At 40.9% G+C, this 141,048-nt stretch overlaps 10 protein-coding genes across 15 annotated transcripts in view; 6 read left to right on the forward strand and 4 right to left on the reverse strand.

The window, feature by feature from the left end:
• Window positions 1-6,701: 6,701 nt before the first annotated feature.
• Window positions 6,702-17,758, forward strand: ptk7a (protein tyrosine kinase 7a). The gene is made up of 20 exons (XM_030772096.1): window positions 6,702-6,804; window positions 7,539-7,835; window positions 8,387-8,489; window positions 8,793-8,977; window positions 9,189-9,336; window positions 9,454-9,584; window positions 9,888-10,154; window positions 10,367-10,503; window positions 10,763-10,898; window positions 11,109-11,225; window positions 13,135-13,284; window positions 13,472-13,616; window positions 13,862-13,989; window positions 14,590-14,790; window positions 15,208-15,363; window positions 15,829-16,058; window positions 16,410-16,490; window positions 16,649-16,800; window positions 17,180-17,358; window positions 17,598-17,758. The coding sequence occupies exons 1-20, from the start codon at window positions 6,702-6,704 to the stop codon at window positions 17,756-17,758; spliced, it is 3,207 nt and encodes a 1,068-aa protein (XP_030627956.1).
• Window positions 17,759-19,941: 2,183 nt separating this feature from the next.
• On the forward strand, window positions 19,942-44,079 carry mark1 (MAP/microtubule affinity-regulating kinase 1). Of its 3 annotated transcripts, XM_030770605.1 has the most exons (17): window positions 19,942-19,992; window positions 26,594-26,797; window positions 28,700-28,753; window positions 33,571-33,619; window positions 35,440-35,505; window positions 35,594-35,664; window positions 36,244-36,300; window positions 36,561-36,797; window positions 37,150-37,269; window positions 37,763-37,862; window positions 38,159-38,271; window positions 38,367-38,529; window positions 38,812-38,993; window positions 40,516-40,613; window positions 40,877-41,038; window positions 41,351-41,614; window positions 43,746-44,079. In XM_030770605.1, the coding sequence occupies exons 1-17, from the start codon at window positions 19,942-19,944 to the stop codon at window positions 44,077-44,079; spliced, it is 2,325 nt and encodes a 774-aa protein (XP_030626465.1). The 3 variants fall into 3 exon arrangements, with proteins under 3 accessions (XP_030626465.1, XP_030626466.1, XP_030626468.1); XM_030770606.1 differs by lacking the exon at window positions 40,877-41,038; XM_030770608.1 differs by lacking the exon at window positions 40,877-41,038 and having other exon boundaries at window positions 38,409-38,529.
• A 2,208-nt stretch (window positions 44,080-46,287) lies between these two features.
• On the reverse strand, window positions 46,288-50,296 carry LOC115810908 (creatine kinase M-type). The gene is made up of 9 exons (XM_030772945.1): window positions 50,260-50,296; window positions 49,985-50,031; window positions 49,466-49,664; window positions 48,491-48,651; window positions 48,107-48,239; window positions 47,716-47,872; window positions 47,167-47,290; window positions 46,859-47,048; window positions 46,288-46,448 (listed from the first exon to the last, which is right to left on the reverse strand). Exons 1-9 carry the CDS (start codon window positions 50,294-50,296, stop codon window positions 46,288-46,290), a joined length of 1,209 nt encoding a protein of 402 aa, XP_030628805.1.
• An 864-nt stretch (window positions 50,297-51,160) lies between these two features.
• On the reverse strand, window positions 51,161-54,964 carry traf5 (Tnf receptor-associated factor 5). The gene is made up of 10 exons (XM_030772813.1): window positions 54,735-54,964; window positions 54,519-54,576; window positions 54,334-54,435; window positions 54,076-54,240; window positions 53,752-53,829; window positions 53,504-53,578; window positions 52,904-52,996; window positions 52,329-52,448; window positions 52,019-52,190; window positions 51,161-51,726 (listed from the first exon to the last, which is right to left on the reverse strand). The coding sequence occupies exons 1-10, from the start codon at window positions 54,959-54,961 to the stop codon at window positions 51,161-51,163; spliced, it is 1,656 nt and encodes a 551-aa protein (XP_030628673.1). The 5' UTR covers window positions 54,962-54,964.
• A 4,343-nt stretch (window positions 54,965-59,307) lies between these two features.
• Window positions 59,308-64,032, reverse strand: rcor3 (REST corepressor 3). Of its 2 annotated transcripts, none has more exons than XM_030772053.1 (12): window positions 63,909-64,032; window positions 63,752-63,808; window positions 63,007-63,084; window positions 62,857-62,909; window positions 62,432-62,593; window positions 62,114-62,238; window positions 61,944-62,022; window positions 61,512-61,730; window positions 61,196-61,273; window positions 61,010-61,067; window positions 60,675-60,919; window positions 59,308-59,658 (listed from the first exon to the last, which is right to left on the reverse strand). In XM_030772053.1, the coding sequence occupies exons 1-12, from the start codon at window positions 64,030-64,032 to the stop codon at window positions 59,308-59,310; spliced, it is 1,629 nt and encodes a 542-aa protein (XP_030627913.1). The 2 variants fall into 2 exon arrangements, with proteins under 2 accessions (XP_030627913.1, XP_030627912.1); XM_030772052.1 differs by having other exon boundaries at window positions 59,308-59,664.
• A 2,824-nt stretch (window positions 64,033-66,856) lies between these two features.
• On the forward strand, window positions 66,857-89,749 carry kcnh1b (potassium voltage-gated channel, subfamily H (eag-related), member 1b). Its single transcript, XM_030771434.1, has 11 exons — window positions 66,857-66,929; window positions 68,741-68,864; window positions 69,356-69,462; window positions 69,558-69,686; window positions 70,260-70,378; window positions 71,034-71,426; window positions 73,883-74,312; window positions 79,933-80,132; window positions 80,538-80,790; window positions 82,979-83,175; window positions 88,889-89,749. Exons 1-11 carry the CDS (start codon window positions 66,857-66,859, stop codon window positions 89,747-89,749), a joined length of 2,886 nt encoding a protein of 961 aa, XP_030627294.1.
• Window positions 89,750-102,314: 12,565 nt separating this feature from the next.
• Window positions 102,315-110,120, reverse strand: pex6 (peroxisomal biogenesis factor 6). The gene is made up of 17 exons (XM_030771562.1): window positions 108,897-110,120; window positions 108,630-108,799; window positions 108,390-108,473; window positions 108,148-108,253; window positions 107,673-107,812; window positions 107,351-107,462; window positions 106,735-106,937; window positions 106,203-106,389; window positions 105,456-105,532; window positions 105,151-105,283; window positions 104,569-104,774; window positions 104,374-104,435; window positions 104,102-104,210; window positions 103,805-103,921; window positions 103,596-103,673; window positions 103,363-103,502; window positions 102,315-102,615 (listed from the first exon to the last, which is right to left on the reverse strand). The coding sequence occupies exons 1-17, from the start codon at window positions 110,118-110,120 to the stop codon at window positions 102,479-102,481; spliced, it is 3,285 nt and encodes a 1,094-aa protein (XP_030627422.1). The 3' UTR covers window positions 102,315-102,478.
• An 814-nt stretch (window positions 110,121-110,934) lies between these two features.
• Window positions 110,935-113,351, forward strand: sirt7 (sirtuin 7). Its single transcript, XM_030772097.1, has 10 exons — window positions 110,935-111,039; window positions 111,191-111,328; window positions 111,485-111,589; window positions 111,702-111,772; window positions 111,925-111,997; window positions 112,165-112,263; window positions 112,408-112,644; window positions 112,744-112,824; window positions 112,943-113,049; window positions 113,147-113,351. The coding sequence occupies exons 1-10, from the start codon at window positions 110,935-110,937 to the stop codon at window positions 113,349-113,351; spliced, it is 1,221 nt and encodes a 406-aa protein (XP_030627957.1).
• A 1,923-nt stretch (window positions 113,352-115,274) lies between these two features.
• Window positions 115,275-125,727, forward strand: pcyt2 (phosphate cytidylyltransferase 2, ethanolamine). Of its 3 annotated transcripts, XM_030770535.1 has the most exons (13): window positions 115,275-115,509; window positions 118,022-118,110; window positions 118,351-118,512; window positions 118,939-119,005; window positions 119,087-119,171; window positions 119,304-119,345; window positions 120,032-120,170; window positions 120,461-120,543; window positions 122,287-122,364; window positions 122,891-122,956; window positions 123,483-123,548; window positions 123,684-123,772; window positions 124,220-125,727. In XM_030770535.1, exons 1-13 carry the CDS (start codon window positions 115,394-115,396, stop codon window positions 124,338-124,340), a joined length of 1,203 nt encoding a protein of 400 aa, XP_030626395.1. In that variant the 5' UTR covers window positions 115,275-115,393; the 3' UTR covers window positions 124,341-125,727. The 3 variants fall into 3 exon arrangements, with proteins under 3 accessions (XP_030626395.1, XP_030626396.1, XP_030626397.1); XM_030770536.1 differs by lacking the exon at window positions 123,483-123,548; XM_030770537.1 differs by lacking the exon at window positions 118,351-118,512.
• A 1,184-nt stretch (window positions 125,728-126,911) lies between these two features.
• Window positions 126,912-141,048, forward strand: part of gnav1 (guanine nucleotide binding protein (G protein) alpha v1) — a 24,591-nt gene continuing 10,454 nt past the window's right edge. Inside the window, exons 1-5 of the mRNA XM_030771871.1 lie at window positions 126,912-127,041; window positions 127,247-127,338; window positions 134,685-134,777; window positions 136,325-136,485; window positions 140,738-140,866. Coding sequence (XP_030627731.1) covers window positions 126,912-127,041; window positions 127,247-127,338; window positions 134,685-134,777; window positions 136,325-136,485; window positions 140,738-140,866 — 605 coding nt within the window. The remainder of the gene's footprint in view (window positions 127,042-127,246; window positions 127,339-134,684; window positions 134,778-136,324; window positions 136,486-140,737; window positions 140,867-141,048) is intronic.

Genomic DNA, 141,048 nt, shown 5'->3' on the forward strand with positions numbered 1-141,048 from the left:
GAAGGCAGAGCGAAACGGCTCGTAAACCACTCTCTGAAATAACAAGGGGAAATACTTGTTTGGCTGAATGAGTCTTTTACAAAATACCACTCAAAGACAGACTTTTTTCCCACCACATCATATTGATCAAGTCCAGAACAAGATCAGAGCAGTAATCTATGAGATCAGTAACATAAGGCAGCACAATTTCATTTTCAATTTAGTTTTATTTTTAGAGTTGTATAATTATTTACTTTGCATAAATATCCAAAGCTTGATTTAATTAGGTCATACTGAATCTAAAACAGATGGAGAATAAAAGAACGATAGCGGTGTTTTGAACTAAGGGAGACTTAGTGAGGTTGGTGGTGAAATTCAGAGCCGTCTACCTCAGAGAACAAGTGGTTCTTGTTAGTTATGACTTGAGAATGAGTGTAATTAAATTGAAGTCCATATGCTTTTCATTATGTTCATGTCTTTTTTTTTCCCAAGTGCTGAATTTAGCAGTGTTGCAACATTCCTCACTTAACAGAAAAAGGCCTTTAGATTTTAATTTAACGTAAAAGAATGGGTGTGGAAATTTCCGTCGGAGCAGACACCCATTCCAGCCCATTCATTTATACAAATGAATCGTATGCAAAGCGCCGCTACGTTTTACATAATAAAGGCGCCGACCCTGTGGAGTGAATACCCTTCCTGAATCTCCAAAATTATTTCTTTGACTCTGAGTAACCCCATGTCGTTTGGACATTTGTTGAATTACTGTTTGTTGAATTTTGTCCCTCTCAGGGTTTCGTAAGAGTCTGTTTGTGCGTTGGGGGCTCCATGCTGTCTGCAGTACACATTAGATGCTCATGCTTTTCATAGTTTAGGGTCAGTGCTGATGGTGCCCTGACTGAGTGGTGTGTGTGCTTGTGTGTGTCTGTATGTGTGTGAGAGAGACACATTGAGAGTTGTTGGGTAGTACATCTGTGTTTGTCTGTCTGTCCGTCTAGTTTCTTACTGAAGTCCTAGCCTGTGCATCGGGCAGAAAGAAATTCGCACACCACATTCTGAATCCCTTTCATAGGCTTTGAAAGAATGGAGGATTGGACCTCCCAGCTTTGGTGCCAATCATAGTATATTGCATCTACATTACATACACAACTCATGTCTCTGCTGACAAAGATGATTGCCTCATGATTAGAAAAATGATAAGATAATGTTAGTTGCCAGTAAGTTGTAAATATGGATTAGGCTGATTGCATGAGTTCCTGAGGCACCACAGTGAACAGATTGGACCGGCATTCGCTGACATGATTCTCCTCTGTTAGTGTGATGAAATTGATCACTCACACTCAACCAGAAAAACAGACTTGTCCTAATTCTGCCTGCAGCAGGGCCTTAGTCCTCCTCACAGGTTCTCAGGCTCTCGCAGGTTTCGACCTTTTTGACAGTCACCCCCATCACTCATGTAAACACAGGGAGAGGCCCTTGCTTTTCTCTTCACTGCCAAGCCAGTCGTTTCTTTAATGTTGTGAGGTGTTGGATTTCTGCTGGTGTCACACAGTTGACCTTTTAAGCTTGCCTGTGAATGAATGTCCTAGTTGGAGAATAGATGGATTGTGCCATGTGGAGATTTGTGCTTGGTCTGCCGCTACTTGTTCTGTTGCATGAGGACCTGGATATGAACTTTGGAGGATTTGGCTGCAACTCTTCAAGTCAGTGTGTGCGTTTTATTTATTGGCATTTGTTGGCATTCTCTCAAGGCGGGGCTGATTCTGAGCGCTAATTGAGCTCTCCACCTTTGGAGGACTGGTGCAGTTAGTGCGAGCATCTGTGGTTTCAGAGCAAATATGTGATCCAGGTGCCATTTCTATACCTTCTTTTGTCTGCCCTCGTTGTACAATATTCTAGTCTGTTATATCTACATGTTCATTCCTTTTCTTAAGCGTGGTTGGTTTGAACTTTTGACAGGTTCTTGCATTGACTTGATGCACTTGAATGCTCCCAACATGAAACCATTGATCTGTGGCCATACGCTGTGACTAAATGAATGTAATCCAACCATAACTGTCAGGTCAGTGAAATAATGTCCGTCTTAGACACTCTGTGGTTCGCCCTCAGTGATGTATCCTCATCATAGCCTCTAATGATCTACCCCGCAATTCCTCACTGGCGCCCAGCACCTCTGCTGCCCGGCCTAACCCTAATCAGAGTGGATTTACAGTTTCTGCCTGTAGGCTTATCCATTACCTACCTCTACTGTCTGATAGCTCCATCTGTGTGTCAAACGGATAAACAGAAAGCGTCCCTCGGACTAGCTCACAGTCGTGATTGCTGTCCTCCCTCCTTTGTCCGACTTGCGTGTCCAGAGCGTGTAGGGGGGCACCTGTTTAGCTCTGTCCACCCTGACATGTAATGCCTGACTGAGGGAGCAGCTGCAAAAACAGCCACAGTTTCCTGTTCATGCGAATCCTCTCTCCTCTGTAAATGACCAGAAGCGTAGTGATGCATGGTCAGGTCTCGGTCTGGGTTGGACCATTAGGTCTCTGTGCACAGATCAGATTACCTCTGGAAAATGAACAGCTGAAAGTGATAAGTGTCTTAATCTGATGCCTGATCCATGTGGTATGACAGCTTCTACGAGTTAATTACCCACCACGATCCGTATATTAATGATTACGCTATAATTGGTACAGGGTAGAATTCCAGTGTACAAACATTGAGATTGTTCTAGTTCTTCTCTTATGCCATGATTCTGTTGGGTATAGCTAATCATGGTCTGACCTCATTTTGCTGGAGACTTTTGCTGGCACCCCCCCCCCCCCCAAAAAAAATCAAAGTTCATCCGCATATAGCTGTAACTGAGACCAAATGTGAAAAACGCTGATGACACATGAAAAAAAGGTGATGAAAATGAAACCGCATTTTTGAAATTTTTTGATGTGATGGAGTCTGCCAGAGTATGTAGCGTTGAACAACTATAATCGAAATAAATACTATTTTAGCAGCCCAGTGCTTACTGTTACTGTGGGTGGGCATTGCTAACGTAATTGGAGAAAGTTACCATGTCTGGGTAGTGTGCTGTACAGCTTATTGTTTCATTGCCCCGTGGCACCATTGCAAGACCGAGTCAAAGCCCATCCACACCGGTCACATTACGCCGCCTGACTTTCTTCATCATTTCAGATTGGACCAATTAAACGGCTTGTTTCCTGAGGGAACAGGTGGTGGGCATCAGCAGTGCACTGCTGTTAAATCGGACTCTGCTCATGCTTGTGTGCATCTATGCAGCCATCCCAGAATTCCCCTGCCTTAACCTCTCCATGACCACTGAATGAATGGACTCTGTATGAAATTACAGTCGAGGAAACTCATAATATAAACTGACTATTCCAGAGGTTATTCTATAGGCCAAACCACGCTGCCAGTCTTTTTTGCCCCACAGAATTAGGTGTCTGATTCATGAGACCATCTCCACATATAAATCAGCCCATGCATGCTCATGTTACTGTAACTGTGTGTCCATCTTTTCTGACCATGTGTTGAGTGGTCTGGGCATCATGGATAGATGCTCAAAAAATAAACACTCATTGGTTTTGAAATGCACTGCATTTTTATGGGAAAAATGAAATATATATATATATACACACACACTCACACACACACTGTATGCCTATACTGTACTATACTACACTAATATGTATATAGTATGTATACTATAGTGTACTGTGTATACCTCTAATTTTATTGTATAGTATATGCTAATATATGTATACAGTCTATAGACTACACCGTACTATATAGGCCTGCGCTATACTATATATCATTGCATGGTGGTAATATCAACATTTTTTTATACCTCAATAGCCTGTTATCCCTGAAGGAGGATGATTTTAGGGTTGTTGTTCTTTTTTGGTTTTCATGCCATAAGAGTGTGTAGGTTGTGCAGAGAGGGATCGGAACTAAATGCTTTAGCATTTTGCAACCAGAGAATGATTCATACCCTGACACCAAAGCAGTCCATTGTGAGTAAGCACGATTTAGAGCAAGGCTCCAATAGGGTGATGGGTATACCCTGGGACTCTGCTCCATTTTGTTACAAGATTACAATTTGACTCAAAGCCCTGGGGGCCACGTTCAGAGGTGGAAAAGTACAGAACAATAGTCAAGAATAAAGAGACTGACGTTGACAGACTTCATCATGAATATATAATCATGTGGGTTTGTGCGACGTGGCTGATTCATAGTGTCATTTCCTTTGGTCTTCAGCTCTCCCTCTCAGATGCTGACCGACAATAGCAACTGTTAACCTAATACTGTACCATGAAATCAAAAATACAATCTTGTTTAGATCCTAGAAACGTTTCACAGAGGTTTCTGTTAGCTGAGTAATTTACGCAATTGTTTAATGGCAGACAGCTGTCACACATGATCAGCATTTGCCTGGAGAAGCAAGTCATTACATCTATCGGACAATCCAGGTAGTTTCTCAGAGTCGCGGTTCGCGTTTGGACCTATTTGAGTCTGCTTATATGACTTTACTCACCCATTTGTCAACTGTCTAAACCAAGTTATGTCTGGGCTCAAATTTCAACCGGTCCAGTTCCTTGCCTTGGTCTTGGAGTGGCTTGTTAGTTGTAAAAAAGAGTTGAATGCCACCTTTGTCCCATGTGCTCCAGATTCCCCTCCACAGGAATCCAGGAAGGGGCTTGGGTACCTGCCTCTGCCGTTTTATTTGCAGAAATTTGAGTCTTGTTGCCGCTGCCTCACAGACTCTTTTCTGGCTTTAAATGAACAGTTATATGATGCACACTGAGTATCGCGTTGCATCCATCATGGATGTTCTATGTCAAAACAGATACTTTTCATTTAATTGACCTTACTTTCCTCTCTTCCTCTTTGATTCCATGTAAGCTTTCCCACGGTTCAGCCATACATAGAAGCCCCAGCAAAATCATTCAGTGTATCCGTATCTGATGCTCATTTATCTTTTTTCACATGCCTTGAATCCTTGCATATATGGAAGTATGTTTTTTCTGGGTTTTTTTTCCCAGTTTGACTTCACTTAAACAGTGCAAGTGAGTATGGCCAAGTTATTTTATCTTTCACAGCGAGTGGGTCTTGCTCCACAGTTCATTGAGGGCAAACAGACAGGGACCTTACTGGTGGGGGCCACCCGATAGACGTCTTTGTTTGTTTTCCTGTGGAAGACAGGGAAGGAAAAATGCAGGCATGCTTGCCCCTACACTGACCACTGTGTGCACAAGCAAATAAATGGACTTGGTTTATTTGTGGAGGCATATTTGCGGTTGACTTTCCTGCATCCTTTTTCAGAGCTCCTTGCTGGGTTTCTCGTAAAAGCTACCGGTAAAGGTTGGAATAACTGTGTTACTCCCTGAGTGCATTGTCTCGACTCCTCTAAACCGAAGCCCTTATTTTGACGAAGACACTGCATTGTCAATTCAAAACCAGTTTCCTTCTTTGCTTGGAAAATATGCTCCAGTATTTATTTGAATGTAGCCAACAATTTATGTCTCTTTAGTGGTTTCCCAAATAATAGATTCTCCACAGTAACATGCATTTCAAGTGCATTCTGCTGGCCCCTTTCTTCCTTTTTGAGTGCTTTCTCATCTATTTAATGAAGGTCCGTTCAACTGTCTCACTCCACGAATGGATAAGTATACTTATGCTGTACACACTCATGAGGAGATTCTTCTGTTAGATAGCTGTTCAGTTTTGAGGGTCCTCACAGACCTTGAGTTCCCATTTGCAGGGGTTGGTTTCACAGAAACCACAGAATCCAGACAAAGGGTCTGGGTTCCATGGTAACATTGCTGCAAATATATTGACAGATTTTTGGATGGACTTAGATTTTGGTGTGAAGGCCAGACATTGACCGTGGAAGAGAGAGACATACCCAAACGAATGGCATTCAAACATACAGTTAAAACTCCACTTTTCTCATTAAGGTTGTAGTTCATGTCTTTGTTTATTTTGGGCAATGGTCAATAATACTGCATTTTTTCTCTCAAATGATGGACCAACAACTGTGACCACAACAGTTAGTCTGGCTTTCTTGCCTCTTAATAAGTCCACAATGAATAGTCTCAGTAAGGTATTAATAAGAGTTTTTTTGGTTTGTTTTGTTTTTTCTCTACACAAATACAAATGGAAAGCAAGTGGCTGACATAAATAGAGTCCAAGGTCGATATGATCACATGACCATGTATGAAGGACAGTATGTGAAGCTCTAATGAGACACACAGACAGGCACAGACACACACATCCTTGTGCAGTGTATGAAAGCAAAGCGTAGGTTAGTGAAGAGGCGGCCCGATGGATCCGTGGAAACTCTCTCTGAACATTCCTTCCTGTGAAACTGGAATGCAGTTTGGTCCAGTGCTGTGTTGATACTTTGTCAGAGTGAATTAAAAGCAGCCAATCACAGCACGGCCAGGTGCGGCCCTACGGAGAGAGTCGTCACCGATTCCTCCTGCTCTCTTTAACTCCTCTGTGCCCCCACCCAGAAAATACGGCCCGCAATGGCAGCCAGACTCCAGCCATTCATTCCCCCGCTTATTGAATGTGTTTTGTTTTTTTTTCCCTGCTCTGCGGGAACCCGAGGCTTCATTTCCCATTCCCAGTGCAGACTGGTTCTCTCCCAGCATGGGCCGTGCTTGCTGGAGCGGGACTGACTGGTGTCTGTCTGTGTGAATGAGCTCTGGTTTTTTTGGTGAATGGATGCTCTGCGGGGGAAGAGCCATGCGGAGACCGGGTCGCCAGTGATTAGCGTGACGGACGTGCACGTCGTTTACGAGAGCGGCAGCGTTTACTGCGGCTGCTTGAAATGGTCACCTCCGTTTATAGGAATGGAAATGAAATCACATTGGAATGCTAATTGACCTCCAAACTTTCAAATTAATTGGTCGTAAGACGAGACCTGTGTGTTTATGAACAGGCTTTATCGGGAGAGGGGAGTTTATCGTGTACAAAAAAAAACGACACGGCACTACAGTTGCATCTGTTAAGAGATTTTATGCTGTCTTTGATAGATTTCAGACGCATGCACGGAGCTGCCACGGTGTTTACCCAATATGTCTTATCACTATGATCACTGCTTTGTGCCAGAAGTTGGTATAAACTGTTTTGCAGTTGCTTTATGTACACTGCATAGCATAGACGAGCAAATGAGCTTGTGAAGCAATGCACTTTGGAGCATCACTCAGCAACTAGAAGCTGAAAGGTCAGTGGTGTCATTTTTGAAGGGGACATGGGCCTCTTTCCATCTATGGCACACCTGTTTGTCTTGATCTTAAGGCATAGCCGGCTTGAAACAAAGACCTTTCTCAGCACCTTGAAGAAGTATGGAGAAGGCTTTGGTTCTTTTTAGAAGCTTAAGGTATTTTCCTACAGTGGTTTCACCGTCTGACTTAACATCATAACAGGGCCTCTGTGCAGGGCTTTGGTGTGTATGTATGAATAAATAGTAGAGGTGTATCAACAGTATCAACTTTTTTTTTCTCTCTCTCCCTCTCTCTTATTACTCATTCCGTATCAATCTTTCTTGTTCCCAGTCACGTGCGTGCAGTCGGTGTCCTTGCAGTTTACGAAGGAGCCCAAGTCCCAAGATGCATTGCACGGGCGTAGTGCCATACTGCGGTGTGAGGTAAACAATCCTGAAGATGTGATGTACAGCTGGGTGCACAACGGCGTAACCGTGACGGACACGGAACGACGATTCCAGGAGGGAAGCAACCTGAAATTTGTTGCCATTGACCGAACACTGGATTCCGGAAATTTCCAATGTATAGCGTTCAACAATGTCACGAAAGAGGAGGAACGTACAAGCAATGCCTCTTTCAACATCAAATGTAAGCGTTCACCCACATACCCTTAAAATATTCTTTCCCTCGAAACTGAACAAATAATTCAAAGGAAACTCCACCACCACATAAAACCCACACAGACCCTTGCTTATAAAGATACACATGAGAGCCATGGGCGTTTTTCCACATTCACCATTTTTGCAACTACAGAAAACTAAACAACATTCACATGAGAGAAAGTTATTTTAGGCCAGTAAGAGAGGGACAGACAAAGCTCCCCTTTATGTCTGCTGCCAAGATTAATTGGTTGAAACGTAGGCCTGACTGCTTGTGTCAGATAACAAGGAAGGTCAGATGAAAAAGAGGGGCCTGTGTTTTTTGAAGGGTGCAAAGCATGACCAGATGGTGTGAAAGGGCGCAGTTGTTTTTGATAATGAGGGAACTAGGCTCATAACAGTATCAGCCTCAATAAACCAACCAAAGACTTTGTCTCGTATTCTCTTTTTTCTTCTCTCTCTCTCTTTTTTCCTCTCTCTCTCTCTTTCTCCCCCTCTCTTTCTCACTCTCTCTCTCTCTTTCTCTTTCTCTTTCTGAAGGGCTGGAGAGTGGTTCGGTGATGCTACTCGAGCCAAGCACAGAGGCTTGGATTGAGAGTTCTTCCCCTGTGAAATTACAGTGTGATATCGATGGACATCCACGGTGAGGAGAGAGACACTGGCAGTTCACAGAGCTATATCTAATATAAAATATTCTGTCAAGGATTCTCCTTTGATTCTACTTTGTCATTTGTCCGAAGGCCGAGGCTTCCGGTATCATTCCGCTTAGCTTAGCTCTGGGAGGTGTTTTTCTCTTACAGTGATCTCTTGTTTTAGGTTTTATTTAGGTTTTATTTAGGTTTCTCTGTCTTATTGTAGTTGGTTTCATATTCATATTTTTCATTATGATTTTTGTTGTTATAGGAACTATACATTGCATTAACTGTGACTGGTGAAATGTTTTCAGACCAACCAATCGCTGGTACAGAGATGGAGTACAGCTGACAGACAGAAGTTACCGAATCAACAACAGGGAACGAACGCTCACTTTATCCAGCGTCAGCCCCGATGACAACGGCCTGTATTACTGCTGTGCCAAGAACGCAGTGGGGCAAGTGTGCAGTAATGACAACTTCACTCTCAATATCATAGGTGAAAATGCTTTTTATTATGCATGGTTTACGGAACGACAAGTCAGCTTTTTCCACCAGTCAAAATATGCTTTTCCAAAATATTATTCTCCAAAGTTTGACCTAGTTTCATGAGTTGCGTCGTTTTCATCTTACATCAGAACTCCTGATCAGCAAACTCTCTTTTTGACTGAACGAGTATGGTCTCTCTCTCTCTTTTTTTTTCGGCGTAGACAAGAGCTACCCCCAGCCTGTGGTGAAACCAGAGGACCTGGTGGTGTTGAAGAATGAGGCAGCTCTCTTCCACTGCCAGTTCACCGCTGAACCAGAGCCCACAGTTGAGTGGTATCATGAGAATGACCTGGTTGCCAATAAGAGCCGGTATAAAGCCTCTTTTTTTTTTAGTAGTTTTACCTCATGCATATGTGAGAGTGGATTAATGTGTGTCAGTGTGGGATGATGGTTGGTGAGACTCATGCTGTGATTATCTCTCTCCAGAGTGTTCCTGTTGAACAACGGTTCCCTCCTCATTACCCAGGTGAAACCACGTAACACTGGACTCTATAAATGTGTGGCCAAAGGGCCACGGGGCCCCCCGGTTGCAGTAGAGGCCTCTCTACACCTGGCAGGTAAGACCACGAATACAATTACAATCACAAAACACAATTATAACTGCAGACACTTAAGGCATGCAACCCAGATCAGCTTTCAGTGAGACTGACATCATGCCTTTGTGAAATGAAGTTACGTAACGGGACATTGTTACCTTGTTGTAAGAGGACTAATGTGTCATTATAGGCTGATCCTCCCTCTCTCGCTCTCTCTTTCTTTCCTCTCTTTCTGTTACTTTCATCCCTCCATTTTCTGGTGTTGCGGTTTGTGCTCTCCTCTCATGCGTCTGCCTGCTCCTCTCTCTCCACCCCACTCTGCAGAGATTCAGGACATGCCAGCGCAGCAGTCTCGAGTATTCACGGCCGACTCTCTGGAGCGTGTGTCCTGTCAGCCGCCCCGCGGACATCCGGAGCCTGAGGTCTGGTGGGAGCGGGGCGGGCAGAGGATTCCTGCTGAAGGGAGGGTGTATCAGGATGCTCTGGATCTGATTTTCAGTCCAACCAAAGGAGAAGACTCAGGCACATACACCTGCATTGCAGAGAACAAGGCTGGACAGAGGAAGCAAGAGCTGACAGTTACTGTGGCCAGTGAGTACTACGTCCAGTCACCCAGCAGTCCTCTGTCAGAGGGCCTCTCTCTGTGAATAGATAAATTCTGAAACAGTCATCTCAAAGATAAATGATGCTCTTTTTAGGCATTGCTTTAGAAGACAGTAGTGTGTCATTTCGGCTGTTGTTTGCATAATGAAGTAGTATATTGATGAGGTTTTCTTTAACACTGATGATAAAACTGTCCATAGCTCCACCTGAATGGGTGAAGAGACCAGAGGACAGTCAGTTGGAAGAGGGCCAAGCAGGCTACTTGCACTGTGTCACACAAGCCACGCCCAAACCAGAAGTCAAATGGTTTCGCAACTATGTCCCGATATATCCTGAGGTGGGTTTTAGCACAGCCAGGGAGATTACAAGCAAAAAAGATTAAGTGCTGTGATAAAGACAATCCACGAAATACTGTGCATCAGTGTAAAACCACAAGTCTTTCTTTATGTTTTCATTTTATCCTTCCCTCTCAAACACACCATAGTGCCACTTACCAGTACGACCTATACTACATGTTTCTCATTCTCAATGCTGTGAGGACAGCCAAACCATAGCTATGCCCTTGTGTGTTTTCTCTCTCTCTCTCTCTCTTTTAGGATCTGAGGTTTAAGGTGTTCCCCAATGGTACTCTGCGAATTAATAGTGTGGAAGTGTATGATGCACATGTATATCAATGTCAGAGCCAGACACAGGCAGGAGTGTTGACGGCACAAGCCCGGGTCTCTGTTCTGGGTAAGGACTGTGTGTGTGTATTTTGTTTAGCCTACTTGTATGGCTGTACTTTTTTGTTTGTTTGCTTTTGACTAACTGAAAAGTTATGTATTTGCGAATGAATGAGTATATTTGCACTGGCTACCAATGGTATGTCTAAATGTATGACATTTCTTTGTGTCTGTTATGTGTCCTTACATGCTGTTATTGTTCCTTTGATCCCTCCTGCAGAGAAGCTAAAGTTCACACCAACTCCTCAGTCCTTCCAGTGTCTGGAGCTTGATAAGGAGGACAGTCTGCAATGCTCTGCTAAAGGGCGTGAGACACCCATCATCCAGTGGACCAAAGGTATGGGACTAAGTTACTGAAGGAGCTAAATCCTTTGATAGACACCTCACCTGTCCTTCAGGTATTGAATAGATTCCTGTCAGTCTGCTTGGCCCAATGGACCAGCGTCACTGTGCAGCAGTGCTTAATTACTCAGGCCTCGATCGGTTAGCTCACTGGCAATTTACCAGTGGACTGACAGGGTTTCACTGGAACAGAGCCCAAATCAACAGCTCAGAGAAGATTAAACAGGACAGATTTGTGTGTGCGTGCGTGCGTGTGTGCAGTGGCGTTTCTGGCCATTCTGGCGCCCTAGGCAAGATCCTCCCACCCCACCCCCAAAAAAGTGCCATCTTCAGGGGAAATAACACTTTTTCATTTTACTGTTATAAACACAAGATAAATAAAAGTGCAACAGCAGGAGGTATTCCAAGTACATGGTTTAGTGACTAACCCAGATAAGTTAACTCAAAGTAAGTAGTAAACCAAATAGAAGAGCCCTATGGCTTTGTTTTGCTTGGAGAATGAAGCCATAGGGCTCTTCTATTAGGAGGTTTACTACTTACTCTTAACTTATCTTAACTTATCTGGTGAGTTAACTTATCTGGGATAGTCACTAAACCACATACTTGGAATACCCGCCAGGTGTGCAAAAAAGGTAAACAAAAAAGGAGACTCAACATATTGTGTGCAGTTATAAAATAAAATAAATAAATAAATACACAAAATATTTACTAAAGTGCAATCAGATATTTAACAACAGGTGCATAAAGCGGTTAAAAAAAAAAAAAAAAAAGAATTGCATTCTGTCTCCCTTTGCCTACTTCCTGAGCACATGCTCTCCTGTCTCACGTCATGCTGACTGTGTCAATCATGTGCTCAAGCACCACCAGGCATAATTGTGTGGAGAATTCAGGTAGATTTAATGGATACCTGATTTACGTAATTTTCACATTTTAAGTTTTAGTCGCCTCTTAATGAATGAAAAAAGAGTAGATTTACTTAACGTCTTCATTTTCAAAGATTAAATGTCCTCGACCTCCAGTCTTCCTCATGGTTCTTTGAGAACACGTTCCTCATCATTTGCGTTGACGAAACGAAATTCACACTGCTCCCCATAATGTATAGATGTGATATAGCATCTCAAATAAGCCTACTTTCCAAAAATTATTCTGGATGAGTGACAACATTGATGCTGCATCTAGATTTATAATACAGCATTAATGATAGAGCTACTTCACAGCTAGGTAGCTTAGCTGCCATGAACAGCTATACTCTATATAGTTCTAGCTTAGCTAGTTAGCTAGCTCAGCACACTACATTTCAAATAGCTAAAACCAGAGACAGATGCTTTTAAAATTGTCTATTAAAAACATACGTCTATACTGTTGTCTCCTTTCTTCCTCATCTTTCCTCTTCTTTCTAAACTGTGCCCCCGACGGCTTTGATCTTTTCATTAGTACAGGCAGACCGGCAGAAAATTTCAGCAGATGCAGTGAACTGTCAACTGGTGCACTCACCCACCGTCTCTCTCATCATCTCACTCATAACAAATAAATGAGTCTTAATGCATGTGTTATTCGTTGAAGTTTTATAATCATTAAAAATACATATAGATCGAATTACCCCCGAAATATATATGTTTTTAAGAGGCGGGTTGAGGGGTGGGGGGATGCACAGTTTAGACAACCGCCTAGGTTGCCTATGCCTAGAAACGCCCCTGTGTGTGTATGTGTGTGTGTGTAAGTGTATGTTTGTGTGAGTATGTGTTGCCCCTGGTGTTGCCCAGTGTGTATTTGACTAAATCCCCCTAAATTTTGCTGGTGTATGACATTGAAGCAAGGTGAGTGTGAATCAGTGTGTACACGTTAAGTTCTGATATAATGTAAACTGTAGAGCGTAATGTGTGTGTCTCTGACGCCCCCTGCAGATGGCAGCGATGTCCCAGAATCGGTGAAACAGAATGGAGGAGTACTTCTCTTCTCCACAGTGACACGGGCAGATGCGGGGAACTACACCTGCGTGGCGTCCAACAGTCTGCAGGGAGAGATCCGAGCTATGGTGCAGGTCACTGTAGCAGGTGAGAGGAAAAAATGAATTGGAATATTGTGGGATTTGGATGACTAAGCTATTTGTGTTGCCTTAATTTGTTGCATATATGTAGTACAAATTTTCAATCTTAATCTCTCTCTCTCTCTCTCTCTCTCTCTCTCTCTCTCGCTCTCCTCACACACTCACAACACACACTTACTCTCGCTCTGGTTCAGTTTATGTGGGCTTTAAGCTGAAGCCAGAGAACACAACTGTGTACCAGGGTCACACAGCAGTGCTGCACTGCCAGGCTACTGGTGATCCTCCACCTTTCATTCAATGGAAGAAAAAGGACAAGTTCCTGGAGGCCAACAAGAGCAGGTAACTGCTTCAGCGTCTCTTAACGCGTGAACTGTCTTTACCTCTGTTACTCGTGCCCTTTACTCCTAAATCTCTCTCCCTCTCTCTTTTTTTTCTAACTTTGTCCTCTCTTTACCCCCTTTGCCTCATTGTTATTCACAGTAAATGGAGATTCTCATTTTAACTTCGCTGTTGATTTTTTTGTGCAGTTGTTAGTGAATATTCAGAATATTCACTTTAAATCAAGGTTTATCTTTTTATTGCAGGTTCCAGAAAATGTCCAACGGTTCCCTTGTGATCTATGATGTAGGCATGGAGGACATTGGAACTTACACCTGCATCGCTGGGAACAGCTGCAACATCGGTCACACATCTGCTGAACTGATTGTCGTGGGTAAGACTTTTTCCTCCGTCTCCAACCACAAACGCATGGCCCCGTCTCAGGAATTACATGAACATGTTCAGAAGATTCCAAACACAGACCTCACTGTTTTATCTATTTTTTTAATTTGTGTATCGCACAGTTTTGCTATGTTGCTTTGCATAGGAAAAAGGACAGAGAGAGTTGTTGAGGTTTTTTTTGTAAATCATACACAAATCTAGCAAACACAGGCTTCGTGTTGAATCAGTTCAAATGAACTCCGTCTGAAAAAGCAGTTTCTGAATGAAGGGGATTTAAATGCAGTTAACCGTGTTTTGATGTGCCCTCATTTGCTGCGGTGCACTGACGGCCACCTGGTGTGACATGTGGGTTGTTAAACCCTAATTTAATACAAAGACTTAATACAGCCATTCATGAGTCACTTGACTGCTTTAATAAGACTAACTAGACAGGAATTAAAAGGGCTCATCTCAACAGGCCTGACTCTGAGGAGTTTGGAGGATCCTTAGGGTTTTGATATAATGCAAAATATGTCTTTTTGCAAATCGATGTCTAGGACCTTAACACCCTGTGTGTGTGTGTGTGTGTGTGTGTGTGCGTGTGTATACACAGAGAGACCAGTGCAGTACTCGACAAGCGATGAGGAGAAGACGCCCTATAAAATGATCCAGACCATTGGCCTGTCAGTGGGTGCGGCTGTGGCTTACATCATCATCGTGCTAGGCCTGATGTTTTACTGCAAGCAGAGACGTAATGCCAAGAAACTACAGAAAGGTCAAGAAGGGGAGGAGCCGGAGATGGTACATCTCAATGGTATGTGTATTGTCTGTTGCTGCTGTCTATGACAAGTCATATGAGTCAAACTTGTGTCTTTCCTTCCAAATTAGTCAGTATAAAGAATCACATGCCCCACGATTAAAGAATATCACTTACCATTTGAATGAGAGCATTTGTGACAGTGTGTATATGATATTTAGTTGAAAATGTAATCGTGATGATATTCTTTCATGGTATATTGGAAAAGATTATAGAGTTAATGAACCTTCCCTGGTCACTGTGTGTGTGTACATTAAAATATACTGAACAGAATTTGATAAAACACGTGTACTTCCGTTTGTTTTGTGTTCAGACTTCACCGATGTTGTGAATGTCTTGACTCCTAAATCTTGCTAGGCTGTTAGGCTGTTTATTTGTGCTTTTTAAACATTATTGTGTGTATTTACCGTTAAGGTGGCACTGAGAAGCAGAACGGGCATGTCACTGCGGAGATTCAGGAGGAGGTGACTCTCGCCAGTATCCCTCCCGCAACCAATGGCAACAAGCGCCACAGCAGTCACGACAAGCTCCATTTCTCCCGCGCCAACCTGCACAACATGACAGTGCTCGGTATAACACTACTGCATATTCAACAGCCTACACTGCACAAACTCTTACACCCTGTCCATGAGATAACAAGAAAGTTTAAGAAAAAATAAGCCGGTTATTGATTCAGCAGTTTCACAAATTTATTTGCCTTTGCAAAATAAAAATCTGAGTAGATTACACAGTGTTTGTAAAAAATAGAACATTAATTCATTAACTAATCAGTCCCTCCAGGTGTCATCAAATGATCTGCTATATTATTACTGTATCATCTACAGACAGTTATTGTACTATCTGCAGATAGTTTAGGTTGAGTCTTAAAATGATGAAGTATGTGTATTGTACAACAATGGTAGCAGTACTCTCACATTGAGTGTAGAGAGAAATACAACACAAAAGAGATGAGACCAAACTGTGTCAGGACCAGAGTTTTGACCATAAAAACAATTCTCCCACAGAGAACTGGATTATAAGTGTTTTCATCCACAGGTAAGGGCGAGTTTGGGGAGGTTTTACTGGCCAAGCTGAAGACAGGTAAGGAGGAAGAGGAGACTGTGGTTATGGTGAAGAGCCTTCAGACAAAAGACGAGCAGCTGCAGCTGGACTTCCGCCGAGAGAGCGAAATGTTCGCCAAGCTCAACCATACCAACGTCATTCGCCTGATAGGCGTGTGCAAGCAGGCGGAGCCACACTACATGATTCTGGAATATTCCGACATGGTAACATATGCCTGTCCCTCTTTTGTCCCACCCCCTTTTAGATATGGACCTCATTAATTAGTGACAACAGCGTCAATCAGATTAGGCCTTCTCAATCACCTCCATTTCACTTTCTGTGTAATTTAATCGAAACCAGTTTCCCTCTAACGAAATTCTCATTTAGCCTATGTCACGAAGACAGCCGTGGCTCTTTGTGGTTTCTTGGTCAACGTTTATAAAATGCTGCAGCTGTTTTGAAACTGAATCGTATTTTCTGTTGATGATGTGTCACTGTGAGTTTACATATATGCTGTCCGTTAACATCCACTATCCACTGCTTGGTTTGACACAACATACTCTCTCCGTTCTCAGGGTGATCTTAAACAGTTCCTTAAAATCTCCAAGAATAAAGATGAGAAAACAAAAGTCCAACCACTCAGCACTAAACAGAAAGTAAGTATTTACAGTATTCACATGAAAACAAAACACACACACACACACACACTCAGTGCATAATCACTTGACATATGCTTATCCTTTCTGTCAATCACTCAGAGCATGTGTAGATTACAGACTCACATTGACCATCATGTTCGCTATCTCTCTCCCAGGTGTCGCTGTGTCTGCAGGTTGCCAGGGGAATGGAACATTTGTCCAATCAGCGCTTTGTTCACAGAGACCTGGCTGCACGTAACTGCCTCATCAGTGCCAAACGCCATGCCAAAGTGTCCGCACTGGGCCTCAGCAAAGACGTCTACAAGAGGTCCGACTCTGGCTAGAGAGCAGAGCGCTTAATCTCTCGTTCATTGCCGTCAAGAAAGGAAAGCTAATGCACTGTTTAACATGTGACTTTAGTTAGAGATACCTAGTTGAATTTAAATCCAATGTGGAAAAGGAAAATTGCTTTGAATTTGTATGTCCTGAATAGATAACACAGAGATTGTTACCAGATTGTTTGGATAAGTACCGAAACAAACCTTATATTTTTGTATTGCACACTACTGCCAATCTGAGGCCAGACAGGTGCACTACAGGTAGAACACAACAACCCAGGGCTAAGCCTTTGTTACCAACCGAAATGCACACATGAATTAATAAATAGAGGTGACCATCACTAACCCTCTGTGTCTCTGTTTGTTTAGTGAGTATTACCACTACCGGCAGGCCTGGATCCCTCTGCGCTGGCTGCCTGCAGAATCAGTCTTTGAGGATGATTTCTCAACCAAGACAGATGTGTGGTCATTCGGAGTGTTCATGTGGGAGGTGTTCACTTTTGGGGAACTGCCCCACGCTGAGCTGGCTGACGACAACGTGTTGGAAGGTAAAAGAGATGCGCTAGCTTCCCTGTCCCTCAGAGTGGATCTTTGAGCTTGGTCAGATTCTTTGTTTTACAGTCAAAATAAAATCACACAATAAGTGTCTCCCTCCCTCTCTCTTCCTCCCTCCCTCTCTCTTCCTCCCTCCCTCCCTACATCTCTCTCCCTCCCTCCCTCCCTCTCCCATGCTCCCTCTCTCTCTATTGCATCATTCTCATCGGTGTCTGGTGTTCCTCTTGTCCAGGTTTGCGTGAGGGGGAGCTGAAGCTGCCCCCGCCCCAGGGCTGTCCTTCCAGAGTGTACAAGTTAATGGTGCGCTGCTGGGCCCCCAGCCCAAAGGAAAGAGTCTCCTTCACTGACATAGTCACTGCCCTCAATGAACTCCCCTCTGAGAAAAAGATGTAAGAGTGTTCCTGTCAGAATGAGGCGGAGCATTAGGGTCTTTTAACCTGAAAAACTCTTACAAACTCCTGGATCTACAACAGAGACTGTTGAAGGAGAAAAGACCGCTCCCTAGTGGGACTGGCTTATGTGTTCTTAGTTCATTGCCACACAATGAATCAGTCACCCTCTAAGCAGAATGTTTCAAATCTTGGTTTGAAAAAAGAAGCATGAGAGAACAAAGATGCTAACTAAGAGAGACTGGTTTAAGATGATGTCAGTTCAAACGAGCTGCTTAATCACACATATATATATATATTTTTTTTCCTGTTTGCCCACTCAGAGTGAGTAAAGCTTCACGTTTTAACCTTTCCACAAAGTGCGATTGTTATACATACAATGTTTAAAAAAAAAAATAAATAAAAAGTGCACTGATGACAGTTTTCCATTTTTGTATGTAGGAAAGAGATTTCAGGAACCTCTTAATTAATTTTAAAGGTTCTGTTTTTTTTATGGCTTTCACTTTGCAAAAAGGTACGTTTTGTATGCCACATTTATATTGTATGTATGTGTTTGGGATTTTTATAATTCTTTAACAGAACTTCAAGAACAGGACAGGGGAAATAAGGTGACGTTAAGGTCATTAATATCCTAAAATGTTAAGTGCCTAAAAAATGAAGGATTTCCTCAGTTTTTACTGTATGTCATGAATTGCAGATGCTTTTTACTTTTAATATTTTTATGTGAACATTTTTATACTTTATAGTTTGTTTTCCTATTATTTTGCCTGCAAACTTAACTTTTCTAAATATGTTTGTTTAATGAAGGCAGCTAGGGCATATTCTGCTGTCACAATAAATGTTCATCTTTAAGAAACAGTGTAATGTCTTTGTTTTCAGACAAAGCTACACCTTACTAGTGTAGTGGAAAGCATGTCTTCACTTCTTGGAAGGTCAAATTATAGCTTTTTCTGTAATAAGATGAATCAGAGTTGTGAAGTCCATGGCTTTCTTTAAACTATGACATATTAGCTGTGTTTTTCATTGATCTCAAACCATGCATCCAAAATTTTATTACTGGGCTTTGATTGGTTGGCAAACATGTGAAGGGGTTTTTGTTTGTTTGTTTGTTTGTTTTAACGTCAGGATAGACAGCCTTAGCAAAACATGCTTTTATCCAGAGGATTTCAGTAGGCACGATGTTGTTTTCACACATCCAGTTTTTAGAATAGTGCTCAAAACGGAAGCAGGTAAGACTTCAAGACGCTAAAACTGATCTTTCAGATAGGCATCATGAACTGAAAGGTGCAGCTCTGGTCCTGACAGAGTTCGAAATGACCGTCAAATTAATGTCATGAGTCCACATTCGTTACAACTGTTGTCTGCATTAGTAAACAAATCTCGACCACAATAAAAGAGAAAAGAAAATGGAAACGCAATTCTATCTTCGCACCATGAGATGGCGATGTCGGTCTTACAACTTTTAGTTCGCGTTCTTTCAGTAACCAGTGTTTTTAAGAATTAGAATTCCATCACTGTGTAATATAAAAAAGAAAGAAAGAAAGTCTGTATACCCTTCTTTGTAAATGGAACACTACCCAGAATTAAGTATGGCGCGATCATCAGAGCCACTGACAGCGTGAACTGAATATTAGCCTAAAAAGTCTGGGATGCTGTAGGACTTGACGTTTTTTGACGAGTTATCTGGCGCTGTCCCATCCTCGTTAGGAAATTTCAGAAATGTAACAAACTAAAAAGTGATTATCCAATACTTGCTGTAAAAACACGACAACGACTAATACGATGTATAATTTCGTGCGTATTGTCATTTTGCGTGACACAGGAATGCATCGAGTTCTGTGGAACGTAGAATCCTTCTGCCTCCTCCTCTGCATTTTCACAGCCGTGTCCATCAGGGTGGATCAATGCTGGAGCGTCAACCCCATGCGTACTCCCGTCTCTCGTCCTGTCGGTAACGTTCGCTTGCCTTTTATCTGGGGACGCATCTATCATTATAGTAAGGGGCCACTGCCTCCAGCTGTCGCGGAATAGGCTAAGAATATGCTGTAGTTAAGAGTATTGAGGGTTTTATCAGTTGGGCTGGAAATGCCGGTGGTGTGAAGGGCTAGACAATTAATATCTTCCCTCGTAGCGCCCTTCTTTGCGCTGCCAAGCTCGGTGCTTTGCTAAGCGGCCTAAAAACACAAAATGTCGACCAGAACGCCATTGCCCACTGTGAATGAGCGCGACACCGAGAACGTAAGTGCAATTGTTTTAATTGTTCTGTGCAGAAATGTTTACACGACGAGACAACAGTTTCGAGCTGGCTGCGTTGGTGGTGATGTTTCACTATATAGCATCATGCTAGAGCTGGCTCACTCACCTATCAAGATATGGTTGCTAGCTAGCGTACCAGCACAAGGAGGGGTTTTAGCCTACCAGCCAGTATCAATAGTGAACAAATGGACTATCGTATTGTTTTGCATGTTTATAGAAATCTTTACTTTGATCGGACACCCTGGAGTAATAGTTCTGGAAGTGATGTCTGTGAATGCCAACCTGGTGGCAGGGTGATCGCAGTTCAGGTGCATTACTATTCGCCTTATTCTTAGCTATAGCCATCTATACCTATAGGCTATTTATTTGGCTGGCTATATCGGAACAATACCAACCTGACAACATTACCGTTGAAAGCTATCACGGATTGTCCTACTTCTTAATTGAGCAAAACGGTTTCTAGGAAACCGCTTTGTGTTCTTTAAAGTAGCGTTACAATGCAAGTGATTATAAATGTGTCCAAGCCACCATAGCAAACCCGTTTCTAACGGTGTTTTTTCCTCATCTAGCCGCTCGCATCACGAAAAGCGTTCGGTCGTGGTCTTGTGCGGAAAAAAGAACTGCACATCATCATGTGTTATGCTGATTGTATTTTTATATTAAAATAGTTTTCTATGGAGTTAAATAGTTTATAAAGTATTAATAACATCTAGCTCTTGTTGAAACGCATATCTTAAGGCAGTCTACGGTTGCTCCACAAGATACTGTCTGCATAAAATTTAGATGTATCTTGTATTCTGCGTTTTATGTTGCTCAGATTTCATAGATTGGAAATGTATAAAGTAGAACACTTCTCTTTATATACGTTTCAGTGAATCGCAATAAAAGCTCAGTCAGCAATGGTGACCCCATAAACATTTTTCATTGTGAGGGTATCAGCTGTCAGAGAAGACATTTCATTGGGTGATTTAATTATTCTGTGTCATACGATTAACAATTTGCATGGATTGCTTGGAGCTTTTTTTTTTTTTTTTGGTTAGACAAGAGGCAGTGGGGAATAACGAAACACACTCATTCTGCTGTCCTGTACTGCTGCTCAGCATGACCAAAGATTTTGTGTATTGAATTGAGTGTGGCTCTCATGCATGAGGTGACCTGCTGCTAAACATCTTTGTAGGTCACTTTGGGCTGAAAAGTCAATAGGCCTGTGTCAGCGTTCGAGCTATTTATTTAGATTGCAAGTATTTCTGCATCATTTTTTCTTCAAATGCTTAAAGTACCTGAATGACAGAGAGAAAATGTAATGTATAAGTTGGAAAATGTATAGAGTCACTTCAACTAATCCTGCTCTATTAACAAACATATCAAAACATTACGGTAATAATTATTTAGAGGGCAGTGTATTTAGTGATACACATATTGCCTTTGTTTGAAACATAAGATTGCTTTGCAGACATGCTCAACACTCAAAACAATTTCCTTCACCTTTAAACACAAACACACACACCCGGTTTATGAAGTATATGTTCAGACACACACATTCCTATGAAGGCTCCTTGGAACTGAAAATATAGAGGTTGACATAAATAGGTTCCTTTTGCCTCAATACTAAAACAGGCCTGTTTTCATTACATTCCCATGTTAACCGTTTCATTGCCTCTCATATTATAAGACTGAAAAATAAATAGTAAATGATTAATTTGCTCATTAATATATGACAGTTGCAATAATAATAATAAAATATGCTGTCAGATGTTTCAGTAACTGTCTTATTAAAGAAGGATGCAATACAGTTGTTTGTATGATATGCTAACAAGGACAAAAGAGAAAATAGTAACTAAATATATTACATAGAAATGCAAGTTGCTCTGAATCTGCAATAAGTCACCATGATCTGTTCTCATACCAAGAAAATTTTCCTGTTTTTTGACCAATTATCTGACCACCACTGCTGCTGCTTGATCAGGACGGTTCAAAAGAGCTTGATGCAATTCAGTTTGTAGACTACTTGCTTATTAGTGTAATCAATACAGTGGATAAACTTTCATCCAAATTGCTTGCCAGCTTTTTTCTGTCTTTTTTTTTCTTCTTTTTTTTGGAAGAGGAAGAAATCAAAGAGAAGCATGGGGTTGTAAAATTGCTCGGAAGTATGGATGCAGCAATATTGGAAGGATATATGTTCCCGAAGAACGTCTTTTAAAAATGCAAGGACTCATACTCAAGTGCTTTGCCCCCTTTAGTAATGGAAACGTGATGTTGCATTTTTTTCCAGCTTTAATGCATTGGCTCTGCCTTAGAGAAATCAATCAAAACTTACAACAAAGAGGTAGAGGGTTCAGTTTAGCGCAAGGAAAATCTATTGAAGACCTGACCGTTGAATTTAAGATGCTTACCACCACCTATCCCAACATCAGCTACACAAGCCGCAGGGTCGCAGTGACCCATCAACTATCAGCACTGTGGTGAGAGAGCACGTGTGAGAAACGCAGAGGTGTGTGTGTGTATGTGTGCGTGTGTGTGCGTGTGTGTGTTAGACATTTAGGAAAAAGAGAATGATAGAAGACTAGTGACTCTTAAGATCGATGCAGAGAGAGAAAGTTCAGAGGAGGGCTCAGTGAAGCTTAGCTTATCAGTGCTTGTGCTTTCACTGGTAAAACAATTGCATAACAGAAGGCACGCTCAGAGGCGAGGAAGGCTTTTAAACAGAAGCAGTGTGGAGGAGGGTGTAGGGAATAGGGGCTGGGGGTGGATAATGTACCTTTCTGGAATGTCGTGTCCAGGCAGTGCACTCATTGTCATGCTAACACAGGAATGCTTGTGTTGTGTCATCAACCTTCATAAACCTCAGAAAACCACCTCTGGTAAGCTTCCAGGAAAGGAAACTGAATCTCTCCCTCTCTCTCTCTCTCAACCCCCCCCCCCCCCCCCCCCCCCCCCGATTCTCCATCCTTCTAAGTGCTTAGATCGACATTTAGGACCCATTTGCAGGTTTTAATGTGAGCATGATATTTGAAGTAAGCCTAATAGATATGAAGAGTGAAATTAAAGGTTGTGATTCATGTTGTTATGTAGACCATTGACACTGCTCACAAATTCAACTCATACAGAGGAACCCAGGCCATTTTGATAGATTTTCCTATTTCATTTAAAGCGGTACAAAGGTGCCTTTTTTTTTGCAGTTGAGAGGGAACTCACAAGATGCCAACACGTGACTCCCTTCCTACAGCTGTGTTTTCCCCTTCCATATTGTATTACACTTATTTCTTGTGCCTTACACTAGGCTTGCCCCGCTGAATGAATTAATTATCAAAGTTAGATGTTTCTTGGAATACAGCTAATGAAACATTTCATCTGTCGTTGGCGCTGAACATTAGATAAGCCTTTTGCTCGAAGGATGTAATTTAAGGCGTAAAGTGGAAAGAGAACAGTTGTCGTGCAAACTACAGTAGCCTAAATGCAGATCAGGTCCCAAACATCAGTTGATATCGATGCATTTTGATAATTTGATACCTCGCTGAGTCACACTCTAAGTTGAGCCATGTCCTGGGCCTGTTGCCACCATTACAAAATGCTGGATAATGTGCATCCTGGTTGTACCTCATTCTGTATGATCGAACAAAATCCAACAGAATAGACCACTAAGCGTGGGCACCAAAGTGGCCCAGTTACATTTGAAGTGACCATTTCGTGTTGAGGTTGGTGTAAATAAAGATTGGAATGAGCTTATTTGACCTTAGCTGTCCCCCAGAATGAAAGGATAGGACTACACTTTCATTAGTATTTTAATTTTAGCAACAGGGATTTAAGGAAGAACCATGTATATGTCCACTAATATAAGACTGCAAGTTTTCCCAGTACTGTGTACTCATTCACCAGAATCTCCCTCGCTGTGTAGCCCATAACAGATTGTAGGCAGTTCTGCTCTCTGAAACTTGGCTACACACAGACAAGCTAAAAACAGTTCTCTATACTGTGAATGATTAGTTGAATTTGAAATTTTCATCTCCGTGGAAGAACTTGACGCTAATCCGATTGTTAAAAAAAAAAAAAAAGAAAAGAAAAGAAATGAAACCGTGAAAAAAGAAGGTAGAAAAGAAGGCAAGTAAGAAAAAAAAGTTCTTTTTAATGACGCCCTGACGTTGGTCTTGCTGTTTTGTGGTGCCCCCCAAATAACCTTCAGCATGCTGCGGAAAAGTCTGCTTATCGATTGGGATGGATAGATTAGATTTTTATTGGGTTATCTTTCTGTGCGTGCTGTGTCATGTGGAGCGGACAGAGCTGCGCAGTAGGAGAGAAACCTCTCTCTCCTAACCTGTGGCAGACACTGTTCCCATCTCTGGGTTTTTTGGCAGTGCTGTTAGAGGGGTCATTCTCAATTTTGGATGAAGCTTTGGTTTGACACTAGATAGTATTGTGTGACAATGCCTGTGAAGTTATTTACATTCTGCTGTCTTTTCTGTTTAAATTTGACCATGGTGTTTGATTAATTAATAAGCGTTTTTCACATTCTTTTAACCTTTCCAGTGATTTCCTACCACAAAGGAGTTATTTGTGGCTTAACAATAGAGAGCGCCTACAGAACGAGCTCCTAAGTGACATTTTATCAGAGCTGGTTTCCATGGCACACAATAGCTGACCAATATTCCCATTACATGTGAAGTGACTCAACAGAAACTCTGATTTTGAAACATCTAAACCCTGTTTTTTTTTTCCTTGGTGTCACTAAAATAGCCACTACATACCACATGCCAAAAGAGCATCGTCTTTAAAATGTACTTGCTTTCATTATAGGCCGTAATTGCGAGTAATCAGCATTGCCAACAGTTGTAACAAATGTTCCCTTTTCTTTTTTTTTTTTTGTCGTTTGAGGTGAAAATGGATGTTAAGTCAAAGCTCTGGGAGGGCCGTGTAGATTGAGTCACAACGCGAGTGACGCACGCGTAAGAACTCGTGTCGACAGAGTCCTCCGTTGCTAAGGCTTAAGAGGCCACGCAAGCGCGAGCGGGCAAGCAACTTGAGCAGAAATAACCGGTGAAAAGGCTAAAAGTAGTGGCAAACAGAAAATGGTTAAAGTGATGGTAAAAGCAGGCTATGTGTCCTCTGTGTTAACTGATTTATTTCAGACAGGTGTACAAATGAAAAAATTTTAAATATTTTACAGAGTTATTGTGATTACATGATATGTTAGAAACATTCAAGTGTGCAGCAAGCTTGTGTGAGGGTGATGGCATGTTTTTGAATGTGTCTGTGTTTTAGGGATAGAGAGAGAGGGTGCATTTCTGGTGCTGTCTTTGTCTTTTGTATATATTCATATGATATACACTGTCAGTAATTTACTGAAAGGAAGCTCTTCTGTAGAACAGAGGTTGTTGTTTAAGATTATTTTTGCAATAAGAAATAATCAGTTGTTGAATTCGGACCTACAATTTTTAATACTTTGGTACTATCTCATCAAAGGCCCACTGAAGTTTGATCACCATAGAGACAATGTCAGTTATAACCTGTTTGATGAAGCCGACTAGTGACTAGTTCTTGCTCATCCTCAGCCCAAACTAAATTTGCAGTAGAGTTGATGTAAGTGGCCTTTGGTTTGGCAGCTCCCCGTAGTTTTCCTTTCAGGCCATGTATGGCTTTCTTTTACACTCTCCTCACAATATACAACCTACAATACTGGTGCACACTGTCAGGTTGTTCCGATGGTTGCCTTATTTAAGTGATTGGTTAGCCTTGCATCTCAAAACAGACTTCTTTTTTTTGGTAATGCAGTTAAACAATATGTTTGTTTGTTTTTTTTCTTCTCTTTTTTTTTTTTTTTGTAATGATTATCGTAATTGACCCAGTTTTGCAGTAATTCAAAAATAAACCAAAGTCCTTGTTAAACTGATATGCCATGTCTGTGTACAGCTACAACACAGCAATAGAGGAACTGTGTTGTCCTCCTACCTGCCATATTGTGGAAGTTATTAAGGCCATTGTTGTATTAAAGAGGGAAGTTTGCTTAGGAAATAGGGCTCTCTTCTTGGTTTTCACTCCAGGTAAATGAACTCTACACTAAACCCATATGTGTGCCATGAGATATGAATGGCTTTTCTTTCTTTCACGAAAACATCCTCTCATTGCACATCAATACTACACGTGGCTCTCCGGTGTTTGTACAGCCAGGTCACTCTCCCATTTGTTTATTTAATTGTTCTGGTGATTGACTTGCATGTGTCTGTAAGCATGACCAGACCAGAGCCTCCTACAAGTTGTTTATCTTTGTGTTCTCTCTTTGACAACTGTTCTTGTCTGGGCTGAACGGGGAATAGACAGGCACTGGAGTGAGTTGTCTAAAATCTTGGAAGACCACTTACATGATTACATTAGGATACCTAGTGAGAGTTTTTTGGGGGGGAATGTGGCTGAGAAAGCCATGACCGATTTACCCAGGTAGATAATAATGCCTGGAGGACTGATGCCACTTGTTATGCAGAGGCAAAAAATACTGGAGTTTCAGAAACCGATCATCTACACAGAATGATAAAGCGGTCCCTGATTTTGTCTAATTGTGTTTGTGATCTGGTCTTTTTTTCTTTTCGTTCAGCATACGTCTGTGGATGGCTACCCTGACCCGCCGACCCCGCCCACCAAGTCTGGCAGTCGGCAGAGCCTCCCGCGATGTCGTAACTCGGTGGCGTCCACTTCTGATGAGCAGCCTCACATTGGCAACTACAGACTGCTCAAGACCATCGGCAAAGGCAACTTTGCCAAAGTGAAGCTTGCGCGTCATGTTCTGACTGGACGAGAGGTTAGATCTACACGGTTCCTGAATATCTACAACCGTCCATGGTTGTTTCTTTCTCAATACAGTTCAGCTGGAACTAGACGATAACATATCTCCTAATCTCAACACAGTAAAATCCTGATTTTGAGAGGTGTTTATTCTGGAGTGAAATCAGAGCTATTGTGTAAACCACACCACGCAGATTATGGGAAGCCTACATGGATTTCTTCACATGCTGCTGCATCATATAGAACAATATAAACCATAACATTTAGCAAATAGAACATTCCATGTGGCTGTCTGCTTATGTCAATGCATGACCCTGCATGTCCTTTGTAGAGGATAAATTTGTTGAAAACTTACTGAACTTCCTTTTTTTTTAATGACAAATATTGACATAAAAACAGTTTTGCCAGAACACAATGGTTTGGCCATGTCATTCTGGTTTCCCCCCATGTCATTCTTTTATACCGCTCTGCTTTTCGAACATCCCCTTTGGCCAGATTGTTTCTGAAGGAATTGGCCGGAAAGGTCAGCAATAGACTGTTGAGTGCTATGGAGCCTTAACCAGTTGCAGTAACGTAGTCAGTTCTTTTTCAAATCAGAGTTGGCAGTGTTTGGAGAAATTCGCAGTGTTTCGTATCAGAAAACAGCCCATTTCGAAACACTAAAAAAAGCGTTTTTGGTCGCTTTTTTTTTTCTTCAGATTCGGCGCTATTAATCTTATACCAATTTTTATATCAATACCGCAGCTGGAAAAGTTCAGGGGAATACTAAAACAAAAAGTTAAAACAGGCACTTAACCCAGCACTGGAAACACGCTAAATTATTGATGCCTCTTACGTCAGTGTCATCGTTCACCCAACTGAAATTATTCTTGCGTTATATAAGCCTTGAAGAGTGTATGTCCACACACGCCTGGATAGCGGATGACATCCAAGCACTGAGGCACTTAGATCTTAACATGCACATCTCTTCCCTTTTGCGTTCAGTTTCTCATGCAAGGAGAGAGGGGAATCATCATTTTTACACCCCTCTTCTCTATCTGAGTCGTACTGTGACAAAATGTCCTGGCCACTTGATTATAAGTTACATCCCCAACCACTGCCTAAGTGAATATATGCCCTGTTCTTTTTCATTTGAAAGGATTCTTAGACAAACATTAAGTCACAGAGCTGGTTATATTACTCTGTGCTGTGTTCATGAGGTCTTCATGAGTTAACTGCCTCAAACCCTCTGAGGCAGTACGTAACACCCTGAGGTGATATACGGTACCTACCGTGTAACGAAGTGAAAAGAGTAATTAGAGAATTAGACACCAATGAAGGAGACAACAATTTGATAGTCCATGGCCATACCAAGCGTCAAACGTTTCTAAACATATATACCAAAAATGTACATAACTGCATTTTGCAAGCAACGTATTTGTACATAAATGTTAATGAAACATTTTTGGCTTCAGCCATACTAAGATGTTTATATGTGACCGTATTCATTATTTTGATATTAATTAGGCTAATGTCAGTATGAACTGAATTCAAAGATGGCATTAACCCTGCTAGTGGTGATGTGTGGTGGGACACAGAGTACCTTTTCTCTTGTGCTATGTAGATTAGTCTGAGGGAGACGGAGAGCAGATTTCCCTATAGGAGTTACTTATTCACAAACAGATAAGATGGCTGCACCTCCCTGTAGGGGACATATAGGAAAGCTTCTCAAGGTTTATTTTAGCTCCTGTCAAGGGCTGTGGGCCAAGATCAATTTCCATTTAGCAATATGAAGGGAATCAGCAGAAGCTCTGGACTCTATCTGTCATCACGTCACCTGCTCTGACAGACGTGTTTGAGGGACTGAGTACACTGGTTGATGGTTAGAACCGGGTTGAAGTAATGTGACTTTAACATTCGATGTATCTCTGCCTTCCAGGTTGCTGTAAAGATTATAGACAAGACACAGTTAAACCCCACCAGTCTACAAAAGGTAAGCTCTGGCCACCTCAGACCCCTTTACATCAGTTTTTGTTATTAATAAGCTTGATTAAACTTATTTTGTTTTGTTTTTTTCCATTTTCTGCCAATTTAAAATAACCGGTTACCCATGCTCGTAAGTCCATTACACACTGTGCTTGACACCACAATAATGTTCCATTTTAGGAATTGTATTGTTATTTTTCCGTCGTTCATTGTGATGTTCCTTGTAGATTCCACCATACATGTCCAAGGACCAAAACTGAAAAAAATGCAAGAGTCAACCCAAGGGAGACAAGCAAAGCAGCTGTAGAAGCCTGGGTTTTGAGAGTCAGATGAGTTTGAAACTAATTCAGTTTCCACAGTAAAATGAGCAAGATTTCAAGCAGCATATAGCTGGCTTTCTACAACATGTTCAAAATACATAAATGAGCTCATGGTATTCACTTTGTAGAGATGTTCCTCAGGACTTAATGACGTATGTGTGCATAAGCATGCTGTTTTTTGCCAACGTACAAACGGTGAATACGTCCAATAGGGAAATTAGAGAAACATTGTGGAGTTTGATTTTTAGATAAATGAAATTGTGATACAAGAAGAAAATGTGCCGGGGTGGGGGGGGGTCCAAAAACAAAACGTTCACACACTAAAATGATCAGCCAGCAGTAATGCAGCCCCGAAGGGCTGGAGCGGATCGTGTTTGCCCTGCGATCTCGGGTTCCACCTGCAGGTTAAGATTCATAACGTTGACAGCGTAATGACTGTCACCTCAGGTGGCCCAGAGTCAAGTGTCTTGTCCCAACAGTGAATTAGTGTTCGGTTTTAAGACCCCCTCGGTCAAAAACACGTTAAAACCGAACAGATCGGTTTTCATCGTCTGGCTGTACATGTTCGTTCGTGAGTGCCTGGCTCGGAGCAGGAGCTTTGACGTTCAGGGTTCAGACCGTTGGCCGAGGCTGAGGTGGTTGAGTCACTGCCTTTTGCACGTCGTTTTTCGAAAGCTTGGGACACATCAGCGCCTTGTTCACTTTAAACAGCGAGTCACTGGCTTTCACAATGAGTTTCCAGATCACCTGATGAAGTCTCCTTCCATCAGCAGTCTGTTTTTGGGAGTAGAACTAATGCAGAGGGCCTCCTTGTCCTCATGCAGAGTGTCCTCTCTGGCAGAGTGCCATGAAATATCACTGTGCTGTTGGATTAAGTCATATACTCCCTTTTGGATGTATGTATTCAGTGGTACTGTCATTACTGGATGTTTGCATGCGCACGTCATTTCGGCTTTTGTATTTTAGTCAGTGAGTTGCAGCTTGAGTGAACAGCATGGATTTTATTGAACTTTATTGAGCTGTTGAACTCCAACCTTGGATCTGATCGTTTCCGTGTACACCTTCCCCATAACTGATGAGTTACATATTTTCTGTTTGATCTCCCATAATGTTTTTTTTTTTTCAAATAGAAAGGGAATTTGAGAGTACTCTTTGAAACCATGAGGGGCATATCTTTTATTAAATAGTAGGAGGCAATGTTCTGAGTTTCCTCAGGGTTTTTTCTCAATATCTTTCTTCCAACTCATATTTCTGTGGTTGTAGAAGCTCAGAATGTCTCAGAATGGTGATAACATGACTGTATAGAGTAGACCGCATAGGGTTTAGTGGTCCTTCAAAGACACTTCACATGCCTCCATTCCTTAACAGATCACTATAGTCTAGTGCGTGTGACTAGACTTAATGGTTATTGGGAGCTTTTCAAAGATATTTTGATAGATTTATGATTGATGTGCACATCACTCTCTCTCTCTCTCTCTCTGTCTCTCTCTCACTCACTGTGTGTATGTCATTGCATACACTTAGGGAACCATGTAATGCTCATCACCCAGTCCCCATTTTTGGCAGGAAGATTAATGGCTTTATGGACCAAGATGTAGCCTCTACGTGAACACACACACAAATACACACGTACATAAATACACAAACAAAGCTGAGTTGCATGCAAAACATGCTGTAGACCAAACTGTGCTGTAGAATAAACAGTGTGAATTCCAACCCTCTGCACCCTGACACCACCAACAGCACACTCTCATCCTCTGTCCAATCAACTTCCCTCATAGATTTAATTCATGAACTGATGTCTTTCTCCTCAGTCAACCAGAACAGATTTTTTTCTCATGAAGATACATTTACTTTATGTATTGATGGAATTTTTTTTACAGATATATTGAAAGAGTTCACTGCTTAGCGTCGCAGAAGGAAGAAACTGAGTCCAACACATGTTCATGCCGACTTCTCAGTTGTGGTATCTTCTGGAAGCAATTAATTGGTTCAGCCTCCCTGTGTCACTGAGCATTCTTCTAAGTGCACATCATTATCTACTTTTAAGTCTTTGCCTTATCTGATGGGATAATGAATGTCTATGGTTTTATTGCTTTGTTTTGATCACGCTGCCATTCCTATTAAGTTTTTCCATGTAATCATTTGTGCTTCCATTCACTTACTTTTTTGGTGAAGGTACATTTTTTTCCTCTATGCGTGTATGTGGGTATTGGGGACTCATTGAGAAACAGGGTGAAAGGGTTGATATTAAGTCTAAACCGGACACACACACGCACAAAACACACGTAGAACACCGTGGAAGAATCCATGACAGGAAGTTAAACTCTCGTCGGTGTCAGCTTGGAATGCTGTTGTGTCGTTGTGGTTGATTTTAGAAATGTCTTTCTAAAAATAGAGACCTGAATTTCTCCTTGTCTGATGAGGAAGTGCAGACCACCGAGTGAAAAAAAAAAAAAAAAAGTTTTGATTTCTTTTTCTCCCCTTTGTCTGGCTCAGTTCACCTCCCCTCATTCCTTCCTTTTCTTTTCTTTTTTCCTTTGCTTGGTTTCACGTGTCATCCTTGGATGTCTATTCTGCATGAATGTGCATCTCTCACACAACAGAACGGGTACATTCCAAACGGTCTATGGAGTTCAGAGGTCAAATCGGAAATGGCAAGAAGGATGTCACGTCATTGATCTGTACCTTAAAGGCAAAAGTATCATGTCAAGTGATAAAACGACCGTTGATAAAAATATGTAGGTTTTGATGAAGAGGTGGGGGAATTAGAGTACATGAACAGTGAACAGTGCCTTAAGCAGGGGCATAGTGAAACACAAATAACTCTCTTCCTCAGAGCGGAGTAACGTGCAGTTGCATCTTTGAAAAAGTGCCTCTGTTGACCGTATAAAATTTTAACGCTGAGGTACTATTGTCCAGAGTGTCATAAATGTTATTTTTGTTGTCGTTGTTGTTGTCATTTTACTATTTATGACTGCTGCCTTCAGCTGCTTATGTCCCGGGTTATGAACTTGTCGCGTGTCTTCTCTCTCCGGGGTTCACGCTGAGCCAGGCGGGAGCCTGAGTGGCTATACACTGCCATGCACTGTTCAAGCCAGTTCCCACGTAGACTTTTTCTCTGAACTGCGAGCTCCCAAAAATGCCGGGCATCCGAAGAGGTGCGCCCTGGAACAAAGGGTTTCTGCAAGGCCTTTGTCATGTGATAAATTGATCTGTCACCCTGTTTTGTTGGATTTTTTTTTCTTGCCCGTGCTTGATGGAGTTGAAGGAACACTCCCCCTTTTTTTTGATTTCTTTTCATTTCACTCGCTCTGCGCTGGGCTCTGGAGGTTTGGGAACTTGCCTACTTGCCATCTCTTTATTTTGCCGTCTTCTTGGTTTTGAATATTTTGTTGTTTATGATTCGGGAAACACAAGTGGAATGCACATGGATATTCGATATATAAGAAATTCATTCAGTGACCCTCATTCCATCATGGCGCCATAAAATTCTGGGGGAGGAGTGGGCTGTTCCCATGCATAGAAAGTCAGAGAACACTCTCTGAGATGTAGTCAGCTTTTACATTTATGGCATAAGCTGTTTAAATGTTTTGGGGGTTTTTTTGTCTCATTATAGGGAAGTTTCTGTCCTCTAATTGATATCTTCACATTTCCATAAGCCCACAAATCACTGATGTTTTTGTTTGTTTGTTTGTTTTTGGTTTTTTGCAACACTGTGTGTTGCATGTTTATCCTGTATCCATTACTTTTATCAGAGTGTTTGAAATCTCATGAAGCCCTTTTTTGTTGAGCAACAGCATCTGTTTGTATATGGTGCATTAGAAATATCAGAGGACATCTTAAATTGCAGTTGTCTCTAGCACTGACAGACATGTCTCTCTCCCGGCCCGTTTGTGCTTCCCACTGCAGATCAGAACTCTTATCTCTTAAGTGTATGGTTTGGTTCGTCTCAGCATACTCTGAGTAAAATTGAACCTTATAGATTCTACGGGAGCTGGGAATCATAAACAAGAGACTGTCTGACATCTTGTCACTTGTAGACATCACATTCATCATATTTTCCTTTGTCAGTCTCGAGTGACGTGGGGTAATAACTTTTGTAACATCACATTAGAGGTTAACTCATCCCCTAGTCCACTCCTGGGAGTCTGTCAGAGATTCTGCTACAGGCAGTCACTTACTCACACTCACACACACTCACACTCACACACACACATTCACAACTGCCTCAGTCTCTTCTCACATGAGCGAGCATGCTAAACTGCAGAGATTTTCTGTTTCACCACAGTCCAGTAGACGTGTCAATCATAACCGCTAACTGAAACACTGAATGCAGAACATAGCCCTGGACATTCTAAATGCATTCATAAAGACCAGTCACGGGCGAATTCTCAGCGTATTCACGGCGGACGCGTGTTGCACTGATTAATGTACTTGTATTGCATCAGAGCATGGTTTGTTATTCATCCAAAGCTCACGTCCTTTTGTCTCGTTCCTACAGCTCTTCCGTGAAGTGAGGATTATGAAGATCTTGAATCACCCTAATATAGGTAAGACCTCCAAAAACACAGCTTTTCATTGCACTGTGGTTATTGTGACCCTGTGGAGCAGAGCCTTAAGTCACCGCTAACCACTGTTACGGCCTCACCCGACCCCTCTGTGTAGAGGCTCAAATGTAAGGCCCAGATGAAGTGGTCTCAGGGATGGAACAGAGAGATGGTTGCTAATGGTCAATGGTAGTTATTTGTTTTCCTGGTTTGTGTGGTATTTGTCTGCTTGACTTTGAGTTTTCCCCCTTTCTCCATCTCAGCAAGAGGGCCACTGAATTACCCTCATAAAGCATGATTTGGCCCTGCCACTAGGAGATGGTGCCATAAAGACCCAGAGCCTGGAAATGATTTCCCTCCCTCCTCTCTCTCTCTATATCGCTCTCTTAGTGCTCTCTCTCCTCTCTCTCTCTCTCTCTCTCTCTCTCTCTCTCTCAGTTTTCCCTCCCTCTCTCTCTCTCTCTCTCTCACTCCACAAGGTCTTGATTTATTTGTGTGTCCTTTGAGGAATGGAGCCTAGCTCTTTCCTCCCTCTCCTCTCTCTCTCTCTTTCTATAAGAACAAGTACACAACCCAAAGCGCTGACACCTCCATTGCATTCATGACGCAGCATTTTTATCCCCTCAGTTTTCTGCCTCCTCCTTCTCCCCATATTTGTTTACATTTTAATTGGATTGTTTATGTTGCCGTTGAGTATTTATATCTTGTAAATATGACTGTTGCTAAACATCTCCCATTTGATTTGAATGAAAGTTCAGTTTCTTCCCTTGTGTGTTTGTTGATGCCATTGCGGTGACCATGTTCCTTTGATTCTAACTTGTGGTTTCGGGGTTTCTGGGCCTTTACATTGGTTGTTTGAAATGGACTGCTTGTTAAGCAGAGCTCCGGAGCTCCGCCGTGGATTAATCAGCCTAAAAGCTGTGATTATGGGCACTGTCATGTTTCCGAGACAGGAGAAAGGCCAGTCTCTGCTCATACATTCTGCCCATTTCAAATGGCTCCCCGCTACAAACGCAAAAGCCCATAATCCAATTCAGACTACGCACCAGTGGAAACAGAAGGGGGCCGAATGGATATTACAGTCCCTTTTTGGTTCACGACGCCATTCCTTAAACGAAGTCTTTACGTTTTACTGCACTCTTTTTTATCTTTCTGGGGTTTTTTCTCCCTCTCTCTCTTGTCCCCCCTCAAGTCTCCTCAGCGCTCTTCCTCTTCTCTCCCCTCATTTACTGTAACAAAACGAGTGTGACAGGGACGCCGTTAATTCCTTTGCCTTCAGAGACAAGTGGCTTTGAAAAGCACATGACTGACTAAGGTCTGCACTGTTCAAACGGCTAAATGTTCTCTTTGTGTGGACGCACTTTAGGACCCCCCTCGAGAGATTTCTTAAAAGTCTAGAGAAAAGAGAGATATATCTATAGATCACCGTTATTTGTGGGACCGGATACAACGGGATGTCTGCTGAATGTAATGTAAATGTTAATAGACTATCAGGACAGCACTGCAGCTTTTGCCAAAGTGACTGTTGGCTCTCGTCAGACAGAGAGGACTGTTTGCCCATGTTTTTCTGTTGGCCCTCGAGACACCATTTGGCTGCCGGCACGTGCGCGCACATAAACACACATCTTAATATCAGTTATGAAAAATGTTTACGTAGCCAAAACATCTAAGCAGACACAGGTCACACACACACACATGCACACACACGCGCGCGCGCACACACACACACACACACACACACACACACACATCCTTCCAGTAATAATCTCCTTTCTTAAACACTGTTTTTTTCTTTTTTCCCTCCTCTTTTGTCTCCACTCCAGTTAAATTATTTGAGGTCATTGAGACTGAGAAGACGCTTTATTTAATAATGGAGTACGCCAGTGGAGGTGAGCACCACAGAAAACATTACATTCTGTTTAGTGCAATAGCTCTTCTTCAAGGGCCAGAGCTGATAGTGTCCATGTGTCTCCCTAGGTGAGGTATTCGACTACTTGGTTGCACATGGGAGAATGAAGGAGAAGGAGGCAAGAGCAAAGTTTCGTCAGGTGAGAGACACAGACTCACTCACACCTAGGTTCCCAGCTCTTTGTACCAACAACAGAGTCATATCTGATAAACGGTTCCTCTCAGCACGCCCTGACCCCTAGTGGTCGCAACTAGACACTGCATCCTCCCCCCAAAAAAAGAAAAGCGGGCCTCTCTAATTACATTTGCAGTGCATTTCACATGTCTGTGATGGAGCAGAGATTTGTGTTATTATGTCATTAGGGGCTAATAGAATCAATCTCCCCACTGCTGTTCAGTAATTAATTTGCGATCGGTCGTTGCTGGGAGCGTGACTCAGCATTAATGCTACAGAGAACAGTGACTGGTGAAGTTATGGTATGTTAGTTTAGCCTAGAGCGAAAGGAGGTGATTAAAGATAATCAGAGCTATCTGCCTGCCGCTGGACAGAAAATGTGTGAGGCAGGAACAGACAGAGTCCTTCTCTCTTCTGTCCCACTTTACAGTGTGTTTCAGTAATTTAGTCTGTATTAACAGAATGATGAAATGTGAGTTTTTAAGACATTGGACAACTAAGTGTCTGATATGAGGTGGTATGTGTGTGTGTGTGTGTTTATCAGATTGTCTCTGCAGTGCAGTACTGTCATCAGAAGAGCATAGTGCACAGGGACCTTAAGGTGAGTCATGTGTGTGTGTAGACCTGCAGTTGCTTTCAGTCATTTACAACTTCATAGAATTTATCGGTGGTTACAAAATATTGCTTTTACTATACAGTCACAAAGGTCCAGACCCTCAAAACACATATATTTTTAAATATTGACGTCAATGTACCAACCAGTGTCTTCCTTCATGATGTAACAAGTTTCTCTGTCACTCTTTTTTTTTTTTTTTTTCCTTTTTGTCCTTTTCGTGCTTTTTCTTTCATTCTTCCCCCCAGGCTGAGAACTTGCTCTTGGATGCAGATATGAACATAAAGATCGCTGACTTTGGCTTCAGTAATGAGTTCACCATAGGCAGTAAGCTGGACACGTTCTGTGGCAGTCCTCCGTACGCTGCTCCAGAGCTCTTCCAGGGGAAGAAGTACGACGGCCCAGAGGTGGACGTCTGGAGCTTGGGGGTCATCCTCTACACCCTCGTCAGTGGCTCGCTGCCTTTCGATGGACAGAACTTAAAGGTCCCCCTCATCATTTCCCTTGCTCTGCTATCAAAGCTTATGTACTGCTTATGCGCTCAAAGCTCCGTGAAAGACCTCACGTTACATGAATGCGATGAGCGTGCTTAAATTCTAATAAAATCATGTTTTGCTGTGCCGTCATCAGCAGTGTAAAAGTTTTTGTTGCTCTGCTGTCAATTGACAGCGTAAATGTTTCATTTTTATGGTTTCTCTGAGACTCTAACTTTGGAATCAAATATTTTGTGACCACAATAATGTGTCTTTGTAAAAGTTTGGCGAATGAATCAGCCGTACTGGGCTGTTTCTGCAGCTGTGCTGTTTTGTAAGTGAGCTTTGTTTTTCTTGTTTACAGGAACTCAGAGAGAGAGTGCTGAGAGGAAAGTACCGTATTCCATTCTACATGTCCACAGACTGTGAAAACCTACTGAAAAAACTGCTCGTGCTGAACCCAGGCAAACGAGGCAGCCTAGAGGTCAGTAACTCAGTATTACAGACACACCACCTTTCTGTGTACATCCCGTTCTACATGTCCACAGACTGTGAAAACCTACTGAAAAAACTGCTCGTGCTGAACCCAGGCAAACGAGGCAGCCTAGAGGTCAATAACTCAGTATCACAGACACGCCACCTTTCCGTGTACATCCCTCAAAGAGATAAAACCACGCAACCACTGCTTCACGTTCTGCCCTCTTCTTGATTTGAGCCTAAGCACAGTGATAAAACTGATCCAAGATCAGGCGTTATTAAATATCAGCAAGCCTTAAGGAGTGCTGTGTTGTTGGATTTTTTTTTTTTTAACTTGAGAAACTGTGCTATTTTTTGTTGCATTCAGAATGTTTTTGAGGTTTGCGGACGACTGGAATTATAGTGGCCACGTTTATTTAAAAGGTTTTGTAGGACTGGGCTTGACCAAATTGAATAGGTAATAGAAGTGTGTTTGAGGTCTGAATGCTTTGTGTCTTCAGCAAATAATGAAAGATCGCTGGATGAATGTGGGTCACGAAGAGGAGGAACTGAAGCCCTACACAGAACCTGAGCCCGACTTCAGTGACACCAAACGGATAGGTCAGTGATTTAATCTCCCACTCTCCTTTTTCCTCTTCTCTTTCACTCTTCTGCACCCCCTCCCCTTCTCTGACCTTATTTCACCCTTTCCTGTCCCTTCCTTTACATCTCTCCCTTCCTTACGCTTTCCTTCTTTTTTTTATTCCACTTTTCTTTGTTCTTTCTTCTCTCTTTCCCCATGCATCTTGCCTGATTTCCTTTGATTTTTTTTTTTTTTCCCCCCACAAAAACACACAGCGTTCATTTAAGTGAGGTGTAAGCTGACCCTGTCTGTTTTGTAATCTTTGATCTTGCAGAGTTAATGATCACAATGGGCTTTCCTAAGGATGAGATTACAGACTCATTAGTGGGTCAGAAGTACGATGAGGTTATGGCCACTTACCTTCTTCTGGGCAGGAAACCTCCTGAGGTCAGTATCACAGGCTCCGCACGGTGCACCACGATAACGTATCATTCAATAAATGATATTTATGCGCTTGTCATCTGATATCCTGTGTCTGGCAGTTTGAAGGTAGCGAGTCCCTCTCCAGCACAAACCTCTGTCAGAGATCACGACCCAGCAGTGACCTCAACAACAGTTCCACACACACCACTCAGTCACCAGCTCACTCTAAGGTCCAGCGAAGCATATCAGCTACACAGAAACAGCGTCGCTTTAGTGACCACGGTAACAGAGAAACACCTTACAGTTCTTTGGTTTTGATCTTAACATGACAAATTATGTCCCAGCCAAAAGATCTGCTTTCTTTACATTGCATTTGCTTGGACAATATATCATGGCTTTGTAATACTTTAATTGGACAACACAGTGTGCTTTTTCCTGTTTAATTGGTTCCCATCGGTTCTACTCAGCTTCACAACTCAGTAAAACGTTAAAAGCATTTGGAGAAAACATTTGGAGAAAATGTAGTGTTTTCTTTATCCTGAGGTGTCTGTTTCTGCTCTACAGTTGCCCCTTCCATACCTTCTGCAGTCTCCTACACCAAAAGGGCACAGGCTAACAGCGTGGAGAGCGATAAAAAAGAGGAGTGGGACGCGTCGCGCAAACTGCCCTCCTCCAGCTCTAAAGGAGACATGCCAGCGTCCCCACTGGTCGCCCAGGAACGCAGGAAGTCCTCCACAGCCTCAGGGGTGAGCAGTCACCGCCGCCGTCACGTGTGACACTATCCCTCACAGTTATTTAGAGTCTTATGCTTTAATGCCTCCTCTTTTTATACAAGTGGAGATACTGTTACAACGTGTTCTACATCATCAGCGCTTGTTTTTGATGAGAGGGAATGATGTAATACATCATTTGTAATACTTTTTTTTGCAATAGTCATCGTGGCAAAGCAATTTTTACTTGTAGAATCGTAACTTCCCGAAACGAAGGACACGCCGACATAGAGTGTAAGGTGTCGGGCCAGAACGAGTCAGTAGAGTTTCAGAAACTGTAGCACAGACTCTGCCAGTTTTAGGAACTCGACTGGAGGGACGTGACACCATTGTGTCAAAGCGAATTATTTCGTACGGTGCATCGTTAACGGCAGCGGAACACACCGCGTCAGGTGCTGCTCCCGCGGCAGAATCGCCTACAGGCGTAGAGTTCAGTGGAGATGCGGTGAGTGAGACAGTCGTAGCATACATCTGTTGTCCTCATGCTCCTGATACCACTCTGTGACCATTCCAGTCCTGTATAAGGGGACCCTAGCCATACTGGACACATACTCTCCCATCGGGATAGAAACACTGCTCCAGTAAGACCAATCACTCTCGACTGGCTTTGTAATCTTTGGCTTTCCGTCCGAGGGTCTGCCCGGACCTAAAACCGCGGCCGGGAAAGCGCACCTCACGCCGTAACAGACATGCCAGAACCTCTCACTGTGGGAAACAAGCAGCGCGGCTTGTAGGTAGTTTTTCCAGCATGTGCCACACATGCACTCATCCGCTTGTTGAGACCAGGATGAAGGATGACTCATCCGACCATCTGATGTTTTTTTCCACCGCTCAGTAGACCACTGTCTGTGCCCTTGGCACCACTTTAATTGCAGACGTGCATTTTTAGTTGTAATAAAGGGTTTACGCTCTGCAGCCTGACCTTAGCGTGTCTCACACCCCACTTCCATATTTTACAGTGAGCAGATGCAGTTCCTTAGCTGTGTGGTCCCGCGTCCTTAAACTGGTGCACAGATGTCACGGTCGGATTATGTAATTGCAGCCCGTCAGCGTTAATTGGTGATGTCAACATTATGTTCACCACTTTTTATCTCGCAACTTCAGAAAAACGAGTAGTCTTTGTCACCGACGGTTTGGCCAGACATACCCCAATAATCACCTCTCTTTCAACGCCACTGATATCTCTTCCTCTAGCCGTGACTACCAAAATAATGGGCAACAGGGCCCAATGAAATCGGTTTATTTCTTAATTATTTTCAGTGTCTCAATTTCTTCATTAAATTCTCAATTAATTCTCAATCTCCTAATTACATCAGGAACCACACTTGTGTGGAAGCCACTATTTTCAATATGCATCATACCAGTCATTTGCTTGAGGGTTTCCTTTACTTTGGCATTGAGCTGTGTGTTGTTAGTGAGGAGTGAGGGAGTACATGGGGACTTGGTGAAGGATAATTGTAATTCTTGGTGTACTGTGTGTTTGTTCATGCCCTTGCAGAACAGCGCTGCAGGCGGGATGATGCGGAGGAACACGTATGTGTGTGAACGCTCCAGCACTGATCGTTACTCAGCCATTCCCAATGGCAAGGACAGCAGGTGAGTCCAGCAGAGAGAGCGTGACAGCGTCCAGAGCTGCACACACTCTTACTGATGAGTGCCTCACATACAGCCCTGCTCTGCATGCAGAGCACATCCACACTGGCAATACACCACACCTGCCTCACACCGTTAGACTGCACAAAGTCAGGACAGTTTTGACCAGAGTCTGAAGTGGTGTGTGTTCCCAAATAACCTTTCTACTCTTTTTCTGTGTTCTCTCTCTCTCTCGCTCTCTCTCTCTGATTTTCTCTTTCGCACAGCCTGACTGAGATGTCTGCGTCGGCCAGTGGATCGTCCACGTCTCCGGGTGCTTCCTCCGCCCTGGCCTCCACACGGCCTCGTCACGTCAAGTCCATGTCAGCCTCAGGCCACCCCATTAAATCCCCCCTCCCTCCCATCGACGACAACACCGAGTATAAGGGGTGAGGGATCCCACTTACCACCCATAAACATCAGTGATCCACACATCAGTCTTCCTCAGTGCTGTGCCAAAATAGAGCCGCCCTGTAACTTTGGATGTTTTTCTCTTTTCTTCTCTCCCACTGCGTTTTTCACTCATCGCTTTTTCGTTTCATATCCACGCTCCGTTTCTGTTTCCCCTTTATCTCACAATATTTCTGCTGTCTTCTCTTCCTCATTCTTTTTTTTGCCTTCCTGCCTTCCCTTTTTCTTTTATTGTTCTCTCTCTCTCTCTCTCTCTGTGTCTCTCTCTTTGTCTGTGTCTCTTCTCTTAGCTCCAGCTCTAGTTCCCGTGCCCCGGCGGCCTCTCCGTCTGCCCACAGTATCAGCAGCGTGACCCCCGACCGAACTCGCTTCCCGCGTGGCAGCTCCAGCCGCAGCACCTTCCACGGTGCCCAGCTGCGCGACCGTCGCAGCGCCACCTACAACGGCCCTCCGGCCTCGCCCACGCTCTCCCACGACACGGGCGCCCTCGCTCAGGCTCGACGGGGCACCTCCACGGGCATCATCAGCAAGATCACGTCCAAGTTTGTCCGCAGGTCAGAGGCATGAAACTAAGCTCAGCCTGCAGCTCCTGTCCTCTAACTGTGGGGGGAGGGGGGATCTGTCTATATACCAGTGCAGTCCAGTCAAGTTTAGGGTCTTTTAAGAGAGCTTTAGTTTTCGTATATGCTGGTTTGGTAACCTCAGTCACCGACACAGGAGTTACATAAACTCAAAACTGCCTTGGGTGACAATGTCGTATATCATTCTTTCCTTTTTCTCATTAGCTGGGTAAGCCAGCGTTCCAGGATGTTTCCTGTCAGGCGTATGAATGTGTCCTGCACTGCCAATGTGACAGACAATGCTGGGATGTGTGTGAGCGTACCGGGCAGCTTGAGACAGATGCCTACACACACACGTAGAGTGCTGTGTGTGCAGTATGTCTGACTATGCTGCAGTCTGTCAAGGGCACGGTGTAAAACGAGCCTGATTTGTATCCCCGGCCTTCTCAGTCACTGCGGCCAGACGGCGTGGCTTACCACTCCTCTCTTTTACCGTTTCTCCTCCGCTCATCTGTATTTACAATGTCTGCCCTCCTATGTTTGTCTGTTCAGTGTAACATAAGTCTGATATGTTTCTCACCGCACTTGTAATTACTATCTCTTAATGCAATGTTTCAGTCACGCTCTAAGTGTGTGTGACAATCCGTAACAGTCATGTTTGGGTGACATGGCTAATTAGAGGGCACCGCTGGCGTGATAGTGGATGAGAATGTAGAGTTACAGATTCCTCGCTGATGCAGCCTTTTGCCGTCTGATCTAACGTAGCGTTTCTCTTGAAAATGCCTTCTCTTTCTTCTGTTCTAGAACTATGTCTTTCAGGGCTTCATGGAGGTAGGATCGTAGATCAGAGACCTGTTTTTTTTTTCCTTTCCTCTTTTACACTTTAGATATTGACTCCTCTGGTCTTGTCAGACTGCTAATCTGTCCCAGTCCTAGCACTACTGTTTTAACTGGGTTTCTTCCTCCTGTGTGAACGTTTGCACGCTGCATCGACTGGATCCCCCACTGACTTGCTTGTGGTTGTGTGAATTCCCAGATGCCTTTACTGTGTCCTGTGTCTGTGAATAGTCTGTTGAATGCTCGCAGTCTGTAATGCCTTTTTTGAGATACTCAGGTAAAAATAGTCCACACTCCAAATTCCCCATGTATCCAAAATCCTGTGAAACAGACTGAAAGGGAAGTGCATACGAGGATATGTTATATGTCTGTATCTATAAAAGAACCAATGCACTTAGCATCCCCTCAGTCCCCTTTTAGTTCAAGATCTTGCTGGAGTTCTTGGGCTGCTGTGGTTCCTAGTCTGTGTGTTCAGGTTCCCATCTCGTTTTCTGTTTGTCATACTGAACTGTTGGTTATCTCTAAGGGTCCCGGGTGAAGGAGAGGCCAGGGCAAGAACGTACAGTCAGAGGTGAGATCCCGTAGATGACAGAAATCAGCTGAAGAATTCCTACTGTCAATCTCCCGTCAGACTGTTGAAGTCAATGCGCACTACCCTGACTGATAGAATAGAGTTAGATGTGCATATATGCCGCTGTTTGGTTTGCGTCACCTTCTGTTTAACTAGTTAAAATGTTTAATTAAATTATGGCCATATTATCGATTCTCTAGTCTGTGATGTCATTGCTGACAATAACAAAATGAAAACCAGCATGTTGCATATGTAGATGTGGAGGGAGTGGAACAGTCCCCCTGTCCTAAAATGTTCCCGTGAATGAGTATTGATCTCAGTGGAACAGCTGGTGGTAGTGTGTCCCAGAACTTTCTGGAGTGCCTAAGGCACCAGTGAAACACGGCTCTCAGGGAGCCGACACCACGGTTTATTAAAAGGCCTGAAATAGTTTGATTCTCAAGGATTGTTCTCTGTGACCTTTATTTAAGAACTTTATTTCAACTGCATGTTAATTAACTTCTTAATCTAAAGCACCGTACCACTGAAATGAAGTGAGTTTAACAGTTTTAGACTGTCTTATTAACTTCTATACTACATTTTACAACACCTCATAGATTCCACCCTGAAGTGTGTGAGAAATGCCCCATGTAATCCTAATACAGCAAACCCTGATAACTTTGGTGAAATCTGGTTATGAAAACAGACCGATTGAATGACCGTTGTTTGTTCTGTCAGAAGTGGTTCGGGGGAACCGAAAGACGACTCCAAGCCTCGCTCGCTGCGCTTTACCTGGAGCATGAAGACCACCTCCTCCATGGATCCCGGTGACATGATGCGAGAGATCCGCAAGGTGCTAGACGCCAACAACTGCGACTACGAACAACGCGAACGCTTCCTGCTCTTCTGCGTCCACGGCGACGCGCGTCAGGACAGCCTGGTCCAATGGGAAATGGAGGTGTGCAAATTGCCCCGCCTCTCACTCAACGGGGTGCGCTTTAAACGGATCTCCGGTACTTCCATCGCCTTTAAGAACATCGCATCCAAAATTGCCAACGAGCTCAAACTATGAGCGCAGACATTGTTGAGCGATGGGAGGAAAAGAATTGGGGGAAAATCACGAAAAGCCCTGTGTGCTTAAATTATATGTAGATTCACCAGTGACTTAAAAGAGTTTGAGAGCCATTTTGAGTTTACTGCTTTTTTTGAGGCTACTGCTGTATTGTTTGACCAGTGGAAAGAAAAGAGAGGTTTATAGACATCACCCCTGCCTAAACTCCTTACATACTTACCCTCCAAACTTCCTCATACACACAAGGTTAAATTAACCATCTTTGCAATAATATGAAAACTCTGCCACAGTCTGCGTATTTGAGTTGCGTTGGCTGAACTACCTGTATGGAGTCGAAACAGAGACTTCAACAATAGTTTTTTTTTTTTTTCACATGTACAGGTGGGAAAAAAATATATGGAATGTTTGTGGACTTTAAATGTTCATAGAGTTGTATAATACAAGACTCTTTCAGCCTACTGTCTGGAGCTGTTGTATAATAGTCTTGAGTTCTGTACAGAAAATGTATGTTAAATGTGGCATACTGTATTTTTTTTTGTTTTTTGTTTTTTTTAGAAATTCTTTCCTTTGTTATTGATATCCGTTAGGTTGCCTCCACTATGTGCTGTTTAATGGTTCCTTTTTACTCTCACAAAATTAAAAAAAAAAAAGCTTCTTTTTTACTTTATTAATTAGATCAAAGCCTGCTGGTTAAACACAGGTTTTTGAATAAGCATATTAGTGCACATCCCCAGGTTTTTTTTTAGTTTTAATCCCCCGCTCATCTCTTAATTATTCACACGGAGAAGAGAACTCAATGAAAATGGTATTCTAGAGCCTGTAACAAAAATTCTGTTGATATTCGCTTCATGTATATCAATAAGGGATATTATTATTTTAACTTATTCAAGTCTATGCTATAAATGTAGCCCCGGTACACATACTTTTGGAATAGTACAGAGTTGACTGAAGGACCATGGATAGTGCTACCCCTACTTATTTCACACATTTCTTTCCCCTCAAGCAATTCAGTTTATTTATTGCGCCATTTTATGCCTTTATTTTGCTGCTTGAACTTTTTTTGTGGACAGTTCACCCCCTGGCGTGAAGAAAGTAGGATAATACTTTTTCTTTGGGAAATTGTAATTAAATTTTTTTCTGTTGTCCTCTTGCAGTTAGTGATGATGATGATCATGTTGAAGAAGAAGAAGATGATGATGATGATGATGATGATAACCACTTGTGTTGGTACATTTCTACTTGTTCTTTTGTACTGAAGTAATGAGGGTTAACTGTGCAATGGTATTCCATGTTGTATTACTGTAATAATGGGAGAAAAAAAACGGTCTGAAAATACACTTTCAAGGAGGGGTGAGGAAAATCCTTTTGTCCCCCCCCCGTTAAGAAAACGAAGTGGTTTTAAAAGCCCGATCCGTTTTAAGCTGTGATAAAAATGGAGGCAGTGGTGCATAGCTGGAGTGTGTATTTTCTGTTCTGACGCTGCGTTTTTCAGATAGGACACTTGATTATGTTGCCTTAGTGACAGCGTTGCTTAGAAACAAATGAAGAAAAGGTTTCACATAAAGTAAATGCAACAGACTCCCGACCCCACCCCCCACACCCCTCCACCCCCATCACAGCCTCCAGTCATTTCACTCCACGACGCAATTCTCTCTTTAACGTAGTCTATTTCAGGTGAAGTCTGATGGGTCGTCGACATTCAGTTTCACTGGTGCACATTAAAGCTTTACTTGAAAGAGGTTTCAAGCCATATGTCTTGCTTCTTCCTCTGTTTATTGTAATCCAAAAAATAACAGCAATCTCAAAAACACAATTCTGTATTCTCAAGTGTTCTCAGGATTTACATGGTTCCAAACTAACATTAGGATTTGATACATGCTACAGTTTCCATTTGGTAATAAAATATATTTGCTGTCAGTCACTTCATTTGAGATTGAAGAATGGTTTCATTAAGCTGTTGGCTTGGAAGCACAAGGTCATCTTCACACTCGTATGCATAGAGCAACCTGAGACTAAAACTCCCAAAATCCACAGACTTGGGTTTAAATAGGATCTATGGCTCAGTCTATCTTTTACTCCTTTCAAGTCAGACACCACATTTATACTTCTGTTTGTGAACATAAATGTTAGTTCGTGAAGAACAGCTGTGATCAGTTTGGGATCCTCTCACAGTGTCCAAGTACTAATCGTCGCCCTTCCGGTGAACCTCTACTTCTGTGTAGGCACCAGGTCATCAATTCCTCCATTGTTTTCCAGCCTTTTCTCCATGGCAATGAGCAGTTTGACTCCATCTACCACAAGCTGGGTTATCTGCACCTCTGTCATTCCAATAGTCTGAATGTTGCTTATTTTGTATACTCCAGCACAGTCTGCAGGGAGAAAGCAGGTAACAGCACTTTGGTCCCTTTAGTTTTCTTGTAATGCAGATCATTCTGTTGTTCTTAATGTCATTACAATGTAAAAATGACAAATGTATTTATTTCTCAAAACTACAAGGAATAGTCTGAAGGATTTGGGGATTTAAAAAAAAAAAAGTTGCAGAAAACATTATAGATTCTGTTACTTCTTACAAATGTTTGTGGTAGTCGAGACCTGGTGTAGGGAACAGATTTTTTTTGTACTTAAACAAGCAAATCTATCATGTCGGCTCCCTTGTAAAGGCAGGAAAAGATGTATTTCAAACCCCGGGCTGGCTACACCAACCTCATTATTCCAGGTCTACTGGAAACGGGTTTATTTATACTCTATTCTCAGCATGGCACACTGTGTTTTAGCGTACCCGTGGTCTCCATGTGAAGGCGCAGTCTCTCCAGGACGTTTGGCAGGCGCTTGTGCTGGGGGAGATGCCGCAGCTTCACTTTGATGCTTGCTTTTAGACCTGTCCCCACCTCTGCCGGAGAACTCACCACCCAGCCCAGGTGTGCCTTCCAGATAAAAGGTTTCCTCAGCTTCTTATACAGATGCTCCAACTGCACCAGAAAAAAAAAGTATCACGACCATCAGTTCGTAGCTCGTGATTCAGACTATTTTGAAACCCAGTGTAACGGTTTATCAGCGGTGTAATACCAGGTAAGGTTTTTCACTAACCTTCAAGAGGTTGACGCAGATGCACTCAAAGGCATTTTGAATGTTGGCATCATCTCTGGTTGCCACTAATCTGAGATGATCCTCAAAGTTAAGCCAAACTGAGAGGGAGGCATCCTTACTCACCCTGTGGGATATAAACGTCTCTCACACGTGCCATCACAGAAATAACAGGGTTGAGTAAAACCAAAATAGAACTGACAACTAAACCTATACTCTACCATTTAAATCCCTGTCAAGACCTCACCAGTACAGCTTTCAAGGGAGGAAACCATCAGTTCTGTGTATTTTAACATGCCTTTGATTATCTCTGTGAGATAGAAGGCACTTTACTTTAAATCTCTGTAACCTACTGTTATCTGCATCTTTATTCTACATCCTCTTTGGCCTTCAGTGTAGAGAAACCACACAGCACTCCTTTGTTTTTGGTGTGTCCCTTCGCTGGGGACTCCAACAATACCAGTCACTAATGTAGTGGTAAAACTTCAATTCTACCGAGAAAAATGAAACCTCCATTACCAGGTTAAAATGGATTTTTATAGTGTTACCCACCAAACAGCTCGGGCATCAGGCCAATCACGGGCCACGCCAATTTGAATTAAGGAAGGGGGAAGGGTCTTCATAATAATTCCTTTCTCCTCATTACTCTCACTGAGCTCTTCCATAGAGTAAAGTTTACCAGGGAATTCCTCTCCGAATTGCTCCAGAGCTGGAAAATTATTAGACACGTTTGTAATATTTTTTACAAATATACGTAAACACGGATATCTCCATGTGACATGCAATTTCTTTGATGCAGTTTCTAACCTGTAATCCATCAAGGGTTAACTGGTCTTCATAACATTTTTAGATTTAACAGTTTAACTTCATAGCGTCTTTATATTTAATGGTTTAACAGACTGATGTGCTAATCCCAAACATGGAAGTGAGCTAAACGTAATACCTTTCTTAGCCAGCGAGAGGAGACACCTCCGCTCTCCTCTGCTGCAGTGAGTGGGGAAGCAGTAGTCTTCCACAGAGCGACTAACGCTCACCTCACAGCTCACTGCGTAAGCCCGGTCAAAGTTGTCACCTCCCTGTGCACACACATTCAGAAACTGCTGACTCTCAAGCTACGCATTGTTCATGAAACCTTGTCAAGACCTTGGGGAGTGCAGAGATTGTTAATCAATAAATACTCAAGACAGCAACAGTCTGAACGAGTAATTTCCTCATAACAGTACTATATACATAAAAAATTAATGCAATTACAAGAAAGCATTTCTCCTCCTAATATTACACCCCCAAAGCACATACACACACACACACACACACACACACACCCTACCTTTAAGTTGTCGTAATTGAAATCACTCTCTTGTATAACATTTGTGCTGACTTTGTAGTCATGGTAAGCTTCAATGATTCGGTCAAAGAAGTCACAGAAGAGAATGTAGGACTGGGCATCCCCTGCCACACACCCTACTGTCATTTGTCCATTCAGCTGCCCTGTGTCAAACACACGTGTGTGTATAGGGTCACTCTGGGTCAAAATATTTTTCAGATATTCTGAAGACCTCTTTATGATTCACCATGATGAAGCTTCCTTAAGATGAATCATGACCATCGAAAAAAAAAAAACAACAACATTTCTATCTCAAACAGGTTTGAAAAAAAAATGCTTTTAAAAGGGCCATATCTCTAATTTTGTTTTTCTTTATCCACAACTAACTTATTAGGGTGGCAAACACCCTGTAAGAGGCCATTCTTTTCCTAAGGGAGAAAAATCAATTACTTAATGACCAAGTTCATTACATGAAACTGACTTCTGCACCACATGGCCCAAGGATAAATTGTCTCAGTGGACATGATTTGCAATGTATTGATGATAGCATATATTGTTCAGTGCTCAGTGGTGTATGTTCTGTATAACACCCTCTAACACTGTGCATGCAAAGCTTTTCAAAATTTATGAAACTCAAGATAGTCTAAAAGGACAAACACATAAGGGGTATCACACTCAAACTGCAATTGTATCACAAGTGTGATGAGTCATTCTCTGACTTCTCTGTCTTCACTTCTCTCCATGTGCTGCAGAACTGTCATTTTTCCACTGCAACCATAACTTGAAAGTATTCAACAGTCTATGTGAAACAGTCCACTTTTGTGCAAAAAATTCAGGTCAGCACATTTTCCAGCTCCAGTTTGTAAGCATTTTAAAAACTTTTCACATTTTGTAATACTATGTTTTCCTTTCATAAACAGTATGTATACGTTATAGTTAACTATAGTTTTACATGCACACGTGTCTTGCGTCTCTTACCAGGCTCTTCAATGCCAGGACGAATGATGTCGTCAAAGATGACTCCGCTCTCAGTGGCGCGGTTGAACTGACGCGTGTACATGTGCAGTGTGAGGATACGGCCCATACAGGTGTAGTTCCTATCCAGGTCAGGGAACTCCTCTTTAGGAGAGCCCCTCTTTAGATTGAACCTTGACATTGGATCTCTGGGAACCAAACTCTAAGATGTATTGGGGATTACAGTCAGTAGAGGCAGTGAAATAATGGCTGTATGAGTCATTTTAACTGGGACCAATTCCGTGAGATGAATTTTTGGAGTGCAACAGTAACAGCATGGGTAATGCATAGAATGTCAAGGTTGGCATAGAGAGAAAGGCGGTAATAATCCAGTCAATATGGCTGTGACTAATACCGCTCCACTGCCAGGTACTGTAGTGGCTTTTTTTTTTTTTTTTCTTATTACACAGCAAAGGTTAAGGGACTGTCCTTCTGTTTGTCAATTTGTGTAAACAGGTTTCATGTTGTGCTTTGGGGGAATACCTCTAACACAGGTCTGTACTTTGTCTCCAGAGGGTACTCAACAGGGGCTGAAAAAGAGGACCCATACAACCACACCCCCACTCATATGCGTTATGGCATAAACAACTAACACTTGTGCTTGAGAATGAAAATATTATATATGCATATTATTATAAAACACTCATCTATGTGGACACAAGTTCTCTCAAGTTAAGCATTAACCATCTAGATTGATACCTTGCTTACAACATTAAAGTGTTGTCTCATATTTTAAAAAGGGGACAAAATAGACTCACGCTTAATCAGCCTCATCTTCTCTCTCCTCCTCCACATCTTTAAACTATGGAACTGTGGAGCTGATTTTCTGAGTGTTTGAGCCAAGAGCGCACTGCTTCTCATACAAAAACGTGGTGTGGTGCAGCAGCTAGTAACAACTGGGGCTGAGCATGGAACAAAAGAGCTAAGAATAGCCCTGGGGTCTCATCATCTGAGCAGTTACGTTTCTGTCCCTGCACCCTCCCGACTACCTCATCCACACAATGCACAATGATATTTATCGGTGTTATGTTACTTAGCTTGAATATAGTGGCTATTTTTACAGCCGTGTCAAATATTAGACCTGAGGTGAATGAACTTAACGTGCATTACCTCTACTCCGCTCTGGTATAATCAGTTTTGGCCCTGTCATTGCTGAGAGATTAAGTGAGCAGTGACAAAAGTGAAGAGACATTCCTTCACAGTTTGAACCTGAGTGTTTTACAAAAAGTGATGTTTATCAGAAAAGACTAAGGAAAAAGTTGAGTCATTTCGATGTATTTACATCCTGTCTGTATTCACAGGTCTCCTTTAGTGTGGTTTGTCATGAGTACAGATTTAGCTTTTAACCCATTCAGGTCATGATCGGTTTCAGTCACACACAAGCCAACCTGTGCTTTTATTTGGAAAAAAAAAACTGTCAAAAGAAAAAAATCAGTAACAATTTTCACATTGCATTCACCTTGAGGACAACTCAAACAGTAATCAAATTTTTTTGAGTTACTGTAAACAGTTAAAAGTTTATCTCAACATGATTTTAATTAGCCAAAGCATTGATAAGGAGAACTAAACACAAAGCAGCTGTACTGTCTCACACAAAATACAAAATTATGAAAAACAACAAATACATTTGCTAAGGATAAAACCTAAATCTTATGAAAGTTAAAGGTCCTCTAGCCCTGTTGTGTCTACCCTGATTCGAATGAACAGTGTATCATCTCTGATATAGACTGCGTTCCTTGCTGTCTCCAGGTCATCGTGGGAGACAAAGCGGGGAAAGCCTGTAGCTACGTTGGTGTCAGAGTCAGGGCGACGGAAACTGTCGCTGGCCGGGTCGGGGGTGAAGCTGGAGCTGAGGTGACTACGAGCGCCACTCTGGTCCAGGAGGGTCATGGTGACGCTCTGGCGAAAAGGCCAGGGCAGCAGGGAGTCAAAGTCACCCCTCATTAACAGTATATACAGGGACAAGTGGGTGCCTCTGCCTTTGCTGTCCCCGCCAAGGTACACGCGGGCACAGAGTTTGTATCCGCTGCGGCTAGTGTAGAAAGGGGGCGAGGTCAGGGGTATGCCGGCCTCCTTTTTCCGACGGTAATCCCGCACCTTCCAGATGAGCTTGCCGTCGTATGAAGTGGATTCAAGCTGCCGGAAACGCTCCTCGTTACATTGTAACTGCTCAGCGTGGATGCTTAGGAGACGGGAGTGACGCTGGCAGCTCTTCTCTAAAGCCCCTTCAGGCAGACAGACAGACAGACAGACAGACAGACAGACAGACACACACACATAAACACAAACAGTGTTGCTATTAACAAAACTGCATAGACAGAGATGTTCAAATGGCTATGGGTGCTATGAGACAGGACATGGTCAGACATGGAATGAGAAAAAGACAGCAAAATGCTAGTCAGGATAGGCTGGGATATAGCGCAGTTTAGGATACTGCAGAATGGGAGAGTGCATGGTGTGTAGATGAGAAGTGATAGGATAAGACAGAAGGGATGAAGTAAAAGAACCTATGCTCACCTAGATGTTCTCTAAGGCTCTCTGTGACAGCCACCTGCTGCCTGAGAGAATCCAGTGAATTCCTAAGGGCTGGAAGCTCATCTCTGCCCAATTCTGTTCCCAACACACTTCTCAGATCCTGCAGCTCTTGCTGGACTCTGGATATGTGTTCTTTTTGCTCTTCCATCGACCTCTACATCACAAAAAATGCATTAAATCACTGTTAGCGCTGCACAGTGCATACTCATCTAACGGTTAGCATTGCTTTTGAATCAAAGTTTGGTCGTGTAAATGGGAATCATTTGGGCTAAATCAAGCCAGGCTTACTTACCTGCACAGCAGAGAGGGTTTGATCACACCTGGTAACTTCTCTGTCCAGATTGCTAACCTGCAGGTTCCTCTCCTTTAGTTCCCCCTGCCTGAGCACCATGTCCTGCTGCAGATGTTTCACCTGAGCAGGAAATCCAACAGACTGGGTCAAGGAAGCATTGGGCAAACAAAGCTTTGTGAAGTTCAACTGTGAAGATGCTGTGGAATTAATATTTTAAGTGAAAATAAATTCAAGCAATAAGAGAAAATCTTACTGAATATTCTAAAAAAAAAAAAAAACTGTCGTGTTTTATAGTATTTATATAAATGTCATTTGCATTTTGTGCCATTATAGGTAATGTTCACCCGTTGTAATTTGCAGCACAGAAGTTTGAAAAATGCTTTTTGAAGCCATTATTAACAAAACTATGATCTATTTCTTCAGATGTAAAATCTTTTCAAGGTGCTGCTGTTTGTTTGGAGACTGCAGGTCTATATGGGTTCAGGTGTTAAGTTCTAGTGTAATCTTTGTTTTAGCGTAACTGAATCTTTGTTTCAGTGTTGAGTGTGACATATTTATTAAGAAGTTAGACATACCTGTTTCTCCAGCTTGGAGTTGCTCTCCAAAACAAGTAGCACATGGTAACTGAACTCAGTGTACTCATGAACTTTGACCTGGCCTCTTTTGTCCTAATAGCGAAGAAGAGACAAGATATTCAATTTCCTTCACAGGCCATTGATTGGAAAGTGACCCTGTGATAACTCTGTGGGCAAAGGTCTATACTACTTAAGCTGCTGGCTGAAAGTTGTTTTTTAAAGTTAGATATTTAAGCTTTATGTCACTATTTTTTAAGTCTTTAGTCTTAAGTACCACAATGGAGCTTCACAAGAGGGGTATTTCAATGACTATATCAAAGCATGCACGTTCACATCTCAGGCACCTGCAACAAGAAATGATTGTCTTACTGTCTACTGTCTAACTCTTCAAAACTGGAGATGCAGAATTTCCCACCCATAATGTCTCAAGATACAACCAACAGTTGAAATAGCTTTAGCTCAACCAGAAATTAAAAGTCTCCAAATGTGATCACTATGTGCAACTCCCAACTTAGACTTGTCAAATTAAATTAATGGTCAAACAACGGTCTTGCCCAGGGACATTGGCAGAGTAGTTGAAGAGATTGTAAATTCACTAACCCGGACTGAGCAGCCATATTTCTTGTAAACGCAGTCTGTCTCCACCTCTGGACACTCTTCTGCATGGTCTTTCAGCTGCAGGAGAAAAGAACAGTAAGACAAATAACATGAGATGTTTTCATTTGTACATTTCTAGAAAAAAAAAATCTATAGTGATGAGTTTATATTGGAAATGTAATAAAAATGTTTTGTTGTATTAGATCATTACAAGATGTCATGAAAAGCAGAACAAGTAAAACACTGCTCACCTTATTCCTTTTTATCATCTGAGAACATTTATTGGGACATTCAACTTCTACATCTGGGCATGTGTTTTTTTCATGGTCCTGTGATGGTTCAGTTAATGCGTATTACTGTTGATATTCATACCAAATTCTTTTTTTAACACTACCAGTATCTCAACCCCCAAAATGAAATACTGTTATAATCTTAACTCTCCTCTTACAAGTAATCCCATTTCGTCGAATGACATTCATTTTACTTCATTCATTGCAACGTATATTCACATTGGGTAAAACAGAACGTGGGGCTCACACTCTGATAAAACAACTGAAATGCAAATGTCTTCTCACCAACAGTTGGGACACAAGGTAAGGTTTTTTGCAGTGATGGCAGAGCTCAATGCGGAACGTACAAATACTCCCAATATGTTCCATCAGGTCTTTCCGCGCCAGCATTTTGGTACAGCCTATGTTTGTGCATTGCAGGGGCTCATACTGACAAGTCTTTAGATGTTCCTGAGTGAATGAGAGAAAAACCGTGAGAAGGACAACGTAATTCCACCGCTGCAGTGATGCGTTCACTTTTAACTGTGTGCGTGTGCTGTATACCTGCAAATTACTTAGAGTCGTCCGGTGTGGACATTCTGGGGAGTTGGTGCAGTAGATTTCTAGGTTGAGGAGTTCCCTCTTGCAGCAGTTGTCTTGAAAAACCTAAGGGCGGTATGACATGTTAAAATGGAATTCTGCAGCTGAATAGATGTCTCAGTCTGTAAATGGGTCATTTCTTCTCTTACCTCCTCTGACTTAATCAGATTGTTGTCAATTGGGCATTTTGAAATGTCACTGCTGTCTCTGGAAAGACAAAGTCATGTTTCACATTTAGGGTATATTTATGGCCACACCATAGTTCTAACATATAAGATACTGTAAAATGTCTATTATTCTGCATCTCAGTACCCAGTGGGGATTTAAGTTGTACTACCATCTGTATGCATGTGTGTGTTGCTTACATGAATTTTCTGATACACTGGGCACAGAAGATATGTCCACATCCTGTCTGGTGGGGGTTCAAGACAATGCCACCACACGCGGGACACAAAAACTGTTCCTCCAGCTTTGCTACAAAACGTAGTGTACGATTGGCCAAGACCGGTTCCAGTTCCCATGACTTCACAACTCCCGAATTTTGTCTTGTAAAATTTGCCAGCCCAGTGCACTCGTTCTCCTCAGCAGCCATGAAAACCTGGACTGATCAATAAATATGGAACTTAACATAGCAGTGGCCCAGTAACCACTAGTGCTGAAGGGGTACATGCCCCCTGAGTCCATCATGGTACAAAATAACAATAATGCACGACATGCAAATTCAGTGTCTTTTTGAGTTAGTTTCTGAGTTGAGCTACATACATACCCAACCAGGGAATAACTATCATAAACAATGTGCGTCGATAAGCCGAGTGTTGGCTACGTTATCCAACTCACACACCAATTCAGCTGTGCGAAGCACATCAGGTGTGCGAAGCACAGGGGGGTGGGCAGTAAATGAACAAATTATCGATAGAACTAGCCATTTAATTTTGCAGGTCTTCCAGCTGCTGGTGAAAATGCCATTCCAACATTAGTGGATTCCATGAAACGAGAATAACCAAATTTCTTCTTAATAGGTACGGTTTTATACTGCTTTAACTGCCTCGTAAAATTGGATAGTTAATTTAAGATTACCGTCAGACTTTTAATCATTATGATTCTAAACATCAATGTAGATTAATAATGTACGTGCCTCTGTTCTGTGCCATTTTTGCAGTAAAATTAAAAATAAAAATTGGTTATGAACTACATATGAAATACAATGTCGTAGCTCCCTATTTTTCCAATTTCACGTAAAATAAACTCGAAACCTTTCCAGAAACAGACACAAGTGCTCCCTCAAAAGTATCAGGTGCCTGACGCCCCCTGTAACATAAAACAGCAACGCACCAATTTCGAGCCGATGTCTACGGTCCTAATACAGAGCAAAACTAGTATTTATTCACTATCACCTCAGTTTCAGAAATTACCTGCAATATGAATCATTCCTTTTAAACGACTCATAATTTCAGAATATCTAGCCAACATGAATTGAACACATTACCAATAAACTGAACATATGTCAGTTTCCGGCATAGGGTGACTTAGAAATGAATGAATCTTTTTCCTCATGAAAACTATTCACACTTGATCCAAATGTCGAGTAGCAGGCACTGCTTTAAAACATACATATTCTGAGAAACCCTTAATAGTATTATTACCGCCCCTTTATTTTTTGCTTGAGAAATACTGTGGTGACTGAAGAGTGTACCAATTGAAAGCTTGTAGAAGCAAAAGATATAAAAGATGCAGAAAAAGAAACATAAAGACCTTTATGGGCGATTATAATGTAATAAATACTTACTTTACGGCACGCGTGAAGTGCGTTACAGCGACAAAATAAACAGAATGAAAAGCCAAGAGACACGCCGCTTTATAGACTGTAGGCTACTCCTGCATCTACACTGCACCCTCTCAGACTTCGCAAATCGCGGGGAATCCCCAATGAAAGGCAATGCAGAGACGTCCCAGTGTTCTGTCACTTAACTAGTTTAGAACTAAACACCGACCAGCCAGTAACCACTGGAAATGGAGGTAAAATTAGTTTTTTTAACCACTAAAAAATAAACAGTTCGCAAATTGTTTATTACCATACGCATTTATCAATTAATGCTTACTTTCGTTTTACATACATCGCCGTAAAGTTAGGAAATGACTTCTGCAACTTAGTCTACATAGGGTACGTACCTTAAATCAGATACCGTTTAGGTTGTGTCTTATATACACATATACACGTTAAGAGAAACAGAATTACTCTCTTATACGCCAGGGGACAATCAATTTGTAATAGTAACATAAAGAATTCCTCCACAAACTCGGAGATCTCACAGCACCCTACTCTACGTCATACTTTTACATGGCGCACTGCCAAGTCATTTTATATGAACGGAAAGTAAATTACAGGAAGTAGGTTACGCAGGAGGAAAAAGAACTACACAGTGCAATGGATTTTTGTAATTTCAAAACTAAATTTAACTTAGTTTTTTTTTAAACACTTATTTAACTCATCGGTGAATTCCTTTCAAGTTGTTCGTTCCAACATCGACTTTTATGCAGGCCACTTGAAATAAAATGTACTAATTCTCTACAAAGTCAGAATTTAAGAGTTCTCCGTTTCAAGGTTAAATTACTTCATAATTTGCTGTTGCAGGACAAGTAGCATAAATCAACAGCCCATAAAATAACCAAAAGATTAATATGCACCTGGAAGCACACAATGCCTCTATTTTTAATGTTTTCATAACGAGTATCACATAACAAAACATTTTACTTGAATTATGAGCACTACAGTTTACATCGCATGCAGATAGGCCAAGGAACAACTGTTCTCCCAGACTGAAAAGTAGGCCCATGTCAGTGTCACTTTTTACATTATTACCTACAAAGTCATTACATGAGGTTCCCATTAATTGTGCTGTTTCCCAATGGGTAAAAACAGTTTCATGAAGTGGCATAAAATGAAGACTACTTATTGGGACACTAAAGTTGTATTGATATCCCTTTGAAGGCCTTCCAAAACAAGAAATAAGAAATAAAGTATTTTATGAGTGCAGAAATGCCACTAATAATTAGGCCTACCTATAAGAGACAAAGAACATAGGTATTTCTGTCGGCACCTTGTTTCGTACAGTGGTACTGGGATGACTCCTAAATTTTTTAGTTTAAGACAGGAATTTTTTAAAGATACAATTAATAAGTGCTATAGGAGAATTTAGTTATGCACAGAGTGCATACTGTAAAAAGTGCTTGTATTCGTTCAAATGTAGTAGAGCAGAGAGATTTTTTTGGATTTTCATAAAGAGTATGGAAATGACTTTAAACAAGACTGATGTACTGACATGGTAATATATCAGCACTGAAATCACAACCAAATAAACACAAACACTGCTGTAAATGCTGAGTGTCACCAGGAGAAGAATTACTAAGTGGAGAAAATTAACAAACGAAAATGAATCTGCAGGAGGCAAAACTCACAAATTACAGTTTCATTATGTGGTATTCATATATTTACGTAACTGAGAGGAAAGACGCCATATCTCGACTGTTATGAGAGTTCTGGCTAAACACTGACCACAAAAAAGCCTCCCACAAACTTCAATTTTCTAACATCATGAAAACTTTCAGGGGATACAAACATAATCATAACAGTAACAAGTATTAATTAAACACTTATATCTGATATAAATGAAAAATATTTTGAGGTAAAAAGCAATATATCAGAAAAAATCATTTATGTTTACAGCTTAATCCATGGTTTACAGATACTGGCACTGTGTAGTGAGAACATAAAAACATTTCAAACACATAAAAACGGTTGAGGGCAATGTGTCTTACAAATGATTTTAAAAAGTCAAGTTAAAAATTGTATGTTAAAAGAGATAGTATAGATAGTGCCATATACAAAAGCTAAACATTCTGATGTTGCCCCTGTCAATGGCACTAGTTAACTTGGTATCAATGCACCAAAATCTTAAAATATGTCTTAAAGTTTGAAATGTGGAGGACAAAATCTAGTAAAACATATACATTACATAGACACAGTAAAACAAAAACTAATGCAAACGTATTTCCAAACACAAAAATACATGAACATCCTACACCCGTATAACGTAATCAGCTGAGTGTTCTCTTTTCTTCTGTGATTTTCTTAGCAACTTATTTTTCCAATTTTCTATCCAGTTTGAAACACAAGGTTCTCTTAGGGCGTAAGAGCACTTTGATGGTAAAAGTTAGTCTGGACATAGGCAATTATCTGTAAAGAGTCCGTAGCACCAAGTATAAAAATAAATAATGCTTATATACACATAACATACAGCCATTACAAAAACTCTGCATTGGGTAAGACCAGGTTCACATAATACAGATAAACAAAAATCAAAGACATCCAGCAAAGTCATTTTGCTAAAGAGGGAAACCTCCAAAAGTAGTTCAAAATCAGTTTGTTATAATAACAATTTCTGAAAGTGAATTAAGTGTCAACTTCAACACATTTCATTTGGTGGCAATGTTTTTCAGTACGATTCAATACATTTCATTTGGTGACAATGGTTTTCAGTACGATTCGAGTTCAACGTAATTTCTCTCACTCCGATTTGTTTATATTTCAATGATTATAAAAAAGAAAATAAAAAAAAAAAAATCACTGTCTGATACAATGATAAGCGTCTTAAATGTCTTCAAAATAAATAAAAATATATGATAAACTGTGTTTCTAACCTAATATACCCAATTATAAAAACTCCATATCAAGCTACTCAGTCTAATATACAGACACGCACGACAAGCACTGCCTCGAGAGAAGGTATCTCTGAACTTGGCAATGACAAATGTCAGTACAACATGATTTAAAATAACCAAAAGCACAAACACCATAAAGAAAGATAAGCATTCCAAATCAGGCCCTCTCTCTCTCCCTCTCTCTCTCGCGCACTCAGAGCATCAGAGAGGAACACATGCTCAGTGCAGTGAGGATGAAGGGGTTTCGGGCTGGATGCCCACCAGTGTAGGAGGCTGCTGGCCTGCAGCAGTGCTGGCTGAGGGAGCGCTGGGGGCGCTGGGCCGGGGGTTGAGGCGTGGGGGTAAGGGGTTGGAAGGCCGGATGAGCGGAGGCGGTTGGTTCAGGGCGGGCCGCGGCTGGAGGAAACGGGCTTGCTGCTGGAGAGGTGGAGGCTGCCGGTGGAGGGCCGGAGTGGCGGGCAGGGACGGCCGCAGCAGGGGGGGCGGCTGGTTGACGGAGGCGGCGCAGGTCACCGGCGTGTGAGACGACAGCGTCTGTGCTACCGGAGATGGACCAGATGCGGGCGTCACCTGCCCCTAAAGAAGAGAGGAGGCAGTCAGGTTACACAGATCGCACGGGCAAGAAAAATCATGAAAAAGCGACGACATACTGGTACCATGCACTTGTGTGTAACAAATTACAAACACACATAAAACCAGCATTATCAGCTGCTAGATACAGTCATCACCTCTGTCTGATACAAAGAACTAATGAACTTGTGTGAAAAATTTGTCAATGAGTAGCTGATGACAGCAATCACTGAGAGCGGATCATGCGGTAGCGATGTGAATTTTATTACCACTATAACTGCCACTGTAACCGTAAAACAGATGCCACTGGCCACACGAGTAAAACTGCAGTCAAAGTTTTGCAGAAGGTTTACTGGGCAGCTCTGCGCGACCTAAGAGATGCTGCAGAGTCTACTGTGCATTGAATTAAACTACTAAGCGCAACATACTTCAATCAACCTGTACTCATAATGTAATCATCAACCTGTAATCATAATGTGCTCTCTAGTATATCATACGTCTAGGCAAAGTCTATGCTCAATCACATATCAAATGTAGAACAAGGAGAAACTGTAAAGGAGAGGCTTTTAGCTTGAGTTTTTCAACAAGAAACCATGGATGGAAAGAGTTGGCAAGGACATGCATTGGCAGTTCATCAAAGACAAGCAGTGAGCATCCTGTCATTTGGCCCAAGATGACATGGACCCAAACCTGGCACCAAACAGAAAAATCTAATCCTTTGCACATTGCTGCCAACAGTCAGATGCTTACACTTAGTTTCATTTCTCTACACAGAGTAAAAGCAAATCTACTGAGATTTATAACATAGAGAAAAGTACAAAATTGATTATTTTTACTTTACCATTTTGACAATTAAATATCCGAGAAGTGCTTCACCCACACTTTCATGAAGATTAGCTTACGATAGTATAGTGTTAAGATGTGTTGATTTAAGCCAGTTATTTATATTCTTTTATAAGTCAGTTTAGACAAAAGTATCTGCCAAATGTAAAACTGAAAAGTAAACAATCTACCACCTCCTCCTCCTCTTCATCCGTACTCTTCCCCGATGGTGTGCTAGAGCTGTTCTTTCCCTCCTCTCCAGAAGTGCCGTTGTCACCATTAGGGGCACGGGTTCCCTGCTCTGCCTCCCACTCCTGCAGCACCTCCTCCAGGTTAAAGCGACGCCGGTAGTTCACAAAAAAGTTCTTGACCTGACCCACGGTTTTATTACCGATCACATCTGCGATAGCCTGGAAGTCTTTGCCATACTTCCGCACACCTGTGAAACAGAATGTAGTGTGTTTTACTGACACAAAATTTATACTGAATTCTTTTTAGGTGTCTTATTGTGAGGAAGATATCTGCATACCTTGGACAGCAAGAAGCTGCTCGTCTGTTGTCCAGCGGGCATTGATTTTTTGGTTGCACTGCAACACGGAAATAACATATTAAACAGATTTCCCAGAAGAAGAGAGAACTATGAAACGCATGAAACAGAATTCCATTTACTTTTGATGCTTTCCACTAACCACAGCATATAATGCCAACGACCTACCTCAGGCAGCCTGAATTCATCTATGCCGGTATCAATCTTCTGTTTAAGACCGCTGTTGAGCTGCTTTGCATTTTGGACCTTTGAGAAAACAAAATGTACTGCAGTCACGGTGGTTTCACAAAAACAACATTTGTTCAGCAGTGCTGACATCAATCCATACTTAAACAGCTCATTAGATAGACCCAAATGCATGGAGCTTATGCGGGTGTCATGGAAATGGTACTCAGCAGTCAGACCAATCAGCATGAGCAATCATTTTCTCATCTTCCAACAAAGGCAATCCAACCACTTTTTTTTGTACTTTTGGACGTGTTACCTGTCTTTTCAAGGACACCAGCTCCATATCCAGTTGTCTGAGGACAGTGCTGGCTGCCGTGGAGCTGCAGGATATGGCCACCACGTCCTCCTGGGTGAGGTACATGCCTTTGGGTGGACGGCATTTGGAACGCTGGGAGTGGTGACGATGCTGTAGGGTCTGGTGGTCCCGCCGGCCCATCCCAATCTTTGAGCTCAGAGTCTGGGGTTCGGAGTGGGTCTGGGTAAACATGCAGAGACAGTACATCATTTCAAGACTGTACACATGTGGTGTGTGGATACACACACACGCACGCACTCACACACACATACTGTATCTATAAACGAAAACGAAAAGACCCCTTACTTCGCTTTGTAAAAGAAAGAATGTACTGGATCAATTAGTTAAAAATATGTGTGCTATAACAGTAGCATAATCTGATGGCAGTTTTACCTCTTTTTTAGCTTCCTTTGTGGGGTCATAGTCACTATCATTTGCTTCAGTGGGGTTAGCTTCTTCCATTTCTTCATCACTAAGTTGCAGAAACAACATATTTCAAATCAAAATGCTTAAGCCTAGACAACAACAAGCACTAAACAAACAAACAATAAAACCAAAAGTACCTCTCATCTTGATTATTGCGGTTTGCAAGCTTTCTCGCTTGTCTGTCCATCAAGCTTGTCCTGGATCGAGTCTTCTTCCATGAATAGTAGTATTTTACAAGACTGGATATGGATTTGTCAGGCAACTGAGGAGAAAGAAAGTGATTGTTAAGTGATGTTCTGAGGTCTTGAGTGTACACTGTCACGGTACAGTAACTGTACCAGGGTCAGCGTCTCATTTTCAACTTCAACAAGATCTCAAAACAACACTGTATCATGCATTACATTTAAGTAAAAGATTCAGAACCTGGTTCTGTTTTAACAGCACATATCATTTACCATTTGCTGTATCCTATGAAAACTCTTTCCGTGGAAGCTAAATGCCTGCTCAAAAAGCACTTTGTCCTCAACAGTCCATTCATCTGGAAATGGGGTGAAATTGGGCAGGTCAGCAAGGGACTTCTCAATGTTGTGTTTGTGCCAAAAGAGCATGCCAAGAGCCTGTCAGTAGACAAGACATTTATATCATCAGCGCAAAAGGAACTGCAAATAGTACTGTTTTGGAATCTGCTCTTCCTTCTAGCACTAATATTGGTGATAGTCCTGGTCTATTCTGCAATGTTCAGTGTGCATTCTATCAAGCTCTCTTTGGTTTCCAAATAGCTTAAATAAGCATTTGCGACAAATGATATATAAAAAATTGAAGTAAAAATTATGGTTTTGTTCTTTACAGAATATCAGTAAGTAGGAGAAATAAGTTTTACCTGTTCAACATTGTACCCATGTTTTTCTTTGGCTATGGCAATATATTCATCCACTGTGAATAGAGAATGAGGTTTTATTTAGAATGATACATTTTTAAACTAGCAGTTTCTTTATAACTAAAAGTACATAACAGTATTTAAATCACTCACATTTAGTGTCAACAATGGTATGATATGGAGACCACACCAACATGCCACCGCTGTCTTTTTCCGTGTACTTCGTAGAACCTAAAAAATTGAGACGCTTTAGATGAACGAAAGATACCACGAAAAAATGCGCTACACAATTATACTTCAAAGACCACTTTATAAGCCGCATGGCCCACGAAATATACCGTGGTGATCTGGAATGCAACTTAGAACAAAACAATAGTAAAGGAGTGTTTTCAATGTTAAACTGAACGATGTTGCTCAGTATCGCTTAATTTGACAGTGCAGCTGGAAGGTGGTGCGCACTGTAGCATTAGTACGACAAATAACCGAATAGCACAACTCCGAGTTGCTATTTTAAAAAAAAAAGTTACGAGCGACCGAAAGCCTCGTATAGCCAAAACTTACACGGACAACTTTGATAAAGGATAAAGAATCTGCCCTGTGAAGTAAGAAGTTCTATGTTCAGCCCTCATAAGACATGCATTAAGCTGGAACGCTCTTTTTGCAGATACCTTTCAGATACTAACAAAACATAACCGAAACCTGCACTTCACATACAAGTGCTAATTACAGAACAGCTTCCGACAATAACTAATCTAAGTTATGTATATTTCTTTGATTAGCTCAGTGTTTCCAACGACCACTAAACCGAGGCTACCACAGTCAGGTACTTAGCATCACGGCTAATGCTGCCTTGCTTAAGCGCAGCAAATCGCCTCTATGTGACAATGAAGTAACATACCAGGATCATAATCGGGGATGTTTGCTTGATAATCAGACCCAACGCGCATTCCAACATCTGCAGAAGAAACAAAGTCACATTGATAATTTGCAACATTACACTATATTTCAAAACACATTAACAAAAATATTTTCGAGCGTAGTGTTCGAGGCTATACCGTGCTCGTCGTCACTGCCACTCTCATCAGAAAAATGTCCATTCGAGGCATTTGATGGACTTTTAGTCCCATTGGAACGGCCTTTCCCAAGATATTCAGAGCCTTTATCCATCATTCCCGGCATTTCTACGATAAAGGAAATTCCTTGAATGAAATACAATTTATGTGCAGGCAATTCACAATTTAATACAGTATGTCCCCCTCAATTACTCCCTACGCAGCTGCGTCACGGTGCTTTTGTGAGGTATTACTCCACCAATTTGTGCACGATCATTTTACCTGCAATTTTTCAGTGGATTCTTACAATATATGTCTATTGGCTATTTGCAAGCGAATTAACATGGTTAAGAAATTATACCCTCATTTGGCGACAAAATAGTCAAGACAAAAGACCTATTTTTTTAAGCGGAAGGAATTGTAACGCTCTTTACTGAGTCAAAATGCGGCTCTTGCGTGCGGTGGGAGAGGAGAGTTGTTTACTAGTGTGGTAGTACACTTGATTCCATCTTCTGGTCATGTAATAATTAAAATTTATCTAATTATACTTAGTATTAGGCCAGATAAAACCGCAAGAGAAATAATCAAAATATTATGTCTTGCCTAAAACAAAGAGAATAAGAAAAAACGACCATTCGTTAGTCTGCTGTACTCAGTTGCAATGGAGCAACGTATATACATAGATTATAGTCTGCACGAGTTCTTAAATAGTAAATGTAAGTAACTGTAATGTTGTCTAAAACATTTCACGACCATCAATGCAATTTCTCCACAACTACACCATGTACCTCTGAATTACTGGATGACACTCAGTAATTAAGAGTATTCCATCCTTTCATTCAGAGCAAGACAGTTGACTTTATGCAAAATGTGACCCATGCCAGTGCCCGATAGGAGAATGTAGAGTTTTGAATGCAATAGACTACTGTTTAGCAGATGTACGTTTAGTCTCCAGCAGATGGAGACAAAACACTTACGAAAATAACAGTGGCCTTCTGTATTGCACTGTGTATACATATGCCAAATCTACCTGTATTATCACTATTGTAATAACAGGGATTATCATTCTCTCTTGTTACTCTTCTTACCATTGTCCATATGTCTGCCCCACCCCATTCCCCATTGTTTGATTGTTTGAAAATCAATAAAAATTTTTGATCACAAATAAAATAAAAAGAAAATGACAATGACCCAGCAACCTGTGCACTTTGTCTGCCAAAATAAAGAATCAACACAAAATGCCTGAAGAGATCAGTAAGACACCTGAAGCCCACAGAACAACTTCAGTGTGATATGGACCTTACACGTGTCTGGAACTTGATTATAGCTATGCAACACTGCTGAAACTGCTGTCTCAAGAGCCACTCCAGGACCTCTACAAGACTTCAGATGAGCTGAGATTTGATGACTGAGATATACATGACATATAGTTTACAATGCTTTAATGGTCATTAAACCATTGAGTGGTTGTTCAAATTCAATGTCTGGTGGATGGATGCATTGTCATCCTCAAAGAGATCACTCCCATTATGATAAAATGTTTTGCCATAGCCTGATGGTGATAACTCAGAGGAGCTTTGTGTTGATAGGCATTTAGCTGGCCCTCTAGCTGGACAGACCCGATCCATGTCAGATAAATACCCCTCACACCCTAACAGAACCACCAGTACCCATCACCATAAAGCACTCTGGCTCATCAGTTTCCTTTGGCATGTGCCATGAATCTACTTGTCCACTGAGAACACGGTAGATGACTAAACTGACTGACTGCCGAACGGCTGTGTTCTTTGTATTAATTAACACAGAAACATGCCTCTTTAGATGCAATAAGAGGTTTACACACTGCAGGTGTGGTATTACTATCTGTAAATGTCTGGACAGCTTGTTCTTGATAAAACTGTCCATTGACTGATATTTGCAGTTGGCTGATTCAAGTAGCTTGTTTGCTTTGCCTGGCGTCTCGCCTTGCGTCCTCAAACAGAGACATTATGTTTGAGGTGCATTTATTTTTGATCCCAGTTCAGCCTAGTTGATGATGTCTTTACTAGCTGATATTGAGGTTGAACCATTTTCTTCATGGAAACTCTTGTCAGACATTCATCAACAATCACCACTCTTTCTCTCTCAGTGTCATTTCTTTTGCCAGCCATAGAAGTCGAAATTGTGGGTGACTTGGAGTGCCCAGCATTTTATAAATAACCTTAAGCATGATGAGACGTTCAGTGATAAATTAACCCTGGAATCACATCTGTGTAAAAACACCCGCTCTCTGTATATTTTGTAGGAAATTTGTAATTGGCTGGAATCCAACTCAAAGCAAATATTTTCCTCACATAATTCATCTGTGTCTTCCTCCCTCCTGTGGTTACTGATCGGCTCACTGAAAGGCACATTTAGATGCGTGTGTGGTTTATTCTTTCAGACATGGCAAATATTTTGTACCTTCGAGGCACAGTTTTATGGCCATTTTTAGTGTCTTTATGCCTTATTTTCATTAAGACTACATACGACAGTGACTCTCTTAAAGTCACGGTCACTGTAGATTTCCAAAGGAAGATAACATCTACAACATGCCACTCTTCCTTCACAGAGGACAAGCCGACATAGGCTGCAACCTACGTTACCGTAATTCCCGCAGTCGCCGGCAGTTGGACATGTCAGGTTGTATGATGCAGAAAATACTGTGTGGGTGGCATTTACGGGGGGTGAGGATTTCCACACAAGAATTTCAACGAGGTTTTCCGTAGGACTCTTTGCTCTCCTTACTGTGGTTCTCAACAGGGGGAGCACCGTCTCCGTATGAGCACAATGAGCATCAATATGAGAGACCTGCATCTATCCAGAGAGAAGCGGTAACCATGAAGGCAACAGAAAGGGGGTATCGTCCTACGGATACTTAAAACATCCTGTCACTCTAAGGCTGTCTTAACCTTACTGGATGAGGAGCCGGGATGGCAGGGGGACGGAGAGGACTTGTAGCCCCTCAGAATACTTTTCTAGAAAATATTGTTAGGCGGTCCAACGGTAAGGAAGTATACTGTGAGAGACTTTTGTTCGATATGGTCTGTTTTATATGGTTTTACACGGGGTTTCGTCAGGTTTTATGGCGATTCAGAGGTGCTTTATCGTATAGATTTGGTCATTAGATAGCTAAAATATTACGGCACCTCTAGATTGGCTTATGCCGTACCATTATAATGTTGTTATCAATAGGGAATGCTTAGTAGTTGGCTAATATTTGGCATGTCAGTAGGCTGTCTGTGATCATTTCTCTTTAGAACATCATTTTTCTTGGAAAGAGTAAGACTTCTATCTCCATAGGAATGAATGTTTGTAAAGGAATTAAAGGAATTACTTTCCCCATGGGCCACCATGGCTGATTTATTACGAAGCTTTTGCATAAGAAAAGAAAAAGCTTGTGTTACCTATAGAGTATAGGCAGAGATGGTGGGGTGACAACTTGGGCAGGCAGTATGTCAAATATTCACCCATGTTAGCTTTATAGAAAGCGTGATAGTCACTGTTCAGTCACTGGTTAGAATATTCGTAATCCCGAGTGACTGTTCGATTGTTTTCTGCTTTAAAAGGCATTACCACCCTTGTTTTAACCATTTTTCTTTTCAACTTTTCAGTTTGGACATTGTCTCATAGACAGACAGGTATAACGAATGCTTTTTAGTGGTGTTTTGTTTCCCTTCGTTCCCACCCCGACCATCCATTTACATGTTGTTGCTTATCTTTTCTCAATTATTAGATTTAAATCACTGTGTTGACAAATACTGCTTCCTTATGTGCACCGTATACCCTAAGATCAGTTTCCCTGCATTTAAGTTACTTTTTTGTCATCCCTACAAACCGTTAAAAGCCTAAAACGAATTATTTGGGGGCTGTGTCCGACAACCCAAATACACAGACCACTATGTGAATCATTTCATCTATTAGAATAATTCGGCGGCAGTGAACCAACTCTGTTGTGTTTTTCTGTAATTATAATTCTAGACGTGACAATCGGTGATGACGTATCATCAGAATTTTGAGTAGTCATCCCTCTGTGCTTTAGTTTCCGTCTTGTGAAGCATGTGTTCAAAATCTGACTGTAAGTTCATGTTTACTCCTTTAGACCTAGGCTACTCAGTATCAGAGCCAACCCAAATTAGTGCTCGAAGTGCTAGAAGGTTCTGTTGTACTTAGAATTGGAGCAACCTGACATCGACTGAAAGGTCACCTCACCTCAATGAAAAATATTACAATAAAACAGCATTGTAAATACTGATTTTGCATTGTGTTTATTAAAGAGTGACACTGAAGTTACATGTGTGTAGATGGAGGGAGTAATGTGTGGATGTTTGCATTATCAACCGTCATAAAAAAAAGAAGCCTAATAGTGATGCAACAGTTGAAATCATATTTCTATGAGAGTTTATTTCAGAGTAATACCCTCTGAAATATGTTCAAAAATGTTTCAGATTCTGTGTTATGGCAGCATATTTTCAGAAATGAAGATTAATAAGTACATTATTGCTTTTAAGAGTATGTGAGAGATTGCATATAAATATTTTTCCCAAAGTGTTAAACACATAGTGCTAAGATTGTTTCAGAGCATTGTTATTTGCCAGTATATAATAAATAATTATATATACATATCTTTTTTTAAATATGGGACAAAATGCCAATGGATGAGCGTGGAAATATATTAAAGACTGGAATACATGACACATCCTATTATGCAATTTTGGAAATATGTTCCGTAGTGTAACGAATTTCAGTAAAATGTTTTTGTCTTCGAATCTAATAGTTACATCTGTAACATTCCCTCTTTGGTCATTTCTCAACAGACACCAATTTTGTTCTGGGGAATGCCCAGATTGTGGATTGGCCAATTGTATACAGCAATGATGGATTTTGCAAGCTCTCCGGCTATCATCGTGCAGAGGTCATGCAGAAGAGCAGCACTTGCAGGTTCTTGCTCCTTCTATAACGTCTTGTTTGCTACAGTATTGGGCTTCCAGAAATATGTACCTATTGGGCCTCAACAATACCAAGGCATATCCTAGCAATAGCAGCGGAAAACTTGTATTCATTCTGAGTTATTCCTCCATAGCTTCACTTTTGGCATGGAAGTATTACTAAGCAGTCACTGAAGTGTTGATTCAAATTGACGGCTGTTATAAACACTATGTGATTAAACTGCTCAGTTATGTAAATTGTTCTGATTTTTGCAGTCTGAAGTTAAGGTTGTGCATGGCAACAGCACATACAGAATCATGACTGCAACACATTCTGTGACCATGATGGTGATGTGTACAAAGAAAACTGATTAAGGCACTGCTTGAATAATAATAAAAACTGAGTTTACTCCACAGTGTCTCCTTTGCTGCTTATGCCTGCTGCTTGTGCCCCACTTCAAAGCATGCATCAGAAGCAATAGCTGGTTTCTTTTCCTCTTTCAGCTTCATGTATGGAGAACTCACTGACAAGGAAACATGTGAGAAAGTACGCCAAACTTTTGAGAACTATGAAATGAACTCCTTTGAAATACTCATGTACAAAAAGAACCGTGAGTACAAATAATGAAGTAGGAACCATGTAGACTATACAAAATGAGGGTCTATGTCAACAAATGAATGTATTCACTGTTTTTGCCTCATACAGGAATGCCAGTGTGGTTCTTTGTCAAAATTGCCCCTATCCGTAATGAGCAGGACAAAGTCGTGCTGTTCCTGTGCACTTTTAGTGATATCACAGCATTTAAACAGCCCATTGAAGATGATTCATCGAAAGGTTTGTGATAAGACCTTTCCTGTCTGTCTGGACAACAAACCCTGCCAAATGATGTATTTGAAAACAAAGGACTGGCTTGATATTGGAGGTTTAGCAGTTGACAATATACTTTTCAAAGATTATTTGTATGATTTGTTTAGATGTAGCAGACAACTGTCAACTTTTGACATCTCAGAGAGAGTCATCTCCAGATTGTAAATAAGTTCTTTCCATAAAACAAAACAAAACAAAAAAAATGCTCACATAGATATGATAAGCCACCTGATATATAAGTGATAAATAATTGCTAGAGTCACGAGTTATAATACTCTGTGTATCCTTTTGGGCCTTAAAGTAATCATAGCACTGCAGAATGACTGTGCAAAAATGAGACATATTTCTTTGCAAGCCTAGAATTAAGATTCTGAACGATAATTGAGTCGATATGCAGGGTGCCTTGGTATGCTGTATCGAGTAGAGTTAAGCTTTGCTTATAAATATATTAATGAATGCTCACATGAGTTTTGTTTTCACTTCAAGATTCTTTATGTTTTCTGTCTACTTTGCTGCTTTTTTTTCTCCTTTCCAACCAAGGCTGGGGTAAATTTGCTCGGCTGACACGAGCGTTGACAAGTAGCCGTGGAGTTCTCCAGCAGTTGGCACCCACTGTCCACAAGGGTGAGAATGTCCACAAGCACTCCCGCCTGGCCGAGGTAAAGTGTGTTTGCTCAGCTCTCGTGCATTCCCATCAAAGAGACCACTTAGTCCCCCTGGCCCAAAGCACAACTGGCTTACTGGAGCCAAGTGTGCGTTCCAGTGGCAGAATCATAACTGCTGCTCTGAGAAAGACTGTGTACACATTTGAAACATCTGCTCACATACTAAAACACCTAGCATTTGCTAGCACAGCCTATACTTATGACCCTTTCTCTTGCAGTTGACAGAGAATGTTCTTTATATTTATTCACCGTTTTACTCTGTCATAACTACAGTAATCACGTCACGATTTGTTTTAATGTGTAGTGTTGCACTTGGATCATGTCCAGATATTTTGCCACCAACATCTTTCAGCATATCCTGTTTCTAAGAATGAATTGGAATTGTAAATAATGTTTGGATGGTTTGATAAGATAATCTGTTTCCTGTAGTAATAGCATGTCGAGTGCTGACGCACAACAAAATGGTCACTGTTTATTTTGTTAGGAAGCCATTATTCATTCTCAGACCTAATGGTAGATTAAAAGCACAGACAGTTAAGATAAAAATTTTGAGAAAATTTACATGATATACTTTGCCTCAAATACACGTAAGTGCGTTTGTGGTAATTAAGTGTATTTATATCCACTTGCCCACCTTGTTATTCTTCAGGTGTTGCAGTTGGGCTCGGACATCCTACCCCAATACAAACAAGAGACGCCCAAGACCCCCCCTCACATTATTCTGCACTATTGCACGTTTAAGACCACTTGGGACTGGGTTATTCTCATCCTTACTTTCTACACTGCCATCATGGTTCCGTATAATGTCTCCTTCAAGACCAAGCAAAACAACGTGACTTGGCTTGTGGTAGACAGCATCGTCGATGTGATTTTCCTGGTGGACATTGTGCTGAATTTCCACACCACTTTTGTGGGCCCAGCTGGAGAAGTCATCTCAGATCCCAAGCTGATTCGCATGAACTACGTGAAGACATGGTTCGTCATTGACTTGCTTTCCTGTCTGCCCTATGATGTCATCAATGCCTTTGAGAACGTTGATGAGGTCAGTGGCAAAATTAAATTGTGTTGGTGTTGGACTTTGAGGGTTCAAGTCTTTATTTTCTGTTGTTTATGCCTTTTTTCCCAAGGAAATATTTCTAAATACCATTCCATTGGATTACATGATTTCTGCCAGTAAATTGTGAGCCCAGGTTTGGTCTTTCTGCCTGTAATGTTTAGTGTTATGACTAAAATGTCATATCACAACATGATGTCTTTTGTTTTATTTGAATGATTTTAGAGGTTGAAAACTTCCTGAGGAAGTGCGGCAGTTATTATATTTATGTTTTATACTATATCACCCCCTTTGTGACTGATGTTCCCTGGTTTACTCGATGTGTGGTTTGATATTAGTGAATCACCAGTTTAACCAAGTACTGTGGTATTTTTGAGAACCACACTTTACTGTTATTTAAAACCAGCTCTGTGGGATTCAGATCAAGCACAGAAATATTTAAATCCATTTCCTCATTAGCTCTTAGATCAGTGCAACCCAGTCAAACCCCATGTCCTTTCATCAGTCTTAATTAATGGTCTTAGATGCCCCTTTAGCTATCTGCGGTGGATATCATCCATGTTCCTTCTCCTCTGATAGCCAGCTCAAGCATTAACTCATATTTTCGTCTGCCTTCAGGCATCATTTCAGGCCGCTTGAACCTTCATCTCCTCTGATTAATGTTCCAAAGGGATATGTGCCTTTTTAATTTAGGATTTTTGTATGCCAACTTCAGATACCTCAAGGGATTTTGATCCATTCTCAGAGACGGCCGTGCATTTTCAGCCAAGCTGTCTCTAGGGATAATGGGACACTATGAACTGTTTTTCAGTTTCTTTAAAGGTTTTAGAGCAAGTAGATCTGATGTCTTGTAACCCAAAGAGTTCCTTCTTTAGAAATTTCATGCCTATTTATACGTCTGTACAATTTTGAAATGACACTTTGTTTCTGTAATCCAGTTAAAACTATAATATTTCACAATATTTTTGTAAAAAACCACAGCGAACATTTCAGAGAAATCAGAATGTCGTGGTATATTACAGTAATAGGTGGTCAAACAGACCATCAGTGAAGGTGTTTTTACACAGAGGTACTTTTTGTGGGGGCAGGGAAAAACAGACTCACTTTGTCCATAGTTTAGCCTGCACACCACAATTTGGTTTAGAGATTGCAGAGTGAGAAGTTTTTTCGGACCGAGAGAAGACGAGATATACCTGACTGAAGTAAACAAGACTGCTGGGGTTTCTGTGGTGAGGGAGCAGTCTTTCACTCTCCTCCACAATGACAATGCAATCTCTGGATCCTCTCGAATAACTCTCATGTGATGATTGTTCTGCCGTCTGAAATTAGTGTGTGGTCAGTGTCAAATCAGTAGTATTTTTTTGAGAAATTGACCGTGTGTACCTACTGCCATAAAAAAAAAAGGTTTCTTTGAGTAGCTTTCCCCATTCTGTTGTTAATAGAGCCCAAATGTCAGCCAAAAGAGCATACCCATTTTAGATTATTATGATGTTTGCAGGGGAAAAAAAGGTTTTAAAACTCTCTTTTTTTCTGAGTAGAATGAATGGACAGTGTGTCAATTGAGACCAAGCTAATAGTATTAAGCTACTCACAGAAACTGAAAATAGCCCTGTGTTTGTGGCTGTAAGATTCCTGCCATGGAAACCGCATACCCACAAAACAAAGTGAGATAAAACCACTGTCTTCTTCAACCATATATCTTCTGCGGCTTTGCTTAGCTGTCAGGCTATTGTAGTCGGGCCCTGGGAGGAGATCGTCTGAGCGAGAGATTATGGTGCTTACACAGTCAGCATGCACAAAGCCTCTCTGGGCACAGCCTCTGCAAGACTTGTCAACGCCGGTTATCCAGCCTTTTCATTTTTTTGTGCCTCACAGTAAATGCTAGCAAACGTCAGCCCTTACTGGAAAGCCTCACAAATGGAGTCATGTTTGTAAAGGAAGGCAAAACAGTCATGTGCAGAAAACAAACCACCTTTGCAGGGTCAAGTGCGATCCCTTTTTTTTTTTTTTTTTAAAGTGTAATAATTTTCCCTCCGTTTGTCTAAAAGGACAGGGGGGCTCTGCATTAGGTTAATTTATTATAGGTATTGAATGACACATCATCATGTTTGATAGCAGACTGGGATTAAACCACGCTGTCTCTCAGATCTGTTCCAGAAAAGACTGTGATTTATCCCAGCATGTTGGCCACAAGTCATATATCCACATGTAGACGTGGTGCGTACGATGAAAATTCAACTGAAACACATGGTGTTGCGCTGACAGCAAAATTCTCGACAAGCCTGTAGGTGTGATACCTTGGCTGCCAATAGCTTGTAACAGGGAATGCAATAAATATGTGTGTATGTCATTCATTGTTGATTTAGTATCCACACTTGCTTACAAACATCTTACTTTACAAACTCATTTTCATCTTTCCTTGTTATGTTTCCTGTCCACTGCAGGGCATCAGCAGTCTCTTCAGCTCGCTGAAGGTGGTGCGCTTGTTGAGGCTGGGTCGGGTCGCCCGTAAACTGGACCACTATATTGAATATGGTGCGGCCGTACTGGTCCTGTTGGTCTGTGTCTTTGGCCTGGCTGCGCACTGGCTGGCTTGCATCTGGTACAGCATTGGCGATTATGAAGTTATCGATGAGGAGGCCAACATAGTACGCACTGACAGTTGGCTGTACCTGTTGGGTGAGTCGGTGGGCACGCCGTATCGTTTCAATGCCAGTGGCACAGGAAAATGGGAGGGTGGCCCCAGCAAGGACTCAGTCTACATTACCTCTCTCTACTTCACGATGACCAGCCTTACCAGCATCGGCTTTGGAAACATCGCCCCCACTACTGACGGGGAGAAGATATTTGCTGTGGCCATGATGATGATTGGCTGTGAGTATAAATCTTCCAGACTCAACTTAAAAATCGACATCTGAACATGAATAGGCCTGAATTTCTATCAGGGGTTTATCTTGGTAATTCAGTCAAAACCGAGCTCTAAACACATTGGAACTCGAAAGATCGCTTCATATTATACCCATTCAGTAGTGAACATGACTGTGAAAAGGCTTGAAGCCAAAGAAAGTTATAGATAGATCTGTTTGTCTATTGCTCTTCTTTTGTGAGAATTAACCTCTATTTTCTCTGGCGATAAAACAAGAATGAGTAACAGAGTAATGACATAATCGTGCATGTTCTAAATATTTTCAGAGGCTGTTACGAGCTGCAATTTAAAGACAGTCTTTCAAAGATATTACCAGGCCTCAGGCATTTGATCTGTTTAGAGCACAAAGACGTTTTAGTGTCCTGATAATATCTGCTATAGCAGGTGCACTGCTTCTGCTGAGGATGCGATTAACACACTTTCCTAGGGAGGCTTTGTGGAACATTGGCTTTATATAGAGCCCTGTGGTGATCTAGATCACATTCTGTCCCGACACACAAGCCACAAGAGCTGCGATGATGGATTACATAATTCCTTATGGTTTAAGAGGGCTCTTTTCACAGCGCTTGTAAAATTGCAAACTCTGGCCAGAGAATATCACACGAATGGACATGGTGTATCACAGCAAGGCAGGAAACCGAGGATATCCAGAGAGCAGATCGATGACATGATTGTGTTCTCATTTTTCTCCCTTCCAAGACATGGTGTTGTTTAAAAAAAAAAAAAATAAATTCTTCATTATGGTATTAATGATATACCATAAGTGAGAATTAGATTGCTGTGCGACATTGTGAACTGTTTTGCTATATCCAAATACAATAATTTTAAAGTCTACTATCACATGCAGCGTAAAAACCTATTAAATAAGACAATATGGTTTCATGTGTCAAGCTAATAAAAATGATCCTTATGTGAGTGTGAGCGCGTGGGTGTACATTTGTGCGTGTGTGTTTGCGTGGCTGTGTGAACGCGTTCGTGCCTCTGCGTTAATGTGCTTATGATTCTGTGTGTTGGTGCTGGCTCGGCAGTACCAGGAAACGTTTGCATCCTTTGGGCTAGGAGCAGCACGCTTGCCTCCCGGCTGATGCTGATGTGCCTTGGCGGGAAAGGGGAGAGTGACAGGAGGACAGAAGATCATGCTGTTATTTTGCTGCTGTGCACTGAAGACAGCAGACAGGGGCTCTGTCTGCCTCCCACTGTCACCTCACTTTGATGCCCGACAGAGAAAACGGGGCTTAGTCATGCAACCAGTGATGTGTGTCTCTCTGCATGTGTGTGTGTGTGTGTGTGTGTGTGTTAGTGTATACTGGTGGGTAGGATGGGGTGTTTGGATGGATGAGTGCTCTGTGGATTAACAAAGTATATTTGTGATGGCAAGCAAACATATGTAGCGTCTTAAATACTTTATGTAGACGCTCTTGTGTTGAGGCACCTGATGGCACTGAGCAGATCTTCTCTGTCTGAGTGTATATAAGTGCTTGACTCACCCTGCATCAAATCTTTTTTTTTTTCTAAGAGGCTGTGGCTTAAAAGTGATATATCAAGTACTTTACGTTGTTAGTTGTGAACGTGTGCTTTTTTTTTAACGCTTAGACTGTTGGGATAGTTGGTGTGTGAAAAATGAATCGATAGCCTAGTAAAAGAGAGCAGCAGAACCAGGCCAGTGCAGAAGGTTTGTGACTAAAAACAGACCAAAATCTTTCCTGCAGCCCGGAGCCTCAGCATCACACTCTATATCATACTTTATTAATGTATGCTGCTGCTTTTCATCCAGCCTGAAGGCTTACATAAAATCCTTGAATCCTGGAGTTTTTGCATGTAGTAATATTAGCAGAAACCAGATAGAGTTCATGTAAGTGCAGCTGAATGCTAATGTAGCATTTCTGGAACACTCATATAAGGCTCACACAAGAGTACTGAAATGTTATTGTAAGTATTCAAAAACTAACCGCTTAGCTTATGAAGCCATGGAAAACCACTTACAGTGTGAAGTGGTTGAGCCCTGTAGCAGTAATCTATTGGTTTGTGTTATGTCCATGTGAGCTGTGAGTTAGGTCAGATTTGGACTGTTCTTATGTTATATCACAAGTTACAAATGGGTTACAAATGCTTGTGTCATATGACCTTGGAGTATAGCACATGCATATAGCTATTTAATATTAGTGGCGATAGATCTTTATAGCACAGTTTGACCCCTCTGATAAGAATTTCTGGATGTGTGAGTGTGTGTGTGCTTGTGTGTGTGTGTGTGTGTGTGTGTGTGTGTGTGTGTGTGTGTGTGTGTGTGTACATCAAGTTTGAGTCTTGTACTTAGAGATTCAACGTGGCAGGCCAGGAGCGGAGAGAGCCTGATGTGGACTTGACAGTCTGGTTGCGGATGTCTCTGAGCTGTCTGTCATATCGTTTTCCACCGCGTTTCTCCCTTGCTCGTCCTTGCCCAGGAGTCTCGTTAACTGTTATTGTTTTCATAAATCACGTCACTGCTCATCTGTGCAAACACAGGGACTATTATTGTAATCATTATTTTATGACACTGGCCCATAGAGGATGACACATCATCTAGTCTACCTGTGCTGCATGATTTGAGTTCCATTTGAGCTTCACTGAGTCTAAATCAGCATCAACACACAGCGTGGAAGGTTTATTAAATCCTGTTCATATCTGTATTCATATATTTGTTTTAAATGCAAACTGAAACTGATAACTGAAACTGATAAATTCAGTTCCTGCGTAGAAGCAGATATATGCCACGTTAAATCCTTACCGCTATTTGTGTTTTCAGACACACGATATTATTTCTAAAATATTTCAAGGTACTCTCTAAGTCCTTCAAAATATTCAAATGTTTCAGGTATTTTTGCATATCTCCCAGGACTGCATACAATGAACCTTTTCCCAACACAAACAAACAAATGACTGATCAAATGAATAAATTATAAAAATAGACTGTCACGACCTATAAATATCATTTGGTCTTCTTAGGGTATTGCACCTCTAAAAAGAGGTTAATAACAGCTTTCCCTGACATGGTTGATTTTCCTTGCAGTCACAATGTGGCCAGACACTTCTGAGTCACGGTGCAGTTTAAATGCCCAGGGCATGGTGCAGTCTCTGGTTCCCCAGCCACTGTGCAACTGAAGTGACTTGACAAAGAGTAACCTGGAGCTGCAGCTTGGACATAGCATGATCCATTTATCACAAAGAGAGATGAGAGCTTGTTGGCCCCTGGAGAAAGCTAATGTGCTACAGCACTAGCCCTTCATCCACTTCTCCCTTTGAGCTACGCTCAAAGATGCAAACCTAACCTTCACAGAGCTTACCAGGCTGGTAAGATGTTGATCTGGTCCAGTCTGAGCTGATCTAACCTGCAGCACACTTTAGATGACTCTTGATTTTGCATACTGGAATAATAGTGTTGCAGATCATACACACACACACACACACACACACACACACACACCAATGTCTACTTTCTCTTGGAAGTTTTTTTACTCTGGTACTGTCAGTAAAAGATCAAAACCAGGCATATGGGCTTGTCAGAAGATTCCATATCACCATGGCAACCACCAACATGGGGCATTCCTATTGTATTAGTATAACTATTGCAGACTGCAACATGATCCAGAATCTCTAAGTATGTAACTGGCTTGTAAACGTAACCCTAGAGGTACATTATGATGTTTTTTTTTGGTCTGTTTATGATGTTATCAGTTCTTTAAATTGGCTGATTGGAACACGTTTAGCATAAACATAAAAATAGAATTTTCACTTCCATTCGAGAGCTTTCATTTCTGCCTGCAGGCTAAAACTGAAAAACACCTGACACCTTACTCACTCTTTAGTTTCTCTTCTCTCTTGTTGCTTTCTGCTTCAATGGCTGACACAGCATGTATCAAACATTGAAGGGCAATATGTGAATCATTCTGCGAATGTTTTCAGGAACCAATATTGTCAAAATGTCCCTTTCTAACTGACGTTCCTCTCAGGATAATGGGATTTGGTGTTTACATTCACTAGTTCAATTCTACAGGGAAACAGTCTCTTCTGATGTAACGCATTCAAGCAATCAGACACCGAGACAAGGCCAAGATTACTATCAGGGAAGAAAAGCAACTTGTATTAAATAAATATATTTTTTTATACTGGTGCAATTTTCAACACATATCAGGGGATGTTTCTATGAGTGGCTTTATTCTTTTCTCTTTGAGAGGCCTCCAGTAACAATCATTATTCCAAACCTGACAGTGCTTTGGGTTCAGTTGTAAAGATGGCTTCATACTTATGTATTCATTGAATTATCTTTATAGCTGTGCCTTCCACTTCTCACAATGTTTTTGTTGACACAATGAATGAAATAGAAATATCTTTGAATGAAATAGAAATTGCATACGGTTCATGGGAAATACAGTGTCAAAAAAAAAACCTTTACGAAATTGACTGATAAATAGACTTAACCTTAAATCATTTGCATCTATTGCGTGTGACTGCTTTTAGTCATTGGTCGGTTTTTAACTGCAGTACCTAGTGCATCATCAGCAATGCTGTCATCACTGCTGTGTTCAGGTGCTTTTTCATTTGCTGGCTAATGCAACTGTTTATAGGCTGTCTGGTGGTGATGATGAGCGCCTCCTTTTTGACAGGTCCTGTCCCCAGGCTGTCTACCTGATGTATACTGAAGGTCCACATAAAAAGAGTGTTGTGTACCCTCTTAAAATAACCTTTGGCAATGTTAAATTGTGTCCTCTTTAATAGCTGCAACAGCTCTTCAGGAGAAGCCAAATTATCTGAATCACAGCAAATGCTCCATACTGGCTGTCCAGAGTGATAAAGCCGAGAAGTGCCATGCTTCTCTCAGATTAAACAGGGCCAGTATCACCAAATGCTTTTTGTGCAGAGCTTAAATCTGTTAGGATCAGCTGTGGTGAGAAGTGATGCATCTGAAGGCTGAAAGGATGACATCACTTTGGAAAGGCGCTGACTGTGAGAGTAACTGTTATAGATATTATTGATCGGTCAGCGCTGTGGTCCAAGCTGAGCTTAAGTTTCAGAGATCGCTTTTGCTGGCGAAGAATTTGTGAGAAGCACTATACTGGTCTATTACTGCTATAAGCACTGCTGGGTGCAGGTAGATAACCTATACTGGTATTTGTTTTTCCACTAATAGTTAATATGTTAATAATAGGTAATAACAGGTTAATAATAAAATAACTAAGTTAATAATAGGTATACCAGAATCAGTTTGTTAGTTTTGCTTCATTTCTTGAACCATTTTCTTTGAATGGGAGATAATGGAAACCCATATTTAGGGAGGGAGAGCTGTGTGTGGGGCAGTGTGTCTAAGAATATGCACTTAGATTTTCTGATTGTTTTGTTTATAAAGTTTAGATCTGGTATTTTTCCAGTCATTATTTCCTCACTTATTTAATCTCCTCTGCTGCACAGATAAATGTTCAAATCTTAAATCCAATTTTCACTCTCATGTTTATGACATTGAATGAGTGCGACTATTCCTTTTTTTTCTCAGACCCCATCTGTTGATCTGTTTCTTCTACTTTTGCTTCTCCTCAGCTCTTCTCTACGCCACCATCTTTGGTAATGTGACCACAATCTTCCAGCAGATGTATGCCAACACAAATAGGTACCACGAAATGCTGAACAGTGTTCGGGACTTCCTCAAGCTCTACCAAGTGCCCAAAGGTCTGAGTGAGAGAGTCATGGACTACATAGTGTCCACCTGGTCCATGTCTCGAGGAATTGACACAGATAAGGTATCTGACACCAGACACAGCAACTGTCAAACAGTTCAGTGAGCCTCAATCTTTCATCACTCATTCGTAAATCCTCTTGTATTCCTTTTTACAATAACATCCGTAGCATTAGTGACAAATGTCTTTTTACATGTTCAGGATCATACTAGAGTATGTTATTTAAACTCTTCAAAAGCATAGGAAATCGTGAGCCAAGATACCTGGCATATGTCCAAATATTCTTTTAAGATGGCTTCCTTTCCTCATCTCCGCTCAATTGAAACCATTCTTTTCAAAGGATCAAAGTGAGGTCAGGATTTTGCTATATTATTTTCACCTAACCGTAACAAAAGAGAGCAATTCAAGACTATTTGGACGAGGAGTATTAACGGTGACTCTTTCATGTCTTTCTGATTTTTGCTCTAGGTGTTGCAGATCTGCCCTAAGGACATGAGAGCAGATATTTGTGTTCACCTCAACAGGAAGGTGTTCAAGGAGCATCCTGCATTTCGGCTGGCCAGTGATGGGTGCCTGCGGGCTCTTGCCATGGAGTTTCAGACTATCCACAGTGCCCCTGGAGACCTCATCTACCATGCAGGTGAAAGTGTGGACAGCCTCTGCTTCGTGGTGTCTGGCTCTCTGGAGGTCATCCAGGATGATGAAGTGGTAGCCATTTTGGGTAAGCACGTTTACATATTATCAGCGATAAGAAACATGGATTTTAATAGCGTAGCTCATGAATATTTACTGACAGTGATGCGAGCAAATAAAATAAATAAACAAATAAAGCTCTGTTTGGCCAAACTGATTGTTTTTTTATGTTTGCTGCTCGAGACAGCTAAACTGTGTGGTGCAATGTGTGACAGGGTTTTAGTAGTGCAGCCTACTGCTGCCAGTATTTGCTGAGACGACGCTGACGAAAGCTATATGGTTTCATTCTTTATGTAACATGCCTTAGGTCAAATTTTTTTTTTTTGCTGGAAATCTCTTTTCATGCTTGAGGAGATGGATTGGATTGTGTTTGAGCATGTGCATGTACTGCTACTTTTATAAATGAAATACCAAATCATATTATACCCCCCCCCCCCTCCCCAAAGTCTCCCGCTGATAAGGTCATGTCTATTCAGAGTTTAATGTACTGAAATATTATCTAGATAGCCAGCATTCCTCTGCCAATCATGATATCGGGCAATCCCTCTTTCACTTCAAACCTTATTAGGAAAGCATACTTGTTTCAAAATAATATGCTGGATTTATAAAATGTTAAGGACCTATTTAATGAATGTTCAGCGTTTAAGTTTTAATACCAGATATTTGAACATAATTTTTGAGTTCACTTCCCTTGAGCTTTATTTGCCTCACAATCATTACTGGATCCATTTAGGCGGTAATTAATTGAAGCATGAGCTTAAATTTCTTTATGAGGTCCCTTTGGGAGGATGGCATTGTGAGTCTAGAGCTAGGATAGGACTCTGTAACGAGCCCTTTCTCTGATACTGAATTTGGGGGTGGCCTGTTACATGGAAATGATGATACGATAGGGCTTCCTGTTTGGAGATTAGCAGCATTTTGGACCACTATCTCTGAGATGATTGTAGGAAGAACTGAATGAGTTTATAATACCCCAGAGCTGCTCTTTACCTCCTCTGTGGGATTGTTTTTTCCTCTGTAGCCTCGGGAGATTTGGCTGTGCCATCGAAAGGGAATTCTGTATCACACTGTGCTACTTACTAAAGGGATAAATATTTGTGAGGCGCTCGTTTGCAATGCTCTTTTGCTCTGCCAAAATTTCACAGGGTTGTTATTCTGTCTTGAAGCATTAAGTCAAGAAGATGAGGGGTGCTTGCATGGGTAAATGTTGAAAGGGGAAAACATGGCAGTTTTTAAATGTTTCATGTTGTATGAACACTGAATTTAGACCTTTTCAAACATTCATGTGTTCGCTCAATATGGGACAATAGGAGAGACACAATGGTTTTTAACAATGGAATATCTCACGATCTGCTCAACAGCCTCAGACCTTTATCCTGAGGAGTACTATTTGAGCCACTCCACTGCCTTTAATGAATTCAATTACTATCTCACCTTGTTGTCCCAGCTGTGTCCGGTGAGAAGTGGGATTGCATTTTCATATGTAGAAAGCTTGGCTGTTAATAATCATGAGTTGTGCCATAGCAGCTAATTATTGTAGGGTTCCTGTTGACAGTGAAAGCCTACTGGTGCAAGAGGAGAATTTGTTCATTAGTGCCAGCTGAACCATAACGGTATTGACTGAGGCCTAGAGAACATTAATAACAGCAGGCTACAAGACCTCTAAAAGGTTATATGTGGGATATGCTCGTGTCAGAGAATTAAAGCTTTTTTTTTTTTTTTTTACCAGGAAAGAGCTGTTTAAATAAAATGGCACGTGTCTCAGAATGTATGTAGAACACATTTGTTTTTTAGTGTGTCAGTTTTACTGGCTGTTTAACATTTGTTTGTAGCATATGTAATTCCCTTGAATGACATAATAGGAGACTCAGTGTGCCTTAATTGCTCAATAAAATATTTATCGGTGTGGTGTTTAACTGTTTCGTGGTGTTTTCCTTATTTGTTCGTGGAGCTTCATTTGCAGTCTTGGGCTGACTAAATCCATTTCTCTCTGGAAATGAGTGTTATAGTGCTGCAAGTGGTTGTTTTAGTGCTTGTTTGTTGTGGATTTACAGCCTATTGGTCTTATGTACTTGCTTTACATGGAACCCCATTGTTCGATGAGCTCATTAGGTGTGATTAATATGAAGGATTACACAAACAATAAATTTGACAGATCTCTCTCGTTCTCTCTCTTCCTCCGCCTCTCTCTCTCTCTCTCTCTCTCTCTCTCTTAGGAAAAGGTGATGTGTTCGGAGATGTGTTCTGGAAGGAGCAGAACTTGGCACAGGCGTGCGCTAACGTGCGAGCACTTACATATTGTGATCTCCATATCATCAAACGTGATGCCTTACAGAAAGTTCTGGAATTCTATACGGCCTTCTCCAATCACTTCTCTCGTAACCTGGTACTGACTTACAACCTGAGGAAAAGGGTGAGTTACACAGGCTACTATCTGTTTTTTTTTCCCTTGAAAAAATATGTTCGGCTCCTTAGTAGCTGACCAAAATATTTTTTGGTAATTTTAGATTGGCTTCTTAAGCTGAACCCTGTAACCTCAGACTTTACATCAACACCTCCTAGTTTCAACCTACAGGAACTTCCTGTTCAATGTCAGAAACTGAACCTCACTGTGTGTGAATCAGAACAGCTTCGTATCATGAAAACATCTTTTTAGGACCTGAATAGACCTAACACTGGAGAGACCCCCTCCAGCAGGTGTGGGCCTATTAATTTGTCCACCAGACAGAAGGCTTAGTCATGATTCATCTGATAATCTGTTGTTTTCACCCCTTAATTGTTTACTCTCTCTTTACTTTCCATTCAGTTGTTAAAGCTTACTTCATTTTATACTGATTGCTTTGAAATGGGGCTTTTTTTAGGGACATTTTTTCATGAGAAAGAGGCGCATACACTGTGCAAACAGTAAAAAGGAAAAAAAATTGGATTGCTTTTCACTTCTGCTGGTCTTATTTAATAAGCAGATGAAGACCAAGTGAATGTAAAACACTTAGCATTCAGTGTTAGTTGATTAGCTTCAGCTCAGTAGAAATTTATGTCTCTTATCTGTGAAGCTCTGAGGGACCATTTTGGTGATGAGGTGCATTTTAACATTGGACATTGCTTACTGAGCTGGAAGATTCACACATCTGTAAGTGTGAGAAGAAAAAGGATGAGCTTTTCCCCTGTGATGACTCAGGGGGCTCTAATTGTCTGTTAAGTCTACGAGGCACCGTGGCTGTGTTTAGCTTTTTGCCCGTATGATGAATGACCTTGTAAGCATCCACTCTGCACAGTTGGAACTTTATTGAACATTTCCCCTTCACTTAAAAGCATAAAGCAGATGATGCCAGCAACATGCTCCAAAATGTGATATCTGCTGCTGTACACTGCCCCCTAGACTAAACATTAGAAATTATTCAAATGAAAATTACAGGTTAGCCAAATATTCAGTTTTCCCCAGAGAACTAAGTATTGCAAATGTTTGTATAATGCACGTGCTGTAAATCCATAAAAAAATCAATAAAATACTACCGGTAGTCCAGTTCATAGGTAGCTCAGCTTGTGTAAGCATTCTCTAGTCAAATTATAGTAATTCTGAGCCATCAAATGTTGATGGAATAAATCTCATTGGTTTTATTGCTTTTGAAGCCTTTTTTGACCCTCGGGCATTAGCCTTTAAACATCAGCCAAGCAGTTCTGTCCTTGGAGTTTATAAATTGATTTGAAAAATGAAATTGAGTCAGTGAAGGTGGTCAGTTTAATTGCATCCAATGACTGTTATTTCTGCTCACATTTCAAGGGCATCTGAGTGAGGTTTTGTCACGGCTGAGATCAATGGTACTGCTGAGTGGCTATCTGTCAGTTATGAGTTTCAAAGGTGGAGCCACTGGGTTCTTAGTGACCGGTATATCACAATAGTAAAAAGTAAAATAGCCTTTATAAGCATAATCCATAAAATTTAGAGACCACAGGAAAACTCACATTTCTTGTGGGGTTCAATTGCCATCAAGGTAATAGCTTTGTTTGTTTAGTTACGGAAAGCCTGCATAAGCCTCTTTACACTCTGTCATGCTGTTATCCTCTGTTCCTCTCAGCAGGTTGTACTAAAGCCAAAATATTAAGTGTGAAGACCCTTTGCAGCTGCAGTGTATGTACTGTAAGCTCTGCATTTTTGCAATTACTGAAGACCTTCAAAAAAGGTTTCTGACATTAAGCCCTGCATGTCCTAAAGGTAGCAGCAATGAATGACAAATTGGTAGTGTATTTGACTTCACAAGGTTAGGATCAAGGCAGTTGGCCTTGATATCACCTGCAGTACAGCCATGTAAACCTCATAAACTGGTTTAGTTAAACACCCAGTCAAACTGACCTGGGACAGATAAATCTAAAACAGAAACTTGAGATGATGCTATCTACTTTTACCTTTATTGTTACACCTTATCATCCTTTTCTGCTTTTCTACATTTTTCCTTTTCCTGGAAATCAGTTTACTGTAATCAGGCCGAGCCAGTACAAAATGTGTGCAATGTTTCTTAAGTGGTTGGATCATTGCATTATTCACTTGGAACACTTTATCCACATGGATGACTCCATTTAAATCTAAAGGGCTAAACAGTACAGTAATCAGTGTACAGGAAAACACACACACACACACATACACAGACACACACATACACGCACATGCACATGCACACGCACACACACACACAAATACAGGCTATTAATCTGCATAATGATATGTTGACATTTTCAATGAGGAAGCAATCCATCTCTTGAGAACTGAGAAGTATCTATCACGATGTGAGCAGTTGCATGCTCTGTCTTCATTCGCTTCATGAGACCCTCTTATCTTTTGTTCTGTGACTATAGAGGCTGAGGAACAGAAACTGTGTGTGACCTTCAGAAAACTGAGTGAGCACAGCGGCAGTACAGATCTGTATAGAACAAAACAGTATTGATTGTCTGCTTCCCCAGTGCTGTGGAGTACTATGGTACAGTGGGAAAAATGTCTGCCTTTTAATACACTGCTGTGAGCAGTAATCCCACTGTTCTGTACAGTTACTGAGCTATCTGTCTCTCAGCCTTTCTGTCACACACAAACACACATCATTTTCTCTTTTTTCTGCTCTCTGATGTTTTCCGCTCATTCTCTGTCTCCCTTCCTCAGCATTATACGCTCTTGTATGGATCAGTTTAAAGTTAGATTGACAGCTTGTGTCTAGTGTGCAATTATTAGTCTGCTTGGGTAGGGGGGAGGAGCATGACCCTGTGTTGCCTGATCAGCAACATCACAGTATCGGCCAGCAGAACAGTGCCAGGCAATAGTAAAAACATATAGAGCCTTATACTGCTGCTTGCTGTTTAACCGTCTGTTTAGTGTTATATACTGTGTACAGTGATACATTTAAGACATACCAGCTCCCATTTTATTTTGAGTAGCCCCAGGTCTTGTGTATTTAAATGGCACATGCATTAACACATTATATTTGCTGAGTAGATAAACACATATGTACAATTTGCTATTACCAATGAGACATTCCTGTGCACTACATGAGAATAATGTAATTCCCTCTACCTGCAGCAGAACAAGATAAACAGTTAATACATACAATACAAAGATAGTGGAGACACTTAAAAGAAAAACAGAGCTGATATTGTTCTTCTTGGGTGCGACTGTACACAAGTAAGTGTCACACAGCCGTTATAGCTTGGTTTGCTTATTCCCAGATAATAGGAATACAGCCACATCCAGTTTTGTCTTGACATCACATTTTGAACAGCCTCTGGCAGGGTAATTCTGCACATTCTCTGGTCTGAATTACTCTCTACACTGCTCAGTAGTTGCTTCCCCAGGATCATTAGCTTAACGTCTTTGTGGAGTGGAGTATGTTTTTACTCGACATCCGTGACAACCATTAAAAAGCATATTCCACATGCGATACGCATTCTCTTGCTGCTTGTTGTGGAGCTGGTTTTGAATAATTATCTAACGTAAATATAATGACTCATCTCTTTGCTTTATGTGAAAGTGTTGTTTGTGAAATTTGTGATGGGACATTGTGTACCCTCCTCTCACATTTGTAAAGGTTGTAAATCATCAGTCGTTGTTTATCACATCATAAATGACACTCGCCGTGCCTGTAAAAGCAAATCTGTCAGGGAAAGGTCAAGCTGCAATTATTTCTGTGGTGCAAAATAAACTGTTGTGTTTGCAAATCTACGCAGTTAATTTACAGCAAGAATATTATGTGGTAATGTTTTGAAATGGTCCCCTCAGTAATCGAAGATTGAATCTCGGAAGAGCAATAAGGGAGCTCCATTGAAATCCTCTGACATAATTGATTTTCAGCACTAATTTAACTAGTGCGAGTAAATGAACAGCCTGGACCTGTTTTTAATGAACACCCTGATGACAGAAAATGAGTTCATGCATTCAAAGGTGTGAGAAGCCAGTAACAGTGTTAGCGTCGTCAGGTTAGTCGGTCATTCCTAGCTCAAGCAACGAGGTGGCAAATCCTGATGTCTTTGGGGTTAAAAGCAAGTGCAGATGTGCATGTTAATTTCAGATTAATTTCATTACTTTATGAAATTTATGACATAACAACAAATTGTGTAGCATCACATATAATACAATACATCCTCAAACAGTGCACAGCAGCGGTTCATACATAAGACACCTGATCTGGTGTAACCAGTAGACAGTAGTTAGAAATAATGGTTTTGGCCTTGGGTTTTAGAAGTTGTGTCTGTGAAATATTGTGTGTAATTGATTACCGCGCTTATCAGAGTAAATGAACTGTAACGCCTCGCGACGATTACTGCACCATGAATTATGTCAGCAGACGTGCTGTGGTGACCCTCCACTTGATCATCTTCAGCAGTGACATGAGAGAAATGACACTCCCCAATAAAAGCCATACAGGCAAATATTCCTCACTGTAATGTCATTGTAAAGACTAAAAGATTGTCTCACAGCTTGCCCTGTCAGAATTTACTCATTAGCAAATCAGATTGATTCACATCGGTAGTATATGACTGAGGGTTTGTGAGATGCTGAGGAAACAAACTCAGGCACTGGTCTTTACCTCCGAGGTAAACACAGCTGTGTTGAGCTTGCCCAGGATAGGAACTCATGAATACACAAACATCATTAACACAGAGGGACATCTGTATTCATAGATTTGTAGTTTATGATCATAAGCTTTGGAAAACGAATCACCAAACTGTGATACAAATCTTCAGGACAGATCTAAACCATATGACATGACCTGTTTAAACATTTCTATAAACTTTGACTTTTCCTCATGTGAATGTAAATCTCTGTGATTGCACACACACATACCATGAACAGTGAGCAGTGAATGTGTCCTCTGCATTTAACCCATCCAACACACCAGTAGTGAACACACACACACCAGATGCAGGAGCAGTGAGCGGCATCCCTTGTGCCTGGGGGTCATTGGAGTAAAGTGCCTTCCCCAAGGGCACACAGCCATCGAACCGGCAACCCTTCGGTCACAAGCCCGGTTCTCTAACCCCTAGACCACAGCTTACTTCAATTGTATTATGTATTTGTTTATAAAAGTTCTGCTGTGTGTTCATTATGCTCTCACAATTTTCTTTTTCTCTTAAAATCATTCTAGGTGAAGTTCTCTGCTAAATAACTGTAATTAAATTCACTCTGAACTCCAGTTAGCCTTGGGGCATACCGAGAAGTCAAAACATTATGGTTATTAAGCTCATCAGCAGATAGTTATCTGTAAAAGAAACTATGTAATCTCTTGCACTTAAGAGCAAGCTACCACATGTTACTACAAGTGATCTGCATGACTGTGTATGAAAATGATCAGGCCCTTGGCACTGATCTGTATTAAATCTGAAAGTCTTATTTGTTTTAGCTGATTTTGGGAAGTTTATTAAATCATGATTTGAAATGAGAAACGGATCTAATTAGCCAAGTTTGTTCACTTATTTAAAACAATTTAGATTATTGCCCCAAAAGCATTCAGAGAAATTCCTCTAACATCAAAAAGGTAGAATTCAGAGACTTTAATTCACTGAGGACAAGAAATAAGTAAAAAAGCTTACAAGATTACAATGCAGCTTCAGAATGTTTTATTCATATGTGCTGTTTTAATTAACAGATAGTCTTCCGGAAGATCAGTGATGTAAAACGGGAGGAAGAGGAGATGCTCAGGAGGAAGAATGAAGCCCCGTTAAACCTCCCTCCGGACCATCCAGTGCGGCGTCTCTTTCAGCGGTTCCGGCAGCAGAAGGAGGCCCGTTTAGCAGCGGAGCGGGCCAGTCAAGGAGAACCAGATGTTGAGAGAGGTCCTGCCCATGTGGAGCCAACCATTGTCCACAAGGTCATACCTTCCACCAGCATTGTCACAGTAACTGAGAGCCCTGCAACGCCCATTGCCTCTTCATCTTCTTCCTCCTCTTCCTCCAGGGCCTCGAGTCGAGCGAAACTTCATACTCCCATGGAACCCAGTGCAAATCAAGCAGGGAGTAAGTCTGCAGAACCCCCTAAGGGTAAAGCCTGGGGTCGATTCAAGGAGTCCGGAGGGAAGTCTGATCTATCCTGGAACACTGTGTCTAAAGCGGAATCCATGGAAACCCTGCCGGACAGGACTAAGTCGCAGGACGAGCTGTCACTGAAAAAGACAGACTCCTGTGACAGTGGCATCACCAAGAGTGACCTGCGGCTGGACAACGTAGGGGAGGGCATAGTTCGTACGCCGCAAGATCGCAGTCCCATGGAGGGAAGGCGAACCTTCTATCCTATCCCTGAACATAGCGTCCAGGCCTCCTTTCTTGAGCTCAGGCAAGAACTGAGAGGGGACATCCGTTCCCTGAACAGCAGGATGGCTGTCCTTGAGGGTCAGCTAGCAGAGGTGTTAAGACTTCTTAAATCCAGGAAGTCCTCCAGCTCCTCTCATATGTTCCAACTTTCTCACCCAGTGTCTCCAGATTCAGACAAGGTTGACGATATATTCTCATAATGTCCTGAACTGTCATTTTGACCAAGGTATTGTTTTGACTGTGCATCCATCTTAGATTTAGGTGTGCACAGAGGCGTAATAATATTGAATTGAGGTTCTGAGTTGAGGCGGCTACATTCAGCTTTGTAGTGTTCTGGAGTTTTCCACGGCACTGTAGGTGATCGGCATGATTGACAATCATGTTTGGAATGCACTGGAGCACAGATGGTGGTACTTCTAACATATCACAAAGGATCAACTTTGTGGGAGTTTCAAAGCGAATCTCTAATATATTCATCAAAAACCATTAAGCTACTTTTTCTTCTTTTTATGGAACTTTAGTTCGCTCTTCATCATATCATTGTCTAAATGGCTCTTTCATGTAAAATAATGATCATTTACTGTGATTTAAAGTGACATGATTATATTAGAAATTCAAACACAGAATATTCCGCTGACATTGTCCAATTAACATCAGGAAGGCATGAGGACAGAAAGTACAGGTCACTGGTACTTGTAGAGCATAAAATTGAAAAGAATTTCCTATAGAACAGGAAATATAATTTTAACAAACATGGTAGAGGGTATAAACTCCTTAAAAACTCCTATATACTCCTGAAATTGGCCATACTAAATTGGCTTTAGGGGTGGCGCAGTGGATAGCGGTGTCGCCTCACAGCAAGAGGGTGAACCAGGGTCCTTTCTGTGTGGAGTTTACTTTCCCCAGGTCTGCATGGGTTTCCTCCGGGAGCTCCAGTCCAAAGACATGTATGTTAGGTGAATTGGAGATGCTAAATTGCCCTTAGGTGTGAATGTATGTGTCTGGCCTGCGATGGACTGGCGACCTGTTCAGGGTGTTTCCCTGCCCAATTAGCGCTGGGATAGGCTCCAGCAGCCCCATGACCCAAATTAGGATAAGCAGCTTAGAAAATGAATGAATAAAACTAGCTTTATTTGTTCATTCAACGAATAAAAGCAGACATACTGAGGGAAAATATGGTATTTTATTAAAGATCATCTCTTCAATAGTGGCCAGTTCTTGCTTACAGCTTTTTTAAACGACATCAGACTCCCTTGAGTGTGATCACTGCCTCTTTGGACTATCGACATGTGTCAATGCATAACTCGTACTGGGAAGAAAAGAAGGATTTTCTGCTTCCTTAAACTGTATTATGCGGTTATTGATGTATGTTAGCAGGAAGTTGCTGTGGTGTGTGAAGTGGTATCCTCAGTGTGACTCACCTCCTAAATGAAGATTTATTAGCATAATTTACTGAAAAATGAAAGAGTAGGAGGAATATCGACATTTGCATCTCTGCCATGATTCTCTTCACATTTTTGTGACCCTAATTAAGATTTATTGTTTTTGAGTCCAGTATAAGATCGACATTGCAAAGTTCAAAAGCAGAGAAAAATATCCCATCAGTTATATATAAGGCAATTACAAGGTCCATGTGAATAAATGTGAGTGACCTCCAAGGCAATCATTCAAAAAGAAGACATAAAAGTTTTAAGTATACAAGAAGATATAAAAGAAGATATAAAGCCTAAGTATTTGGTTGGACACCCATATTAAAAGTACCAAAAGATGGAAGAATACCAAATGTACCTTTCTTGAAGGAAATGTCTTCTGGCACATGCTGTTGCTTTTCTGCGTCAGTTCTCATGGTCTTGTACTAGAGCTCAGAGGCTGTTTGCTTCACTTTGTATACGTTCTACAGGTGAATGTTGATTAATACAAAAGACAGCAAGGTGCAGATGGTTCAGAAACTTGAATATGATCTCTCCTACTGTACTGATAATATTGAGAGATTTAAGAAGTTATGACTTGTTGTGTATCTGGGTTTTTACATTATTATGTAATGCATTTAATGGAAGGGTGTAATAGCAATATGGTTCATCTGTGTCCTTTGGAAATTTTCAGTATGAAAAAGCATGCTACAATTCCCAGAGGTATAGATAAAGAGCATGATTTCAATGTATTTAAGATAAACTGGCATGTGATTATTACATCAGAAATTAGTATGTTTGATGTGCAAGTTCACTTCCAAAGTTTATCCCTATTTACAGGATTGTATGTGCTTTCATAAAGTGCTCAACCTTATTTTTAACTGTTTAAAGCCTGTAAATTTCACTATATATACCTTTTTACATGGCAGGATTCTGAAGAGATCTACCATAAAATGAACAGCTAGCTATATACAAATTTCAGAGAGTCAGACTCTTTGATACCACTGCAAAATTTGCACTTAAACTAAAATACCTATAATTGACCTTCTGATATGGTGTGTATGCATCACTGAGACCTGTATGTTCATTGTGAGATGGTTAAATGTCAAGGTCATTTATGACTATTATATTTCTTTTCTAGTGAAAGAATTATATATATAGATATAGATATAATTAGAGACAATTATTCTTTTTTTTGAGTATATGAATTGTGGTGAAGTATTAAAATGTTTGAAAATATTCCCTACATGGAGAGAGATTTGCATGCCAATGCCACTGTACTTATGGTACTTTTCGTCCTGAATTTTCTAAAGCCAAATCTTCACCAAGCCATTATTACTGCTTTCCCCGGAAGCATTGTGTTCACCACCATTTGCCAACAACCTGTCCATTTTTCTTACCAAGTGGATAAACTCTTAAAACCCATTGAAGTGTTTCTGAAAAAATAGTAATATTTGTTATACAATGTGAATAAAAAAAGAAAACAGCTATGATTGGTTGAGACTGTTCACCTTGTTGTTTAAACCAGTCTCAAGGTTACTGATCTTTGTAATGTCCAATATCCAATCTGTCCTTTAATATAACATTTGGTAGGGAACATTTACTTGTGTCTGCAAGGCTGTTTTTTTATTTTATTTTTATTACAAGTCAAGAAAAAGACACAGTATTCCAGTTATACTGATTGTTGTGACATATCTTACTCACTAGCTGAAAGAAATTTGCACTTTGATTTGCTATGCTGAAAAAATACATTTAAAGCAATATTAAATATTTTCATTTGGAATTTTATTTTTTGTGTAATCTGAATCAAGTCAGACTCTTATTGTGATAAATCTCTCTTTAGGTTGTAATCCTAAAATGGTAGCAATAATAGCAAGTAAAAATTAAACTAAAAACCATGTGAAATGGAACTTGAACTGATAACAGCTACCTAAATGTTTGTCGATTTTTTGGTTTTGTTTTGTCTTTGTTTGTTTGATTTAAATGAAAACCCTTCTCTGCTGCAAAACACAGACTAATGTTTCTGTAACATTCCAGTCTAAGATCTTTCTGTGTACAATTCTGCTAATTTTTCAAGAGCTTTAAATGCACAGTTTTTTTTCCAGAGAGGAATAATTAAAATGAAGTGAAAGATATTGCATTTGTTTGCTTATATTCTGCTCTCTGTTGCTGGAGAAAAAATAAATAAGCCAATAGCACAACGAGAGTTCTAGGAAAATGTGTTAAATATCAATCATATTAAACCATTTTCTACTACAGAACAATTGTTATTATTGAATTATTTTACATTTATTCCATACACAAACTATGAGTAGCCTATGTATAATGTCAACTGAAAGCTGAAACTGAAAATCACATGATGGTATACATACATATAAATTCATTTTTGAAGTTTTTTGAACTTTGCTCATATGTATTGTGACCTCCAGTTTTATTTAGAGTCATAGTAAAATAAACAAACAAATAATAAGCAATAACAGTGAAAGATTATTATTAAAAGATATTAATGAAAGATATTATGCAGAAATTAGCCATTTGCTTCACACAAAACTGAGATATTATTCTTTAATATGTCACATAATGGTTCTGTTAAAAATGTTTTTTTAAAAAATATTTCAAAAGACTTCAGTATGAACATGTATGGAAATTCTACTGCTGTTGGCAACAGCCAGCCTGTCCTTTACCTTTGAGGAAACAATGGCGTATTATATTTTATAGTGAAGTAATAATGCACAACTTTACTTTATCTAAACCATAATCCCGCTAAGACTATGTGTAAGGTTCCTTTTGGCATAACGGAGGAGCCTCCTTCACTCTGCAGTAATTAAAGAGGTCTATTTTCTTGTATGGGCTCCGTAATCAGATTAAAGCCACAGAGCCACTCTCATCTCTGAGTATTCTCAGCCTGATATTTGATTAGCAAGAGACATCAACTCTCACTTTAATCACCTGTGTCTCCCTCTTCAATTATAGCTGTCTTACAGGTCCTTTAATTACATTTCAGCAAAGTAAAACAGTAATCAGTATTCACATAGAGTTTAATTAAGATTCATGGTGAACCCACATAGGAGAAGGACATTTAAAACTGCTACTTTTTTGACTTGAAAACAGAATAACACTGCCCCCTGTGAAATCAAACATAAATCCATATTTATGAAAGCAATGGACCGCCAAACTATATCCCAATGTAAAGTTTTTGAGCTGTGAAATTTTCATTTTTATATGTGCCCTTGGGTGAAAGGCCCTTTTTTTAAATTTTTTTATACATACCTTAAAAGAAATTTGCAAATAGTGCATTTTGTAGTGACACATAAGGCGTAGCCTTTAAACTAACCTTTAAACGTATCCTCGGGGCGAATCTTTGTTACTCTGCGGACACACATGAGGGAATACCACGGTAAATCCCTCCTCAGCCAAAACCATCCCCTGTGTCTCCACAGTGCCCAGCAGTCTCCTCCTTCCTCTCCTCTCATTTGCTGATCTGCAATGCAGTGCCAGGGATCCCTTATGTTCCCCCACCCCCCTCCACCCCCACATTCTCACTCCCAAGGAAATCTCCGCAGTACTTTACACAAAGCCCCCTTGTGCATTGCGGTTGGAAGACACATTTTGTCACCGCCTCTTCCTCAGTCTTGAGCATCTCATTATGTTCGAAGTGGTGCCATACTTCCCCCTACAGAGTTATAGGAGACACTACAATCAATCACAGCTTTCTGAGTTCCCTCAGGAGGGTGACAAGCCTGAAAGCATTCGTACGTAACGGTATACAGTGTTTTTTGTGGACTATTGACCACGTGTGAAACTTGAAAAGACGCTACTTATAAAATTATGTAAATAGCTTGGCCTGCATTTGAATCTGAACATATTTATATTTCACATCATATGAAGAAAATCAGTGGCAACATATTTTTTGCAATATATACGTTTTTGGTAACAATTTCCAGATCCAATGTCAACGTTCTACAGCACAAAACCCCCCCCACCCCAAAAACAGATGTAAATCCTGATGCACACGTAAGCAGGACAAGGCAGATTCTGAAGACGTACTTTGCCAGTCAAAAGACATTATTTGTCAAGTGTAGTGGGGTATGGCAGTTTGGCTGACCTCTTTCAGCATTGTCAATGTAGTTGTGCTTTTTATATTCGTAAAGTGCCGGATGTCATGGTAACAGGGCAAGGGGGCCACCTGATTGGTTGTGGGGCTGGGATCATCCGTTGTCTCTTGCACTGAGAAGTGCTGAGTGGACCCTCCTTTTTAAAGACCCCCTCCCCACACAGGCCCATGGAGTTCATGGCCTCCTATTATTTAGCAGATTTGTTTTTTCCATCCTGGTTGAACTTTCTAGTGTGAGAGTAAAAAACTCCATTAGGATCATATATGTGCCTTTGCAGGTACGCAGGGGGCATAACCTAACAAATGTGTGGGGTCAATTGGTAAGGACTGCTCTCCGTTTACTGTTTCTCATAGGGCTTTAAAGATAATTAGACATTTACCAACTCTGAGAAAGAAATTAGTTCAGCATAAAGATTAATTGAGTGTGAATTCTTATTAGAAGAGAGGTTTCGTGTTAATAGACCTGTATGAGTAACTGATTTGTTTAAGAAAATGTTGAGAACACTCTCAGTGACATTTTGTTTAAATGAAGGGCAAAGAGTGGTGTAAATGTTTTTGTGGTGTTAAATGTTTTGTGGAAAGTTTTTACTGGAAGGTCATTTTGTATTAACATGTCTTTCCATTTCTGAGGGGGGTTACAGGCTTTTGAATTATACAGCTTTCTTTTTGTTTCATAGCAGTACAACATAGCAGCCTTACAGAGATTATAACAAAGTCCAAATATGAAGATATTTTGGCAGTGAATTTTATGGTGATGATAATCATGATGGGGCTACAGCTGGTCTTTGTTGCGAAGAACACTTGGCAGTCTAGCATATCTGGTAAAGGAGAAGATCTTTACACAGACACTAAGAGTGAGCTCCTCTTGCTAGTTACTGCAGGGTGGACGGGGGAGAGGCATGCCAAAGTTACCTGACTCACCTGACTCAAGGGACTTCTATGACCGGTCAGTAACATATGGCTACACATCAGGTTCAAAAGGTCCAGATGAGGTTACATACTGACACGGGACTGGCTCCTCTGGTTTTATCTTTTTTAATCTTCTGTGATATCTGACACATATTGTATTTCAGCCATAGTCAGACATTAAAAAAAAAAACCCTGAGGATGGATTACATTTGAGATCTCAGAGAAATAACTGTAGAACACAAATCATAAAACTGAAGCAAACAAACATTACAAATACTTGAAAAAAAGTTTGGATTTGGCATTTCAGCTACTTTTGTCAAATCAAACTGGGCACAACATGCACATGTTTTTTTGTGTGTGTGTGTGTGTGTGTATTTTGAACTGGACCAATTCCAAAAAGGTGTTAACTCGAAGACTTAAGGAAATTTGAAGAAATGGAAAATGACACAAAAGGACAAACATTACTGGTCAAGGCAGCTCAAGCAAGTCACTCCAGTCTGGACCTCTTCAAGCTTCCAAATTTGTAGCTGACCATCTGTTGTGGACATCTGGAGACACCCAGCTCGTTCATCTGGAATGCATGGCAGAAAATATGATGAGAAAGAAATTTAAATGTGCCTCAAAGCCACATAAACACCAAATTTCTTAAGGAGAAAACAGAACAGGGCAGACTTCCCTGACCTCATATTGCCACTCCCCCAACGCCCATGGAACTTATCAAAGGAAGGGCAGGAAAAAAAAAAAAGAAAAAAAGAAAAAAAAAACAAGGCCACAAAACAAACAATGTTGCTCTCGCTACATTTAACATCAAGCCCTGTGGACACACAACAATGGCTACAGCAAGGCCCTACCACATCTAAACATTGCTAGATCTCTCTCTGGCCAGTTTAACCGTGCTCGACCAGCAAAAGTTAAACAATTGAAGGTTTTATATTTTCCATGGTGCTCAGCAGTCAGAACTTAGTGGGGCTGAGAGAGGTCGTACATATATAAAAGAGCAGGATCGCATCACAGACCGTTACCTGTTCTGCCAGAGTGCGTGTAGCAAAGAATGTAAGCTTGGTGTCTGAAGGTGCCGCTATTCAGGAGGCTAAAATTGTTGCTATGGTGCTTCGGTGAGGAGTGTTACTGGTTGAGGTACTGTTCTGTTTTTTTCTGGCGTACGTTATGGAACAGGTCCAAGTGTGAGTGGTTATTAAGGGAAATTTTGTCACTGTGTGTATCAGTGAAGTTTCTGAGCAGATTTATCTATATAAATCTGGCAGACCATGTGATGTGTGTTGAGTGAGCAATATACAGAGGGAGGAGAAGAGGAATGGAAGACGCAAGTGAGAACCTTAAGGAAAAGTTGTAAAAAGGTTGTTGGATATTGTTCCTAAAAGGGGACAGAAAGTTTCCTGTCTCTGGTAAAAAACAAATTCAAAACCAAACTACTTTTGTTCAGGGTGAAAAAAGTAACGGTGAGAAGGACATTAAATCTGTTATTTTATGAGATCATGCAGAGGATTTCTGTGGTTTAAATTGTTCTTATTTACAACTGAGCAGAAGAGAGAAATGATTACAATCAGTATGTGAAAAGTTGCATCTATGCTGTAAATAAACTCGAAACAGAGTTCTTTTAATCGGGCAGTGAACTATGTTACAACGGGCTGAGCTTCAAAATATGAGGAAATATATAGTGACTGTCTAATGCAGTTTCAGGCGTTTAAACTGTAGGCAGCTGGGGGAGAAGGAATATGTCAATAATTTGTGTTACATCACACATTTGGTGAGCAGTGCGGTCTGGGACAGCCAAATGTATGAGGTGCACGTATACGAGGTGGGACAAGCTTTTTGATCAAACCAAGTAAGCTTGAAATGTGGTCAAATGTGTCCCCTGTGTACCAGTCACTTGTCAATGTGCATCTCATCATAGGTTCAACTAGACGAAACAGAGGGAGGTCGTGCTCCGCTCTCCCTGCACTGTATCTGCAACAGGAAGCAAAGGGAAACTCATGGCACGCTGTGCTGCAGATGGTTTTTGAAATGTAACAGAACATGAACGCGTACCGTTTAGCTAAAATGCAGGAACCTATTAGTTAAATGCTCTTAAATGGTTGTGTGTGTGATGCTCTCTACATGGTGAGATGGTTGATTTCTGTCTATAATGATTCCGTATTTCATGTATTTTGCATGTAATGTTTTATATGTGTTTGGATTTATGGATTTAAATCTACGATACATGGTTTGTATGTTTTCGTTGTGACCTCTGCAGACATCTCAGAAGAAGCTCTCTAGTTCTCAACCCCCGTACCTTAAAAAAAAAAAAAATTCCTTATTTGGTTCTTTATTCTATACATAATACCAACCTTTTAAGATTACAATAGTAATAGTCAAGGTTGCTGTGAATGACTATTTTTATACTAGAATGATCTAACCTACTTTGACTAAAGTTCAGTATGGAAAAAGATGGACATAGCGGATTCAGGAAACAGAATGATATTTATTTATAAGAAATCACAGCTAGAAATGAGTAGTGTTCAACATTGCATCGAATTGTAAAGATGGAAAACAGCTAATTTATTGCAAGATTAAAGACCGTTCAACTCCTGTAAAAAAAGAATTACCAAGATGAGCACAGCCAAAAAAAACCCAAACAAACAAAAAACTATGAAAAATTGCAGCAGTGAGTATATTGTAGAGACCCCGATACTGGTCAAAGTAACACTGACTAGGAAAAAAAATGCATGAATAAATAACATTTGTTGGAATATTCACCATTTGGTGTTTTTGGTTTTGATTGGTATGACAGTTACGGATGTGTTCAGGCATTCTTTATCATCTTACATAATAGAAACAACAGAGTAATGTCACGAAAACATAGCTCTGAGGTAGCTCTTCATATCTGATTTTAAAAGCAAATGAACATTGAACTAAAGATAAAAATACTTCAAACTGTGGATCATGTGTCCAGTGTAATTTACTGGTAAATTGTTTCCAACTGGTGCACAAATCTATCATTAAGAAAAAAGTAACTAAAACAAAGGCTAAACACGCTAAAAAAACACTTAATCTTTCCTCACTGAAAGTGCGTATAATGTGATCCATAAAATTCTTACATATGATGTAAGGATTTTACGCTTGTGAACTTAGTTAAATTCTTTGGAAATTTGTTTTTGCAATAATCTACACTTAAATTATCAATGGACAACAGTACAAATAAACATATAACTAGTCAAGCATAAGAGAGTATTGCCTAAAAACATAGTAACTATAATGACATAATGTCTTAGGAAATCTTGATGCATGTACTTGGACATGGAATCAGGAATGTAAAACTTTTTTGAAATTAAGTCCATTCAGTCATGGCTAACTAAACCCTAGTAAATGCCACGGGAACATCAAAATCACCCTCCTTCCACTGTTCCAGGTTTCCCAAGGGGACGCTACTGAGAAGCTGGCTCACCAAGTCCCGTCCCAGACTGCTGCTGCTCATCGCGGGCTTGAAGAGACCTCAGGTCACCCTTATGCGGAGGAAAAGGATGAAGCGCACAAAAGTAGCAAAGGCCACGTAAGCGGTAAATATGGCTATTGTTGCATGGAAGAACGAACTCTCATTCAAAAACCAAAGCCAACAACCTTCAAGAAACAGAGTATAAGAGAACAGCCTGTGAGATTTCGAACCGACATGTCCTATGTGTAATCTGCAAGATTTAACACGGATGTACTGTGTGAGCAAGGTACTTAAGCAGAGTACGGCACCAAGAATCCTGGATTTGCCATTTAAGTAGATGATATGAGTGACCTCTTTATGTTTCTATTCGTATACATTTTTATCCCAGCCTTCAATACTGGCTTGCATTAGATAATATGTACCTTAAACTGTAATTCATAGCTAGATTGCATGTTGAATGTCCGATAATGCGGATGTCTGTTGCACCGATTTGAAATTTTGCTGTATCTGACAGAATGTTTTGCTTAATAACTGTGAATTAGTCAAATGTCAATAGTACCTGCAGATATGACAAAAGAAAGAAAAACACAAATTGCAAATACTGAAAGGATGTAAATGCCACTATACCAGGGAAGAAGATTTCTCATTCTAATACTATACAGTTAAGTCTCTCGTTCAATAATCAAAAAAAAGAAAAAGAAAGAAAAAACCTTAAACTCCACCACCACTTGTTTTGCAGAACCTGCAATCGAATGCCACATTTCACCTGAGCCCTTGACACTGCAAGTGTCCCTGCCTTCATTAGATATGGAAGAAGACCATGACATGGAAGAAGTACATTTTCAGTCTCTGTCAAAGCAACGAACTATAAATCAAATCAAGCGGGGTCTAAAGTTTGTTGTGAAAACAAGAGATCTTCCACAGAGGTCCAGGCCACCTGACTAAGTTTGGATCCAAACCCAGTCCCCACATGGCGATTTGTACATCCTTTCTCTTCAAAAATACACATTTGTTATGGTTCATTATCCTACACTGAGTGTGACTGTATATTATTTTACATTTAAGTGACAGACATTTGGTTGAACAAAATGCTTTCTATTCCTGTGTTCTCTGGTCATATCTGGTTTGAACCTCTGAACTGTTCCAAGTGACTATGCTGAAGGGCAAAAGAAAAAGAAAAAGAAAAACAGTGGCAATTAGCCAAGTTAATGAGGTAAACAACAGAGTGACAACATAGGTGTAATGAGCCTTCAGTCAAAAGACTGTCGTGGCCATGTCAGCCAATCCTGTCCCTTTTTTCAATAAACCTGACTTACTATTGGTAAACCTGAGAACAACAGATGGACATGGTGGGCAGAAGCAAACAGGTGTTGTCAACTTAGCAATACTTCATACCCATCATAATACCATAGCAGTGTTATAAACCGGTCATGAATGTTTATATGACTTCATGACAAAATTCAATAAGCTAGTTCATGCTATTTTGGTAGCATAAATATAAGTATTATACAGATGAATGTTTCCTAGTAGGATTAAGCCAAAGAACACAACTTTCATTCACAAATGGCTGGTATAATACCATGTTTATGCCCCTGTTATGTATGCTTTATGACAGCAGGATAAAAGTGAAAAAAATATAGACAGATGATGTGTGAAAGCATCTTTTTATTAAAAGGCATTCATTTTGGATTAAGAGTCTAGTTTGGTAGTATTGCATAAGCAACTGTGTCAACACTGCGTCAGAGTGATCTGAACATTTCTGAACTGTTTCAGTCACGATGCTAATGTGACTGGATCATATTTCTAAGCTGATTTTAGAACAGTGCATCTGAAAACACAAGAAGCACCATTCATTGGCTAAAAAAAGCTTGCACAACTTTAAAGTTTACATAAGAAATTTTACACTCTCTTTAATTCCAATCCTGTCCTATGTATTCATCTTGTCTTTTTTTGCTTTTTTAGCTACCATGTGATGGCAGGCACCTAGATTCATTAAAAGAATCAGATATGTTTACATTCCCATCAATATTTTGGTTTTACATAAGGAGTAATATTTCCAATAAATAAGGTAACACTTTATATTAAGTTGTCCGCTTTTGTCCTTTGTTATAGTTATGTTTTGGAAACATAACTATGGGAGACCAAAAAGCATCATTTTTGGAGAACAAATTCTAAAAGGAACATTGCTTTTCATTGTTCTCTTCTCCGATTCTAAACATTAAATCTTAACCTTGAAGGTACAATATGTACTTAATTAATATTTTGCATGGCAAATTAAAAAAATCACATAAATCATAAATGTACCTATTCAGTACATTTTATCACTTAATATAAAGTGTCACCAAAACACAGTTACACTGTACATATAATGAAAAGGGAGAAATGCTTGACTGGGTCCGTTGTATCACTGGATTTGTTCTACCCATGGATATAACGTTTGAGGCCAGTTATTACAGCATGATGATTTGTAAAATGAAATGAACTGTACCATTACATTAATTAGATGTAGCAAATTCATGAATCATTTTGTAATAGCAGGGTCAAAAATGCATATAAAATGTTTTTTTGCAGTGGTTAAGGAATGCATGTTTGATGGATGTATATTTTGCCAAGTCTGGGTGATATGCAGATATTTTGATATGTCTTTGTGAGGCGAACAATGTCAAAACTGACTTTAGAACTGGGCAATTTCCATATGGGCTACTGGACAAGACGTGTTTGGTTGATGTACTGGTTAAAAAGACTCAAAAAAAAAAACACACACACACACACACACACACATTTTAAAGGGCCCAATTCAGATAACTGCATTACTTATGACTACTTCTGAAGGATCCTTCAGTGAACATAAAGAAGAAAAATTTAAATTGACCTGTTTGACAGTGGTCTGTTTTGGAATGTGAGGAGTTAGGCAGGATTAGTAATTCATTCTATAGCAATTCCAAATCAACTGTAAAAAAGACCAGCAGAAAGGACAGGCAGTTCTAACCTGCACCGGAGCTGAAACAGAATGGAGGTTAACTTTGATACTGAGTAGCGGCTGGCAGCATTCTGGTTGGTAGTGTTACTTTGTTGTGAATTTCTGCTGGATGAGTTTGTATTTCAGTAGCTCCTGCTCTGTCACAGAGGGCTGTAGCACCTCCAGGGCCTGCCAAAAGTCCTCCGCACACAAGGTCAGCTCACTATCTTCAGACTCCAGACCTGCAAGATAGAGAGAAAGAGAGAGACATATAAAGTAAGAGTGAGAGAAAGCAAAGGGGTGAGAGCGAGAGAATTATTAAGATGGAGAAGATAGTGTGATAGAACGAAAGGATGAAGTGAAAGTAAATGGGAAGAGTCGTGAGAGTGCTGTTCTACACTTTCACAGAATGGTTTGCTCTAGATTTTATGAGGAAATTCTTATTGAAGAGACACTACTTCCGGTGTATTCCAAAATATGATGTAGAAACAAAATTATTTTGTGAAACGGATTTAATTCACTGTATAATATCTTTACTGAAGTAAAAGTTTTTGAAATCAGGTGTATGGCTATTATATACTGTCTTGTCTGGAGCCCACAAATATCATTAAATTACTGGAAACAAAAAGGTCAAATGTATCAGTACATTGCAGACACAAATGACATGTACTCGACACCTCAATCTCTTGTCCATTGACCAATTCATGAAAATCATAATTATGTGATATGAAAAATGTCAGCTGGCGGTTCATGACAGAACCAACAGCTGACATTTTGATGTCAGTGTGTGCGGCAGGTGAACCTTGTTATCTGTTGAGAGCAGAAAATAGAACAGGGGAATATTATTGCACTGGTATCTTGAAAGAGGAACAACTTCTTGGGGAATTTTTCTTGCTGAAAATCTCCTAGAGAAAGTAGTTTCATCTGCAGTTTAAAACTGAGTCAGATCTCAAGTATGTCGTTGCAGCTGGAGCATCTGAATGACAGACCTTCACTGACAGATGTTATCTTCCTCTTGATCGCCGACATCATGGCGTCGGAGCAGAGAGCGTACATGTCTGCTCCGGTTAGCTGAGCAGGGCAACGTTCCACCACATCTGATAGACTAACACTGGGGTCGACTTTAAACCTGCACAAACAGACCATTAAAGTTCAAAAGCTCCACTTAAAACACAAGATCACTGGGACAGCGACTAGAGGCTATCCATGAACGATTTCTTACTTTCTTACGATTGCCTTTAGGACCTGCAGCTGGGATTCCCTGTCTTCGTTAATCCCAACGTAGACCAGCTTGTCGAATCTACAACAAAATGGTTGTTCATTCAGATTTTTAAAACTGAGTATTGGTCAGAACAACCAAGATTTGCTTTGACAGGTGAGAAACAACCAAAATCACTTTGAGGTTAGAGAAGTAATCAACTATGTTCTCACCGGCCAGGTCTGAGCAATGATTGGTCAAGCAAGTCTGGGCGGTTGGTAGCTCCAATGACAAACACGTCACCAGAAGAGTGAAGCCCATCCAGTTCAGCAAGGAGCTGAGAGACAACCCTTGGAGTGTCAGAGACAGAGATGGAAATAAAAAAATTTGAGCTATTAGCTGATTGGAGCTATTAAATTTATAAATAGGAAGATTTTAGAGATAGAGGTCAACAATAGGAAATCCCATTATAAATTATTGTGTGGCAGTAGCCTTGTCTGCCCTTTGATCACTCTCTAAGAATAATTCACCTGTCCATCACTCCACCAGAGTCTCCACTATTGCCCCTGTTAGGAGCCAAAGAGTCCAGTTCATCAAAGAAGATTATACAAGGAGCAGCAGCCCGGGCTTTTGAAAATACTGATGAAGAAAAAAAGCGGGTGCAAAAAGATTAAGAGAATAAGAGGGAAGATGGAGGTTGTAAAACAAATTCATGAGGAAAATTGCTCAGCTGTTTGAAAAACAAAACCCAACTGTTCAATACCATAGTAAGTGAGATATTTTGTTCTAATTTTGTTCTTACCATCTCTGACGTTTTCCTCACTTTGGCCAACGTACATGTTGATGAGCTCTGGGCCTTTGACACTGAAAGCAAGACAATGCTGTTTTAGTCTGATTCCTCTTTTCTCATTTTACAAAGCAGGACAGAAGTGCTTGTAACAGGGGCTCAGTGCAAAGAGTACTTTTGTCTGTATGCTTGTTGCCAGAGCTAGTCTACCTGAGGAAAGTCATGGAGCACTCTGTGGCCACGGCTTTGGCCAGGAGGGTCTTCCCAGTGCCCGGTGGTCCATAGAGCAACAAGCCAGAGCGACGGAGGCCAAGAGAGAGCAGCTCTGGATGCTCCAGAGGAAGCTGAATGGTGTCCAGGATCTCTTTCTTCACCTGCTGGAGACCTCCAACATCCTGCCACCTCACTGATGGAATCTATAACACAGCAGAGGATGGACTGTAACTGCTGAGTAAATCTGCTCATCAGAGAGCTGAACAGTTTCTGCATTCTGGACCGATGCTAAGATCAGGCACTGTCGAGCAAAGTCCTTGACTGCAATGTTATCGCAAAAATGGAAAATGATGTTGCTCCTTCCACATGTTTACATTTGGAGTTAATTTATTAAAACAATCCAAGACTAACTGCTGAGAGAGCTATTCTTTAGATTATGCTGATTCACGTGTTCCATAGCTGAATGCCTTAGGCTTTTCATGTATTCTTGTGCACTTCAAAACTGCTGTTAGATTATAAGCTCTTACATTTCTAAACCTAACACTTCTCCCGGGTTCATCGTTCAGAGGATGCCCGTACCTTTGGGGCTCCGATGGCCTGTGAGTGGGCTTCCTGCAGGGTGTCCATCGCCCTGGTGAAGTCCTCTGCTGTAATGGTCACCCCTGATGCACACAGGTCCTCTTCCTCCTGTATACCCACCCCGTCTGGAAAACTGAAGTACAGATAGCTTCCTTTAAAGATGTTCACAGATAAAAAAAAATATAGCACTCTCAAAAGAGAAGAAGTCAAGATATAAACACTCACTAAAGCACAAGAATGCCGAACGTAATCTTCGACCTTAAAATGTAATGGATGAGTGATATAGTTAAGATGAAAACACTGACCACGTCTTCAGCAGCCGTCTCTGAGCCGCTTTACCAGCATTGATGAGTAGTGCACACAGGTCCCCCAAAAGGAAGCCCTGAGTGAGACAGACAAAGACATTAACAGTTCGACTCAGCCAGGTCCCTAAGGGCAGAATGTCTGAAAGTGAGCACATGTCCGTCCAGACACTCAGCAAAGTATCAGTGAGCTGAATTTTATCCTTACAAACAGTTTTTGGCTTCTGCACAGGATTCTGATCTCTACCACCTTTCTCTTCTTTTATATTCTCCCAGCGTTTCTAAATACTAACAGAGAGCTCTGCCCTCCATTGGCTCGCATACGGGTATTTTAGCAAGAACCGTCCTACTGCACATGAGATATCTCAATAGCTGTCTTTCTATAAACAAAAAGGTGTTCCTGAGTCGACCTATCAGTTACTCAGACACATTGAGCACATTCCAAAACACCTGAAAACTCAGCTTTTTCAAATTTTTCTAACCTCTTAACCACTAAGTTTACTTGTCTTTATTTCAAGACAAAAGGTGTGTATTAGAAAAAAAAGACTCAGCAAAATACTAAAACCATACACGGTCTTTGGAGCAGCTCTTGGTACTAGCTTTTGTGTTCTCAGATTTGTGTTCTCAGATTTAAGCCTGTTTGCTATGCTCTTTTGCAAGTCACTTTGGACAGATCATGGTGTCTGCACAATGCCTAAATGTAACGTTAACCTCTTAAATTAAACAAGCGGCAGTAGTGTGCAGTCTTACGGCCGTCTGTTTTGCGAGCTTGCTCAGGTTGACATCCTTCCCCAAGGAGAGACCATCACTAAGGCAGGACAGCATGGCTCTTCTCTGCTCCTCAGAGAGACTCTCTAACTCCACCTGGTGCACAAACGCTGCCATCAAATCTGATGACAGCTCCTGTGGGCTGCTCAGAGCTGCCACCACCGTTACGCTGATGAGAGAAGAGGGAAGAGATCAGTCTTTTTACTGATGCTCTGTGAATAAAATCTAACGAGACATAGCTCCATTCCAGCCTAGGTTTGTATGGCAGCGATTATGGAGTCCATGAATCTGCACAATTACTGATCAAAATGACATATTAACCATATTACTTAGTTGCTTGTTGAAAGGCTTTAATGAAAAATAATTATATCTGGTGTTATAGCAAGTACTTCTTTTGTAGACACATCATACGTAGTACGCCTGCACTACATCTAGTTGTAGCGCTACAAAAGAATAATTGCAATTCAAAAGTCTAGGACACTTTTGACAGTAGGGGAAGAAAATATTCTCTTGCCTGGAAGGGGTGGTGGTTATGAGCTGACAGAGGGCAGCCACCACCCTGGAGTCAACCTCAGTGCCATCCCGTGGCTGTCCGAGTAATTGCAGGTTCCTTAGCAACAGAAGGCACGGACGGTGGAGCTCTGCTCTTTGGAAGGCTGTCTTCATCTTCACCTCACAGGCAGCTGCAGTGTCTGCACACAGCGTCACACAGTCCACCTTCAAAACAGGAGGGTAAAGCCAGTCAGTCACTAAAGTGACGCTACAGGACCTGACCAGTTAAAAGGATTACTAAGTGAGTACCTTAGATGAGCGTAATACATGTGTAATTGATGGATTTGTGCCATATGGCAAAGAAAAGGAAGAAAAAGATCTACAAATAGCATAAATGTGGATCCTTAAACCACTGAGTGACAGTGGCTTGTTGCTGCTAAAATTAAATATTAAATCTGCATATATGAGCAAACAACAAACACCTGCAGAGATGTGACACAATAAAGACTTAATAAATCTCCCGTTCAACAGTGATGCACACCACAGCTTACGGAGCAACTGTAGTGATCATTGGTGGACACAACTATAGTGTTTTGTTTCTGTGGCTCAGTTGCAAGAATTGAAGACGCTGAGGATACCTTCATTAAATGCAGGTGCAACCTCCTACAAGCCGCCTTGACAACAGTGACTTTGCCGCTTCCACCTGGGCCGAGGAGCAGAACGGTGCAACCGTTCCTGAGTGCAGCAGAGCTTAAAAAGACAGCCAGCAGTCAATATGCAGCAATATTAACCAATATTAACCAGCAGTCAATACGTGGCAATATTCCATCTGCAAAACCCATTCAGATTATAACACACCACATAAAGTCTGCTGAGAAGTTTAGAATACAAGCAAAGGCAGCTTCAAGGCTGCAATCCAACAAAGGGTCTCTTACGAAAATTTTACAGAGAGACGCTGACCTCTCATTCAGATGGGGCTGAATAGCTGTGATCAGTTGGTCCACGGTGCTAGAGAGCCCAGGAGGGGACAAGCTCGTCCAGAATGATGATGAACCTTCACTTGTAAAAAGCCATGGAACTGTGCTATTGGTGCAGCTTTCCTGAGGACAAAGAGAAAATGAATTGATCCAACCACATATAATGCAGTTCAGCTTTTCCCTGATGTACTTACAACAGTAGAACTGAAACAAGTTTCCAGCCATCTACACAGATGAAAAACATTGGGGAATTACACATGTAATAGGTCTGCACTAGGAGGATTACCTACATAGTCAATCAAACCAATACACAGTAGTCAATCACTGGCTTTAAAATGTGTCTTGTTTTTCATTTGAATAAATTAACCATTTAAAAAAAAAAAGCTTGCTGAGAATCACCGCAGTACTTTGCTTGAGGTATGGTATCATGATATGAATGTAACAGAATTTTTCCTTACCATGTAGAGAGAGGTATGCTCTGTATCTGCTAGATAGGGACCTGTCTCCCCCTCCTCTGGAGAAAAGCCACAGACCCTCTTCACTTTGAAATACAAAACTGGCCACCTACACGTACCAGCAGCGGAATACAGAGAAAGGAAAACCTGAAGTTAGGGAACTATCAACAGATCATTGTTTAACAGAATTATGATTGTGACATATATTTGTGGAAATTTTTATTGATGTCAACGATGAAAAATACCTGGGGATGCTTTCTGAGTTGTTCTCAAAAATCTCAGGATGGCCAAGTGTTGGAATGGCCAATACATAACTTTGTTTGACAAGCCTACAAAACAGGAAACAAACCTGTCTCATTTGTGCTGTTTCAGATCTGGACACAAGTAGTGTCAATGAACATATCAGTATAATGTGGAAAGAGGGGTGCAGAGAAGAAAAACAATATTTTCAAATAATAGTTTCAAAACAAGGTCAGATTCAGTACCTTGCAGTACCGAAGTGTTTATAGAGGATGCTGTCAAAAGGCCCATGGGAGTTGTAGTCAGGTGATATGACTGCCTCAATGTGGAGCTCTTTGGCAAATGCCGGGGCAGCAGAGCGGGATGCACTCTCTGAGAGCTGTAACTTTATTTGAGTCGGTGGCTTATTCCACCTCTGCAAAAATTCCAGCATGAAACACAAACCATGGTTCATTGCACTCATTTATAATTTAAATAAGCTGAAAGGACTTACTTTTGTAAGACTCCCTAACCTTGATCTTGACCACTTTGTTGCCAATGAGCGCTGGTTCACCGCTAGATAAGTTGAACCAGTGAACAGGAGAGATGAAGCCCACACTGTCCTGAAGATCCACGTCTCCAGACTTGGAGAGGTCAAACACCACAACTGAGGCACGGTGAACACATCCCCTGGTTTTGGTTGAACCCCTGTCTGCACATTTGTTCTCTGCCTGCCCTAGACTTTGGGCCAGATCTTCCTTTGTGGGTATTTTTGCCTTTTCAGAAGGAAAACTCAGCACAGATGTTTTGACCCATTCCCCATTAAATAATCCCAGTTTCAGTAGCAGATTCTTATTCACAAAAATAGTGCTATCCACGTCCACCAGACCTTCCTGGTTTGTTGAAATTTTTCCCTGTCTGTGAAAACTAGACAAATCAATGACCCTGATCTCAAGTCTGCATTCAAGTGCTTCCAGGAGAGCAGAAAAATCAGTATGGTCAAGCAACTGACTGTTCAACAAGGAACTTCCAGAACCTAGACTGTTAGCATAATGGGCAAAATCTGATGCAAATAACGAGGTGATCACATTTCTAGAGTTAAAACTGTTATTTGACAGTTCCACTGTGCCATGATGATAGCCAATGTCCCTACAGTCTGACACCACAACGCTTGTGTTGATGGTTATCACCCCCTGCATAACGGGACTACACTCCAGCACAACTAAATCGGACAGATACTGATTCACTTGAGCTGCATCTTCACCCAATAAAGGATGATAAGGTAACAACAGTATATCTCCTTGCCTTGCCAAAAGTGTTTGCCTCTGACACGATGCCAGGACTAAGAGACCATTTGAGAACTTTTCAGAGATAGCCCATTTGAAGCTTTGTCGAGTGCGCGCACCAATAACAACCTTGTTCAGAGGTAGCGGAGATATAAAGCGAACCATTCCTTGTGTGCCGTGTTCAAGTCCGTAGTGTCTGAGGAACAACCTGCTTACATAAACCCTCAATGTACTGTGAATGACAGAAGGTGCAAACACAGGTGTTTCCTCTTCGGACATCAATTGAGCTGAAAGTAAAATACCTCGTTTTGAGGGTGACTGGAGGTCCCTCGAGGAAAACACAATTACATATGACGATTCAGTGCAACTCGGGAACACATGAGTGAATTGCAATTTTTGTACAAGGACGTTCAGCGGGTGCAAATATATTGGAAATGGTTCTAGACAACAAAGTTTTACGTGTGCCGCCATCTTGGAACTTCAAGCATGCGCAGTTCAGAAGAAAAATGTAAATAAAGGGGCTCAGAAACGAGGTTACGCGCAGCTGTTCATTGTGGAAATCACTTTGCTCGATCGAAACAATCGGACAAAACGTCTGTTTTAGACATAAACCGTGTCCGTAACTGCTCCGCAGCGAACGACAGCTGCTGTCAGAAGAATCAGAACACTCACATAATTTGTCACTGCTGTCGCTGCATCCTGAAATATCCTACTTTTATCGTGAAATTTGTAGTACACGATGACTTTTCCCCACCTAGTGTCAAAATAATTGCTAAGAAGAGCAGCTGGTTTGTAACTAAAAGTAATTTTGTTATTTGAAGCTAGCAACAATGGACAAAAGTGAAAAATATTTATTTTATTAATGCATTTTCAGTATTGTAGTTTGTATACGTTTATCAAATAAGTTTTATAATCGAACTGTTTGAAGTGAAATTCTTCCACCAGCAGCATACAATCGTATACGAAATCAAGATTTTGACTTTACGAGACACAAATTAAAAGAATAAACAGTTCAGTAGTAGTTAAATTAAACACACTACCAAATCCACATTTTAAAATGGGGGGGGGGGGGGCTGTCTTACCAACTTAGATTTTAAGCGATATTTTGAACCCTGATAACTCTGATATTTGATCAGCTTCACGCTATAGTACGTGGTCATTTCAGACGTACCCTGAGAGATGAGTTGTGTACTTTTACTCTGAAAGTCTGTTGTTACGTCTGTTGTTAAGACCATTGTGTCTTCTACTACTACCGTTTTCACACTACTTAACGTAAACAGGAAGAATGGAGGAACAGGCAAACACCGGTGTGTCTGTCCGAACAGAGAGAAAAGCTCTTGAAAAGGCTAAAATACTTCAGCGAGAGACTCAGAGGCAAACGTTTAAATTGGTTAGTACAACAAACCATCACAGGCACAATAAATCGATTGAAAATTGCCCAGCTGCCCCGGCCGGCGAGCTCGCATGATGTTCGGTGTTGTTGTTTCTGTGCAAAAACAGGGAGCGATGCTGTATGTTTTTGTGACTTTCTTTTTGCTAAGGTTTCAAGAATCTTAAAGAAGTCAGAAAGCGAACGGACCGAGGAGGATTTGGCAAACTTACAGCGTCACCAGGACACTGTGCAGGAGCTTTGCAAGCGTCAGGTCCGAAGAACTCTCTTAAAAAGAAAACAAGAGGAGGTCTGTTTGAGTATGATTTTTATTTATTTAATAAGTTAGATAAATAATTTAGTTGCTTATAAGTGTGTTTTTTCTTCATTATAATCATTTGCATTCACTTGGTTTCCCATCGTCGCATATACTAACTTGTCGAATCCCAATGGCCTTTCCCCTTAGCTGTTTGACGATGCTGAGGAGTTCAGGGCAAAAGTGAGGCAGCTAGCGGAGGCGGTACGCCAGGCGCGGCATCTTGTCGTCTATACTGGAGCTGGCATCAGCACGGTATTTCTGTCATTGACACACATCAGTTTGGCTAACATCTTGTCTCTAACAGTATCTACTGTGGATTTAAAACTAGGTGAATTTTGCTTCATTTAAAAAATATACTCATCAGGCTGCATCCATACCGGACTATCGTGGTCCCAATGGTGTGTGGACCCAGCTGCAAAGAGGTCGTGCTGTGAGGTGAGGACATGGCTATCGTTAGATCTGTCATACTGTTTGTAACTGTGAGTGTTTAGTTTGCACTGACACCCTAAAACTGTGTTGGTTAATGACTAATGTCTGTGAGGGTTTGTTCTCTCTCTCTCTCTCTCTCTCTCTCTCTCTCCTTTTAGTACCTCTGACCTTAGTGAAGCAGAACCTACTCTCACACACATGTGTATCAGGATGCTGCACAAGAAGAACATGGTCAGTAAGCTGAGAAAGGATGGGTTAAATAGAGTTTACCAGCAACTTGGCAAAGTTTTTGGTAGTGCTCTTACAAGACAATAGATGTAGGCTTATCGTACAATATGTGTAATTACATAACATGTGTGTACTGTATTTTACGTGACACTATATCTTTGTGTGGGCAGGTACAGCATGTGGTCTCACAAAACTGTGATGGGCTTCATTTACGCAGTGGGCTACCTAGACACGCCCTGTCTGAACTGCATGGGAACATGTTCATAGAGGTAGGTCTCTATCTACTACATGTGTGAGATTCAATAATTGGTCAGTAGAGTAAAATGGTGGTGCCATTTTTTTTTCTTTGTTTGATTTTGATTTTGGCAAAAGTATTAAATTGTCGTATAAATGCTGTTCTGTGTACTCTCTAGGTGTGCACCTCTTGTTCCCCAGTGCGAGAGTATATCCGATTGTTTGATGTGACAGAACGCACGGCACTACACAGGCATGGGACTGGGCGTCAGTGTAGCCACTGCAACGGAGAGCTCAGGGACACCATCGTGCATTTCGGTGAGCGGGGCACCTTGGAGCAGCCGCTGAACTGGAAGGGAGCAGCCGAAGCTGCAGAACAAGCTGATGTTATACTCTGTCTGGGCTCTAGTTTGAAGGTAAAATAGCAGATAATAGGAAGTAAGACTCAAATGAACAACTCAAAAAAAAAAAAAGTCTCTTTTTCGAATCTCCTTTGCTTTTTCTTTCAATGTCAGGTCCTGAAGAAATATGCGTGTCTCTGGTGCATGAACAGACCAGCTAACAGAAGACCAAAGCTGTACATAGTTAACCTACAGGTAGGTTAGTTACACGTAAGAAATGTTTGACAGTCCTCTTTTTTTGCATTGCCTGAGTGTTAGCAGCTAGTTGTATGTGTACTTAATGAATACTGAGTGTACAATTATTTTGTTTCAGTGGACACCAAAAGACGACTTTGCTACTTTGAAAATTCATGGGAAATGCGATGACGTCATGCGTCTTCTGATGGAGGATTTGGATATTCAAATCCCAAAATATAACAGGCAAGAGTCCCGCTTAAGATTCAAGTACATATTCCTAACAAATACTCATTACATCGTAGTTATTCGTTTTATGTCTCCTATGTGTTCAATTTAACAGAGCAGAGGATCCTATCTTCAGCATGGCCACAGCTCTGAGAGCAGATGAGGAGCGCAGCTACACCCGGAGGATGATAGCACCACCTGCTGCATTGGAGAGCACTTTGCAAGACTCCACAGGCCAAGCAGAGGGAGCAGCCATAACGGGTGGTTGGTTTGGACGAGGTTATTCAAAAGCAAGGAAAAAGAAAAAAGTGGCTCTGTGAAAAGGGGTATCGCAGAAGCTTGAGGGAAGAAAAGAAAAAGAGGTCACAGTGTTAATTTGTGTGAAAACGTCAGTGTTCCAGGGTTTTTAAAATAAGCTTTTGAGCTAAATGAACCGTTTACAGTGTTTTGATTTTTGGTTGTGTGCACCTTATTTTTTCTCAGGTATCCATTTAAAGCAATACATTGTCTTTTCACTTGACAAGGAGCTTGTTCTCAGAGCAAAAATGTAAATATGACATTTGATCTGACATACTTTTTTTTCCCCCGTGATGCGGCAGTTTCTAAGACGCAGTGTTACTTAGTGTCCTGGTGAATTTTTTTTCTGATTCTCTTTCTGTTTAGGACTTTGGTAATCTTTAGCCAAACAAGGCCTACTACGTCATTTTCAATTCAAAATGTTCTGAAATGAAAATGAAAATAATTGTTATATTATTACTGAATGTTGTGAAGATAATTGAACCACTATAACTTTGTGATGAGTGCAACTAAACATCTTAATAGGCTGGCTTTTTGTATTGTGTGAATTTTTAGATAAAGATATACAAGGTGTTTGCAAATGTATTAAGTACTACAAATGTATTTGTGTATGTTGGTTTAAAAAATCTTGTGGTGATCTGACACAGCTCTCAGGTGTTTGAAACTGTACTCTACACTCTACCATGAGTATTAAAAGGTTACTCACAGCATACAGTCTTTATTAAAACCGTAAGTCCAATATGGACAAATTCAGGAAATTATGTTTTTGTGCTAAATATTTAAGTATGTTTTTCTGCAGTTTACACTGATATTTTAGAAGTTTCTAACTTCACCAAAACATGGCAGTATAATAACATGAAGTATCAACCATTTTTAAAGATTAAATAAAGAAGAGATGGAAGACATCTTTTAAATCTTGTTCACTGCTTGGTTACTGAAATACATGCTGATGACTTCAAATGATTGGTAACTATTCAAACTCAACTGCTGTCTTACAAGTTGTCTGTACAAACAGAATTATTGGAATTCCTGAATGGCCCCTAGATTTCTACATAGCTTGTAGTGGAAACACTAAGCCCCAATTGCAACCGGAAGTGACGTCATGAACCGTTTTCTTTGCGGGGATGTATTCTGAAAAATAAAAGTTGCATTTATGACTTCAGAGAATTTAGCTGGTAATTACCCTTTTCAAGTAAAAAGACTATTCAGCTTGTTTATCTTGAATGAGTGTAGGATCTGTGTAGCTAATTCAACCCCTGGAGGACCACCTGATATATTATGTACACATCAAAACTGGATTTAATTCAAGTTCATGATCCTTTTTTTGCCTCTACTTCGATGTTTATCTTTTCTGTCGCCAGTTGTGTCTTTGAATAACAATTTTAAACACTGTAGAGCCAGAAAACGTTGATCTTACAATAAACACTTTAAAATCAGCAGATTGCTTCATGATAGTGCAGCCATATGATGACAGTGCATGACACATGGAACAACAGATAACTGTTTTCAAGTCTCCACAGGTCAAATACGGGTATTGGTAATAAGTGACGTTTGGTTTGGACAGGTTAAAGTACAAAAGAGAGAAACAGAACTGCATCTAATGGTTTTGCGTGTGGAAATATACACTGATAAAGAAAAGGTTTTCCTGAGGACTATAAATCACACATACTGACAGAGACTTAAGGCTTGACTGCACAAAAAATATACTGGATCTTCAAAGTGCACTCTTTCTATTCAACGGAAAACATTGACATCTTGTTCGTCTCCGGTTGTTGTTACACTGCCTCTTCTTTTATTTTGAAAGTGAAGTTGTTTCTTCGGCCATATTGGAACTTCTTCACTATTGCCCAAATCTCACGATCGATTGGATCAAGTAGTCGGTAGTGGGCGTTGGCTAATGGTTACTCGACCACTAGAAGCTTGTAGAATTTATACATTCACCGGGTTGACAGGGCGAGATAGACACTGACCTGTCTGTGAGCAATTACTTTTTAAAGTCGTTTATTTGTGTCTAGGCAGTTACATTTAAAAATTTTAAAAGTTATTTAGACTTTTGTCATTTGAAATGATAAAGAACGGTCATCATACATCAAGCGAGAGCGGGGCAGAACCCGGCAGCACTGTGGGAGCATGTAGTCCTGAGAAAAGGAAGCGCGTTGTCCGGGTTTGGTGCGATGGATGGTAAGTTTAAGCAAAGAATTATACACACCATCTCATAAAATCTTGAGTGCAAACTGTCCATATGATAAAATAATCTAATTCCATAATTACAAATTACGTCTTTCACTTTCATTTTTAGCTGTTACAGTAGATACGCCCAATGGCTTTGGTGAGCTTTCTTTCAGCACCTAGCTGAATAGCTAATGTAATCTCTGTAACTACACTAGAGGTTTGTGAAGATGTCATATTTTCTGTTTATTGTCTGCCGGAAGCCTGTGTGAGTCTAAGCGTCAGTCTGTCATTCGGGTTGCAGTTCAAGTACCGGTAACTTGGTAACTGGCCAGCCCACTCGAGACTTGACCCACTTGAGCCAGCATTAATAGCCGGTATAAAAAGGAACAGATTGAGATGTTTTATCAGGTAGATAATTAGATGCTTATTTTTTGTTTTCTATGGACTCCGCTGAAGTTACTTAGTAACATTAGACTGTGGGAGGGAGGTCTGTTGCGGAAATGACTAGACTTCGCGGGACAGCAAAATAGTGCGATAACCATAAAACTTAATGGCTAAAGCTAGAGGGGAGTGGCTGATAGGTATTCTGTAATCTTTCTACTGTTTGTTTAAGGTTTGAGCCAAGGATGAATGGTTGTATTTTTATGTACATTGGTTCTTGGAGAACATTCCCCTACTCTATTACATAACAAATGCATAAACATCCAACGAGAACGGAAAGACTAGTGTTACACTTATCCACATATTGAAAACGCCACAAAATCTTTTCAAATTCTATAAGAGCTCCTAAAGGACTTAGCAAAGGCTCCTAAAGGAATTCATCCTATCATTGTGTGTCTTTCTACTCAGACCAAGAGAATGACCTGTAGTTACCTGACACTGTGGATTAGCGGGCACAGCTCCATCTGCTAAGGATTGGAGGCCACATACACAGATTCTCTTGGCCAGGACATTGATCTGTACTGAGAGTTAAGAGCTGTACACGCATGTATTTAGTGTATTTTACAGTGTGTGTGTGTGTGTATATATATATATATATATATATATATATATATTACAGCTGAGGGCTGTGTATTTACATGTGAGGTAAAACTCAGGGCACGACAGTTAAAAACTTGCCATATTTAACTTTAAGTAAACCCCTTACAGTCATGAAATGTATGACCGAATCATTCACTGTGCAACACAGTGCTGAGTTTGACCCAGTTCCTCATTGTAAAAATATAATTCATTTTTTCCCCAAGTGGAGTTTGGCTACATGTTGACTCACCACAGATGATGGGGTAGTCTACATGATGTGCAGCTGAACATGATTTGAAGCAATATCACAGACTGTACAGACACTCAAAAGTGCTGTGCTTAGCCTCTCAGGTCATATGAGGTAGGAGTGTCAGAGTAACCTGATGCCATCAATAGTGTCAACACTTACAACTGCTGTGAGCACACACTTACATATCACTGAGGGTTTACTTAGGCGTCATCTCAAAACTCCCCCCAGCCATTACCTCAGAGCCATTTGGAAGAGTGTAAAGGAAAAAAAAAATCTTAGTGATGCAGTTAGACACTTTTTTTTTAACTGGCATGCAAACTGTCCCTGTTAGTAAACTCACTAACTACCAGTGAAAGTAGCTTCTAGAATGTGAGTCTATTAATAACGTGCATAGTGTACATGCCGTTTCATGTGTAGTGGGTGTCAAAACAACAGAGGATCATGGGAATTGCTCTCCCAGGGAGACATGATTTATTATTGACATGGAACTGGCTGATATGTGCAACCAAAGTTCTTTAATCAAATTTTAAGGTTATGCTGTAACAGGGTTGAGTCAATCGTAGTTGTGAGAGTAAGAATAGACCATTTAGTTGTAGGAGGGTAACCGCTGCAAACAGTACATTTTGAATATTGGTCAACCAGAACTGCAAACGTTCTCGTCTTGTGTGAGTCATGTTTCAGTAAAAACTAGGGTGATTATTCAGATTGGCGCTAAAGCAAGATTGAGCCTGTGTTAGAGAGAGTACAAAACTCCACAGTTATTGCATTCCAGATCAGGAGAATGGACTGGACCTCAGGTTCAGGCAAAGCTTCTCCTATTGCAGCCATACTCTGGTCGTGTGTAATAAGAGATATCAGAGAAAGTGCTTCAAGCTCATTTGAATTTCATTAGATAAAATGCGTTCTCAGGTGTCTTTTACAGCCAAGGCATGTTCTTTAATCTCTTTGTCTTTTCCAGTGATACCGTGATAATTGTTCTGCAGTGTCTTTACAACGTAAAGACACGAATGAATAGGCAACGGTCTTAAGAGAAAAAAGAAAAAACCTGAAGATGGTGTAGCCCGTCGCCCTAGTATATACTCTCATGGTTGACATTGCGTTTATCAAGAATTATGACTAACTGTATGGTATGTGCTGAGTCATGTGCTGTTTTTTTCCTCCTAACATTTCCTTCCCCACTCTGCTGCTATTCTCTTCTTTCTCTGTATTTCCTCTTGTCTCTCTCTTCCTGTAACTCTCTCTGTTCCCTAGCTATGACATGGTACATTATGGTCACTCCAACCAGCTGAGGCAGGCCAAAGCAATGGGAGATTACCTTGTTGTGGGAGTACACACAGATGGTAAGGATCTATCTTTGTAGAAGTTTTGAACTTTTGAAGAGTTTTTATTTTAAACACTTACCCACTTAGTCGTACGCACTTATTTGTTTCAATCAAACACACATTCGTTGTACGCATACTGCTGCGGACAAACGCGCACACACACACGCGCACACACACACCAGCGCTGTCACAGACAGGAAAATGACAACCATGTGAGTTGACTGATATGTTTTCATCTGTCTCCTTTATTTCTGTTAGAGGAGATTGCCAAACACAAAGGACCCCCTGTGTTCACGCAGGCTGAGAGATATAAGATGGTGCGGGCCATTAAGTGGGTGGATGAGATAGTGGAGGGGGCCCCTTACGTGACCACGTTGGAGACACTAGATAAATACAACTGTGACTTCTGTGTGCACGGAGGTGAGGCAAACACAGTACACTCAGCTCAGATGAGTACAGTCAGATGCTTGAGGCTGTTCTCAGAGAGATTTTTCCTAAAATTGCTGTCCATGCATCATCCTAGCCCTTCAAACATGAGAATAATTTACAGTTGTTTAATCTGAAACAGATATTTAATACAAGTTGATTTCACAATTGTGATTCAAAGACTCCCTCAACTGCTTAGATACCTAAAATCCAATAAATAAATAAATAGTAAAACTTAAAAATATGTTTTTTTGCACTCTTTTGTCATATGCCACCACTCTTTAATATTGTTTTCCTGCCACAAAAACAAAAACAGTTTGGATTCCATTCAGGGCCAGGGGACGTTGACGTTTGTGTTCATTTGACTTTGAACATTTTTAAAGGTCAAACCGTCTGCTGTGTTTACTTGTTTTGACGTAGATGACATCACACTAACAGTGGATGGGAAGGACACGTACGATGAAGTTAAGAGGATGGGCAGATATAGGTGAGTTACAGTTGGTTTGCAGCATACATTTACATGTATGATAACGTACGGAGGTTATCATTACCCTCTTTTGTTTCACAGAGAGTGCAAACGTACCCAGGGTGTGTCGACGACAGACCTGGTGGGCCGCATGCTTTTGATGACCAAAGCACATCACAGCAACATTGTGAGTATAATGTGAACACACACTTACCTGCTAAGTGTGTTTGTAGGGTGGCCTGCCATGAATATACCTCCCCTCTCACTTTCTGTTTCTCTCTCTCCCTTTTTTTGATACATTTTTCTCTCCCTCCTACAGGACAACTCAGATTACCAGCAGCACACAGACAACTTTGGAAAGGTCAGTTGCTCTCCTTTGCCATCAGAACTCCAAGATTAAAGCCATTAACTAAAGCTGTACAAGCCACAGTAACTGTAAAAATGTATTTGTCCACAAGGGGTCACTACTGAACTACATGTCATACCCTGGTTTTGGTTCTTACCATTGGGAAGCAGTATGTAATAAAAGTCAGTCATCATCAAGGACGTAAGATTACTTCAGAGCTTTTGGGGTTTTAAAGTTTATGGTTGAGAAATGGAAAGTCTGATTAACTTCATTAGAAATTCACTAAGGATGAGAAAAAAGAAAAATGTTTACAGCTTCCTTAACCTCATGGTGCGAGAAGTTTGTGTTCACAAATATCATGAACAAATATTATGTTGTTATAACGCCTTATATAAATATTAAAAAATTGGACCCTGGGTAACAGAATTCTGTTATTACACCCAGCATATCAGCAGTATATGTACTATTATGTAGTATGTGTGTTCATTACTACAACATGTAATATTATACACACACACACATATATATATGTATATGTGAATATATATATATATACACACACACACACACATACATATACGCGCACACACACATACACACACACACACACATATATGTTATATATGTGTGTGTGTGTGTGTGTGTGTATGTATAGTAAACTATATACATATATATTTTAAGCCATTATCCCTGTGTTGCAGGGGCCTAAAGGTCACAGTCCTTGGACAGGAGTGTCCCAGTTCCTCCAGACGTCTCAGAAGATCATCCAGTTTGCCTCTGGTAAAGAGCCTCAACCAGGAGACACCATCATCTATGTGGCCGGAGCCTTTGACCTCTTCCGTATCCTCTCTCAGTTTGTCTCTTAATTACAAAATTCACCACTGTTTTTCCATCGAAATGAATTATAAATATGTTGTATATTTCTGTTCTCTTGTAAGGATCCCATTTTTTTAACATATACCATAACATAACAAAACTTATTTTGAAGGATAAAGGAAGCACCCCATGTTATTTTACCGATTCTTTGATTGATTAGCACAGGCTGTTGTTGGATATGGGTATGTGTGTATTCATATAAGCATGTTGTGCCTGTGAGGTGTGTTTTCCCCTTGACTGCTCATCGCTGGCAGACATTGGTCACGTGGACTTTCTAGAGACAGTGTACAAACAGGCAGAGAGACCTTACGTCATAGTTGGGCTGCACTTTGATCAGGTACATTTCACTGAAATCTACGCAAACACACACTCACACACACACACACAGACAGACAGTTCTTTGCTGTCCACAAACAAGCTTCCTATCATCACGTTCTTGCCCTTTAAACACACAAATTACGCTAAGGGATCCAAACTCGTTCATACACACATATATCATCTGGGTATTTATTTGTCAGTGGAAAAGTCTCTTTGTCATTAGTTGGTAGCACTTTAACCAGGGTTGGTGTTACTGGGTCATGCAAACACACATAGCACAATAATGTCCATTCAGGGGGATAACTTCACACACAAACCAATCCATTGGCAGTTTATATCACAAAGGTTAAATTAACAGACGTGCATGCAGCTTGGTTACAACAGGAGTCCAGTAGCCAAAGAGCCATGGTAGAAAAGACAGAACAGTGAGAAGTGTTGTTTTTTAGTGTTATGTGCCAGAACAGTTTAAATGAAGAACTTTGAAATGTAAACCAGAGGTATAACAATAGTTACGGAAGAGCTGAGGTTAATAATAGCGTTAACAGTACTAACGAACTGTAAAAAAAAAAAGAAGAAGAAATTTCCATTTTAAGATTTATAATTTAGGTTTAGCCAAGACGTTGTTTGATACAAATAAAACATTTAACCGTAACAATTATTTGATGCTAGCTTTAAGGTTGCGTGACATGTAGGCCAGCACTGGTTAAACGTGTCAAACATTTATTTATTCTTATCGTTAGTTAATTATTAACATTATTATTGTTATTACCTGTAACATATAACCTCTGACTTAATTTTAACTGACTCAGCCACTCTTGTATAGTCTGCTGATCTACTACATTGATGTAATTTTAGATGGTGAGATTGTTCAAGTTCAAAAAAGGGTCTTGCATAGCTTAAAGCAATCAAATAATCAGAGATCAGAATGTCCCCACTATCATTTATCATTAAACTGGAATTTCCACTTCATATTGCAGAGTCATGAGTAGAACAGCTAAAAAATCCCCTGGAGTCTGACGTGAAAAATGCCTTGTACAACCAGCATACACGTGCATTTACTATGTTAATAATCACTGAAAGGCTTTAGTGCACTTTGAGAATTGTGAATACCATTAAAATTCCCAGAATTTATTCCAGGAAAAAAAAAGCCACAAGCATCATCAGTACCAGTTTTGTTTTGACAAAGAAGCTATTAAAGCTTCAAGAATTCTGTAAGGAAAACTATGCAACGGTAAAGAAACTCATGTATTCCCAGACACATATGTAACCATTCCCGCGCCGCGGGATGTACTAGCAGGCTTTAACTTAAAACTTCAAAATGATGAGAACGTAAACCTTTCAACTCCCCACTGTTTAACTGCTTATTTGACCCCAGGGAAAACATGTGGTTTTAGTTAGCTGAACGTGAATATGTCGTGAAGAGAATTAATATATGTGCCTTCGGAAAGCTTCAGAGATTCCTGTACATATTTGCCTCAAACTTGAGGTACTTTGTCAGTTTTGTCAGTTTTACCTGCAAATAAAACATGTCGTTGGTAAGAGGGTTTAGATCCCCCCCCCCCCCCCCCACACACACACACACACACACACACACACACACAACTCAGTGGACAAGAGATGAGAGGTGTGTGTCTCTTGGGATCCTGTGATTGGTTAATTGAGCATAGTGATGAATGTTGTGTTGGTCTCATTGGGGGATCAGTTGAGTGACATGTTGTGAATATTGCTGAATGATTTTTGATTGTTATGTTGTATAATTCAGGAAGTGAATCGCTACAAAGGGAAGAACTACCCTATAATGAACGTCCATGAGAGAACTCTGAGTGTGCTGGCCTGCAGGGTGAGTGAGCCCACACACACACACACACGTACGTTAAGCCTTGTAAGCAGACCTGCTTGTCATACACTGGAGTCAACCTCTGTGTCTTTGAGGAGTCTGAGTGAATGGGGTAAAATAAGAATGTTTGTGTGTGTATCTGTCTCAGAGTTTACACTTGGTTGTGTTTTCGCCCATCATTATCAAAATGAGAACAAAGTACACAGTGCTTAAAAGCTGTCCAAAGAGATATTACAGAATTAACAAAACCAGCGTTAATGCCTAAACACTTGGCCCAGAAACTATTACAGAAATGCTAAAGGTATTACACAACACCCAAACAAATCCTGCATTTATTACTGAAGGCAACAATAAACAAAAGCCCAGACATGTAGTTACGCTCAATTTCCTCTCGAGATCATCATAATTAACTGAGCTATAGCTCATAATCTCACAGATAATATAATATGTCCATATGCAAATTCTTCAAGCATCACTCTCTCTTTATAGCGCTTCTCACTCTCTTTATTTCCCTCCCCATCTCTTGCAGTATGTGTCTGAGGTGGTGATTGGGGCTCCCTACGCAGTGGGAAAAGATTTGCTGGATCATTTTAAGGTACTGTAAAACAATAAGAGTCTTTCATAGGGAGAGAAGGAAACAGTTCCCTCAGCATTACTGCTGTAATGTAAAACCATGTGCGTGTCTGTGTGTGTGTGTGTGTGTGTGTGTGTGTGTGTGTGTGTGTCTAAGGCGTTGGGAACCAGGCCATGTCCAGCCCCTCTTTTTCTGACAGTTCTCTCTCTTTTTTTTCCTCTCCTCCTCCTCCTGTGTTGACAGCCTTTTGATGTATTGCATAGTTGGCATAGATGGATAGATGGATATAGCATGGATGGAAGAAAAAAAGGAGAGAGAGAGAGAGAGACAGAGAGAAAGGAAAGAGCGGAGGGCAGAGGCATTTTTCAAGTCGACATTTTATGACTGTCTTTAACAAATATTATTTGAATGGTTAACATTCCTATAAAGGTTGCTGAGTGAGGATTTTGTATTAGATAAATGTGTTGTCTTGGTTGCACTCTGTTGTGATGTGTGTTGTCTCTGCTGCACCACGGACATGAACATGTTGTTAATTGTCTTGCTGCAGGTGGATCTGGTGTGTCATGGGAAGACAGAAGTGTTTCCTGATAAGGATGGTGCAGACCCATATGCCGTAGGTTTACATACATCAGTTATGTGTGCTATGTGCTTTGTGCTGTCTCTTGATGTGTTTAATAGTGGTAAGGTTATACGTGTGGTATGTTGAATGCGTGTTTGTTATTAATATGCGTCAATCTCCATGACTTAGGAGCCTAAGAGGAGAGGGATATTCCGTACACTAGACAGTGGAAATGGCCTAACCACCGATGACATTGTGCAGAGAATAATTGAGAACAGGTGAGTAAACGACGAAATTGGAGAGAGATTGAGTTTGAGTGTTAAAAAGAAAAAACACAGGCACACACACACACACACACACACACAAACACTCAGACAGGCTAGGGAAGAGCTGGATGTAAATTTTTATTATTTTTTTAACAATGACAGAATCACTTCTGAATTGGTTATAATTTATGTTCTATCCTGCATAATCCTCTATGCTGTGACAATGAACTCTCCTCTTTTCCTGTGTGCCTCATTTTTTAACTTAATAAGACAATCTTTATGTCTTTTTATTCCTTGCTGAAGAGCAGTTTAGATGTTGCTAATAAATGTCATGAAGTTTCCTGAATCATTGTTGTTTAGTTACATATATGTACACAGCTTAAGACTGCTTTGTGGATATTATGTGGATATTAAGTCTTGATGGACTTTTTGTTTCTGTATGTTTTTTTTTCTCTGCAGGTTACAGTTTGAGGCCAGGAACCAGAAGAAGGAGGCTAAGGAGATGGCAGTATTTGAGGCTATGAAGCGCAGAGAAGAGGGAGGAAAGAGTGAAGACTGCGCTCAAGCAGCTGCATTGTAAAAAAAGAAAGAAAGAAAGAAAGAAAGAAAGAAAGAAAGAAAGAAATGACTTTGCTCAGCAGATCAGACCAAACTTGTGCTTGACCAGACCAAAAAAAAAAAAAGAAAAAGAAAAGAAAACTAAGTAGCTCAAGCCTGTAGTTCCCAACTGCTGCATCTCTCTGACTTGTTCCTTCCCCTTCAGAATCTAATTTAACTCCAACAGTCACAGTAGTATCAGTGTTTATAAGCTTTTATTCAAGATGAGATAGATGGTGACAGGGATTTTTGACTGGCTTTAATCGACTGTTAGCTCATCACTGCTTGATGAGTGAACTCGTGACAATACCTATTAAATGGGTGAAAAAAATGATAATAGTTTACTCTCTCTAACTGAGAGGAATAAGTAATTGTCATCACACTAAAAAAAAACGATGAAGAAAAAAAATGTGTCATTTTAAAAGTTCTCCGTTCATCTGATATTTTCCTGCATACATGACCCCACTGAGAAAAGAAGAAACTTTATGAAACTATGTGAAGTAGTGTAATTCTTTCACTTATTTGTGCATTTTCTTTGGTTTTGCATGGTACTCTAAGAGTTTGAAAACAGCTCTGTCCTCACTGTCCGTCCTCAGGCATTGCTCGGCTTGTAATGTCCGCGTTTTCTATGGCATTACTGGGATTGTTTCGTAGCTAACTGTCAGCCTCAGGTGCTTCAGTGTATTCTCAAGGTGTCCCTTTTCTGTTTTTTTTTTTTAAATGGGTTCAAGTGAAACTGATCTAAGGTTTTATGTGACTAATGCACCAAAGACTCTTTTGATTAAAAAAAAAAAAAAAATCTTGCATGAATTTTGGTTAGGTATAAATTATGTTATGAATGTCTCTCCCTGACAGGTTAACATTATACATCCTCCCATATTAGGCTCACAAATATCATTAACATTGTGTAAGAGATGGGTCATAAACTGTGGTACTCAGTTTTTCACAAATGGTTCACTGAATTCTAGCAGTAGGCCACGTGCCAGTTCATCCTCTCATAGCACAAGGGTGTTAACTTCCATGTTCCACATCCTGTGTTTTTGATCCGTTCATACAAAGCATTCTGTTTTCTGTTATGTAGGTTGGTGCTCGCAAAGTTTTTTTTTGTCATTATATTTTTAATAGATTTTTAACAGAATCATGTACGTACAGCTGCGCGGACATTTTTTTTAATTAAATCATTTACTGGGAGCGTTCACAGCTAGAGCAAAAGAGAAAGAATGTAATTTTAAATATTTTACAGAGTTTGATAATGTGTTTGTCTTCATTAGATATGGCTGAAAATCTTGAATGACCAATTGTTTATGTATGGGAAAGTTAATCCACGTTTGTGTTGTTTTCTGTATGTCATTGTGCTGTGTGTGTGTGTGTGTATGTGAGAAAAAACATAATTTATCATCCTCTGAAAATGAGTTCTCACTTATTTCCTGTATTGTCGCGTTCTATTGGCAGGCAGTGTTATCGCACTGTTTAAAGGACTTTTGAAAGACCTTGAATTTGATAGACTGGGAAAGAAAGGTGTGGATCTTTATATTCCGTGTTTACACTTAATGCAACTTGTGTTTCATGAATGAATATAAAATTCAGTCTTTTCCTGTTACGTTCATTCTCATTAATGAAATGAAGAACATTAACTGTTGTACTAATGTTTAAACAGATAACACAAAACAGACATTAGTAGCTATCCGTTACCTTTACCGCACCGTCACTGCACATGCTGTGCCCCTCATCTGATCTGACGTGTAGAGATGGTTCTGGTTCGCTGATGTGCCGAAATGAGGACATAAACATGGCCCGTCTGCCAATTCATCACAGACAAAAGGCAGCTTAATCTACGGTTGACGGTTTCGAAAATGCTGACGCTGTGCGCCTTTACTGTCGGTGATAGAGCATGCCTGGTTGTCGGGGTACAAGCACATAAGGAACCTCCGAGTTCGTTCAATTTCTTAAGGTATCATAGCTCCTGCCCAGGTGTCATTTTCTCAAGTATACGTCACTTCCTTCAGAAACCTGAAACTTGTACAGAAACAACTATTTGGCCAACCCGCTCTACTTAGAACGTTTTGAAAAGTTCTCTGTAAGGACTCCCACCGCACAACCCGACTCTAGTGAAGGAGTCTTTTTTTTGTTTGTTTTTATACTGTTCATTTCAAAATCAGAGAGGGATGATAGTTAACACACAATCCTAGTCTTTGGGGGGGTTTGTACGCTTTTAAAGTTTTGCATAAAGTTTTGCCTGGAGCCGGATGATTCGTCTCAGGTAACAAGTACGCATGTTTTATGACCGGTTACATTGGTCAGGTGTGGATGTTTGCGGCTACAGATCTTCAAATCTCCCTAAACTTTTCAGCTCACTGTACCGGATTTCTGCAATATTGAGTGTGGTGTCTTGGATATATCCTAAGTGAAAGTCGGACCATCGTATGGACATAAACTTTTCACTGATCGAGTGAAGAAACCTGACACAGAATATGTGTGTACTACGGTGTTACTGTACATTTACACTCCTTCGACTTTGTTCTGAAGCAGTATGAGGAAGAGATGAATGAGCAAAATGGGTCTGTGCCTTGGATCAGAGGTAACGGAGGAAGAGAAAAAGGCGAAGATTCATAGTGCAAAGATAGACCAGGACCTATACGAATATGCCAAGAGGGAGATGAACGTGGTTAAAATACTAATGCTGGGTAAGGAGGGCCTGGGTATTTTTTTTCTTTACTTTACACCTTAAATGTGTAGCCTATCAGTTGTGTCTTTTTACATTCTTCGTAAATACACTTACGTTACGCTGCACTTGAAGACAGTGATGAAGCGTGGGGGGCAATTTAACTGATGACTGATACCAGACTGAGGTGGTGAGCACATGCCTTCCGATGCTAAACATATTTACAGGGGCTGCTGAGAGTGGGAAAAGCACACTGGTGAAGCAGATGAAAATAATCCACAGCCATGGTTTCACCAAACAGGAGCTGGCCAGCTTTAAGGTAGGCACACCTGCAGCATACAAAGTGAATTAAAAGTGAGATTAAACAAAATAGTTCTTACACTAGATAGCAAAAGAGCATACATGATTGGGTCCAGCAAGTAGTCGGCTTTTCGAATCATTTAAATGTATCTGTCTGTGAATAGGCCTGCAGCATTCGTAAGCTTGCTCATTACCAGGGATTTGTCCTGAATTTCAGGAGTCAGTGGCCTGGATAGAATGTTATAAACCCAGAATGCTGAGTTAACAACACTGCCACAGCCTTATTGGTACTCTTTGTGAAAAGTGATTTGTCAGACCACCAGGAAATATAGGGAAACAGGGATAGGGGTCCTGTATTGAGACACAATAAAGACAGGAAAAAGGAAGGCAGATTCGCTTTCTGTGTGTGTGTGTGTGTGTGTGTGTGTGAGAGAGAGAGAGAGAGAGAGAGAGAGAGAGAGACAAAGAAAAACCTTGTCCGGAATCTGGCCCATGATTGTGCATAGGGAGAGGGTATGGCTCAATACAACTGTATTTTTTGTTTTCTTCTTATCCTGCCTTTCCTCAATAGAAGCACATCTGTGTACATTCTCTTTGCTTGTAACTCAGAGGATCTTGTCATGTGTGCTGTCTTGGATGTGCATGTGACTGAGTTAATTGACCTTGAAGGGAGGGATAGAGCAATGATTTTATTGATGTGTATGTATGTATGTATGAAAGTGAATGTGTATTTTTAAAGGAATGCATATGTGGTCTCTGACCTTGCCTCATAGAACTTCTGCCTTTAGCTCTCCTTTGTTCTTTAAATAAGTTATGTAACCTATTTTGAACATACACATGTAAAGACCCATAGTAGTGAATGCCATTGTGCTGTCCCACTCCAAGGTTAATGCTTGACTGGTGATATTATCTAGTGAAGCTGTACTATGTGAGATTTTCTCTCACATCAGTGTTTATCACTCTTATTTATAAGTTCCTTTTGATAAAAGTTTGACACTATTGGAATGTGGCATATCTGGTTGACATGTACCAGCGCCTGATGAAGATGTTTATGGGCAATCGGATCCCATTACGTCCTAGGTGCCTGTTTAAACCACATTACTGTGTATGTGCGTGCTTACTTATTTGTGAACATTTAGGTGTGTGTTTCTGAGTGTTTCTGCTGAGTAACTTGGCCTTGGTGAGAGTTCTTACAGAACTGTCCTTGGTGACTGTCTGCTGGTATTCTGGGGCTTATGTGCCTCCTGTCCCCTCCTTGATCCTCCCTTAGGCATGTCTGGCCTGCTGATATGGCAGGTGAGGTATTTATTTGATGAGCTGGTATGGTGGACTCAGTGTATTCTCTCTCTCATGAAAGATAGCTTACCTTTCACTCTCTCTGCCTGTGCCTGTACCAGCCATCTCATTTTCTCTCTGTCTCTTCATTATGTCTTTGTAATTTTCTAATGTAATTGGTAATTGCTAATGCCAAATTATGGATTAGATCCTATATGTATGCAAATATTAGGATCTTTATCAGTCATCATATAAAAGCAGTACTAATTCATTGATCCTTTAATCCCCCATACTAATTTACAATTCGGGCGTCTGTTTTTGAAGTCTGTTTTTGTTCCCACGCCCCAAAAATGTGAAAATTTGAAAGTAATTTGAACTGTAATAAGAGATGTAATGAGACTTGTAATGTCATCGTAGTTAAATGTTATGCACTAATTAGTCTATCAATACCCATGTAAAATGATAAAACAAATTATTATGACTTCAATAAATAAACTTAAATGTTCTGGCCAGTAATAATAATAAATGATAAGTAACGTTGAATATCTGAAACTGCATATTAATACTTAAGTACTTTATCATTACATACTTAAAAAGTTGGTACACAGTATATACTACATGAAAGAAAGCACAGTCTGCAGTTTGAGTCCTAGCTGAGAAGTTCAATGAACTACATGGATATCTGTTGATTGCATCATGATATTGTGTACATTCTTGAACATCATTATTGTCTGGTCTGATTAACTATGGTGTTTAATTAGCCCCCTTTGCTAAATTAAAGTGATTTAATAAGCTTAAGACACGTCATGAAGCCGTCACAAAATCCTGATAACTGGAATCTTTGTAAATGACTGAATTCTTTAATGCCATTCACTTTCTCTATATTATGGAAATCATAGGGCCCTGCATAATGTAACATACCAAGTAATCTGTTAGTCTGACAGTGTGATACACCAAGCTTTCAGATAGTCTGTCAGTGTAATTTACCAAGCTGTCAGTGAGTCTATCAGTTAGTCTATCAGTGTAATGTTCCAAGATATCAGTTAATTTATCACTTAGTCTGTCAGTTAGGCTATCAATTGATCTGTCAGTTGGTCCATTAGTAACATTATCAGTCTGTCTGTCAGTTAGTTTATCAGTCTTACATATGGAATAATCCCAGTTTCACCAGGCCCTTGTAGATTTTCTACAGTATGGCTAATACAGCCGTATACAGTATAGCTAAAACAGGGGCAGTCGTGGACTAATGGTTAGAGAAGCGGGCTTGTGACCGAAGGGTTCAATCCCTGGGACCGACAGGAAAAATGCGGGCGGGGGAAGTGGGTGAACAGCACTTTCCCTTCCCACAATATCCACGGCTTAAATCCCCTTGGGCAAGGCACTTAACCCCCAACTGCCCCCTGGTGCTCTTGCTCCTGTTGTGTGTGTGTGTGTGTGTGTGTGTGTGCTCACTACCGCTAGAGATTCTAATTCTAACACTCAGCTAAATTTCCACCATCATCCCAGTTAAAGTTTGTGAATGAGTTTGTGTTGGATCTAACTGTGCACATTTTAGGTTAAATATGTACCTTTTAGCCATAGCATCAGGTCTCCCTTCTTTTTCTTGTCATGAGACCCAAAGGAGAACCAAAGAAACAGTGACCAATGAAAAAAAAAAAAAAACCTCATCCTTCAGACAAAAAAAGTCAAGTCCTTTCCATTTACTCATGCCACTACACCCAGATGGAGTCAAGTCATGAAGTGACATCATCCTGATATCTCTTATCACACACTTCCCCAGACTTTGAAACACTTTGTAGTTGTATGAGTAGAACATATGATACTGTAACTCCTACTGCAACAAGCTTGTCGTCATGCCCTCTGGCTTGCGACATCCTATCTCTACACTCCCCTAACACAAAAGCCCCAAACAGCAGTGCTGCACCACTGAGGCTGGGAACAAAATAATGCACTCTAGTCAGTAAAGAGGACTGACAAGGATATTGTGTTATGGAAATATACCAGATATATGGGGCCATGAGTCAGCTCTGCTGTTTTGAAGTCTTACATTTTTATGAATTCTGGTTGATGTTTGTCTTTAACTGGGCTTTATGGGTGATTATAAGAATATAATCAGGCGATTCAAGGATGTTTCCTCGTATATTTGATTTTTTTACTAGGCTCTTGTGCTTAGGAGAAATATGATACACAGTAATATACTCATAAGGTCTTAATGACTTCTGGTAGTTCATCTAAAGCAAACTGTCTCACTTCTCTGGAGAACATGACACACTTTGAACAACAGCCAGAAGAATTGGTTCTTGTTGAGACACTCAGAGTTACAGTGCTTTGTGAGGTACTAAAGTGCGTTTAAAGAAATTCTTTCTGTCTTCCTCGATTGCTTTGTAGTTTGTTGTGAGAGAGTGATTTCCTGTCTTCATTTGTTCAGACATGAGCTCTTGAGCTGTGTATTTCCAACACACTGACAGGTGTTTGTGGGAGATCCTGTAATCTTATTATTATGAGTTATTATAAGTTAGGGTTCAGAACATTCTAGAAAAGGTTGACCAGTCTTGAGCTGTCGCATACATCTGCGCTACTGTTTCTGAACTTTGGTATCATATCAATAGCACGACAGGTTCGAGGAATGCGTGACTAAGTGGAGGTTTCCAGAACTCTGTCAGCTGATGCTTAAGATAAGAGAGTAGGGATTTATTTTTTTGTAACTGGCGTAATTGGAGATTCGTACTTCTCAGATAGAGCAAAGTGCTCAGTTGAGCTCAGCCTAGCCAGTGCCCCACCCTAGTTAATGAGTGACAGTATGACCACAGTCAGTGGTTCCTCCTGTTTTTCAAATATGTTTAAAAAAAGAGAAGAAAACAGGAGTTAACTGTATTTCCTAGTTCCTCCTCATGCTTGAAATGAAAGAACTCCTAAGTTTTGTGGTTACGCAGTGAGACAGCTCACGCAATAACAAAACAACAGTATTGAAATCAGTCACATTAACATGCCCTGGTTGAATCATCAACTTCAAAAGTGCGGAGGAAAACATTTTGAACTCTAAACGTAGCTGGAGGACAGTGAGGTCAGCTTACTGAGGAAAAACAGCTGATTTTGTGGATACATAACTAGCACAGACCTGTTTGGTAAGCTTTATTCAGATGATGACAGAGTAGTGTTTTGTAAGTTAAGACCTATGTGAACCTGGTTTATCTGACAGGCCTCTCTTTGAAAGTTGAACATTTTAAATGGTAATTTTTAAACATACGCATACATGCTTACAGAATGTCCCATAATTATGGGCTAGTTGCACATTGTAGCCTGGGTCACAGAGGCAGACAAAGCCTGTAATCAAGGCAGCTTTGCCCTTAGAGTGTAACGGTGTTCAGTTGTCTGCTTCTACTCCAATGAGAGAGCAGGGTGTGGTCTCTCTCTCTCTCTCCTTCTCTCTCTCTCTGACTCTCTCTCTCTCTCTGTCTCTCTCTTACTCTGTGACTCTCTTACTATGTGTGTGTGTGTGTGTGTGAGAGAGAGAGAGTGAGAGAGAGAGAGAGAGAGAGAGAGAGAGAGCGCATCTGTCCTCTGATGGAAAAACTGAGACAGAGAATGTGTGGAACCTGTTCTGACCTGAGTCTGTCACAGTACTGGTGTAGACTCTTTGTTTGTCTTAATGTCCTCTTAAGCCTTACCACTCCCCCACACCATTCTCTCTATTCTGGACCTCTTCTCTGTTTTTCTTTCCTCCTCCAATCGGTATTATTGCTCTTTGTAGATTTTTTTTTTTTTCTTTCTCCCTCCATCTTTTCTTTTGCTTTCAGCAATTTTACAGTTTCCCCTCTCTGCTTCATTTCTTCTCTGAACCTGAGCACATTCTCTCACGCTCTTTCATTCTCTGGATCCCTCCATCTCCCCCCTGCCTTGGCCCCTCTTCTTTTCTTTCGTATTAGTGATAAGGAAAAGAGTTCTCATGTAGCCTGAGTAAGATCAAGCATGAAGTGAATGAGACCTGTAAGGCTGAGCTTTGTACAACTGTCTCCAATGGAACAGGCAGGTATAGACGTATGTGTAGTGGTCCTGTACTCTCTTTAGAGTAGTGTTATATTGCAGAGGGGTATCTGAACCCTCTCAGACAGCGATGACGATGATGTAACCCTCATGCGCACACATCTAATTTTGACGGAATCAGATAACTACACGAGGGCACCTGTGAGAGCAGCATGATTTAGTGTGAGAACAGTTTCTCAAGAGTGTATGTGTTTGTATTCCCTGGGTTTGTGCGTGTGATTTTTCTCTACTTGTTTCCTAAAACAATGTGTTTACACTCTCAATATTCTTTGTGTTAAATCCAGATTTCCCCCAACCATCAACTTGTAACCAATTTGAGGTTAAGGTCTGATCCAAATACCCTCCTCTCTCCACTGGTCTGATGTCTCCCACAGCTATTCACCCTCACTGCCCACTTTTCCACAGGCAATACAAGCAAATCCATTGTTCTTTGGTATGTGACTCCATACACACTGTGGCTCTTTTGTTTAATGGTGACTGTACCACTGAGAACTTGTATATCTTTCCATGCCTGCTCTAGTTGAATTTGTCTACGGGAGAGAAAAAGGCAATGCGCATGCCTCAGAGCATTCTCCTCAAAAAAAAAAAATCAATAAAAGTGGAAGAAGCTCCTGGAAACACAGAAAAGCTTTTTAATAAATGTGTTGAGCCATCCCTTTCAGGAAACCCTCTTACCTCTGATCTCCCTCCCAGCAAACAAAGGAAAGGAAAAAAAAAGTCCCAAGAATGTGTTTGTCTTGGCGGGCACAGTGGGGTGGAAAAAGGGAAAGATTTGACCAGTGGACGACAATGTGTTTACGTATGTGCTTTCAGCATATAGCCCGTGCTTTCAAAGTAAAGCTCGGTCAGGCTGATTTAAGTGACCCGCAGGGCCAGACTGGTTGGATCTCCAGGTTGTAGGCTGCAGATTAAAGGTCAAAAGTTAGAAATATAAGTCCATGTTTAATCTTTTGATTCCACCCTCAGACCAATGGAGATGCTGTTGTGGCTTGCGGCTGGGTTTGGGTCGTAATAGCTTATTAAACTGAGCGGACCACTTGAATCCACCCTGCTCCCACTTATGGGAATTAGGAAAAAGACCAAGTCATCCATTTGGGTTTTTGGTGAACTGTTCACAGACATTTCAGTAACTGCTTTTATTTAATGTCCAAAATACACAGTTGAAGAGTTTATTTCTTAGAAATGGGTGTGACTGGGCACTTACAAAAAAAAAAAGAAAAAAGAAAAAAAACACACAGAAAAACACACAGTGGAAATACTTAAATACTTTACTATACATAAGGTCAGTAAGATCCAATAATGATCCCCAATGATACCATCAACCAAAAGATCAGAAAAAGTCAGAAGTTTTTACTCTGCTCGTCGCAAATAGAGACAACGGAGCCTACTGCAATGGCAAACCTGAAAAGTCAAACTGTAGTTGTGATGGGCTTGACTGCCACAGATAATGGAACAGAGATTCTTATGCAACCCCACACTCCCTGGATTAACTGAGGGAGACACAAAGCTCCTTAAATATGACACAAATCAATGCTGAAATGTCAATGTGGCACCTCCTCTAATGGGAGATTATTACTTTGTTGCACCTCACTGTCCTCAAAACATCAGTAATCTAGAATGGTTGTGTTACTGCCTGTCAGTTTCCTGAGATTAAAAATTCGACTGTTTTTGACACGAAAAAGAATCGACTCTGACGAAACTGGGCGGCAATGTGTCAAATCTGTGTCTGTCTCCACTAAACAGAGAGGGTTAAGGGGGGGGGGGCATTTTTTTGACTTGATTTTGACCGTGACTAGTAGTGTTGACGCTGAACTGTTTTTGAACTTCTTTCTTGTGGATTGCCCTATTTGGATTATTCTGCCTTTACTTGAACCGTTACAGGAAATTCCACTTATCATATCATACAACCACACATATTTTCTCTTTATCCTTATTAGCTGGATAAGCATTAGGGCAATACTTTTATCCCTTATACTGTAGTTGTTTCACACACACTCAAACAAATGTTTTTACATTGCTTTTATAGTAATAATGTGCTCTCAACAGCCAGCTGTTCTGGATAACCTCCTCACCTCCATGAAGTTTGTGTTGCATGGGATGGGCATCCTCAGAATCAACCTTGCCAACAGCAAAAATAAGGTATTGACTCGCTTACTTTCTCTTTGTCACCGTTCTAGTCCTTCCCTCTCTTTTTCCATCTCTTTCTTTTCAAACATATTTACCAAGCAGTACACATTGTGTCTCGGTTGAGTTTCTCTTGCATCCTCAGAAAACTCTTAAGGGAAAAAAACCTCTTAAGATTAGACTTTATATACAGGGCATCAAAAAGCATTTGGTCTTTAGACTCCAAGTACTGCTGGTGCTTCGAATGCTCAGTGGTTTGTGGTTAAATGTGGTTAAATGGAGAGAGCTGCTATTATCTGTTATTTTGAGCTTTTGGAAAGTCTTAAATGCTACACTAGGTGGCAGCAGGCCTACAGAGTGCTGGCTCCCTGTCACACAAACACACACACATGCACACAGACACACACACACACACACACACAGAAGGCTGGCCGTCTCCCACAGCACACGTGTTTTCACAGCCCTGACCTATTAGTCTCATGGCGAAGTTCCAGAACATTCCAGACCTGCAGTAAACCCCAAATACTCCCCCATTCCCATCTGTGTGAGCCTGACAAACAAATTCAGTATGTATATCTCTTTTAATATGAAAGAAGTGGAGTAACTTCTAGGTCAAGTATTTGAAGTGTAGAGCTCCTACACTGTAATTAGGGGAGGTGTTTCTGTAATGGAGAATAATTAGAGGTTTTTAATAACAGTTCTATGAGGAGTTGTAGGCTAGATTCATTCAATCTTTCTCAATTTTAAGCATCACGAGTCTTTTGTTTTTTACATATATACATACTACATACGAGTGTGTGTGTGTGTGTGTGTATGTTATGAGAATATCTTTTTGTTTGCATGCATACTGTGTTATTATGACAAGAATCACATCTTTAGTATTTGGCTAATTCACACTATATGTGTGTAATTACTCATATGCTACTCTACTGTTATCTTATGGTGGTGTCTTATGTGTCCTTTGTATTATGTGTAGGTTACTTAGACCGAAATTCCCTGTTCAGTACTCTGAAAGTAAATATGGATCAAATTACAGGAATATTTCAAAATACTTACAACCCAGAAATATTAAAACCTATAGCCCAGAAAATTATATAACAAAAATGCAGCTTTAATTATTTCAAAAACTTAACCAGCTTCTATACTTAAACACTTCTAGACTTTGGCTGCAAGTTATTTGTGAAGAAGATTAGCTGTTTTTTGGGGGTGGTAATGAAATGAGCTTATCTCTCTGAACAGTTGGGTTCAGCGCGTCTCTCTGTTTCATCCTGTGCTCCCATAAGAATAGATGTTTCTGTTTTGCAGCAGAGGCACAAAACATAAAATCTGGGTGTCAGGTTTGTCATATGAATACCTGTTGTCAGTCCTGTTGAATTTGTCATTTGAGGTCCAATACTAATTATTTAGTTGTAACCAGATACAAATCTTTTCTTGAAAAAGCAAAATGCCATAATATTAAATGTTAGAAATAATGTATGACAGGTGTGTGTGTGTGTGTGTGTGTGTGTGTGTATTATGCATGTGGCGTCTCCCAATTCTTAACTCTCACCTCTCTGTTTCAGGTACATGCCCACTCTGTGCTCTCCTGTGGACGCTGTTTTGATGAGGACCAGGTACTCTTCCCGTTCATAGGCCACGCCCTCTGTTGTCTGTGGGCGGATCAGGGCGTGCGTGCGGCAGCATCCCGCGGATACGAATATGAGCTCAACGACTCAGCCCTCTAGTGAGTATCAGCAGTGCCTGGCCGATACTTCCACTTAATTGTGCACATTGCATGCTTTCTATTTATGTCTCCTGAGCGGACGTAACAAACGCCGCGTTTTTACGGTACCGGGCGGGTATATAGTACGCACAACTGTGCACCATTATACCACACCAGGGAGAGCGTGTGATAAATACCTCACCTATGTTCACCTCAGCACTAAAGCACTGGAGTGTCGATGTGTTTTGGTTCAGACTGCACAGAGTCAGCTGACCCATTCCACAACCCAGTCCAAACTCTCTGGTAGTCAAGCCATGGTGTTTGACAGATTCATGGTGTGGTGATTTGCTGAAGCGTGGCTTGTTTATTTATTACACCATGTGATGGAGTCCTGTGTTGAAAGCCAGTCGGGTGCAGCAGTTTTTGGCATAAATGAGGACTTACGTTTGGTCATGAAAGTATTTCCTACATATTTTATCTTCAGGAATGATCAGTGTTATCAGGAATGTACGGGTATTGATACTAACTGGATTCTACAATGCTCCAAATGAGTGAAGAATTTAAACCAGGCTCTAAGAGGTCACTTGACCCTTGCTGTGACCTCCTTGTTTTGTGCACATTCCAAACATCTCGGTCTCTCCCCAGCGGCCTGGATGGAATCTCACAGGCTTTGGGAATGCAGCATTGAATCCGAATCTGAACCACATTTGGTACTTCATTGTGTCCCCTGGAGAAGCAGACAATACCTACTTCTAATGAAACTGGTTATTGGAAATGAGACCAAACCTCTCCACACAGACGTTTCACACTCAAAACTGTATTTGCAAGTGTTATTAGCATAAATACTGAAGCCACTGGTCATTTTTTAATGGGACTGTTATGTTGTGAGAACACCCAGGCTTTACTGAGAGAGCATTTCTGTGCTTTGGTTGTAGGAGGTCTCATTTGGTAGGCAAGAGGGGGTTTTCAGTGCAACTGTGGTGGATCATTCTCCTCCACCTTGAGCAGAAATGGCCGTAAGAGCATGTCAGCCTTTTGAGTGTTAAGCAGTGAGTAATGACCAGCTTAAAGAGCTGTTCAAACAGAATCTCAGGCGCTTTGCATGTGTGTTTGTGACATCCTGTTAATATACATGTGTTGTGTGCGTGAGAGAGAGAGGGAGAGAGAAGGTACGTGTTTGTGAATGTAAGTGTGTGAGACAGAGAAAGCAGAGGGGGTGTAATTAGTTAAATGCAGTGAACCAGGCTTCCTGTGCAGAGTTGCTCAGCCGGCATGTGTCGCATGTCACTGTAAATGAGCTTCGATGCTGGAGAAGAGAGAGAGAGAGGAGGAGGGAGGACATGGGTCTGTGTGTGTGTATGAGTGAGTGAGTGTGTGTGTGAGTGAATGAATGTGTGTGTGAGTGAATGAGTGTGTGTGTGAGAGAATGACTCTGTGTGTGAGTGAACGAGTTTGTGTGTGAGTGCGTGAATGAGTGTGTAAATGAGTGAGCGTTTGTGTGTTGGCACGTACACACGTGTGTGTGTGTGTGTGTGTGTCTATGTGCGTGTGTGCGTGCATTTTAAATGGCACTTAGCATTGCACAGCCAGTTTGCCAGCTTGAGTGTGTTGCATGTAGTCACTGATGCGGTTGGTTTATTTTACCTGTCTGGTGCTGGTTGTGGTTGTACAGCCTTGTCTTACACAGAAATTATTTAAAATTGTATGAGACAGAGGAATGGACAAATTAGCGATTAGATCTTGCATTACACACAAAGAACTGTGGGAAAATTCACGCAGGTGCTTTGGTGTCTCGTAATTATTGTCTTGTCCACATTAAGCACATGTGACATGCCCCACAGCATGCCCAGAGAAAGACCCATTCTCTCCCTAATGCCAATCAGACGGGACTCACCGTCGCTGTAAATGTGTGTGTTTGTGTGATGTGTTAATTGAGTGACAGGTAAGATGAGACCTTTCTGGCCCTGGGCACCGGGCTCAGCCAGACAACTTCATAAATATTGGAAGTCAATAACACGCCTGTCACCGAGGGCAACAGAATTATCACTGTGGCGCTGCTTTAGATTATCTTGCAGCGATTGTTTAAAACCCTCCTGTGTATGCCAAAGGGGTTTCAGCTGTTAAAGTCTTCTTGATCTCTCCCCCCCCCCCCCCCCCCACCTCCTTACAGCTCTCCTTAACTCCCCATCCCTCTCTTTTGCCTAACACCCTTTTATTTTTTTCCTTAATAATCCATTCATTTGATTCATTATTCACATGTTCACCTCTTTTTCTTTTGCTTTTTGCAACTCATGCGCTCTTCATGCTTTCATGTTATTGACTGTAACTTCCACATAAAGTTCTTTTTTTTTTTTTAAACATTTCCTGTTTGCAAATGTATCTAATTTCTAAAATAATGTATCTAATTTCACAAATAACTCATAGAATAAGAGTGCACCCCGCAAGCCTGACTTTCCTTTACGGAAGGTGCCGGAAAGTTCTTGCCACTTCCCACGAGATTCATCTACCTCATCCATTTCTTCGTTCACTCTATATTTGAACCCCTTCTTCCGCTCTGTCGCGCCATATCTGTCGGCTTCCGTCGTGAAAGGTCAGATTTTCACAGGATATTTAAATCCACTCGCTCTCGCCCCTCTCTGGACCAGTTGGGGAGCTCGAGCTCTGGGATTATATCCATTATATCTGTCCCCCTGCTGCTTCTTCTCTGTGGCCCTAACCCTGATCCCCATTTTATACTGGGCTACTGCTTCATTTCTCATCAGCAGCAGCCAAATTGCCATAGAGACTCTGACCTTAAAAGAAATACCTTAGATTTAGAGTTTCTACGCTCTCTCAGAAATTCTGAAAATTTTTTAGCTCTTGTCTCATGTTAGGATGACTGACAGGAGGAATAAAGAGGGATATGAAAGAATGAAGGGATAGCGTAGTGAAGCCCACTTGTACTTCTTTAAGGCGTCATTATTTCTACTACTCAGCCTGTTTTTTTTTTTATTTGTTTGTTTGGTTTTTTTTTCATTGGTGTGGTTAATGGTAGTTGTCAGGGAAGTTATACAGATCCAGGGTGCCTGTTTCCCTCTATTTGATAGTGGGGGATATGACAGAGGCAGATGTGCATGGACAAGCCCTTTGGGTCCTGCTGGGGACCACTGCGCTGAGAAGGACGGAGGAACACCTCCTCTCTCTCTGTGTGTTGATTGGGGTGGAGGAGCAGACGTAGGGATGGGGTGATGGGAGGGGGCGAAGATGGTATCATTGTCTGCCTCAGGACATGTGCCTCTACCCAGGGGGCTTATTGGATGTGACTAGGGTGGAATGTCATAGAATCACTTTGGCAGAAGTGTGTGTGCATACGTGTGTGTGTGTGTGTGTGTGTGAGAGAGAGAGAGAGAGAGAGAGAGAGAGAGAGAGAGAGAGAGAGAGAGTGTGAGAGTGTATATTTATAACATAACTTTTTCTTTATTGAGGTATGAAGCACCTGGATGCTTGTCATTTCCTCTTCTTCCATCTCTGTGAGCCTCTGTAACAATAATTACTCTTCATGACGCCATGTTGTTGTTTTATGCTGTCTGTTTGTATGGATGCAAGAAAAGGATGATGTGAAGAGGCAATAGTGGAAATGTAGAAGAATTAGTTTTACTTCTCTGTGTAAAGAGTGACTTTGCACAAAAATCAGCTGAAATTCTGGCATATCAGAGCACGGCAGCGTGACGCACTCAGCCAAACAAATGCTGTGTGTTTTACGTGGTATGAGGCAATCCAAATTTAGTTCAGAATCTTGGTCTTTGGTGACTCTTCTTTATCTCAGTGACGCACTCAGCTTAGATCTGGAAGTTTTCTGGTGTACAGGTATATTTAAGGGCCCACAGGAGCCTAGAGGATTATCCAGGTCTTTTCAGCTGAATCTTTATCAGTCCATACTCGGCCATTGTATTGTACACGGGTCTTATGAATATTCACTTTGCAGATTATAATATAATTAGCGCCCCCTTTGGGACAGTGCTATTACTTTCTGTGCTCCAGTCATCATCAAATAAGCTCATTACCATCAACCAGAGATTCCCCTAGTGTACTGCTCTGTGCCTTAATGCTGCCTCTGAAAGTGCTTCCAATAAGAAGGAGTTTAACACAGTTTTAATAGTGAGAAAAGAATCACAGGACATTATCATTCGTTTGTTTAGTTTATCTAAAATTTCAAATTTTCTAGTGACCATGTGTTTCTAGACTAACTGCTTTCTTGCCCAACCCTCACCCAATCTATGTTCTCTCTCTCCAGTTTCTTTGAGAACATGGCCAGAATCATCGCTCCTGATTATATGCCCACTGAGACAGATGTGTTACGGGTCAGAGTACGGACTACCGGAGTCATCGAAACGCAGTTTAAAGTCAACCACCTCGTGTTCAGGTAGAGCGCTCTCTCAAATTTTATAACATATCACCCAGCGTACAGTCTACGGCCCCGCCAGTGCTCACTAATATAATGTTAGTTTAATAACTTTTACTATTTCTGATTAAACAGTTCAGAAAACAGATGTGCATTAATAACATTCTAAATATTTGGCTTTTTGTGACCTCTGTTTCACCCTC

Source organism: Chanos chanos, chromosome 4 (genome assembly GCF_902362185.1).
Source record: "Chanos chanos chromosome 4, fChaCha1.1, whole genome shotgun sequence".
In the NCBI taxonomy this organism is placed as follows: Eukaryota; Metazoa; Chordata; class Actinopteri; order Gonorynchiformes; family Chanidae; genus Chanos; species Chanos chanos.

What these genes read in the sequence shown, in the direction of transcription:
- mark1 (XM_030770605.1), top strand. Translation starts at nt 19,942, where the DNA reads ATGTCGACCAGAACGCCATTGCCCACTGTGAATGAGCGCGACACCGAG. An exon ending in CAAGAGCAAAGTTTCGTCAG is followed by an intron (nt 35,665 to 36,243) that starts GTGAGAGACACA and finishes TGTGTTTATCAG; the next exon opens with ATTGTCTCTGCAGTGCAGTA. An exon ending in TCGATGGACAGAACTTAAAG is followed by an intron (nt 36,798 to 37,149) that starts GTCCCCCTCATC and finishes TCTTGTTTACAG; the next exon opens with GAACTCAGAGAGAGAGTGCT.
- traf5 (XM_030772813.1), bottom strand. Translation starts at nt 54,961, where the DNA reads ATGGCTGCTGAGGAGAACGAGTGCACTGGGCTGGCAAATTTTACAAGA. An exon ending in ATCTGATTAAGTCAGAGGAG is followed by an intron (nt 54,436 to 54,518) that starts GTAAGAGAAGAA and finishes TACCGCCCTTAG; the next exon opens with GTTTTTCAAGACAACTGCTG. An exon ending in CGACTCTAAGTAATTTGCAG is followed by an intron (nt 54,241 to 54,333) that starts GTATACAGCACA and finishes TCATTCACTCAG; the next exon opens with GAACATCTAAAGACTTGTCA.
- kcnh1b (XM_030771434.1), top strand. Translation starts at nt 66,857, where the DNA reads ATGGCAGGGGGACGGAGAGGACTTGTAGCCCCTCAGAATACTTTTCTA. An exon ending in AGCACTCCCGCCTGGCCGAG is followed by an intron (nt 70,379 to 71,033) that starts GTAAAGTGTGTT and finishes GTTATTCTTCAG; the next exon opens with GTGTTGCAGTTGGGCTCGGA. An exon ending in CTTACAACCTGAGGAAAAGG is followed by an intron (nt 83,176 to 88,888) that starts GTGAGTTACACA and finishes TTTAATTAACAG; the next exon opens with ATAGTCTTCCGGAAGATCAG.
- ptk7a (XM_030772096.1), top strand. Translation starts at nt 6,702, where the DNA reads ATGGATGCTCTGCGGGGGAAGAGCCATGCGGAGACCGGGTCGCCAGTG. An exon ending in ATGTCCCGATATATCCTGAG is followed by an intron (nt 10,504 to 10,762) that starts GTGGGTTTTAGC and finishes TCTCTCTTTTAG; the next exon opens with GATCTGAGGTTTAAGGTGTT. An exon ending in TGCTGAACTGATTGTCGTGG is followed by an intron (nt 13,990 to 14,589) that starts GTAAGACTTTTT and finishes GTGTATACACAG; the next exon opens with AGAGACCAGTGCAGTACTCG.
- pex6 (XM_030771562.1), bottom strand. Translation starts at nt 110,120, where the DNA reads ATGGCGGCACACGTAAAACTTTGTTGTCTAGAACCATTTCCAATATAT. An exon ending in AAACACTTCGGTACTGCAAG is followed by an intron (nt 108,474 to 108,629) that starts GTACTGAATCTG and finishes CCTGTTTTGTAG; the next exon opens with GCTTGTCAAACAAAGTTATG. An exon ending in AGACGGCTGCTGAAGACGTG is followed by an intron (nt 105,284 to 105,455) that starts GTCAGTGTTTTC and finishes TCTGTACTTCAG; the next exon opens with TTTTCCAGACGGGGTGGGTA.
- rcor3 (XM_030772052.1), bottom strand. Translation starts at nt 64,032, where the DNA reads ATGCCGGGAATGATGGATAAAGGCTCTGAATATCTTGGGAAAGGCCGT. An exon ending in TACCATTGTTGACACTAAAT is followed by an intron (nt 62,910 to 63,006) that starts GTGAGTGATTTA and finishes CTCTATTCACAG; the next exon opens with TGGATGAATATATTGCCATA. An exon ending in ATGGGTACAATGTTGAACAG is followed by an intron (nt 62,594 to 62,856) that starts GTAAAACTTATT and finishes GTCTACTGACAG; the next exon opens with GCTCTTGGCATGCTCTTTTG.
- sirt7 (XM_030772097.1), top strand. Translation starts at nt 110,935, where the DNA reads ATGGAGGAACAGGCAAACACCGGTGTGTCTGTCCGAACAGAGAGAAAA. An exon ending in TAAAAAGAAAACAAGAGGAG is followed by an intron (nt 111,329 to 111,484) that starts GTCTGTTTGAGT and finishes CTTTCCCCTTAG; the next exon opens with CTGTTTGACGATGCTGAGGA. An exon ending in CTGGAGCTGGCATCAGCACG is followed by an intron (nt 111,590 to 111,701) that starts GTATTTCTGTCA and finishes TATACTCATCAG; the next exon opens with GCTGCATCCATACCGGACTA.
- pcyt2 (XM_030770535.1), top strand. Translation starts at nt 115,394, where the DNA reads ATGATAAAGAACGGTCATCATACATCAAGCGAGAGCGGGGCAGAACCC. An exon ending in AAGAGGATGGGCAGATATAG is followed by an intron (nt 119,006 to 119,086) that starts GTGAGTTACAGT and finishes TTTGTTTCACAG; the next exon opens with AGAGTGCAAACGTACCCAGG. An exon ending in TTGGGCTGCACTTTGATCAG is followed by an intron (nt 120,544 to 122,286) that starts GTACATTTCACT and finishes TGTATAATTCAG; the next exon opens with GAAGTGAATCGCTACAAAGG.
- LOC115810908 (XM_030772945.1), bottom strand. Translation starts at nt 50,296, where the DNA reads ATGTGGAGGAGGAGAGAGAAGATGAGGCTGATTAAGC. An exon ending in AGTACAGACCTGTGTTAGAG is followed by an intron (nt 49,665 to 49,984) that starts GTATTCCCCCAA and finishes AATACATCTTAG; the next exon opens with AGTTTGGTTCCCAGAGATCC. An exon ending in TCCTGGCATTGAAGAGCCTG is followed by an intron (nt 48,652 to 49,465) that starts GTAAGAGACGCA and finishes TGTTTGACACAG; the next exon opens with GGCAGCTGAATGGACAAATG.